Here is a 144,179-nt window from a genome sequence, read left to right on the forward strand (position 1 = left end):
GTGATCATATTTTAGATCTGATTTTTGCAGAAGAGGGCCTTGTCAGTATGGGGGCAATTCTGCCTTTGGGGTGGACAGATCACCACCTCATTCTGTTTAGTATCCAAAGTCGGGATGGAATAAGACATGGGGATAGGAAAGTAAGAACGCTCCTTGGACATGACTGGACGTGACTGGAAGGGTCTTCTTAAAAGGAAAGCAGAGGTGGATTGGCCCGTTTTCCTCATGGAGGCTCTGTTTAACCCTGGAAAGCAGATAACAGAGATTTATACAGCATTCTATGATCATTTGGTTAAGGAACTGGATCAGGTTGCTCCACTTAAAATCATCAAGAAAAAAGGAAATCCATCTGCCCCCTGGTACACAGAGAGACTGAGGAATCTCAAGCTCTCGTGTAAAAAGGCAGAGAAACAGTGGAGGAAGGGATACTCATAGGAAGACCGATCTAGTTGGAGGTGCACAATTATAAAATACAAACAAGAAATAGCACTGCCAAGGCAGAGTTTTTTGCATCCATTATATTGAAGAGTTCCACCAAATCTAAGGATATTTTTAAGATAGTGAAAGATCTGACCAACCCAGATTGTACTATGAGTAAAATTAAACTGTCCCAGGAATTGTGTGATAGACTGGCGTGTTTCTTCCCGGATAAAATAAATAAAATTGTGGAAAGCATGAAGGAACAACCCCAACCTACCGCAATGGCCCAGACAGGGGGCCCAGAAGATTAAATGAGGAGGGCGCTACTGAGATAGTTGCTCCCGGGGTCTCCCTGGATAAGTTCCCAACTCCATCAGAGGAGGAGTTCGTTAGGGTGGCCTTAGGGGTCTCCTCTGGCTCCCCTTCAGATCCACTACCCCACAGGCTGATGAAGGAGTTTGGGACAGAGATCTTTCCTATCCTACAACAGCTCTGCTGCCAGTCTATTGACACAGGAATTGTGCCCATGGAATGGAAGCGAGCTATCATTACTCCGCTCCTGAAGAAATCTACCCTTGACCCATGCAGCAATAAGAACTCCCTCCTGCCTTACCCGGTTAAGATCTTGGAACATTGGGTTAGCAGGACTTTGTCCCAATACCTGGAGACAAATAACATCTTGGAAGGGGAACAGTTCGGTTTTCGCCCGGGCAATGGAACAGAATAAGCCTTAGTGGTGGTACTGGAGGACCTGCGGATGCGGATGGACAGGGGCCAGTCGGCAATTTTAATCCTGCTGGACCTGTCCGCCGCATTTGATACGGTGGACCATGACACTCTGCTCTCAAGGCTGGAGACCTTTGGAGTTAAGGGAGTAGCACTTAGGTGGCTGCAATCCTATCTATCGGACAGAAGACAGGCGGTGGCACTTCCCCCGTACCAGTCAGAAATGGTGGGCTCTGAACCTGGTGTTGACTCAGATGCGGATAAAGAGATAGAAGGGGATAGTGCTTCATCCCCTATGGACAAGGATATGGATTCTATCGATTTGGAGTACGAGACAGTACAAAAGGGCCCTAAGGCGACTCAAAATCCCGCTCTTAGGGAGACGACCAAACTGGCATTTAAGAGCAAAACTAAGCGCAGGAGTAAGACTAAAAGAAATATCTCTAGGCAAAAACACCCGGTCAGTGCAATTCACGGGGCTCCGGAGAAATCAGTTGCGAAGAAGCTTGAGTATAATACATTAGAAAGTCGCACACCATCTACGGCGGAGACTGTTAATATAACTATGGGCACGATAGAAGTAAATCCTCAGGGCTCTGAGGGAAATCCTTCTAACTTTGAAGTTCTATTATCTACCCTAAAACAAATACAGGATGAGGCTCGAGCTGAGAGCCAAAGGGCTAGTAGAAGAGCCAGACACGCCAGACACGCCAATAAAAAAATCCAATCCTCACTCCATAAGATAAATAAAATGTATGAGGAAGTGGTTGGGAGGGTATCCGAGGTGGAGTTAGAAAGGGCAAACTGGAGGACGATGTGGTGAAACTACAGGATGTTAAGAGAGACCAGGACAAGACCACAACCGATATACTTTGGAAACTGGAGGAATCCGAAAATAGACAGAGACGCAATAATGTCAGGTTACTTGGTGTACAGGAAGGAAAGGAGGGGGGGATGTACGAGGATTTGTGACTGAGTTACTAAAGGGCGCCTTCCCGGAGATGGCCTCATGGGACTGGGAACATGAGGTACAGCGGGCACACCGGTTCCCGATGACACGGAAAGAGTCACAGGGCAAGCCACGCGCAATATTGATCTATGTAGGGAATTTCTTACTTCGTGAAGAGATCATCGCTAAGGCAAAACCACAGGCTAGACGTACTTATAAAGATGTTTTTTTTTTTGGCCCGCCCTGACTTTTGTCATACCACAGTGGAAAGGCGATGGCGGATGAGGCAAATGATTACTCCCTTTCAGAACATTGGTTGTGAGGCCTACCTTCTATTCCCAGCACGACTGAAGGTTGGGTTAAATGGAAATTTCAGGGTCTTTCACTCTGAAATTATGGCGCATGAGTACCTAAGCTTCTTGCGTGAGACCAGGAGCAAACATAAGGCACAAGATAAAGACAAAGAGCTTGTAGAGCATGACCCCCAAGTGGTGGCTATCCGAGACATTCCTCGGAAGAAGTAGAAAGGGAAGAGACAATATTATACTAGGCAACAGTAGTGTTCACTGTTTCCTTATTTTTTTTCCCTGAAACATTATTTCCTTTTTGTTTACCTTGCAAGTAAAAATGTTGATGTATTTCCCTTTTTTTTTTTTTTTAACTGATGGACTAAGGATAGGGGTCGGCATATATTAGAGCCATGGTGTATATCGAAGTGTATTGGTATTGGTAGTAAGCAGTGTGTATTGGGGACCGTTGATTGGTCTAGGGGACATTGGGGGGAGACGTGATGAGGTCCATCAGCATCACAGGGGGAGCACCATGCGAGAAACTTATGGTATGTGATTATCAGGGGGAGGGAGGGTGAGACATCCTGTCGGCATCGTCGGTCAGACATAGGTCCTTTTGACCTAATTGCCCGTAGGGGGGGTGGGTATCTGTGGGAGGGTAGTCAGGGGTGGGGGAGGGGGGGGAAAGGGGCAAGGCACATGAGCACTGGAGAAGAAAAATTTGATATAGGCTGGAATTATGAGTATATGTTTTGGATTGAAAGGCAAAAGAGTCCCAAGACAGTTCCTGAAAGTAAAGTAGGAAAGAATACATTTGTTAAGTTAGTTATTAGTAGCTGGTACCCGGTTGATAGTTTCATTAAATTCAGCTATGACACTTAGATTTGTAACATGGAATGTTTGTGGGTTAAATGATGTCCAAAAAAGACAGAAGATAGCTATCCGATTGCGTCAGATGAATGTAGAATACATATTCTTACAGGAAACCCACGTAATGAGCACCCAGGAGTTCTGTCTCAACCAGCTAGGGTTTCATTTAATAGCAAGATCTAAGCTGGGGGCGAAAAATAGAGGGGTAGCTATTCTCTCAAGAAGTAAAAATGTGGTAATTGGAAAAAAATTAGAAGATCAATGGGGCAGATGGGAAATCGTCGAGGTCTTAATAGATGGAGTATGGACAACCTTTGTGGCAGTATATGGCTCGACCCAGGATGACCCAGAAATTTTGCAGTTTTTAGATGCAGAGTTAGCAGGATGGCCACCTCAGGTTGTTATAGGAGGCGACTTAAACATCAATGGGGCAGATGGGTTGGGGATAGGGTCCTATAAAGGTAGAAAGAAAAGAGTGCATAGGGCATTGATTAAACTTTTAGAGAACAATATCTTGCAAGATGTCTGGGGCAGTATTAGATCGGACCAAACAGGCTTTACATATTATTCTGCACCGCATTGTATCTGTGTTCGATTAGATTATTTTTTGATATCTAATGATCTATTGACTAGAGTAGAAATTGAAAGGCTCCCACGAATTTTTAGCGATCATAATCCTTTACTTTTAACGATGAAGGTAGAAGGGAGAACTAGATTAAGTAGGACCTGGACTTTTGAAAGAGCACTCCTTTTGGACGATAATTATATACAACATATGTCCAAATGGATTAGCGAGTTCTTTGAGAATAATAGAGGGAGTGCCCCAGTAGGAGTTGTATGGGACGCATTTAAGGCTGGCGCCCGCGGAGAGACATGTAGTTTTAGCGCATACAAACGGAAAGTAGCGCAATTTAGAGTTAGTAATCTAGAGAGGGCCGTATTTGAGGCGGAGGAACAGCTTCATAAATGTGTAATAAGGGGCGAATCGACTGAACAATCAATCATAGAATTGATGAAGGTAAAAAGCGAAGCTGAGGAGCAATTGGCTAATAAGGCAGCACAGTATTACACTATAAAAAGGGAGAGATGCTACGAGTATAATGAAAAAGTTGGACACGTTCTAGCCATGCGGACTAGACAGATAGCAGCATCTGGGACCGTTAGGGAGATTAGGGATGAATATGGAAGGTTACATTCAGATTCGGAGGAAATAAGGGAAGTCTTTAGGAAATTCTATCAGAAATTATATGATCAACAATATTTTTGCAATGCGGAAGAGATAAGTGAATATCTCCAGAATATCCCGGTTGAAAGGGTCTCTATTGAAGACGCAGAAGGGCTGGAGAAGCAGTTGGATCAAATTGAAGTTCAAGAAGCTATGGGCAACCTCCCCTCTGGAAAGGCTGCCGGCCCGGATCAACTCCCTCTAGAATTTTACAAAACTTTTTGGGGGAGCTTAGGTCAGGATCTAATTATAACGATCCAAACTGCACAAACTGGGGAGTCTATCCCCAAATCTTGGGGCGCTGCAGATATTGTTTTAATTTAAAAAAAGGGGAAAATGGTGACTGAGCCAGGGTCTTATAGACCAATTACATTGATAAACAATGACACTAAAATATACTCGAAAGCACTAGCAACGAGATTTGCAGGAGTAATCGGTGTCTTAGTTAGTAGTAATCAACATGGTTTTATCCCCGGTAGAGGGACGACACAACACACCCGGAAAGTTATAACCCTGTTTGATGCCGCCGAGGTCACAGGAGACCCGATGGCTGTAATGTTGTTAGACGCAGAGAAGGCGTTCGATCGGGTCTCCTGGGACTATCTGTGGCACATTTTAATAAGAGCTGGCATAAAGGGGGGTTTTGTGAAAGCCTTACAGACTTTGTATAGGGAACCGGTTGCAGCTTTAAGAGTCAACGGGGGGATTACGGGTCAATTTCATATTAAGAGAGGCACACGGCAGGGGTGTCCTTGCTCGCCGCTCTTATTTGCTATGTATATGGACCCACTAATCCGCAGGATAGAGCTATGCCCAGATATCTCCCCACTTAATACACTACTGGGTCCCTGTAAGATACTCGCTTACGCTGATGACGTGGCGGTGATAACACCAAACCCCACAGAGGTGATAGGGCTGTTAGAGGCGGAGGCTCTAAAAATGGGGAAAGTTTCGGGCTATGCCCTGAACACCACAAAGACACAGATTATCACAAACTCCATGACAATCTGCGGTGACAACCGAGTGGTCCAGGAAGGGCCTTATTTAGGTATCAATATTTCAGCTGACCTCGAAAACCTGGTGGAAAAAAACATAGCCCGAATAATAGATAAAGTAAAGAAAGATCTTGACCGATATGAGAACCTCCATTTATCGCTAGTAGGACGAGTCAATATAATTAAAATGCTGGTTTTGCCGAAATTTTTGTACATCTTTAGAGCAATTCCATTATCAGTTGACAATAAGTGGTTTAAAATTTGCGAACAAATGATCAATCGTTTTGTTTGGGCAAAAGGCAAGACGCGGAGGGCATTGAGATTTATGTCGCTCCCACGGGAAAGAGGAGGTTGGTCATTACCAGATTTAAAGCTTTCTTATTGGGCAGCAGCACTGCAATATATGGTAGGTCTGAATGGAGGGACCGAAATGGAGGGTTGGGATAAGCTTGGGTCGCTTGCAATCTACGGCTTGGTTCTTGGCATGAATGCTGAAAATGTATTTTTAAGATTTACGGAGGGTAGCTACTTCAAAAGAACACGTTTTAAGACAGTAATGGCTGCATATAATATATGGAAAGGGATCTCAAAGAAGGTGGGAATCGGGAAGTTTAATTTATACACCAGATTAAAGGATAACCCTTCCTTACCTAGTGAGGTTTTCTCGGGAGCTGTTTTTAAAGAGTGGGATAGTCGGGGGATAAGAAAAGTTGGAGATATGATGGGTTCTCAAGGTATGCTACAATTTGTGGATTTGCAAAATAGCTTTATTTTGGACACAAAACACTTTTTTAAATATCTCCAAATAAGAAGTTGTCTCTCGAAAAAACAAGGGGGTGCATTGGGCTTTGAAAGAAGTATATTGTTGGACCTTAACGAAAGTGGTTTCGATTGCACTATTAAAAGGTTCTATTTAGAAATGACAAATCTAAAGAAAGATGACTTAGAGAAATGGGTAGATAGATGGTCCTTAGATTTAGAAACGGGTGGGGACATTTTTATCGAGTCATTGGAAATGGGGAGGAAAATGTTATGTTCGTCGTCCCTTCAGGCCCAACACTATAAGATATTATATCATCTATATTATACGCCTGCGAAGATTGCTCAGTGGGGCGGTACATCAGGCACTACCTGTTTTAGATGCGGAAGTACAGACCCTGGTCTGATACATATCTTCGCAATCTGTCCCCACCTAGATAAACTGAAACAGGATATTGTGAACTTCTTTCAAGTTGCAATGTCAACAACAATAGAGTTAACACCAACCACTATGTTATTGGGGATAAGTGTTGTTGAACAGCCGATTGTAAAAAATTTATATTCGTGGCAATGGCGATTTTGAGACTGTTAGTGGCTTCTGCTTGGTTAGACCCTAACCCACCATCATATCACCAATGGTTAGGTACAGTAATGTCAATACAAAAATTGGAAACAGCCATATATGCTAGAAAGGGAAAAAAGGGTAAGAAGTTGGGTATGCAAATCTGGGAACCCTTCATCCGATGGAAGTCTGGAGCAGATCCTTAAAAGATCAAGAAATTGTTTAGATTTTGTTTGATTGTTTGAATTTGTATGTATAATCCTATGTTTCAATGTATTGTATCCAACGTGCCCTGCTCATGTTATAAAGAAAATGGGGGGAAAATTTTCAATAAAAAAAAAAAAAAAAGAAATGGTGGAACTTCCTCATGGGGTACCACAGGTGTCGGCAATTAGTCCTATTTTATTTAATGCGTATATGCAACTCCTGTTGAGTATCATCAAGGCATACAATATCAGTGTGATTAATTATGTGGATGATACGCAGCTGCTGATATCCCTGGAGGGGGACCAGGCGGAATCATTGGACTGCTTTCATGACTGTATGCATGAAATGACAAAGTGGCTGTAGGCTAACCCTCTCCAATTTAACAGCGGGAAAACGGAGATCCTACAATGTAGGATGGGGGGAATGCCCGTAGCCTGCCAATAGATGTTTGGCCCCTGACTTAAGATGGCACAATGACCCCAGTGAATACGGTACGCAACTTGGGGATCAGTTTCAATGATCATCTCAATCTGGAGACCCATGTTAATAAACTAGTGGGACCCTACTTCTCCATAATTCGTGGTCTCCGCATGGTGCTGCCGCTGCTGCCTATCCTGGTTAGAGCAACAGTGGTCAGGAGTACCATCCTTAGCCGCCTGGATTATTGCAATGCCTTGCTTGTGGAATCCCCGGGGTATCTGATTGCCAGATTGCAAAGTATCCAGGCGGCAGCAGCGAAGCTAGCACTCTCCCGACCGCGTGGCTCCTCAACAACACAAGCACTGGCGGATCTACACTGGCTCCCAGTAGCTCAGCGGATACGTTTTAAATCTTTGTGCATTGTGTATAAAGCTGTCTATGAGCAAGGCCCTAAGCCACTTCAGGCTAGATTTCAGTGGTACAAACCTACCCGAAATCTCCGTTCTGCTACTGCAAACTGCGTAAGAGTACCTAAAGTAAGGAGGGTGACCCTGGGAGGAAGAGCCTTTAGCGTGGTAGCAGCTCGCCTTTGGAACAGCCTCCCCTTAAAAATAAGGAGAACGCAAGGCTTGCTGCTGTTCCGCAAGAAAATCAAGACCTGGTTATTCCCCAGGATATAATGAGGGGCGGAAGTAGATCCTCTGGATAGCATGTCGATCCTTTATTATGTAGCTGACTAGCGCCAGGATGCCCGTAGGGTTGCAGTGCGCTCTATAAGTGTTTATAATAATAATAATAATAATAATAATGTTTATATTGTTGTGTTATACATTACCTTGACCATTGCAATATTTTTTTTTACTGCCTTAAATTACATGGGCCAGTTTCATTATATATGTATACTTGTGGTTACTGACTTTGAATGCACTAAAAGATGGCCACCGTGGTTTGTGAGTTGTCACCTGACTTCATCCAGCTAGTATATATATATATCAATCAATCAAGGCACTTGTAAAGCGCACTACATACCGGTGAGGGTCTCAAGGCGCTGGTGGAGGGGGGTGCTGCTACTGATCGAACAGCCATGTCTTGAGGAGTCTTTTGAAGGCCAGTAGGTCTCGGGTCTGCCGTAGGTTGGTGGGGAGGGTGTTCCAGGTCTTGGCGGTGAGGTGGGTGGAAGATCTGCTGCCAGCGGTTATTCTTCAGCTGCAGGGGACTGTGGCGAGGGCGAGGCCGGTGGAGCGGAGCTGGCGGGTAGGGGTGTAGAAGCTGAGTCGTTTGTTGAGGTATGCTGGGCCGGTGTTGTGGAGAGCTTTGTGTGTGTGGATGAGGAGCTTGAAGGTTACCCTCTTGTTGATGGTGAGCCAGTGCAGGTCTCTCAGGTGGGGTTTGATGTGGCAGTGGTGGGGGTTGTCGAGGTCAGACGTGCCGAGGCGTTCTGGATGCATTGCAGTCGTCTCAGGAGTTTGGCCGATGTTCCTGCGTAGAGGGCGTTTCCGTAGACCAACCTGCTTGTGACGAGGGCCTGGGTGACTGTTTTTCTCATTTTGGTGGGGATCTACTTGAAGATCCTGCGTAGCATTCGGATGGTGTTGAAGCAGGATGAGGAAACGGCGTAGACCTGCTTGGTCATGTAGAGGGTGGAGTAGAGGACGACCCCTAGGTTGCGTACATGGTCCGTGAGTGTTGGGGTTGTTCCTAGCATTGTTGGCCGCCAGGAGTTATCCGAGGCTGAGGGGGTGGAGCCGAGGATGAGGACTTCCGTCTTGTCCAAGTTCAGCTTCAGTCAGCTGTTCTTCATCCATTCGGCAACGGCCTTCATTCCGTCGTGGAAGTTGGTTATGGCGGTGTCAGGGTCTTTGGTGAGGGAGAGGATCAGCTGGGTGTCGTCGGCGTAGGAGATGATGTTGAGGTTGTGCTGTTGGGGGACGCGGGCGAGGTGTGCCATGTAAATGTTAAACAGTGTCGGGCTGAGGGAAGAGCCCTGGGGTACGCCTCAGATGATCTCTGTGGTGTTGGAGCAGAAGGGGGGGAGGCGGACGCTCTGTGTTCTGCCGGAGAGGAAAGATGTGGTCCAGTCTAGTGCCTTCCCTTGGTTTCCGGCGTTGTGTAGACGTGTTCGCAGTGTGTGGTGGCAGACAGTGGCGAAGACGGCTGATAGGTCTAGGATCGAAGGGCAGATGTTTCTCCGTTGTCAAGCAGGGTTCTGATGTCATCACTGGCAGCAATGAGGGTGGTTTCGGTGCTGTAGTTGCTGCGGAACCCGACTGGGACGGGTCCAGGATGCTGTTCTCCTTGAGGTAACGGGTCAGTTGTTTGTTGATGATTTTCTCAGTGACCTCCGCCGGGAATGGGAGCAGGGATAAGGGTCGGAAGTTCTTGAGGTCCTTGGGGTCCGCCTTGGGTTTCTTGAGTAAGGCGTTGATCTCGGCGTGCTTCCAGCTTTCCTGGAAGGTTACTGTCTTGAAGGAGATGTTGATTACTTTCGGGAGATGGGGTGCGATGTCTGTGCAGGCCTTGTTGAAGATGTTGTGAGGGCATGGGTCTAGCGGTGATCTGGAGTGGATGTTGTTTATGATCTCGCTGGTGTCCTCGTTGTTGGTTCTGGTCCAGGATAGCAGGCGGTTGGTGCAGGTGGTGTTCGTTGGGGAAGTGGCCGTCAGGGTGGTCGAGGTGTTGAAGCTGTCATGGATGTCGGCAATCTTACGGTGGAAGAAGGTGGCCAGCGAGTCGCACAGGTCTTGTGAGGGCGGGATGTCGTTTGTGTTGGAGCTGGGGTTGGAGAGTTCCTTCACGATGTTGAAGAGCTCTTTGCTGTTGTGTGCATTGATATCTAGGCGGTCTTTGAATGAGGCCCTCTTGGTGGCTCTGATGAGTTGATGGTTTCTGCGGGTGGCGTTCTTGTGGGCTGAGTGGCTGTCCGATGTTCGTTCGTGGAGCCAGTTTTTCTCCAGTTTTTGGCATGTTCACTTGGAGGCCTGGAAGTCATCAGTAAACCAGATGGCTTTCTTGCTGGTGTGGCTGTTGGAGGGTGTCTTGAGTGGAGCGAGGGTGTTGGTGAAGTAGTCAATCCATTTTCTGAGATTGTGGGGGGCGGTGTCCGTGTCGGTGGGGTCGGCAGGTGGGATCTGGGCGAGGGTAGTAGATAGTTGGTCTGCGGTGACTTTGCTCCAGCAGCGTCGAGGCATTGGTTGGGTGCGGTGGTGCGTGGTGGATGAAGTGGTGGTCGGTCCAGTGGGGTTTTGTGGTGTGGTTGAAGGTGATGTGGGGGCTTGAGGTGAAGATGAGGTCGAGTGCGTGGCCGGCGGCGTGAGTGGGTGTTGTCAGGAGCTGTCCGACTGCGTGTTTGCGGCCGGAACGGGAGTTGAGGAGGATGCATCTGAGGTAGTTGGGTTTGTTGGTTGGTGGTTTGGCGGGCCGGGTGCTGGTGCTGGTGAAGCTGCCGTTCCAGCAGGAAAAGGGTCCATGGGTGCGCTTCGGGTGGCCAGGCAGCAGGTGCGTGATTGTCTAGTGTTGAGTGTGTTGAGGGTGATGGAGTCATAGCGGAGGCGGTCGTCGTTTTCGTGGCATTTACGGGGCCCAGGGGTCCTGGCGCTGGGCACAGTCTATGCGTGTACGGGCGCAGACAGGCTTGCTGGGCGCGTCCGCTGCGTGTTCGCTCAGCGGTCTGCATATGATGGGGAGGGGAGGGACGCTCAGCTGAGATGGAGGAAAACGGGCTTGAGAACGGGTGCGAGGAGAGGGGAGGGGCCGGGAGAACAAAGGTGGGAAGCGAGGGGTGTGGACGGCGAGGGGGCTAGAGACCAGAGGGAAAAAATGGGGTCAATCAAAAAATGGCAGTAATAAGCAAGAACAGCAAAGAAGGGCACTTACTGCTCATGCTTATAGCACTCTGTGGCTCATGAGTACTCTGTGGCTCATGATGATTGATGAATTGTAAGTAGATTGGGAATCTCTCTGTTTTGAAGTTAATCTTTACTATGCTGAAATGTGACATATGTCTTGTACATATGCATTATAAATACTGTATTAGGTATGGCGTCCCCGGGTTCAGCCAGTAAATATATTTTAATAGACATGGGCGATAGCAATCGACATTGCTGTGGTGCACAACTAATGGTTTACTTTATTTATTGTCTATACTGCACATGGCACCAACATGTTAAAAATGACTCATGCCATTTGTCTTGTACATATGTGCTATATATTTTGTATGGGGTATGGCCTACCTGGGACCTGCTCGAAAATATACTTAAATAGATGTGGGTTGATAGTGGGCGGCATTGATGTGGTGCACCACTTACGGGTTATGTTATCTATGGCACTACTGTGTAAAAATTGTTTTTTTTTTTAGTTGAGTGACACGAACATTATATTCTGCTTGCCAAAAGTGCTATTTTCGTCTTGCCAGTTTATGATGGGACATGGGTTCTGAAAGGAGGCTGAATACATTTGGAATGCATCAGGCTTTAGATGGATTGGTCATGTTTTTTCATCGTTGTGTCTTTTATGATTAATTGTACTATACTTTTTTGGGGGGAGGGGCAGTCCCTACGCTTTATGCATTGTTTAAGTATCTGAATGATTTGGATGAGTTCCTTATTGCAGACTTGTTTCGATTTGTGTTTATTTTATATTTTATTCTTAACAGGACACTGTTTGGATACTGGAACTGACATAGGCTTCGGTTCCCAGTGTTTGCAGTCTATGAAGGCCGTACTGGCAATGTTCACACTCCTCACACGGTCACCAGTATCTCTGCTTTGCCTTGGGCTCCCAGCATTTTCAGCCTTTTATAGGAGCCAAGGGTGTGTCTGTTGCCCAGTACCACTTTCTATTTGCTCGATTGCTGTTCAGGCTACAACTCTATGCATCTCTCCTCCCCTTGTGTGTTGACAGCAGTGCAGCGCATGTGTGGTGCCAACACATTACAGTCTTAGGTAGTTTATTCCTGTCAACAATATGTTTTTCTAAGCTCTGGGCAGTGGTGCAATCCAATATTGCCCTCTCTGCAGGCTTCATGCCTCGTGGCCGTTCTGCCACGGCCTATGTATTTCTACTTGTTAAGCGCAGCTGCCACCCCAAGGGTATCCTGGCGCTGAGACCACATCATTCCTACGGGTAAAACACATTACATTGCTCTAGGAAACAAGAAGGTCTTGAGATCCCTTTTAAAAGAGGTGAGATCTTGTCTACTCCTCAGCGCCAGAGGAAGGGTGTTCCAAAGCGTGGTGGCTGTGAAACTAAAGGCACGGCCGCCCATCCTCACTCTATTGATCCTAGGGACCGTCACTAGAACCGCTGAGGAGGATCTCAAAAGTCTGGCAGCTTGATACCAGGAAAAAGGTTTTGAAGCGGTATCGGTCCCAGTCCGTGCAGAGCCCTGAAAACAAGTCATAAGGCCTTAAAGGTAATTCTCTGTGGGACAGGTAGCCAATGAAGATCAGCCAATGCTGCAGATGAAGAAGCAGAGCGTGGACGGGATAGAGCCAATTTGGCAGCCATGTTTTGAATCCTCTGCAGCTTTAAGATAAAAGTTTTAGGGGCTCCCAGAAGTAGTGCGTTGCAGTAGTCTAATCTACTGAGAATAGAACTACGCACTACCTCTGATCTAGCTTCCAAGGGGGGAAGCGGTAAGATCTTGCGAAGGGCACGAAGCAAACCCATACAGGTCGCCGTGGTCCTGTTCACAGAAGCGTCAAGCTGCAGATTAGGTTCGAACAGAACTCCCAAATTACGGGCCGATTCAGCAGCCTCTACCGTGCCTAGGATAGAAGTGGCCAAAAGTCGTCCGGGAGCGGACGAAGGATACGATCTATGGAGCAGTGAAGGACCTCAGTTTTAGACCCATTAAATTGAAGCGAGTTAACTCGCAGCCACTGTGCTATTGCCGACATACAACAGTGCAAGGAGTCCCTCGACACTGTCTCTGTGCCCTCAAAAGAAAAAATCAGTTGAGTGTCATCTGCATAATTGATGACAGATATGCCGAATGACTTTATCAGGTCTACCAGGGGTCGAAGATAAAGATTGAAAAGGATCGGACTGATCACTGACCCCTGGGGGACACCCTGATTCACTTGTCGTGTGGCTGATCGAAAAGGTGGTAACGCCACCGCTTGCTGTCTGTTACTGACATAAGATGTTAACCATCTCAAAGCCAAGCCAGTTACTCCTATGCTCTGAAGGCGGCTCAGTAGTACTGCATGGTCCACCGTGTCGAACGCGGCCGACATGTCAAGCAGCAATAAAAATGCTGACTTGCCCCTGTCGACACGCGTTCCGTAGATCGTCCAACACGGTGACCAGTGCAGTCTCGGTGCCATGAGCCCGCCTAAAGCCGAATTGTGATGCATCCAGGCAGGAGTTACTTTCCAGAAAGTTGGATAATGCTCTCGTGACCCATTTCTCGATAATTTTTATCGCAAAAGGTAAAAGCGAAATGGGCCTATAGTTGGCCGGACTTGAAGGATCTAGGGAAGCCTTCTTTAGCAATGGTGTGACTATCGCCAACTTCCAACTGTCTGGAACTAATGCTGTACTCAATGACTGGCAGCAGATGGAGTGAAGCCACATTATGCTAGAATACGGTGCTCTTGAGTCGTGCTAGATGGCATGTTGGTGCTCAAGTCGCTGCGCAACTTAGGTCTACGCTATCAGATTGGAGAGCGGCTTCCTCAGCGTCCAGTTGATGGGCGGGGTGTCTGAGGTGCGATTTGCTTCACAGGAGCGATACGGCCAGCCTGCCAGGAGCGCAGCTCCTTTCCACAAGCTGGACACTGCATGCCCAGCGGTGCAGTCATGCACTCTCCGGCCTCACCCTCTGTCAGGAGAATAGCCACGGCATCACAGGGCTGCACTGTGCGGCGGTAGGAGGTGTGTCTACCACACATGGACTGCTACCATCTTCATCGCCAGTATGGCGCAGTCAGGGCCGTCTGCTGCTTAGGCCCCAGGGACGCCCATGCAAATAAATGGGAGACTCATAGACACAGGTACACTGGCAATTCTCACGGAGTGACCTAGAGCAACCACTCCACCTTTTATTTTTACTCTTGTTGTGTGGAAACTATACAATGTAGAGTAGAGGCTGGGTGGCACTCTTCAACTTGCATGTCTCTAACATTGCATTCAGAGCTGTTCACAAAGTATCTCAAAAGGAGCTCTACGTCATTACCTCCTCGAAATGTCTTCCCATCCCATTCCAGAACACTGAGCAGCTAGTCTTCTCCTCAGAAACCTAATACCTAGCAGAGCTTTCATCACTTTCTCGAACATGGCGCTACCAATCAAGTGAGGATATAGGGGGAAGTGCATCACACCACATCCTGTTCAATTTTTCCTGACTTTATCATTTGCCTTTTGCCTAGCGGAGCTGCTGGTCGGGTGAGTGTCCTTCTGTTTTTTAATGTGTATTTTGCGTCCACCCCGTTGCCTGATAGCGCGAGATGTCGGGGTCTGAGGATTTCGCTTCTTTGAAAAACAGGTCCATTTTCTGTTGGTTACCGCCTTTTCTGGTTGTGTCTGGTGACCCTTTCACTTTGTTTGTGCTGCCATGGACCAGGGTGCTTCTGGTGCTGCCGCTCCTACTTTGGATGCCCTGTGCCTCCTTATTAATGAGGCGGTTGCTAACGCTTGCCGGTCTCAGGAAGTGGCCAGCCCTCCGGCCAAGCTGCCTTATGGGTCTCTTGTTCAGTCTGACCCTTCAGCTGATGGTGTGGGGCCTGAGGAGGATGATTGTGTGCATGGTCACTTTGTTAAGGTTACGGAGCTCTCTGACTTGTTTTAGCATTTGCGTGGCAATTTGGGTTTCGCTCCCCCTGTGCCGGATGTCCTGGAGGATGACTTTTTTACTCAATATCGCCAGCTGAATCCTGTGTCCTTACCCTTGAATGGCGCTGTGCACTAGTTACTTTCACATCAGTGGAAGAATGTGGATAAGTCTGTCTTCCCTACCTTTTTGGGTAAACGATGTCCATTGGAGGGTTTGCTACTGAGTTCCCTCAGTCTGTCAAGTTGGATAATTTGATGGCTGGTCATTCCACACAGGGTTTGGTTCTGCTTGATGATGCCCTTCCTTCTGATGCTGTGGATAAGCGGGTGGAGGGAGCGGTGAATCGTTCCCAGGATGCTTCAAACTTTGGGGTCAGAGCAACGACCTACTCCAACTACTTGGTCCAGTCCCTGCTGAAAGATTTCCAGGCCCTGGCTCTTCTTTGCAGGACAGGGAGGATGCCTCCTCTCTCTTGGCCCTAATGGAACTTCAAGTGTGCTATTTGTCGGACATTTCTGTTGACAATTTTGGGTGCCGCAGCAGCTGCTTCTGGGGCTTCGATTGCTGCTAGGTGTCATGAATGCGTTCTTGGAAGCCTGAGTCCTCTCAGAAGTTGGTCCTACTTACGTTGCCCTTTGTGGGGTCCAGGGTGTTCGCGTCACAGCTGGAGGATTTGGTCAAGCAGTCGACGGAGAATTGCAAGCTTGTGGCTCCTGTTCGCCCTCCTTCTCGGAGCGGTGGTTTGGCTACCGCCGTGCCTTTGGTTTTTCTTCTACTCAGGGTGCTCCTCAGCCCTTTCGTGGAAGGGGTCACGGACGGTGGGTCCCTGGTGGTGCCAAGTCTTGGGCCCCAGCTGGTGGTGCTGTTCCCACTCTTTCTCCTGCACAATGACTATCTGCCTTTTCCGGTTGGGGGTGCCTTCGCTTTTTTCTGCCTCAGTGGTTGACTCTTCCGGATGCCTGGGCGGTGCAGACTGTGTCGGCTGGTTATCGGATTGAATTCTCCTCTATTCCCCCACCGGTGTTCCAGGAGACTGCCCTGCCCCATCACCCTGTGAGGCAGGCAGCCTTGCTGGAGGGTGTGCACCTTCTGTTGGAAAAGGCGGCTATCCTGGAGGTTCCTCCTCTGGAGCAGGGCAGGGTTTGTTATTCAATCCTCTTCCCAGTCTCCAAAAATGATACAACGGATCTGCGCCCTGTCTTGGAACTGAAGAGGGTCCGTCTCTACATTGCCAAGCTTACTTTCAAGATCGTGACTGTGCTGTCTGTCCTGCATCTGCTGCTACCAGGGTTTTCCTTGCTTCACTGGATCTTATGGACGCTTATCTGCATGTCCCTACCCATCCTGCGGATCAACATTATCTCCGTTTTGCCTTGGGCTCCCAGCATTTTCAGTCCTGGGTGCTTCCTTTCAGCCTTTCATAGGAGCCAAGGGTTTTCATGAAGAGCTTGGCCCCTCTGGTGTGTATTTTCAATTCCATGGGTCTTCAGGTTTTTCCCTATATCGATGATTGGCTGATTGTCTCTCCATCTTTCTCTCAGGCCCAGTCATATGTGGACCAGATGTTTCATCTTCTGCAGTCCTTTGGGTTCCTCATCAATCATCGTAAGTCCTCTCTGTTGTCCTCCCATACTCTGAACTTCCTGGGGGCTCTCTTCTGCTTGGATCTGGGGATGGTGTTCCTCTCCCAGGAGAGGCAGTTGAATTTGTTCTGTCACCTTTCGTGGGTTCTGTCGCAGTCCCATATGTCTGCCCGGCTCTGGTTGCAGAGTCAAGGGGAGATGGCTTCCGCTCTGGATCTCCTCCCTTGGGCCTGTCTGCATTTGTATCCCGTCCTGCATCACGTCCTGGTCCACTGTGATCCTGCCTCTCAGAACTACGACGCTCTTATTCCTGTCCCACAGGGGATTCAGGCTGCTCTCTAATGGTGGTTGTCACTCTTTCCCGGGGGTTAGACCTTCCTTCTCCGGCTGTGATAGTGTTGTCCACCGATGCCAGTGCCGTGGGTTAGGGTGCTGTCTTGTGTGCTTCCAAGGCTCAGGGTCGGTGGTTCCAATTTGAGTCTCTCCAGTCCTTGAACTGGAAGGAGCAGCGAGTGGTTTGGTTGGCTCTGCTGTGGTTTGCTCCTTTCCTTCGGGGCTGTGCTGTCTCTGTTCAGACTGACAACCGGGTTGTTTGGGTGTATGTGAATCATCAAGGGGGCATGTGCCGGTCTCTGTTTCTCCTTCCCAGGATGATCGGTCTTTGGGCCGAGCGGAGTCTCTTGTCTCTGATGACTGTCTGTCTTCCGGGGAGGGAGAATGGGCCTGCGGAATCTCTGAGCAGGATGTTCCCTTTTTCTGTGACCATGTGTCTGTCCCCGGGTCTCTTCAATCAGATTGTCCTCTGGTTCCGCCTTCCCTGGCTGGATCTGTTTGCTTCGGGGGAGTCGGCCCTTCTTTCTCATTTTTGCAGCCTCGTTCCATCTCAGCTGGCCTGGGCAATCAATGCTTTTTCCGTTCCCTGGTCATGGTCTCCTGTTTGCCTTCCCGCCATTTTTTTTTATCCCCCGGGTCCTCAGGAAGGTTCGGTTGGACCGGGCGGAGATTCTTCTGGTGGTGCCGGAGATGTCCAGTCGGCCTTGGTTTCCCCTTCCTCTGACTTTGTCTGTGTGGCAACAAAGGCAGTTTAACCATGTCTCTCTCTTTTGAGGGCTCCTCTTCTCCGCATATCCTCCCTGCGCTGCCTCCGGCTGGGGGTTTTACACTTGAAAGTTATGTTTGTTGGATCAGGGTTGTTCTATTGAGGTTGCCCAGTGCATCCAGTTGTCTAGGCGCCCTTCCACCTTGAAGTCCTACGACCGTCATTGGAAGAACTTCTCCTCCTGGTGCTTTGGGAAGGGCCTGTCTTCCTCCTCTTGTGCGGCTGTAAGGGTGCGGGATTGGTTTGTCCTGGGGCTTGCTGTCTCCACGCTCCGGGCGCACTGGGCTGCCATTCCGGCTTTTAGGGGTTCTTCTGTGTCACTTTGGTGACTCGCCTCTTGCAGGTTATTTTGATTCAGCGACCTGTCTCTCACTCTTCTGTGCTGGCCTGAGATCTTCCCCTGGTTCTCCAGGCCTTCATGGGGCCCCCTTTTGAGCCTCTGCTCTCGGTGGACCTTAGGTTCCTTTCTGCTAAGATTCTCTTTCTGGTGGCCATTACTTCTGGGCGGCGGGTTGGTGAGCTTGGTGCTTTGATGACTCCTCCCCTTTTTGCCTTTCTACTCTGACAAGGTCATTCTTCGTCCTAATCAGGTGCTGTTGTTTCGGCTTACGAGTCTGCTCACTTTCCTCTCCCTTCTTCGATCCAGGGTAGGTCCACCCGGGGTGTCTCCTCCTCCTGGACCTTGTTCAGAGGTGCCTCCTTGCATGACATTTGTAATGCTGCCACGTGGGCTTCTCCCAATACTTTTGTTTCTCATGGTCGTCATCAGTTGGGGTTGGCAGCCTCGGCTGCTTTTGGTGCTCATATTTTGACTGCTGCACATGGTTTATGATATGTACTGCTCTCTTTTGATTAACATGACCTTTTTGCTGAATTCTCTGGTCTTTTTTCTTGCAATCACTGTGTGCTTGGGTATTGGCTCACGGTTCAGGAATGGGACGGAAAGACAGGATGAGGAGGTAATGCCCAGTTACTCACTGGTAATATGCAATATTCCGAGTCCTGGTCTTCCCGTCTCATTCCCGAACAGTGAGCAGCTAGCCTGCTCCCCAGAAACCTAATACTTAGCAGAGCTTTTCAGCACTTCCCCCAACATGGCGCCACCAATCAGGTGAGAATATAGGTGGACGTGTGTCACACCACAGTAACCAGACATTAATATCGATGAGGGAGGATTTCTGCAAATCTTTATGACCAACTTGTTTCCGCAGTGCCAGGTTATTATATAACACACACATTTGAACATGTTTTATCGAAACAATGTAAAAACATAATATTGCAATGAAATCTTGCAAATTATACATTTCTGTCATACATGAAGAAATTAATTTCCTCTTCTATCTAAACATTAAGTGGGGCTTTGGTGCAATTTCGGTACTGCACACATGTTGTCCAACATGGGTGTAACTTTTTCTTTGCTCCGGAAATTGACAAGGAAAGCCAAATGCAAATGAGGAGGCCTTCTATATGCCCTGGCACTGACAGAAGTACGTGTACGTGCTTAATAGCACGATCAATAGTTATTTTCAAGCCGCAATCCTTCCAATAAATATTCAATTTTTGTTTTCTCACATATATTACGGACCATGTAATGGCTGATTTCACCTTACAAGCCACCTTGAACTAGGTTAAAGTTATTGGCCGCTATTTGCCTCAGTTAAAGCTAACAATTATGTTTTCTGCGTTTTACCAAGTAATTAAGAATTGTGTTGCTTTGTTTATCTAGATATGACATCATTCTGGGATTACACTCTCTTGCTCACTTTTCCCAAGGCAATAATATCGCTCAATTCTGAGTTCCAGAAGTCGTCTCAATGAAATATAACAGGCTGTAGTTAAGCATGCTCACTTGATCACTGCACACATAACCTCCTTACCATGGTCGCATTTGGCCAGGTAGTGAAATGATGGGCCATCTTGAAAGAAGAGGATAAGGTGGTCTGAACTTGAAATAAGGGCCATAGTTTTGAACAAACCTTCAGCCAGGAGACTGTATAATGCTCGAAACCCCATTCCTTTGAGCAGGCTACTCACTAACATGACAATAGGATGCCTTAAAACTCTGCAACCTAAATTTGAGACCATTCACCCCACTCCAACAGCTGCCTCACCATTATTCAGAAAGGTGACAGGATATTCTTCAGGAATTATTCTTTTTTGCATGTGAGGCTTTTTTCTATCTGACGTAAGTACAGTGCCATACTCCTCATTCAGCTGCTTTAGGACCTGCAATGCATTCCATCTTGACCCATACATCAAAATCTGCCATATTACTGGTCTCAGCAACTGTTTGTGAGGTCTACACCTTAAAACAAATAGCAAGTGCACCACTACGTCTCAAACACTATACTGTTTTTTAAATGACTGTGTAGGAAAGCCTACATATATTTCCATAAACTTGGAACATTGTAAAATACTATTTTCTGTGTACCACGTAAATTCTTGCTTTGCATATGCTGATCTAGCCTAAATTCTTCGTGTGGGCAAGCTGTAAGGAGTTGCTATTTACATCTTATTAGACTACATGTTTCACTTCAGGAACTGTATTTATTATACTATTCAATACATCAACTATAAGTGCTAGGCATTGCATACATATATATATACATATATATATATTCACTGAAAAAACCATAGGTTTCACACACGTTATAGTTAGGAATTAGCATTTAAAACACCTTGCAAATTCACTGAAAAAAACATAGGTTTCACAAATGTTATAGTTAGCTGGACATTTCACTCATACAAAACCTTTGAAATTCCCCCGTTATAGTTAGTTCAGCTAACTATAACTCGCGCGACCGCAATGCACTGCTGATGATGTCACATATTACATCACTCATGACATGGTCAGTGACATCACTCATGACATTACTGATGACATGTCAAATGACATCACTGATGACATCACTGATGACATCATCCTGTGAATGTGTGTCTTTCTGAAAAATAAATATTTTTTATATGTGTATATCTAAAGGTCGATGGAAGAATAAATGGGTGAATAAGTGTCTAAATGGATTTTTTTTGTAAAAGTGATTGGTTAACTGACTTATTAAGTGTATCTTAGTGAATACATGTATAAGCCAGTAATGTTAAAATATTTAAATATATGTATCAGTGTCTCACTTTGTGTATAAGTGGCTGCATGGGTTGGTGAGTAACTACATGAGTGTGTATATGGGTTATTAGTTGTTTTTTTGAGTATCAGTATGAGTGTCTGTATGGTTCGGTGGGGGATATTACTTAGCACACCGATGCATGAATGATTGACTCACTATTTGTATGTATTTTGAAGACAGCATGTGTGCAAGACTGTATGGGTGGATGATTGTGTGTATGGGTGGGTTAGTGAGTGAATTACTGTCTCAATAGTGTATTCATGAGTAACTACATATGTTTTAAACTAGTATATGTGAGTATTGATGTATAAAATTGAGTATATGTGAGAGTGAGAGTTTGGAAGAGTACCTATATAAATAAGTATGTGTTTTTCTAATTGATTGTTTAAGAGAGTAAATATGTGTACGTTTCTGTAGAAGTACGTGTTGTGGTGTGTATATAGCAGTATAATCAAGTAAATGTTTTTTTTTGCATGTGTGAATATGTGTGTGAGTAACTATATGGATGAGTATTAGTGTGTAACAGGATGTATAGGTGTTTGAGTACATATGATGAGTAAGTACATGTATGAGTGAGTATATAGAACTGTTGGTGAATGAGTGGATATGTATGTAGGAATTGGAATTACCTCTCCTAAAATGTTAGTTTCTATTTTTGAATGTGTGTGTCAAAGGTTATTTTACGCTTAGAGGAGGTCTGCCACTTTGTCACAAGGATGACGTTATCAGTGATGTCATCAGTGATGTCATTTGACATGTCATCAGTGATGTCATGAGTGATATCACTGACCATGTCATGAGTGATGTAATATGTGACATCATCATCAATGCATTGCGGTCGCGCGAGTTATAGTTCGCTGAACTAACTATAACGGGGGAATTTCAAAGGTTTTGTATGAGTGAAATGTCCGGCTAACTCTAAAATGTGTGAAACCTATGGTTTTTTCAGTGAATTTGCAAGGTTTTTTAAATGCTAATTCCTAACTATATCGTGTGTGAAACCTATGGTTTTTTCAGTGAATTTGCAAGGTTTTTTAAATGCTAATTCCTAACTATGAGGTGTGTGAAACCTATGGTTTTTTCAGTGAATTTCTAAGGTTTTTTCAATGCTAATTCCTAACTATAACGTGTGTGAAATGTTTGTTTTTTTCAGTGATTTTACAACTTTTTTTAAAATGCTAATTCCTAACTATAACGAGTGTGAAACCTATGTTTTTTTAAGTGAATTTCAATGGTTTTTAAAATGCTACTTTCTGTATCAAATATTATATTTGTTATATATTTATTTTTCCACAAACTGCCTTTGTATATTGTAATACATTGCCTGTATCCTGTAATATGCAACGGCACAGCTAGTTTTTATGATTTGGATAAAGTTGAACAGTATAGTCTACATCTTCAATCAACATATAAACACTCAAATTTGTTATTTAACCTTTTTTTTGTTTTTTTTTCTAATGTACGCGCAACGTGCGCCCACCTCGCTATATTTAAAAAAAAATAATGTTTTTTTGCCCTTCGGGGTCATTCAGGGACCCCCTGAGAAGGCCTAGAGGGTCAGGGAGTCTCTACCCTGTCCTCTTTTCACTTTCTCCACTATTGTTTTTGACTCACTTCTGCCTCGGGGGTGCGAGCAATGTGCGCGCACCTCACGTTTAAAAAAAAAAAATGTTTTGCCCTTGAGGACCCTTCAGGGACCCCCTGAGAAGGCCTAGAGAGTCAGAGAGTCTCCCCCTGAGAAGGCCTAGAGGGTCAGAGAGTCTCTACCCTGCCCCCTTTTCACGTTCTATACTTTTGTTTTTGAGTCACTTCTGCCACGGGGGTGCGTGCAACATGCGTGCACCTTCAGCATACATACGATGATTAGACACGTGAAGAATGTACACCCGAATAAATTTACTAAGGCTTCAACTACAGCCCTTGCAGTGAGTGCTCCAGCTGCTGTCCCCAGCACCTCTACAGCAGGACTATCTCCTTCCTTTTCTAGTTTGGATATCCGGCCACTTTTGGCTAACGTTCATTTGCGTTGCAACTTTTGCAATGAAATTCTGTATTATGTTGAGCAGAGTGTCAACCTGATTGAGTTGAAGATTAGGCAGCACACATGCTCCCGCAGTTAATATATATTTTTTTTGTTTGTTCTTGTTGAGCAGTTTTTCATTACCTGTTTTTTATTTTTGTTCTAAAAAATCCCCCCAAAATATAAAATTGTTCGAAAACCCCAAAAAATGTTTAAAAAAAGTTCTTGTTAGAACTAACTTCACTTCTCAAAGAAGAGCTATATCTCTTATATACTGTGTCATACTTTTTTTGAATGAATGTGTAGTGTATAAATGAATGACTGAAATGACTGAGTGAAAGGGAGGAAGGGATTGATGGAATGAGTGAGGAAAGGGTAGTATGGTGAGTGAGGAAAGGGGAGTCAAAGAGTGACTGAAACAAGGGGACTAAGGGTAGGGGAGTGAGGTAAGGGGAGAGAAAGAGTAAGGGAAGGGCAGTAAGGAAAGGAAAGTGAGGGAGGAGGACTGAGAAAAGGGGAGCATGGAACGGAGACAGGGAAGGGGAGTAAGAGATGGAGACGGAGAAGTAGAGCAGGGTAAAGGGAGTGAAGGTAAGAGAAGTGGGGTGATGGTGAGGGAAGGGGTATGAGAATGAGAAAAGGGGGTAAGGGAAAGTGAGAGATGGGGAGTGAGGGAGAGGGAAGTGGAGTGAGGGGATGGAGGGAGTTAGAAAAGGGGAGAGAGAGAAGAGGAGTAAGGAATGGAGTGAGAGAAGGAGAGCGAGGGGGAGTGAGGAAAAGGGAACGGGAAAGTGAAAGGGTGAGAAATACAGACAGGAGGAAGTGGAGTGGGGAAGGGGAGTGACAGTGAGTGAAGTGCAGTGACAATTAGGGAAGGGGTATGAGGGTGAGGGAAGGGGAATGAGGAAAAAAATTTAAGAGAGAGGGAAAGTGAGTGAGAGAGAGAGAGGAGGAGTGATAGAAAGACAGAGGAAAGAAGATTAAGGGTAAAGGGGAGAGAGTGAGAGTGAGGGAGAGCAAGGAACTGAGAAGGAGTGAGGCAATTAGAGTGAGTGAGACAGAGGGAGACAGGGAGAGAAACATGGATGAAAAAAGTGAGTGAGGGAGTGAACGAAGGGGAGCAAGTGAGATGGAGTGAGAGAGTGACAAAAGAGGAGTAAAGGAAGGAGAGTGAGGGAAGGGGAGTGAGAGAAGAGAAGCAGAGCGAGGGGGAGTGAGGAAAAGAGAGCAGGAAAGTGAAGGGGTAACAAATGCAGATAGGATGAAGTGTAGAGGGGGGAAAGGGAGTGACGGTGAGTGAAGGGCAGTGACAGTTAGGGAAGGAGTATGAGGGTGAGGGAAGATGAATGAGGAAGAAGAAAGAAAATTAAGAGAGAGGGAAAATGAGTGAGGAAGAGAGGAGGAGTGATATAAAGAGAGAGGAAAGGAGTTTAAGGGTAAGGGAGAGATAGGGACAGAATGAGAGAGAGGGAGAGCAAGGAACTGAGAAGGAGTGATGCAGTTAGAGTGAGTGAGACAGAGGGAGACAGGGAGAGAAAAATGAATGAAAAAAAAGTAAGGGAAGGAATAAACAAACGGGAGTAAGTGAGATGAAGTGAGGGAGTGAACAAAGAGGAGTGAAGGACTGGTAGTAAGGAAAGGTGAGTGAAGGAAAAGTACTGTGGGTGAGTCAAAGGCAGTAACAGTGAGAGAAGGGGTATGAGGGTTACGAAAGGGGAATGAGAGAGAAGGAAGGATATTTAGAGAGAGGAAAGGGGACTGAGGGATAAAGTAGGAGTGAAGGAAACAGAAAGAGAAAGACAGTAAGGGTGACAGTAAGGGTGAGGGAGAGAGAGAGAGAGAGAGAGAAAGAGAGAGAAAGAGAGGGAGAGCAAGTGACTGAGAGGGAGTGAGGCGGTTAGACTGAGTGAGACAGAGGAAGAGAGGGAGAGAGAAATGGAGTAAAGGGGCGTGGGGGACTAAACGAATGGGAGTTAGCAAAAGTGAATGAGGAAAGGGAAGTAAGGGAAGAGGATTGACGGATGGAGTGAGGGAAAGAGAGTAAGGGGGAGTGAGGGAATGGGAGCAGGTGAAAGAGAATGGGAATGATGCACAGAGAGGAGAATATGAAGTAGGAGAAGAGGAGTGAGATTGAGTGAAGGGCAGTGACAGTGAGGGAAAAAGAAGCATATTAAGATAGAGCAAAAAGTAGTGAGTGAGAGAGAAGAATTTATGGAAAGAGAGAGGTAAGAAAAGGAAGATTGGTGGAGAGAGAGGGAGACAGTGAAAGAGAGAGGGACTGTGAGAGAGTGAGGCAGTTATAGTGATTGAGACAGAGGAAGAGACATAGAGACGTATGGAGGAATGGGGAGTGAGGGAGGGAATAAAGAAAGGGGAGTGAGCAAAAGGAAGTCAGGGAATAAGAGAAGGAGAGTGACTGAAAGTGAGTGAGGGATGGTGTGAAGGAAAGAGAGTAAGGGGGGAAAGAGAGAAAAGAGTGCGGGATAGAGCAAAAGAAGGGTAGTGATGGAGGAGGAAAGAAAAGAGAAGTGAGGGGCACAAGGAGGAAAGAGGGAGCAGGAGAAGGTAAGTGAGGGTAATGGAAAGGGTACTGATGGTAAGAGACGAAGTGTAAAGGTGAATTAAGGGGAGTAAAGAGAGTGAGAGAAGAAGAGTAACATGAGCAAAGGAAGTGGAGTAGGAGACAAAGTGAAGAAAGGGAAAAGGGAAAGAGAAGTAAGAGAGTGATGAAAAAGTATTTTTTGTTTGTCATACTCACTGTATAAGTAATGAAAAGTTAATAATCTATTTTTAATAAATATAATATCTGTGGAAGAGAAGAAAAAATTGAGTTATAATATATATTTGACAATACAATACAAAATAATTTGTACAATATGTTATGTATTTTTTTTTGCTGTTCTCAGAATATATTGAATTTCACTGTAAACAGTGAGTTCAATAGTACTCATCATATAACAGCAGGCAAAAAGAAAGACAATCAATAAGATTGTCTTTAAAAAACCCATTCAATATTTTCATTAAGAATGTAACAATGAGAAACAAAAACATATCTTAAATGTCTTTTTCGAACAGCAACTTTTTACGTAAGGGATATCACCAACAATCACAAAGTAACAACACATTATTACTTCTTTTTTATACACTCTAAATAAAGTAATGTACAACATTTACCCGAAATAGTATTTTTTTGTTTGAAATACCATTCCTCATTGCCAAATAGTATGTGTGAAATCCTTAATTTGGAAGACACTTAATAGTACTCTTAAGCGTCCGTTTCCCAACCTTCTGAATCAAAAGCACCAACATCTTTTGTACCATCTAACAATGGTTATACCTCCACCCGATGCTATTTATCATGTACATAGAACCTTAACCAACTAGCATGCTATCAGAACCTCAACATCATCTGGTATGCTGATCACTCTCTGCTCATCCTTTATCTTACCAAATAGCTATATACCATTAAAGGAAACCTCTACAAGGGAATAAAAAATGTCAACAACATTTCCAACAACTACAACAAATCTAAAACACCTCTGCCTCACTGATGATCAACATCTCCTGTGATAGCCACATCACCCACTATCTGATACACTAACACTACCTCTACGTCAACTACAAGAATTTTTTGAACCTCATCACCCCCACTCACAAAGGACTTTTCAACACCAGACTACCCTTTCTTAACAGCAGTAATTTTCCCAGGCCAATTATTTCCCCTAAAATTTGGGTTGTAAAAACACTAGGTAAGAATTTGGTAAGTCATAGGCAATAATTGCTACGGTTACAAAAGTTCATCCTGATATTGATAGTTGAGAAGCCACAACATTTTTTTATTAAAGTTGTCAATTTTCTTCCATCAGGTCTGCATCGTTGTAGCATTAAAATTACATACTGTCCATATCTTTGTATAAATAATGTTGATAACATTTGTGAGCTACATTGGGTACAGACCATGTTTTGATTTGCTTCTCTAACTAGATTATTTAAAGACACTGATTTGAATGAAAGAAATGAATGAAATGAAAGAAAGAAGGTACTTATATAGCGCAAGACTGTCACCCTACGGGTATCCTGGCGCTTAGATTGCAGAAGCCGTTGTAGCAGTGGAAGCTGTCAAAGAAACAATCTAGTTTTCGCTCCTAGGGAATAGCCATGATTTCAAATTCTTCCTAAAGCAGGTCAGTGAATCACTTTGTCTGAGAGTCTGCGGCAGCTCATTCCATAGTCGTGTAGCTACCACGCTAAAAGCTCTGCCCCCATCCTAGATTTCTTGAATCTAGTAGCCGTGATCAAATTAGCACTAGAGGATCGGAGTTTCCTCCTGGGATTGTACCAGGTGAACCTCTCTTGTAGAGGGGCGGGTCCCAGACGGTGAACCGCTTTGTAGACAATACAGAGAGACTTAAAGCGGATTCTCTCCTTAATGGGCAGCCAATGAAGCTCGCTCAAAGCCATGGCTGTAGAGGACCTGCGCTGTCTATAAAGCACCAACTTTGCTGCCATGGACTGGACTCTTTGCAGCCTGTGGCATCCTGGTTCTCTGTGTCTGTGCTGCATGACATAGCTGCGCTGATGTCATGGAGCACTAGAATCACCAACACATCTCATAGAATGTTATGCTTTGTTCAGCAGGCAGTTACAACCAGACTTGGATACTAAATGGATGTTCACCTGTGGATGGGATCTTTATTCTTAATAAACCACTACTTATAATCATCATCTTGTGGATGTCTATTTTACATTTGGCGACGAGGATGGGATTTACAAGAAGAAGAAAAGATCTCAACACCTATCTCCAAAATAAAGAAGATATGTTTCCACCTCTACTTGGATAATATCCTTGACTCTATTTGGAAAAACTTCTTTGAGATACCGGTGACAACATCCAACCTAACTGGATTACAGATTATTCACTGACTTTTACTTCAAAAGGTCCGTTTCATTCGACTTCAGAGAGACTTCAGCTTCTCCGTTTGTGGTAAGAACGAACAAACTTAATTAAGTGAAAAACGAACTCTTTGTTTTCACTTTCTTCTATGCGCTGCGTTTTCACGATCGCTAAATCTGACACTTTTGCGTTACTCAACGAAACGCACTCAGCGATCTGCATCCTTCAAAAGACGCCTACCTGCCCAACGTCTTCACGAGCTGGCTCCTCAGGAACGCCATTGCCTAGCAGCGTCTTCACAACATCGGAACCCCGGGAAGATAATCAACGAGATTCTTTCCTCTTCACGTCCACTCGCAAAGCTTCCTGGGTAAGACGCAAACGTCCCGCAAGGTACTCTGGGTATCACGTTAACGTGGCCGCCATTTTGAATTGGTCACTTTCCCTTCGCAACACACTTTGCGTTTTAGCGCGGTTCGTGACTCAGACCACCGCTAATCTCCACCAATAAATTACACTGAAGTTATTTATGGATTGAATTACACTGAAGTTATTTATGGATTGAACAATTTAAAGGTACTGTTCGCTTTTAACCGTTATTCACCTTCTGTGACACACTCACTTCAAGCTACTTTTGTGTGCACTTCTCCTGTGACACACACACGTTATACTTTTTCTTGCACTGTTACTTAAGACTGTTCTTTTGTGTGCACTTACTGTGACACACACACATATTGGATATTGGACTTTCAATTTTAATTTTTTGTTGTTATTACCATTATTTGTTTCTTTTATTTCCTTGGTTCTTCTATTTTAGTTATAATATGCAAAATGTGACTGCTCCCCCCTTCTTCTTGTCCTCACCTGGAGATCCACCTATCAGATGGAAAAAATGGCGTAAGGTATTTGAAAGGTATGCTAGGGTATGTGGATCTAGTTTAAGCGCTGAAAGGAAAACAGCTTTGCTTTTACACTGTTTGGGGGCAGAAGGGCAAGAGGTATTCGATCATTTGCCTGACCTTGATGATAGTAGTTTAAATGAATATGAAATATGTATTGCAAAACTGGATGAACATTATCTTCCTAGAGTCAGTACTATTCTAGAGAGATATCATTTTGGTCGAAGAACACAAATGGAAGAAGAGACAATTGAAAATTATATTACAGCTTTAAGGAAGCTTGCTTCCTCGTGTAAGTTTGGTGCAAGTCTTGATGAACATATAAGAGATCAGTTCATGCTTGGATGTTATATCGAAAAGGTGAGAAAAGAATTATGGCAAAAGGACGAACCTTCTTTAGAAGAAGTTCTTACTATTGCAAAGAGGATAGAGCATTCTATCAAATGCGTGGAAGTCATAAAGAAAAATGGTGAGAACAAAACTTCTAAAGAAACAGTGAATATTGTAAAATCTACTCCTAGAGTAGGTGAGAATCACCAGAAAGAGTCTAGAAATGAAAATGTTTTAAGCAAAATTCCCTATAAGAAAAAGGAGAACGGTTTGGACTTCTCCCAAGTAAGATGTTACAGATGTAGTAAAATGGGGCATTTTGCTACAGATAGACAATGTCCAGGCTGGAAAGCTTATTGTGGTAAGTGCAAAAGGAAAGGACACTTTACCTCGTGTTGTAGAGGGGGAAACTACAAAGGTAAAGTGAATGAAATATTTTATGATTTTGAAAGTGAGAGTACTTTTGATGAACACCTAGATTGTGGACAAATCTGTATACAGACAGTGAGTGCTGAAGAAGCAAAGAACTCTCCTTGCGATGAGATTATGGTAGAAGGTTTTCCCACTAAAGTTTTGTTTGATTCTGGAGCTAAAATCACTATTATAGCAAAAGATTTTTTTTTGAGTAAGTTAGGACAAAAACTTGAGCTATCCCGCCCGGATATAAGACCATTTGGCTATGCTGGACAACCCATTAAACTACTTGGGGTTTTTGAAGGAGTGATTAATTATAAGAATAGGTTGACCAAAGCAAAGATTTATGTTTCTCAAAAAGGAGATAGCATAATAAGCTGGTTCGCTCTCAAGGATTTAGGCGTAATGCTTGATCCAAACTCGACACCTCCTATTGTTCTAAAAGAACCTTTTCCCTGCACCTCTCAAAGTGTTTCACTAGTTTCTCATGATTTCACTAGTGAACTCAAAATGAAATTTCCTAAAGTTTTTTCAGAAAACTTGGGGTGCCTTAATAATTATTGTCATCGTATCATTTTGAAAAAGGATGCTGTACCTGTTTGCTGCAAGGTACGAAATGTACCTGTAGCAGTCAGAGAACAAGTTAAAGATGAACTTGAAAAGCTTGTTAAGGGAGGCATTATAGAAACAGTAGAGGGAACGGAGTGGGTTGCCCCGATTGTCGCAGCCAAGAAATCGGACAACTCTCTCCGTCTCTGTGTTGATCTAAGAGAACTTAACAAGTGTATTGTTACAGATCATTATCCTCTACCCAAAATTGCAGACATGCTTATGCTACTTAAAGATGCTAAAATTTTCAGCACCATTGATCTAAGGTCCGCCTACCATCAGATTAGGTTAGAAGAAGATTCAAAAGATTTGACCTCTTTTGTGACTCCTTATGGCACTTTTAGATTCGTCAGACTACCATTTGGTTTAGTGTCAGCCGCATCAGTTTTTCAGAGGGCATTAGAAAAAGTCTTAAAAGGTTTACAAGGTGTCAGGATCTATCAGGATGATATTCTTGTATTTGGCATAAATAATTCGCAACATGATTCTAGGCTTTTTGCTGTTTTAGAAAGACTATGTGATGCAGGTTTAACTGTCAAGATTGAGAAATGCAAGTTCAGAAAAACTTCCATTGACTATCTAGGTCACACAATCACTGAAGGAGGAATTTTACCCAAAGAGAATTTGATCTCCACCATCTCTAAGTTGTCTACCCCACAGAATAAAGAAGAATTGATGAGTTTTTTAGGGCTTGCCGAATATTATAGTAAATTTGTGAAGGATTTTGCCTCTTTGTGTGTCAACATGAGGTATTTATTAAAGAAAGGAGTGGAGTTTATTTGGGAAGAAAAATGTCAGCAAGAATTTGAGGTCATCAAGGAGAGACTAGCCTCCGCACCTAAATTAAGCAGTTTTGATCCTTCTGAAAAATCCATTTTGATTACTGATGCAAGCTTGAAAGGTTTAGGAGCGGTACTTGTACAGAAGTTTGAGGGCACTGAGAGGGTCATTCTTTTCTTGTCAAGGAGTTTGAAGGGAGCTGAAACTCGATACTCCGTGATTGAGCGTGAAGCCCTCGCTGTTTATTGGTCGGTCAAGAAGCTCAAAAACTTATTATGGGGAACCACCTTTGAGGTTAGGACAGATCACAAGCCGCTTTGTGAAATTTTAAAGAAAAAGGGAATTGATGCAGTGTCAGGTAGGATCACAAAATGGGTTGTTAGTTTACAAGATTATGATTTTGATGTAAAATACCTACCTGGAGTGGAAAATAAAGTGGCAGATGCTTTGTCTCGCCTTGTTCCTGTTTGTGAGGCTGATGGTAAGGATGATTTGGAAGATGAAGATGATGAAATGGTTTGTGTTGTTGAGGAAACTATTATTGATAAAGAAAGGTGGTTGAAGATGGTTCAAGAAGATTTAATTCTTGTGGAAGTACTTAATCTATTAATGACTGGATGGAAAGTTAAACCGAAGCCTAATGAAGGGATTGAGAAGTTTTGGCATGTCAAAGATCAGCTCTCAGAACAAGATGGCTTACTCTTTAGGGGCACTAGGTTAGTTCCACCTGTAGCTCTTCGGAATGAGCTTATGTCTTTAGCACACATAGGACATCTAGGAGTTTCAAAAACCAAGGAGATTTTGAGGAGATCTTATTGGTGGCCAAATATGGATTTGGAAGTGGAACGTAAGGTTAGAGATTGCATTGACTGTGCTCTTAGTGAAAGAGTAGCGAAACCCAAAGTTCAGCCCATGGTAATTAGAGACAGACCGAATGCACCATGGAAAGAGGTTGGTTTGGATATTTTGGGGCCCATAGTTTCAGGAGGTTGTGAGTGGTATGTTCTTGTCCTTGTTGATTTCTTTTCCAGGTGGCCAGAAATTGCCATTACTCGAGGGATTGAAACTAAAAATGTGGTGGCATTTTTAACCAAACTGTTCGCAAGAGAAGGCATTCCTAACACCATTCTCACTGATAATGGTCCTCAGTTAGTATCTAAGGACATGGAACAATTCCTCTTAGAACATGGTATCAAACACAAAAAATCATCCCTATACCACCCAGAAACCAACGGTACCGTTGAGAGATTCAACCGAGTTCTTAAAGAAACCATTAGGATGGCTAAATCTGCTGGCACGGATTGGAGGGAAGATATCTTTAAGAAAGTTAAGGTTTATAGGGTATCTCCCCATGCTGTTACTGGGAAGACCCCCTTTGAACTTTTTAGGGGACGCACTCCTAATACACTTGTGGTACCCGCATGGGTCAATGACTTACAGCCATGTCCTCATAATGTCAGGGATGATTGGAGGGAGCGTGAATCTTCTAGGATTGAAAATAGAAAAAGAATTTTTGATACAAGGAATTCTGTAAAACTCACTCCTGTCAAGGTGGGCGATTGGGTACTTATAAAAAATTCCTGCAAAAACAATAAGGCCCTTTCTGCTACTTTTAAAAAACCAATCCGTGTCATCAAGGTTTTTAAGAACGCCATCAAAACTGCAGACCATCGAGTTTGGAATTTGAACAGGGTGGTGGTGGTTAGTAATGATATTGTGGAAGCTTCTTGTAATCGTTATTCACAAACTAGTGATCAATCTTCCTCACTTCCTCGGAAATCTACAAGGATTTGTCATTCTCCTGAGTATTTAAAGGACTACATAACTGTATAATATATGTTTTCATTTTAACTTATTACTCTTTGTAATTTTGTTCCTCTTGTTAGAAGGGAGATGTGTGGCATCCTGGTTCTCTGTGTCTGTGCTGCATGACATAGCTGCGCTGATGTCATGGAGCACTAGAATCACCAACACATCTCATAGAATGTTATGCTTTGTTCAGCAGGCAGTTACAACCAGACTTGGATACTAAATGGATGTTCACCTGTGGATGGGATCTTTATTCTTAATAAACCACTACTTATAATCATCATCTTGTGGATGTCTATTTTACACAGCCCCTGCATAATATATTGCTGTGCACCTAGATATAGAGAGTTACAATAGTCCAGTCTGCTTAGAATTATACTCCTAACTACCAAGGAGCGACTTTCATTTGGGAGAAGCGGGAGGATCTTCCTTAGCATACGTAGCAGAGAAAGGCAGACTCTGATCGTTTTGTTGGCCTGTGATTCCATTTGGAGATTTCCATCCACCCAAACATCCAGGTTGCGCACCGTTTTTGCAGGAAGCAGTGGTTCCTCCTCAGGGGTAAGCCTGAATTCTGTTGGTAACGGACGTGACACTTTTGTGGCCGGGCAGAACACCACCTCTGTTTTACCCCCATTGAATTGAAGAGTGTTTTTCCTAAGCCAACCAGCTGTCTGGTGCATGCACTCCTGAAAGTTGTCCATGGACACTGCTTGGTTCCCTTCCAGGGAGAACACCAGTTGAGTGTCATCTGCATAGTTGACTAGGTCAATTCCATAGGATTTAATAATGGGGAACAGGGGGCGCAGGTAAATATTGAAGAGGATGGGGCTGATCGCCGAGCCCTGTGGTACTCCGTGATGTACTATGGTTTTATCAGAGGAAAAGGGCCTCATAGACACCGCCTGTTGTCGTCCTGACAAGTAGGATTGAAGCCACTGTAGCACCCTATCTTTAACCCCAATACTCTTTAATCTTTCCACTAGCACTGTGTGACTCACCGTATCAAATGCGGCTGACATGTCTAGTAATATAGTACTGAGGAGTTCCCATTGTCAGCTCGCATTCGAAGATTGTCAATCACTGATGTCAAGGCGGTCTCAGTGCCGTGTCCTGGGCGGAAGCCAAATTGGTCCTTGTCCAATAGCAGATTGTCCTCCAGATAGCGTGATAGGATCTTACTGACTGACTTTTCCAGTATTTTGATAGGATAAGGCAAGAGGGATATGGGTCTAAAATTCGATGGAGTTGTAGGGTCCAGAGAGGGTTTTTTTAGCAGAGGGGTCACCACTGCCTGCTTCCATACATCTGGCACCTCTCCTTCCTCCAGAGACTGACAACAAATCTGTCGCAGCCAGTGAAAGGTTTCCTGACCAAATGACTTCCAGATTTTATGTGGAAGGGGGTCTAGGGGAGATCCCGAAGACACGCTTTGGGCAAGGTGGTTAAAAGAGTCCTCCGTAGGAATGTCAAAGCATTCCAAGGAAGTGTCGACATGGACCTCTTCATACATCCTCCTAGCCGACTCATCCTGACTGCTATGATCTGTGGGCCGAAGTTCCCCCACAATTTTTAAGATTTTCTCTTCAAAGTGGGAGGCAATCTCATCACAGAGTAGCTGCGATGCAACCACCTTGTTACTCATGCAGGCTGGGCTAGAGAGATCCCTGAAGATATTAAAGAGTGCCTCTGTGCTGTTGGGTGCCAGCAAGATGGATTCGGCATACAAATTTGCTTTGGCTCTGGCGATAGACTCTTTGTATCGAGACTGTAAGAGTCTCAGGTCTATTTTGTCTGTCTCAGAGTAGGCCCTCCTCCATTTCCTCTCTGCCTTTCTGCACGTTATGTGTAGTAGTTTCAGCTCCTCATTGTACCAGGGGGCCGACTTCCTTTTCCTATTTTTGAGCCTTTTTATAGGGGCTAGCAGATCCAGAGTGTCTGTCACATAGGTGCAGAGGGTCTGATAGTTTTCTCCTACGGAGATGGAGGGGTCGAAAAGGCTCTGTTTCGGAAGCGGCATAGATGTGCCGCTTTTCACCAGTTTAGACCATTCTCTCCCCCTAAGAATAGTTCCCTATGGTTCTTACCATCTTCTGTTCCAGGGAGCATATTACCAAAATGGATAAGGGAGTGGTCCGTCCAGTTTTGAGACAGTACCTCCACCACCCTCGTCTCATTTGGATTTGCAAACAGAAGATCTAGAGCATGCCCTCTCAAATGGGTTGGCTGATGGACCAATTGATGTAGGTTAGAGTTCTCGCACGTGTGCTTTAAGTCCCGCAGATGGCTGTCAGGCTTATCACTATCCCACAGGTTAAAGTCCCCTAATACAACCATTCTAGAGTGGGTTAGACTCAAGTTGGTAATGGTGTCAAATAAGGCCTGATAGTGGGTGTCTGAGCCTGGGGGTCTATAGCAGACCACTCCTGTGAGTAATCTACCTTTCACCTCTTGAAGTGAAAAGCCCAGCATTTCCACTCCTATAGCCGCATCTACGTGTAGGGGTGCATAATTCCACTTTTCCTTAAAGATTAGCCCGACCCCTCCTCCTCTACCAACAGCCCTTAGTTTGTGGAGTATTTTATATCCCTCAGGGCAGGCAAAGCCCATTTCGACCGAGGATTCTAAACTAGTCCAAGTTTTTGTTAGAAAGAGGACGTCTAACTCCTTAAACTCTAGCAGATTGAACACCTCCTGATGATGCTTTATCAGGGATCTACTATTGATCAACCCGCAATTCAGAGTCTCTCTGTCTATCCCTTTGGCATTAGAGGATATGCGATTGCCCCTCTCATCCCTCTCACCGATAATGAGTAGCTCTTTCCTGGAGTATAATATCCGGTTCTGGTGTGGATGACCTCGGGCAGCGTAACTGGCGCTAGGCGCGGCAGGAGCGCGGACGGGCGCAGACGTGCTTGCCTCTGGCGCGAAATCGGCGTGCCCGCTGCGCTCGTCCGCTGCACGCTAGCATTCCCTGACTTAAATAGTCAAGCTGGTAATAGAGCCCAACCACTAGAGCGCAGCCCTAAAGGTACCGTGGCCCTACACCCAAAATGGCGCTTCTGAGAACCGTGATACCCCGATTCCCGCTAAAGTAGCGAGATGTAAATGAGTACATTTTTATGTGCAGGTAAGCGAGTTCCACAGTGTTTTTAAAAGTCAAGCAAAAATCACAACATTTCAAAAGGCCGATATTTTTAAAATTGTGTAACTAGTAAAATAGTGGCAGGTGTTTTCAGCAGCTACTGTCAGTATATCCCAACAGCATTCCACGCCGTTAGGTTAGCTCCAATCTCCAATTTGCAGTCTGGTACAGTCAAATATATAAATCTTTCAGTGTCTATTTCAGTACTACTTGAAAATGAACAATTGTCACAGTCATGTTGCCATTTATAAGAAAGGCCAAAAAGATTTTCAATTTCTATACCTTCATCTTGCAATACAACAAGCATATAAATTAGAAATTCCTGACAATCTTGCTGAATATTCTGTGAAAATTGATTTAAACCAGAACATATGTCTAAAACATTTCGAATATCAGAAACACTTTCTATTTTAGTTTTATCACTACTACATTTCTCAAACACAGAATTCAACAAACAGCAAAATCTTTTGTCCCGATTTTCAACAATTTGTTGTAGTAAAGTTTCAAGAAAAAAAACAGCATTAACCACTACATTAGCATAGCAGTTGACACCAGAACTGTTTTCAAACTGAAAACCAACAACCTCTTCAATAGAATCCTTTTTCTTTTTGCTTATTATCACTGGTTCATCTAGTTTTTTCTTTTCTCTGCAACATCGCTACAATTATTCTCATATCTTCTTTTTTGACTTACCACACGCTTTTCAAGTACTGGATATTGAGGTAAATTAGGAGCATGTTCTCTTCTTAACCTATTATACTCTTTTACACAATTTACATCTGGACTAATCTTTGTGTCATCAAAATCAATCAGGTATAATCCAGATAAAGTTCTGACTCGAGATAAAGCAACATATGCCAAACCCTCTTTAAACACAGTACTTCCAATATTCACCACAGCACAATCTACACTTAAACCTTGAGATTTATGAATAGTCACTGCATATGCCAAACAATCAGGAAACTGTTTTCGGCGGACATATAAATCTTTTACAAGCAAAAATCGAGCTGACTCAATTGTTGTACTTCTTCAATTTCATCAAATTTGATTTTCAAAAATTCAATTTCATCTCTATTTGGATAATTCACAAAATCAACAACATTACCCATTGCTCCATTTACTAAACCTCTTTCCACATGTAAATTTTGTCGTAAAATTATCCGACAATTTATAGATGCATATAGATTCTTTTCTAAACCAGCAGTTTTAGATATTGATTTTTCTAAAGAATCCAATTTTGACTTCAACTTTTCTGACAAAATAATAGTAGCTCCTTCATGCTCTATTCTATCAATAGCTTCCAGTTTTATAATTACTTGATTTTCTAACTTTAGCATTTTTTCATTGAATATTGAACATTCTTGCAGAATTGGCATCAAGCATATCACTGATTTCTTTTCTGCAATATTTCTATATATATTCTCTGGGAGAATATTTTCGTTTGGAAACAAATTTGTAAGTAAACGTGCCTGTAAAGCTTCTTTGCCGTGATGACTCACTTTTCCAATTCTTATATCTTCAAGAATACTTTTATAATCAGCGTCCTCTGCCTGTCAAATATTTGTAATGAGTTCTGAATATTCGAAATATGACCAAATATTAACATTTCCAATGCTTCCCAGGCACTTTCTGGTATCTTCATGTGTAACTGTTTTAAATACTGGCTGTCCTTTCACAGGAGTTAGTTGTAGTAGATCTCCAAAAACTATGACGTGTTTGCCTCCAAATAACACATCATACTCTGTTTTAAGGATTTGTTGCATTCTTAAATGCACAAAGGCAAACATTACATTTGATACCATGCTTACCTCATCAATAATGAGAAGTTTCATTTTTTTCAAGACTCTAGAAACTTCACAACAAGCTTCTCCAGATAGCTTGTGGTATTCTAATTTATTTTCATGCTCTACTGGCAGCATCAATAAACGATGTAAAGTAATCCCTTTAATGTTATGTGCTGCCAACTCAGTTGGAGCAGTAACAACACAAGAGAGTGACGACTCAGTTCTTTTCTGTAGATAAGTTGCAATTCCTTTAATTAGAAAACTTTTTCCAGTTCCTGCTTCTCCACTTACGTACAGTCGGACAGGTTTAAATGACGTACATGAGCACTCTTTTTTCTCGTGATATAAACCATGCTCAATCTGTTCTATCACTTGATCGTATATTTGTTTTTGATCAACATTTAGTTGTTTTTTCAAATCTTCTAAGTTTATTACATCCTCTTGAGCTTGTTGCATTGCTGTTTCCACCTCATCCATGGCAGTTGCTGCTTCATTTTGAATAATTGGTTCTCTTAGCGGATCCTGACTCAACGAAGGAGAACTTTGACTGTCTTGAGAACAGTCTCTAGCAATCTCTGCTGCAATTGTAGCTTCTTGCTGTATTTCGTCGTTCAACATTTTCAGATAATTAGTAAAAGCAGGACATTCTATAGTATTTTTAGTTGCGTTGAAGGAATCTTCATAACTGTCCAAATCTCCAAATAGTTCCAGTTCTGTTCGCCATGGCATAAAGAGTTGCAAAAAAGCTAAGTAGTAAAATTCCCTTTTGTCAGGAGTTTCGCAACTCAGTTTTCGGTGATTCATCAAATGTCCTTTTCTTTCTTTTACTAAACATCCTTCAGATCCAATCACAGCATATATTTCTTTATTGATATCTTCTGTAATATTCCTCTTAAAACTATAGCTTTATAGTACTTCATAAAGACAAACGTTCTCAAGATGATTACTTCTCTCTCTACTAAATACTCAATTTCTTGTACAGATTTCAAAACTCGGTTTCGTGTTCTTGAAAGACCTAAACTCACCCAAATGATTGTTCTAGATTTGGAGTATAGACTTGCAGATGATAAATGATCCGAACATTCATATGCTCTGATTTCTCGCTGAGACAACATCTTCAAACTGTAGCTGTACAATTTCTCACTTAAGCTCTTTTCATGAGAAATGTCTTCCCAAAGTTCCTTTAGTTCCGTCTTTTCAGATTTAGTAATGTAAGACGTTACATATAGAGCCACGAAAAAACCACCACTGGATCTGGGCTCCCAACAGCACAGCTTGCCACAAGCTAGTAATAAACAAAAAGAAGTGCACGTGACGCTATCAAATTATCTAACATATTTTTCACAAAACATCTGAAATGAAACACTATATTTTTGTAATCTGAATTACGATTATTTATTTACTTTTGACATTGATTCAAAGCTCATCAATTTGGTATTTAAATTTTTCCAAATTTGCATTTTTTAAGACCTTATGTACATGAAAGAAAAACAAACACAATCACATTACTATTTACAAAATCAATACTACATTCCAAATTTCCTCATTCAAACCATCAACCATCACTCTTTCATACCATTGCAAATGAAACAGACAATACACAAAAATATGAATTTAAGTGAATGTCGGAATAGAAATATTCACAACAAAGCCATAGCATCTTTGATCCATAGCAGCATATGTATGTGAGGAGCACCTCTTGCTTGATACTCCTTTCTCCAAAAGAAACCCAGAACCTCTCCAAGAGGAGGTTTTTTTTTATTTGTGATAAAAGACATCATAGCTTCAAATCAAATCTATGATTGAAATACCTGCATACATTAACTGGATCCAAAGAGTACAGTTCTCCAGGTGTCTTGTATTCTATATTTTCTATGTTAGCATTTGCCTCTCGAAGACATTGAAGTAAATCTTCCCAAGCATACTCTGCACAGCTTAGAGTAAGGAACCATGTAGGAGTTCCTAAGATTCTTAGCATACATTTCAATTCCCCATGATGATGGTACCAATACTCTTTAGTACCACGCTGACATGCCATGAGATTTATTAGCTGAGATTCCAAAATAGTATCTTTCTGTTGAACTTGATCCATAAAGTCCTTTGCCGAAACATTTTGCAAATGTACTCCACTTTTTAGTATATGGTTCACTGCATAAGAAAGTCCAGACAAGTCACTCTCAAACAGAAGATGAAACAAATATGGAATACATTGGCGAAACCTTGGATCTTCTGCATATAATCTTGAAGTCCGGTATTCAGATGTAGGAATCTGCACAGGTCGTTCATCATATCGTCCACCTTTGCCTGTTGGAAATAACTGAGGGAAGCTTCCACACTTTCTTCCCATACACTAATGGGACTTCCTTTTTCTTCTTTCATTTGAAATAACTCAATAGTATTGCCCATCACTTCTTTAGAGTGAAGTGGATGCACACTATAATGTTCATAAATTTCTTCAGTTCTGGACACATCCACTTACTTTTGACCTTCATAACATTGATTGGCTTATCTAGTGTTCGAATCCTACTGATTACTAAAAGAAACAATTATTTTTTTTAATTCAAAAGCTTTCTCAACAATTGTCTGTATATGTTTCTTTCTTATAAAAAGCTGTTTTTCTTTTACAATTCTTTATAATTTTTAATAAATTTACAACAACTGTGTTATGAAACATTCGCTTCCGAATCTCAACAAACTGATTTTTTCATTTATCACTATAAACACTATGTTTCCCACATAGTTTCCCATCATTTTTCTTTTTTGTCTGGTTTTTCTTTGTAGTTACAGATATACATTTTTTTCCTGATTGTCTACAGTTTTTTTAAATTGTGTTATTTTCCTTATAAAATCCTTTGTTGACTTACCAGGAGCTTTCTATGTTTTTCCCACACATTGCTGTTTAGATAAATCTTGTACTTCTTTTTTCTTGGAAATGTAAGCCTGTTTATATATTTTTCTTCTCTCACTCTTTAACGGCATATTGTTTTTTTCTTTCAGTAGATAATTAAAATCTGTTGTGAAGAAAAAAAGAACATATTTAATTATTTTTTTTACAATTTTAGACCCCTACTAACATACTACATAGCAATTAGAAGCACTATATATTGTTAAGTCTGGTTTACTTCATATATAATTTTAAGGCACAGCAGCAGTGTTTGGGCAGTGTAGGAGATCATGCAGGGAGTGCTGTTTCAGGGTTTAGGACAGTGCACTGGATTCAAGCAAGCCGGGCTGAAGAAGGCTGTAATGCCAGAAACCAGTCCTCGGAAGCTTGTTTCCGGTCCAGGGAAGGCATGGCTTGGCAGTTCGGGCTGGACTATTCCCATGAAGCACAGAGTCAGACTGATTTGCATATAGCCATGTTGGAACTGGGGTGGCAGAGTGGGCTAAAGAACGGTGATGGATTAAACACAGATCTTTTGACTGGGTGTGAGTGTTTGATTGGTTCAGATGCTCCGTCCATCACCACCCCCTTTTGTACCGCTTTGGCTGCCATAAGTGTGGCAGGGTATGCTCAGACGTGAGTCCCTTGCTCACTTTGCCACTGGATTCCAGCAAGCCGGGCTGAAGAAGGCTGTAATGCCAGAAACCGGTCCTCGGAAGCTTGTTTCCAGTCCGGGGAAGACATGGCTTGGCAGTTTGGGCTGGACTGTTCCCATGAGGCACAGGGTCAGACTGATTTGCATATAGCCATGTCTGAACTGGGGTGGCAGAGTGGGCTGAAGAACGGTGATGGATTAAACCCAGATCTTTTGACTGGGTGTGAGTGTTTGATTGGTTCAGATGCTCCGTCCATCACCACCCCCTTTTGTACCGCTTTGGCCCCATAAGTGTGGCAGGGTATGCTCAGACGTGAGTCCCTTGCTCACTTTGCCACTGGATTCAAGCAAGCCGGGCTGAAGAAGGCTGTAATGCCAGAAACCGGTCCTTGGAAGCTTGTTTCCGGTCAAGGGAAAACATCGCTTGGCAGTTCGGGCTGGACTGTTCCCATGAGGCACAGGGTCAGACTGATTTGCATATAGCCATGTCTGCACTGAGGTGGCAGCGTGGGCTAAAGAACGGTGATGGATTAAACCCAGATCTTTTGACTGGGTGTGAGTTTTTGATTGGTTCAGATGCTCCGTCCATCACCACCCCCTTTTGTACCGCTTTGGCCGCCATAAGTGTGGCAGGGTATGCTCAGACGTGAGTCCCTTGCTCACTTTGCCACTGGATTAAAGCAAGCAGGGCTGAAGAAGGCTGTAATGCCAGAAACCGGTTCTCGGAAGCTTGTTTCCGGTCCAGGGAAGACATGGCTTGGCAGTTCGGGCTGGACTGTTCCCATGAGGCACAGGGTCAGACTGATTTGCATATAGCCATGTCTGAACTGGGGTGGCAGAGTGGGCTGAAGAACGGTGATGGATTAAACCCAGATCTTTTGACTGGGTGTGAGTGTTTGATTGGTTCAGATGCTCCGTCCATCACCACCCCCTTTTGAACCGCTTTGGCCCCATAAGTGTGGCAGGGTATGCTCAGACGTGAGTCCCTTGCTCACTTTGCCACTGGATTCAAGCAAGCCAGGCTAAAGAAGGCTGTAATGCCAGAAACCGGTCCTCGGAAGCTTGTTTCCGGTCCAGGGAAGACATGGCTTGGCAGTTCGGGCTGGACTGTTCCAATGAGGCACAGGGTCAGACTGATTTGCATATAGCCATGTCTGAACTGGGGTGGTAGAGTGGGCTAAAGAACGGTGATGGATTAAACCCAGATCTTTTGACTGGATGTGAGTGTTTGATTGGTTCAGAAGCTCCATCCATCACCACCCCCTTTTGTACCGCTTTGGCCGCCATAAGTGTGGCAGGGTATGCTCAGACGTGAGTCCCTTGCTCACTTTGCCACTGGATTCAAGCAAGCCGGGCTGAAGAAGGCTGTAATGCCAGAAACCGGTCCTCGGAAGCTTGTTTCCGGTCCAGGGAAGGCATGGCTTGGCAGTTCGGGCTGGACTATTCCCATGAAGCACAGAGTCAGACTGATTTGCATATAGCCATGTTGGAACTGGGGTGGCAGAGTGGGCTAAAGAACGGTGATGGATTAAACACAGATCTTTTGACTGGGTGTGAGTGTTTGATTGGTTCAGATGCTCCGTCCATCACCACCCCCTTTTGTACCGCTTTGGCTGCCATAAGTGTGGCAGGGTATGCTCAGACGTGAGTCCCTTGCTCACTTTGCCACTGGATTCCAGCAAGCCGGGCTGAAGAAGGCTGTAATGCCAGAAACCGGTCCTCGGAAGCTTGTTTCCAGTCCGGGGAAGACATGGCTTGGCAGTTTGGGCTGGACTGTTCCCATGAGGCACAGGGTCAGACTGATTTGCATATAGCCATGTCTGAACTGGGGTGGCAGAGTGGGCTGAAGAACGGTGATGGATTAAACCCAGATCTTTTGACTGGGTGTGAGTGTTTGATTGGTTCAGATGCTCCGTCCATCACCACCCCCTTTTGTACCGCTTTGGCCCCATAAGTGTGGCAGGGTATGCTCAGACGTGAGTCCCTTGCTCACTTTGCCACTGGATTCAAGCAAGCCGGGCTGAAGAAGGCTGTAATGCCAGAAACCGGTCCTTGGAAGCTTGTTTCCGGTCAAGGGAAAACATCGCTTGGCAGTTCGGGCTGGACTGTTCCCATGAGGCACAGGGTCAGACTGATTTGCATATAGCCATGTCTGCACTGAGGTGGCAGCGTGGGCTAAAGAACGGTGATGGATTAAACCCAGATCTTTTGACTGGGTGTGAGTTTTTGATTGGTTCAGATGCTCCGTCCATCACCACCCCCTTTTGTACCGCTTTGGCCGCCATAAGTGTGGCAGGGTATGCTCAGACGTGAGTCCCTTGCTCACTTTGCCACTGGATTAAAGCAAGCAGGGCTGAAGAAGGCTGTAATGCCAGAAACCGGTTCTCGGAAGCTTGTTTCCGGTCCAGGGAAGACATGGCTTGGCAGTTCGGGCTGGACTGTTCCCATGAGGCACAGGGTCAGACTGATTTGCATATAGCCATGTCTGAACTGGGGTGGCAGAGTGGGCTGAAGAACGGTGATGGATTAAACCCAGATCTTTTGACTGGGTGTGAGTGTTTGATTGGTTCAGATGCTCCGTCCATCACCACCCCCTTTTGAACCGCTTTGGCCCCATAAGTGTGGCAGGGTATGCTCAGACGTGAGTCCCTTGCTCACTTTGCCACTGGATTCAAGCAAGCCAGGCTAAAGAAGGCTGTAATGCCAGAAACCGGTCCTCGGAAGCTTGTTTCCGGTCCAGGGAAGACATGGCTTGGCAGTTCGGGCTGGACTGTTCCAATGAGGCACAGGGTCAGACTGATTTGCATATAGCCATGTCTGAACTGGGGTGGTAGAGTGGGCTAAAGAACGGTGATGGATTAAACCCAGATCTTTTGACTGGATGTGAGTGTTTGATTGGTTCAGAAGCTCCATCCATCACCACCCCCTTTTGTACCGCTTTGGCCGCCATAAGTGTGGCAGGGTATGCTCAGACGTGAGTCCCTTGCTCACTTTGCCACTGGATTCAAGCAAGCCGGGCTGAAGAAGGCTGTAATGCCAGAAACTGGTCCTCGGAAGCTTGTTTCCGGTCCAGGGAAGACATGGCTTGGCAGTTCGGGCTGGACTGTTCCCATGAGGCACAGGGTCAGACTGATTTGCATATAGCCATGTCTGAACTGGGGTGGCAGAGTGGGCTAAAGAACGGTGATGGATTAAACACAGATCTTTTGACTGGGTGTGAGTGTTTGTTTGGTTCAGATGCTCCGTCCATCACCACCCCCTTTTGTACCTATTTGGCCACCATAAGTGTGGCAGGGTATGCTCAGACGTGAGTACCTTGCTCACTTTGCCACTGGATTCAAGCAAGCCGGGCTGAAGAAGGCTGTAATGCCAGAAACCGGTCATCGGAAACTTATTTCCAGTCCAGGGAAGACATGGCTTGGCAGTTCGGGCTGGACTGTTCCCATGAGGCACAGGGTCAGACTGATTTGCATATAGCCATGTCTGTACTGGGGTGGCAGAGTGGCTAAAGAATGGTGATGGATTAAACCCAGATCTTTTGACTGGGTGTGAGTGTTTGATTGGCTCAGATGCTCCGTCCATCACCTCCCCCTTTTGTACCGCTTTGGCCGCCATAAGTGTGGCAGGGTATGCTCAGACGTGAGTCCCTTGCTCATTTTGCCACTGGATTCAAGCAAGCCGGGCTGAAGAAGGCTGTAATGCCAGACACCGGTCCTCGGAAGCTTGTTTCCGGTCAAGGGAAGACATGGCTTGGCAGTTCGGGCTGGACTGTTCCCATGAGGCACAGGGTCAGACTGATTTGCATATAGCCATGTCTGAACTGGGGTGGCAGAGTGGGCTAAAGAACGGTGATGGATTAAACCCAGGTCTTTTGACTGGGTGTGAGTGTTTGATTGGTTCAGATGCTCCGTCCATCACCCCCCCTTTTGTACCGCTTTGGCCGCCATAAGTGTGGCAGGGTATGCTCAGACGTGAGTACCTTGCTCACTTTGCCACTGGATTCCAGCAAGCCGGGCTGAAGACGGCTGTAATGCCAGAAACCGGTCCTCGGAAGCTTGTTTCCAGTCCGGGGAAGACATGGCTTGGCAGTTCGGGCTGGACTGTTGCCATTAGGCACAGGGTCAGACTGATTTGCATATAGCCATGTCTGAACTGGGGTGGCAGAGTGGGCTAAAGAACGGTGATGGATTAAACCCAGATCTTTTGACTGGGTGTGAGTGTTTGATTGGCTCAGATGCTCCGTCCATCACCACCCCCTTTTGTACCGCTTTGGTCGCCATAAGTGTGGCAGGGTATGCTCAGATGTGAGTCCCTTGCTCACTTTGCCACTGGATTCAAGCAAGCCGGGCTGAAGAAGGCTGTAATGCCAGAAACCGGTCCTCAGAAGCTTGTTTCCGGTCCAGGGAAGACATGGCTTGGCAGTTAGGGCTGGACTGTTCCCATGAGGCACAGGGTCAGACTGATTTGCATATAGCCATGTCTGAACTGGGGTGGCAGCGTGGGCTAAAGAACGGTGATGGATTAAACCCAGATCTTTTGACTGGGTGTGAGTTTTTGATTAGTTCAGATGCTCCGTCCATCACCACCCCCTTTTGTACCGCTTTGGCCGCGATAAGTGTGGCAGGGTATGCTCAGACGTGAGTCCCTTGCTCACTTTGCCACTGGATTCAAGCAAGCAGGGCTGAAGAAGGCTGTAATGCCAGAAACCGGGTCTCGGAAGCTTGTTTCCGGTCCAGGGAAGACATGGCTTGGCAGTTCGGGCTGGACTGTTCCCATGAGGCACAGGGTCAGACTGATTTGCATATAGCCATGTCTGAACTGGGGTGGCAGAGTGGGCTGAAGAACGGTGATGGATTAAACCCAGATCTTTTGACAGGGTGTGAGTGTTTGATTGGTTCAGATGCTCCGTCCATCACCACCCCCTTTTGTACCTATTTGGCCACCATAAGTGTGGCAGGGTATGCTCAGACGTGAGTACCTTGCTCACTTTGCCACTGGATTCAAGCAAGCCGGGCTGAAGAAGGCTGTAATGCCAGAAACCGGTCATCGGAAACTTGTTTCCAGTCCAGGGAAGACATGGCTTGGCAGTTCGGGCTGGACTGTTCCCATGAGGCACAGGGTCAGACTGATTTGCATATAGCCATGTCTGAACTGGGGTGGCAGAGTGGCTAAAGAATGGTGATGGATTAAACCCAGATCTTTTGACTGGGTGTGAGTTTTTGATTAGTTCAGATGCTCCGTCCATCACCACCCCCTTTTGTACCGCTTTGGCCGCGATAAGTGTGGCAGGGTATGCTCAGACGTGAGTCCCTTGCTCACTTTGCCACTGGATTCAAGCAAGCAGGGCTGAAGAAGGCTGTAATGCCAGAAACCGGTTCTCGGAAGCTTGTTTCCGGTCCAGGGAAGACATGGCTTGGCAGTTCGGGCTGGACTGTTCCCATGAGGCACAGGGTCAGACTGATTTGCATATAGCCATGTCTGAACTGGGGTGGCAGAGTGGGCTGAAGAACGGTGATGGATTAAACCCAGATCTTTTGACAGGGTGTGAGTGTTTGATTGGTTCAGATGCTCCGTCCATCACCACCCCCTTTTGTACCTATTTGGCCACCATAAGTGTGGCAGGGTATGCTCAGACGTGAGTACCTTGCTCACTTTGCCACTGGATTCAAGCAAGCCGGGCTGAAGAAGGCTGTAATGCCAGAAACCGGTCATCGGAAACTTGTTTCCAGTCCAGGGAAGACATGGCTTGGCAGTTCGGGCTGGACTGTTCCCATGAGGCACAGGGTCAGACTGATTTGCATATAGCCATGTCTGAACTGGGGTGGCAGAGTGGCTAAAGAATGGTGATGTATTAAACCCAGATCTTTTGACTGGGTGTGAGTGTTTGATTGGCTCAGATGCTCCGTCCATCACCACCCCCTTATGTACCGCTTTGGCCGCCATAAGTGTGGCAGGGTATGCTCAGACGTGAGTCCCTTGCTCACTTTGCCACTGGATTCAAGCAAGCCGGGCTGAAGAAGGCTGTAATGCCAGACACCGGTCCTCGGAAGCTTGTTTCCGGTCAAGGGAAGACATGGCTTGGCAGTTCGGGCTGGACTGTTCCCATGAGGCACAGGGTCAGACTGATTTGCATATAGCCATGTCTGAACTGGGGTGGCAGAGTGGGCTAAAGAACGGTGATGGATTAAACCCAGGTCTTTTGACTGGGTGTGAGTGTTTGATTGGTTCAGATGCTCCGTCCATCACCCCCCCTTTTGTACCGCTTTGGCCGCCATAAGTGTGGCAGGGTATGCTCAGACGTGAGTACCTTGCTCACTTTGCCACTGGATTCCAGCAAGCCGGGCTGAAGACGGCTGTAATGCCAGAAACCGGTCCTCGGAAGCTTGTTTCCAGTCCGGGGAAGACATGGCTTGGCAGTTCGGGCTGGACTGTTCCCATGAGGCACAGGGTCAGACTGATTTGCATATAGCCATGTCTGAACTGGGGTGGCAGAGTGGGCTAAAGAACGGTGATGGATTAAACCCAGATCTTTTGACTGGGTGTGAGTGTTTGATTGGCTCAGATGCTCCGTCCATCACCACCCCCTTTTGTACCGCTTTGGTCGCCATAAGTGTGGCAGGGTATGCTCAGATGTGAGTCCCTTGCTCACTTTGCCACTGGATTCAAGCAAGCCGGGCTGAAGAAGGCTGTAATGCCAGAAACCGGTCCTCAGAAGCTTGTTTCCGGTCCAGGGAAGACATGGCTTGGCAGTTAGGGCTGGACTGTTCCCATGAGGCACAGGGTCAGACTGATTTGCATATAGCCATGTCTGAACTGGGGTGGCAGAGTGGGCTAAAGAACGGTGATGGATGAAACCCAGATCTTTTGACTGGGTGTGAGTGTTTGATTGGCTCAGATGCTCCGTCCATCACCACCCCCTTTTGTACCGCTTTGGTCGCCATAAGTGTGGCAGGGTATGCTCAGATGTGAGTCCCTTGCTCACTTTGCCACTGGATTCAAGCAAGCCGGGCTGAAGAAGGCTGTAATGCCAGAAACCGGTCATCGGAAGCTTGTTTCCAGTCCAGGGAAGAAATGGCTAGGCAGTTCGGGCTGGACTGTTCCCATGAGGCACAGGGTCAGACTGATTTGCATATAGCCATGTCTGAACTGGGGTGGCAGAGTGGGCTGAAGAACGGTGATGGATTAAACCCAGATCTTTTGACTGGGTGTGAGTGTTTGATTGGTTCAGATGCTCCATCCATCACCACCCCCTTTTGTACCGCTTTGGCCACCATAAGTGTGGGTGGGTATGCTCAGACGTGAGTCCCTTGCTCACTTTGCCACTGGATTCAAGCAAGCTGGGCTGAAGAAGGCTGTAATGCCAGAAACCGGTCCTCAGAAGCTTGTTTCCGGTCCAGGGAAGACATGGCTTGGCAGTTAGGGCTGGACTGTTCCCATGAGGCACAGGGTCAGACTGATTTGCATATAGCCATGTCTGAACTGGGGTGGCAGAGTGGGCTAAAGAACGGTGATGGATTAAACCCAGATCTTTTGACTGGGTGTGAGTGTTCGATTGGCTCAGATGCTCCGTCCATCACCACGCCCTTTTGTACCGCTTTGGTCGCCATAAGTGTGGCAGGGTATGCTCAGATGTGACTCCCTTGCTCACTTTGCCACTGGATTCAAGCAAGCCGGGCTGAAGAAGGCTGTAATGCCAGAAACCGGTCATCGGAAGCTTGTTTCCAGTCCAGGGAAGAAATGGCTAGGCAGTTCGGGCTGGACTGTTCCCATGAGGCACAGGGTCAGACTGATTTGCATATAGCCATGTCTGAACTGGGGTGGCAGAGTGGGCTAAAGAACGGTGATGGATTAAACCCAGATCTTTTGACTGGGTGTGAGTGTTTGATTGGCTCCGATGCTCCGTCCATTACCACCCCCTTTTGTACCACTTTGGCCGACATAAGTGTGGCAGGGTATGCTCTGACGTGAGTCCCTTGCTCACTTTGCCACTGGATTCAAGCAAGCCGGGCTGAAGAAGGCTGTAATGCCAGAAACCGGTCCTCGGAAGCTCGTTTCCGGTCCAGGGAAGACATCGCTTGGCAGTTCGGGCTGGACTGTTCCCGTGAGGCACAGGGTCAGACTGATTTGCATATAGCCATGTCTGAACTGGGGTGGCAGAGTGGGCTAAAGAACGGTGATGGATTAAACACAGACCATTTGACTGGGTGTGAGTGTTTGATTGGTTCAGATGCTCCGTCCATCACCACCCCCTTTTGTACCGCTTTGGCCGCCATAAGTGTGGCAGGGTATGCTCAGACTTGAGTCCCTTGCTCACTTTGCCACTGGATTCAAGCAAGCCGGGCTGAAGAAGGCTGTAATGCCAGAAACCGGTCCTCGGCAGCTTGTTTCCGGTCCAGGGAAGACATAGCTTGGCAGTTCGGGCTGGACTGTTCCCATGAAGCACAGGGTCAGACTGATTTGCATATAGCCATGTCTGAACTGGGGTGGCAGAGTGGGCTAAAGAACGGTGATGGATTAAACCCAGATCTTTTGACTGGGTGTGAGTGTTTGATTGGCTCAGATGCTCCGTCCATCACCACCCCCTTTTGTTCAGCTTTGGCCGCCATAAGTGTGGCAGGGTATGCTCAGACGTGAGTCCCTTGCTCACTTTGCCACTGGATACAAGCAAGCCGGGCTGAAGAAGGCTGTAATGCCAGAAACCAGTCCTCGGAAGCTTGTTTCCGGTCCAGGGAAGACATGGCTTGGCAGTTCGGGCTGGACTGTTCCCATGAGGCACAGGGTCAGACTGATTTGCATATAGCCATATCTGAACTGGGGTGGCAGAGTGGGCTAAAGAACGGTGATGGATTAAACCCAGATCTTTTGACTGGGTGTGAGTGTTTGATTGATTCAGAAGCTCCATCCATCACCACCCCCTTTTGTACCGCTTTGGCCGCCATAAGTGTGGCAGGGTATGCTCAGATGTGAGTCCCTTGCTCACTTTGCCACTGGATTCAAGCAAGCCGGGCTGAAGAAGGCTGTAATGCCAGAAACCGGTCCTCGGAAGCTTGTTTCCGGTCCAGGGAAGACATGGCTTGGCAGTTCGGGCTGGACTGTTCCCATGATGCACAGGGTCAGACTGATTTGCATATAGCCATGTCTGAACTGGGGTGGCAGAGTGGGCTAAAGAACGGTGATGGATTAAACCCAGATCTTTTGACTGGGTGTGAGTGTTTGATTGGTTCAGAAGCTCCATCCATCACCACCCCCTTTTGTACCGCTTTGGCCGCCATAAGTGTGGCAGGGTATGCTCAGACGTGAGTCCCTTGCTCACTTTGCCACTGGATTCAAGCAAGCCGGGCTGAAGAAGGCTGTAATGCCAGAAACCGGTCCTCGGAAGCTTGTTTCCGGTCCAGGGAAGACATGGCTTGGCAGTTCGGGCTGGACTGTTCCCATGAAGCTCAGGGTCAGACTGATTTGCATATAGCCATGTCTAAACTGGGGTGGCAGAGTGGGCTAAAGAACGGTGATGGATTAAACCCAGATCTTTTGACTGGGTGTGAGTGTTTGATTGGCTCAGATGCTCCGTCTGTCACCACCCCCTTTTGTACCGCTTTGGCCGCCATAAGTGTGGGAGGGTATGCTCAGACGTGAGTCCCTTGCTCACTTTGCCACTGGATTCAAGCAAGCCGGGCTGAAGAAGGCTGCAATGCCAGAAACCGGTCCTCGGAAGCTTGTTTCCGGTCCAGGGAAGACATGGCTTGGCAGTTCGGGCTTGACTGTTCCCATGAGGCACAGGGTCAGACTGATTTGCATATAGCCATGTCTGAACTGGGGTGGCAGAGTGGGCTAAAGAACGGTGATGGATTAAACCCAGATCTTTTGACTGGGTGTGAGTGTTATGATTGGCTCAGATGCTCCGTCCATCACCACCCCCTTTTGTACCGCTTTGGCCGCCATAAGTTTGGCAGGGTATGCTCAGACGTGAGTCCCTTGCTCACTTTGCCACTGGATTCAAGCAAGCCGGGCTGAAGAAGGCTGTAATGCCAGAAACCGGTCCTCGGAAGCTTGTTTCCGGTCCAGGGAAGACATGGCTTGGCAGTTCGGGCTGGACTGTTTCCATGAGGCACAGGGTTAGACTGATTTGCATATAGCCATGTCTGAACTGGGGTGGCAGAGTGGGCTAAAGAACGGTAATGGATTAAACCCAGATCTTTTGACTGGGTGTGAGTGTTTGATTGGCTCAGATGCTCCGTCCATCACCACCCCCTTTTGTACCGCTTTGGCCGCCATAAGTGTGGCAGGGTATGCTCAGACGTGAGTCCCTTGCTCACTTTGCCACTGGATTCAAGCAAGCCGGGCTGAAGAAGGCTGTAATGCCAGACACCGGTCCTCGGAAGCTTGTTTCCGGTCAAGGGAAGACATGGCTTGGCAGTTCGGGCTGGACTGTTCCCATGAGGCACAGGGTCAGACTGATTTGCATATAGCCATGTCTGAACTGGGGTGGCAGAGTGGCTAAAGAATGGTGATGTATTAAACCCAGATCTTTTGACTGGGTGTGAGTGTTTGATTGGCTCAGATGCTCCGTCCATCACCACCCCCTTATGTACCGCTTTGGCCGCCATAAGTGTGGCAGGGTATGCTCAGACGTGAGTCCCTTGCTCACTTTGCCACTGGATTCAAGCAAGCCGGGCTGAAGAAGGCTGTAATGCCAGACACCGGTCCTCGGAAGCTTGTTTCCGGTCAAGGGAAGACATGGCTTGGCAGTTCGGGCTGGACTGTTCCCATGAGGCACAGGGTCAGACTGATTTGCATATAGCCATGTCTGAACTGGGGTGGCAGAGTGGGCTAAAGAACGGTGATGGATTAAACCCAGGTCTTTTGACTGGGTGTGAGTGTTTGATTGGTTCAGATGCTCCGTCCATCACCCCCCCTTTTGTACCGCTTTGGCCGCCATAAGTGTGGCAGGGTATGCTCAGACGTGAGTACCTTGCTCACTTTGCCACTGGATTCCAGCAAGCCGGGCTGAAGACGGCTGTAATGCCAGAAACCGGTCCTCGGAAGCTTGTTTCCAGTCCGGGGAAGACATGGCTTGGCAGTTCGGGCTGGACTGTTCCCATGAGGCACAGGGTCAGACTGATTTGCATATAGCCATGTCTGAACTGGGGTGGCAGAGTGGGCTAAAGAACGGTGATGGATTAAACCCAGATCTTTTGACTGGGTGTGAGTGTTTGATTGGCTCAGATGCTCCGTCCATCACCACCCCCTTTTGTACCGCTTTGGTCGCCATAAGTGTGGCAGGGTATGCTCAGATGTGAGTCCCTTGCTCACTTTGCCACTGGATTCAAGCAAGCCGGGCTGAAGAAGGCTGTAATGCCAGAAACCGGTCCTCAGAAGCTTGTTTCCGGTCCAGGGAAGACATGGCTTGGCAGTTAGGGCTGGACTGTTCCCATGAGGCACAGGGTCAGACTGATTTGCATATAGCCATGTCTGAACTGGGGTGGCAGAGTGGGCTAAAGAACGGTGATGGATGAAACCCAGATCTTTTGACTGGGTGTGAGTGTTTGATTGGCTCAGATGCTCCGTCCATCACCACCCCCTTTTGTACCGCTTTGGTCGCCATAAGTGTGGCAGGGTATGCTCAGATGTGAGTCCCTTGCTCACTTTGCCACTGGATTCAAGCAAGCCGGGCTGAAGAAGGCTGTAATGCCAGAAACCGGTCATCGGAAGCTTGTTTCCAGTCCAGGGAAGAAATGGCTAGGCAGTTCGGGCTGGACTGTTCCCATGAGGCACAGGGTCAGACTGATTTGCATATAGCCATGTCTGAACTGGGGTGGCAGAGTGGGCTGAAGAACGGTGATGGATTAAACCCAGATCTTTTGACTGGGTGTGAGTGTTTGATTGGTTCAGATGCTCCATCCATCACCACCCCCTTTTGTACCGCTTTGGCCACCATAAGTGTGGGTGGGTATGCTCAGACGTGAGTCCCTTGCTCACTTTGCCACTGGATTCAAGCAAGCTGGGCTGAAGAAGGCTGTAATGCCAGAAACCGGTCCTCAGAAGCTTGTTTCCGGTCCAGGGAAGACATGGCTTGGCAGTTAGGGCTGGACTGTTCCCATGAGGCACAGGGTCAGACTGATTTGCATATAGCCATGTCTGAACTGGGGTGGCAGAGTGGGCTAAAGAACGGTGATGGATTAAACCCAGATCTTTTGACTGGGTGTGAGTGTTCGATTGGCTCAGATGCTCCGTCCATCACCACGCCCTTTTGTACCGCTTTGGTCGCCATAAGTGTGGCAGAGTATGCTCAGATGTGACTCCCTTGCTCACTTTGCCACTGGATTCAAGCAAGCCGGGCTGAAGAAGGCTGTAATGCCAGAAACCGGTCATCGGAAGCTTGTTTCCAGTCCAGGGAAGAAATGGCTAGGCAGTTCGGGCTGGACTGTTCCCATGAGGCACAGGGTCAGACTGATTTGCATATAGCCATGTCTGAACTGGGGTGGCAGAGTGGGCTAAAGAACGGTGATGGATTAAACCCAGATCTTTTGACTGGGTGTGAGTGTTTGATTGGCTCCGATGCTCCGTCCATTACCACCCCCTTTTGTACCACTTTGGCCGACATAAGTGTGGCAGGGTATGCTCTGACGTGAGTCCCTTGCTCACTTTGCCACTGGATTCAAGCAAGCCGGGCTGAAGAAGGCTGTAATGCCAGAAACCGGTCCTCGGAAGCTCGTTTCCGGTCCAGGGAAGACATCGCTTGGCAGTTCGGGCTGGACTGTTCCCGTGAGGCACAGGGTCAGACTGATTTGCATATAGCCATGTCTGAACTGGGGTGGCAGAGTGGGCTAAAGAACGGTGATGGATTAAACACAGACCATTTGACTGGGTGTGAGTGTTTGATTGGTTCAGATGCTCCGTCCATCACCACCCCCTTTTGTACCGCTTTGGCCGCCATAAGTGTGGCAGGGTATGCTCAGACTTGAGTCCCTTGCTCACTTTGCCACTGGATTCAAGCAAGCCGGGCTGAAGAAGGCTGTAATGCCAGAAACCGGTCCTCGGCAGCTTGTTTCCGGTCCAGGGAAGACATAGCTTGGCAGTTCGGGCTGGACTGTTCCCATGAAGCACAGGGTCAGACTGATTTGCATATAGCCATGTCTGAACTGGGGTGGCAGAGTGGGCTAAAGAACGGTGATGGATTAAACCCAGATCTTTTGACTGGGTGTGAGTGTTTGATTGGCTCAGATGCTCCGTCCATCACCACCCCCTTTTGTTCAGCTTTGGCCGCCATAAGTGTGGCAGGGTATGCTCAGACGTGAGTCCCTTGCTCACTTTGCCACTGGATACAAGCAAGCCGGGCTGAAGAAGGCTGTAATGCCAGAAACCAGTCCTCGGAAGCTTGTTTCCGGTCCAGGGAAGACATGGCTTGGCAGTTCGGGCTGGACTGTTCCCATGAGGCACAGGGTCAGACTGATTTGCATATAGCCATATCTGAACTGGGGTGGCAGAGTGGGCTAAAGAACGGTGATGGATTAAACCCAGATCTTTTGACTGGGTGTGAGTGTTTGATTGATTCAGAAGCTCCATCCATCACCACCCCCTTTTGTACCGCTTTGGCCGCCATAAGTGTGGCAGGGTATGCTCAGATGTGAGTCCCTTGCTCACTTTGCCACTGGATTCAAGCAAGCCGGGCTGAAGAAGGCTGTAATGCCAGAAACCGGTCCTCGGAAGCTTGTTTCCGGTCCAGGGAAGACATGGCTTGGCAGTTCGGGCTGGACTGTTCCCATGATGCACAGGGTCAGACTGATTTGCATATAGCCATGTCTGAACTGGGGTGGCAGAGTGGGCTAAAGAACGGTGATGGATTAAACCCAGATCTTTTGACTGGGTGTGAGTGTTTGATTGGTTCAGAAGCTCCATCCATCACCACCCCCTTTTGTACCGCTTTGGCCGCCATAAGTGTGGCAGGGTATGCTCAGACGTGAGTCCCTTGCTCACTTTGCCACTGGATTCAAGCAAGCCGGGCTGAAGAAGGCTGTAATGCCAGAAACCGGTCCTCGGAAGCTTGTTTCCGGTCCAGGGAAGACATGGCTTGGCAGTTCGGGCTGGACTGTTCCCATGAAGCTCAGGGTCAGACTGATTTGCATATAGCCATGTCTAAACTGGGGTGGCAGAGTGGGCTAAAGAACGGTGATGGATTAAACCCAGATCTTTTGACTGGGTGTGAGTGTTTGATTGGCTCAGATGCTCCGTCTGTCACCACCCCCTTTTGTACCGCTTTGGCCGCCATAAGTGTGGGAGGGTATGCTCAGACGTGAGTCCCTTGCTCACTTTGCCACTGGATTCAAGCAAGCCGGGCTGAAGAAGGCTGCAATGCCAGAAACCGGTCCTCGGAAGCTTGTTTCCGGTCCAGGGAAGACATGGCTTGGCAGTTCGGGCTTGACTGTTCCCATGAGGCACAGGGTCAGACTGATTTGCATATAGCCATGTCTGAACTGGGGTGGCAGAGTGGGCTAAAGAACGGTGATGGATTAAACCCAGATCTTTTGACTGGGTGTGAGTGTTATGATTGGCTCAGATGCTCCGTCCATCACCACCCCCTTTTGTACCGCTTTGGCCGCCATAAGTTTGGCAGGGTATGCTCAGACGTGAGTCCCTTGCTCACTTTGCCACTGGATTCAAGCAAGCCGGGCTGAAGAAGGCTGTAATGCCAGAAACCGGTCCTCGGAAGCTTGTTTCCGGTCCAGGGAAGACATGGCTTGGCAGTTCGGGCTGGACTGTTTCCATGAGGCACAGGGTTAGACTGATTTGCATATAGCCATGTCTGAACTGGGGTGGCAGAGTGGGCTAAAGAACGGTAATGGATTAAACCCAGATCTTTTGACTGGGTGTGAGTGTTTGATTGGCTCAGATGCTCCGTCCATCACCACCCCCTTTTGTACCGCTTTGGCCGCCATAAGTGTGGCAGGGTATGCTCAGACGTGAGTCCCTTGCTCACTTTGCCACTGGATTCAAGCAAGCCGGGCTGAAGAAGGCTGTAATGCCAGAAACCGGTCCTCGGAAGCTTGTGAAAGAGAGTCTTGCTAGGAGTGCTGTTTCATATTCAGTGCAGTGGTGTTCAGGCAGTGCAGAGGCTCAAGGTGGGACTGAGAATGTAGAAATGAGAATTCACTGAAATGCTTTCTACATGCTACAAAGAGAGTTGCTATGCAATTTTTACAGCACACCCATGATCTTTATTACACAGCATGGAGACTATTTGGGAATTCAGAGACCTGACACACATACTGTTGTGGACTTTATAGCACTAACTGTCCTAAAGACTGACTTACTCCATGACTACATCTTTTGCCATAGTTTAAATTGCATCATCTAAGCAAATTATTCTGCCACATTTTTCTGAAATGAATTCTCACTCACACTGTGATCTTAGACACATGACAGTATGCCTTGCAATTCAGTAAAATGATTACTACAGTGAAAGAGAGTCTCGCTAGGAGTGCTGTTTCACATTTTAGGACAGTGCAGTGGTGTACAGGCAGTGCAGGGGCTCAGGGTGGGACTGAGAATGTAGAAATGAGAATTCACTGAAATGATTTCTACATGCTACAGAGAGAGTTGGTATGCAATTTCTACAGCACACCCAGGATCTTTATTACACAGCATGGAGACTATTGGGGAATTCAGAGGCCTGACACACATGCTGCTTTGGACTTTATAGCACTAACTGTCCTAAGGACTGACTCACTCCATGACTACATCTTTTGCCATATTTTAAAATTCATCAACTAAGCAAATTATTCTGCCACATTTTTCTGAAATGAATTCTGACTCACACTTTGATCTTAGACACATGACAGTATCCCTTGCAATTCAGTAAAATGATTACTATCTGCTACTGAAAGATTTTCTATGGCATTTGTGCAGGACACCCAGAATGTTTACAAGACTGCAAAGAGACTATCTGACAATTCTAACCCTGATATACAAGTGTATATGAGTGGTTAGACCACTTCATGTACAAACTCTACATTTTTCATAACAGCACTGTACTGCAAAAAATATCTCCTCAAACACATCAACAAACCAAATGCTCCTTTCACAATGTTTTTACCAAAGCAGACACATTCAAAATCAAACTCTATACAAATAAACTCCTGCTTCCACATTAGAATACATTTTTCAATTTAATTTAAACTGAACAACATAAATCCCCTTACAAATTAACAACTCACCTTTAAAAATACTTTTGTAGTTTGAGAACAGTGTCAATCACACACCAGATTTTCTTAAGCAGAATCTCTGAATTGTGCACCAGTCACTGGAATCATAGAATGACATCGCTTCCCTCTCATTTTACACTCATATTCTTGTAGATAACCAATCACATATCTTCCCACACAAATTCAAAACCAAACTAACATTTTAATTGGTTGTACATTGATTGAAACACTTTCAATCTCACATAATATTCAACCTTCCCCCACTGCTCTCTCTGCCTGTTACCATGCTAACACTCCATAGAACACCTAACTGAACACACAGGTGAAAAGTTCATCTGCAAAGCAAACCAGCAAGGTTCTTTGACTTTTCAATTCAGCACCGTATCCTGTGCAATGTTCCTTTCAATCACTTTCTCTCAACCATTAGCATTTCTCCTTAAAAAAAAACAATAGCATGCACCCTAGTTTTCAGAAACCTCCAATCATTTATTCTTTTTCAAGTGCAGTGAATCTCATCCACATTTATTTCTAAACTCCTACTTTTCAAACTGCCATTTCATTTCCAGAACCCATCTGAGTACAACCAGATCTCCCTTCAAGATGCTTAGAGTGTGGATTGTAGGACACAGCTATATTTTCTGGAGTGAAAGGTATGCAGCAAATAGATGCTTTCTCAACCTTGACTAACCAAATGTGGATATTATGTGGATTGGCCAGAGAGGATTGAGATGTCACCAATTGATGCCATTGGTAAAATCCTTTTTGCATCTCCCACACCCTGACCTCATAATGTTGCACTGTGGTGGCAATGACCTAGGCACTTTGACTGGGGTAGGTCTGGAAATGCTTTTAAAGGACACCTTTGGGCAATTGATGTCACTTTTTCCCTAAACTGCCTTTGTCTATTCTAATATATGCCAAAGGCAAAAATTGAACTAGTCCAACCAATATTGTCCACAGATTGAGAAAGCAAGGAAACATGTGAATAAGTCTGTTTCTGCTTTCCTCAGAGACTATGGTATGGGTTCTATATACCACAACAACTTGCGTTACAACATGCAAGGCGTTTATAGAGGAGACGGTGTACATTTCACAGATGAGGGAAACAGAGTCTTCCTCTTGAATTTTAGACTCTGCATCGGTACTTACTTGTTGGTACAAAAACACTTAATGAACACAACGGCTCTTTTTAGAGCCAACCAACATCTAAACACTCAAACTTGTTATTTAACTGTATTTTTTTTTCGTTTTTTTTCTGACGTGCGCGCAACGTGCGCGCACCTCGCAATTTTAACCTCGAGGGTGCGTGCAACGTCGCGCACCTCGCGATTGCGCACCTCGCGATTTAAAAAAAAATAAAAATAAATAAAATGTTTGACCTTCAGGGTCCTTCAGGGACCCCCTTTAGAAGGCCTAGGGGGTCAGGAAGTCTCTACCCTGCCCCCTTTTCATGTTCTCCACATTTCTTTTTGACTCACTTCTGCCTCGAGGGTGCGTGCAACGTGCGCGCACATTGCAATTTTAAAAAAAATAACGTTTGTTTCACCCTTCGGGGTCCTTTAGGGACCCCCTGAGAAGTCCTAGGGGGTCAGGGAGTCTCAACCCTACACCCTTTTCCCGTTCTCCACTTTTGTTTTGAGCTCTCTTCTGCCTCCGGGGGTGCGTGCAACGTGCGCGCACCCCGCGATTAAAAAAAATTTTTTTTTTGGGGTCTTTCAGGGAAGGAGCGGAGCGGAGCGGGCCATCCTCTTTAAGAAATTCGCGAAGATTCATCAACCGACGCCAAAGTTATTCCCAATAGAATGTTGCGGATTTCCTATGGAAACTAGGTCCTAACTATAACTACCTACTGGCGACCGCCAGTAGGTAATATATATATATATATATATATATATATATATATATACATATATATATATATATATATATATATATATATATATTCACTGAAAAAACCATAGGTTATAGACCATATATAGTTAGGAATTAGCATTTACAAAACCTTATTTTACTCACACAAAACCATTGAAATTCCATATATAGTTAGTTGCACTAACTATATATCGCGCACCCGCAATCCACTGCTGATGATGTCACATATTACATCATTCATGACATGGTCAGTGACATCACTGATGACATCACTGATGACATCTCAAATGACATCACTGATGACATCACTGACGACATCTCAAATGACATCACTGATAACATCTCAAATGACATCACTGATGACATCACTGATGACATCTCAAATGACATCACTGATGACATCACTGATGACATCATCCAGTGACTGTGTGTTTCTGTAAAGTTAAAATGTGTCTTACATATTGAAGTATGAGTGGAAGTATAAGTGTCTGGAGAAAGGATTTAGTAGGTGCATGACTGAATGTATGAGTGAGTGATTAAATGTGTCTCACTGAGTGCATGGGTTAGTGACTAAACTATCTTAATTTGAGCATCATTATGTCTGTTGTTCTGTAAACTGCTGCATGTGTTGATCAGTAGCTATATGATTAACTATATGGGTTACTGATTGATTGTCCAAGTATTTGTATGGGAGACTGAGTGTGTGTGTGGCTGGCTGGCTGGCAGGTGTGTGACTCTGTGCAGATCAATGTGTACTTGTATCAATGATTCTATAAGAAGGTAAGTATGTGTTAGTATATGTTTGAAAATGTAAGGTGCTCTATGTTTAACTGTATAGACAAGAAAATGGAAGTGTCATTGATTCTTTAACAGGACTGACTACGTGTGTGAGTAACTCCATGGATGAGTGGCAGACTGTGAGTGTCTGTATAGGTGTATGAGTGCATATGATAGTGTTGTAAAGATGAGTGATTGTATGTATGAATGATTGTATGGGTGAATGAGTGAATGTGTGTGTAGACATAGGAATCAGTGAGTGCGTATGTAGTAACTAGTATTGGTGTGTCAATGGTTTCAAAAATTATACTCTGTATTTAACACTGGGTGAAACAGAGGTTATATTAAAATGTGAGGAGATGCATTGTATTGTCACATGAATGATATCATCAGTGATGTGGTCATTGATGTCAAATCAGATGTCATCAGTGATGTCATCAGTGATGTCATTTGAGATGTCATCAGTGATGTCATCAGTGATGTCACTGACCATGTCATGAATGATGTAATATGTGACATCATCAGCAGTGGATTGCGGGTGCGCGATATATAGTTAGTGCAACTAACAATATATGGAATTTCAATGGTTTTGTGTGAGTAAAATAAGGTTTTGTAAATGCTAATTCCTAACTATAAATGATCTATAACCTATGGTTTTTTCAGTGAATTTTCAAGGTTTTGTAAATGCTAATTCCTAACTATATATGGTCTATAACCTATGGTTTTTTCAGTGAATTTCATTGTTTTTTTAACAGCTAATATCTGTAGCTGTAAAATGTATTCTTCTTTAAATCCAAAAATATATTTTATATGTTTATGAATAATTTTTTTTTTAAATATTTTTTTTTCTTCGTTCCCGCTTCGCGAATCGGGAAGCTTCCCGTTAGCTGACCTTGATGCCGCGAAATAGACCGCGAGCCGGTAAACGTTTCTTTACCGCAACTGCCGCGTTAGAAAACAACATCGTGACGCCTCCCGTCCGCATGACGTTTCACGTTGTCGCGTGATACGTCATATGACGTGCTACGTTAGCGAACTGGTACGCGAAGCGAGTCGCAAAGCGCAGGTTTCTGGAAGCAAACCGGGAGGCCCTGCAAAGCGCTTAACGTAAACACAGCAGGTCATGTGACTTGGTAATAACACTTTTCATTGGTTCATTTCACTTTTGGTTTCCTAATGATGTAAGACTAGGTCATATAATCTAAAATGAACACTTTTCATTGGTTGAGAACTCTTGTTTTTCCCAAATGATGAAAATCCCTCCTTCTTTCCTCACTCTGACTTTCATCATTGTGAGAGAAAGACCCTTTGTGATCACTGAGCAATGGCTTCTTTAGTAGCTTCAGCTGGTGCTTCCCCACCACCTCCACCACATCCAAGGAAGAGTGGACCACCTGCTCAAGTTATAATTCAACAAGAAGAGGAAGAAGAGGAACAGAACGACGAGCACGAAGAGAGGCAGTTTTTGCCTGAGGAGCCCAGGACGTCTCACCGGAAAGAAAACTTCATTTGGCAATTTTTTTAAATTCCCAAAGGTCAGAAAAAAGTAAATGCAAGATACGTAACTTGCCTTATATGTCAAGATAGACTGTCCAGAGGAACCGAGAAAAAATACAGTTTCGGAAACTACACAATGCATCGCCATATGACTAGGTGGCATCCTAACAACTACAGTGCTGCACAGTTCCGGAACGACCTAGATAATCTCCCTATTATGGCCAGAAGATCTGTTGTACCGGAAGTAACGGGACCAGAGGGCAGGGAGATGGTGCCAAATATACAAATGAGATTTGGTGAAGTAAAACACATCTGCGTATATTGCGATGGATTCATTTGCTACGGAGAAAGAAGCATCACTCTGATCAACAGAGCTATTGACTATCATATGCAAGTTTGTACGAAACGCCCAAAATAATAAATACTTTTTTTTTGTTTTGTTGCTCCTGTTGAGCCCTTTACAATGAATCATTTTCATTGCCCCCTCCAAGAAAACCCCAAAAAAATATAAAACTGTTCAGAAAAATTCAAAAAAAGTAAAAAAAAATTCCGAAAAATAATAAAAAAAATATAAAACAACAAAAACAATAAAAAAAAAGTTCTTTTCAGAACTACCTCCCCGTTATTAAAAAATTGGTACAATATTTGGAACTGTGCCAACCTCTATTTCTCTTAGTTCGCTTCCCAGTTCGCTCGCCGGTACGCGAACCGGAAGCGAACCAAAAACAGTAAGTATAAGGGAAGGAAACAGACACTTATGTTAAAAGAAAGACAGCTATAGGGGAGTAAACTAGAGATACTATTACCCGTAATCCACTGCTGATGATGTCACATATTACATCATTCATGACATGCTCAGTGACGTCATCAGCAGAGGATTGCGGGTTTTTTGGCAACGTGCCTTATCCACGGTTTAATAACGCTGCCTTTTGCTTTATATACGTTTTCAAATTGTATGAAATATATACCAATAGGTCGTTATGAACCTTTAGGTAGTGCTTTTCTTCATGAGGTCTGGTCGCTTCCATACACATACAGATGTTTCAAAGATGATCAAGAAGTTTATCTGAATGGAGAGGAATGCACTGAGACGCCAGATCATTCACTAATGTGTAGGCACATACAGTTACACGGTTCATGCAACAAACACCGACCAAATATGGCTTGCGTGTTGCAAGGCACGCCAGTTCCTGCTATCATCCCCACGTTCAAGTTCTTGGAAAATGGTAGTTATTTGATGCTCAATAATGAAGATTGTTCTGGGTTAATTAAAAGTATTCCTTTTATCGTAACAGTAAGTGAACGGGTTATTTGCTGCAGAAATGTTCTATTTCCTCCCACACATGAACATAGGGAGTTTTCAATCTCGCCACAAATACCAACCTTGGGAGCAGATTTCAACGGCATGGCAAGAATAAGAGCTCTTTTGTCTCAGAGAGAGGTGGCCTTGAGTTCGGCCCGTGAAACTTTCGTGCTTCACATAGCGAACACCCGTACAGAGGTGCAGACCCTTTTCAATTCAGATTTGCCTTTCCATTTCAGCAAGATGGTTCGGACTATCTTTAACGCATCCTCCACAAAGGCCCTGGCGCACTTTTTTAAAGTTGTTACCAGTGGTCTCGTGACTTCATTTGAGAAAATCTTTGGAGTCATCCCTGCTTTCTTTCATTCTATTTTTTCCACTCTGCTTCGTGGATTGCCATTTTTACTTGCATTACCAGCGGACGCTCTTGTGCTTTTTTACATTTTTAAATATGGATGTCCCTCCTATGCAACCTCCCGCCCTGCAGCTGCTGACACTGTTCCGCAATCGCATGCTAGAATATTATGGCACAATGCCGTTGGCGATATTAAGCACGGCATATGGATTATCTTTTCGATTCTCCTACTTCACCTGTGTCCAGCCTGTATTTCACTGCCTGACCTGTGATTTCGATTGGGCCATTGATTTGTGTCTCTGCGGACCGGTTTCTCCTGACGTCGACTTTAATCAGCTGATGACTCCTATCATTACTCACGAGTTGGTTTGTCCTGGCGAAAGGATTATGGCTGTGGCATTGATGCATGGACTAATTGGTCCCTGGAATTTACTGGCGGCAACACAGTCTTTCTTGGAACAGAGCTTTCTTGAAAACCCACCGAGCTGTCCTCTGATGGTGATAGAGGATCCGGGGCTGGGAGAGCACGTATGTTCTTTTCCGCTTTTAAATTGGATGGCTGAACTCTTTTCGGATGAAGACGGTGACTTCCTATTGGAGGCTGTTGCAGCTTATTTTGCATACACAGTTATGTCATAGACCTTTTTCATTTTTGATATGCTGAGTACTAGCATTTCATTGACAATTCATTGACTTATTTGTCAAGTTTTTATTATTTAGCTTGCCTATTGGCTTAAGACTCGATAAAGTACTTGGCTGTTTTATTTTTCTTTAGCATTAAATTTTCCTAGTTTTTAATATTTTACCTTGCAGACCGTCCACATATAAAGTTGCAATCTGCTCTCATGAGATGGCACTTCTATTATCTTATTCAGTTCGTTTCCGGATCATGGGGAGGTGTCATCTAGGTCCTGGATATCTTTACACCGTGTTAAGTTAGCATGGGCTCATTACCGGTTTAAACGCCATTTTTCCTTTTTTGCAACTTCTGCACACGACACTTAGTTGTTGCTTTAGCTTTCAACCTAATAGTTCATCGTGATTTACATGAGAATAATATGTTATTGCTCTACTATCTGCTTTACTTGTTAAACTATATCTGTACAGCGAGTGCTGAAGTTTCAAGAACAACACGATACAGAATTGTTATGAGGTCTGATCTCCACGACTTCATACTCATAACATAAGTGCAGCTTCTGCCAATTCTGGGCATGAGGCGGGTTTTATATTGCTTTGCCGAACACACATACACAACACTTGATGCGGTTCACATGAAGAGAGAGCTGGTGTATGCTGATGTGATTCCTTCAAATCTAAGACACTAAAGTATGGGCACGCCCTAAACCAACACAAAGAGACCTTCTTAGCAAATAATATAATATGTGTATTAGGGAGGGTGAGATATAAGCAGCCGCGGGCCGTGGAGGGAGTTACGATGGGGCAGGGAGGCGGGGAGGGGGAGGGGCAGGGTGGAGCCCTCTCCACCCTGCCCCTCCCCCTCCCCGCCTCCCTGCCCCACCGTAACTCCCTCCACGGCCCGTGGCTGCTTATAAGTGTTGATAACTCTTATTCATTTACAGCATGTTAACATACTGTCACCATTCGCTTTTTATGTACTAGTAACTATGCTGGTAATTTTGCTACTGATAATATGTGTACTTGTATTATCTAAGATACTACGCCTGAGAAGACGGCATTAGTAAATAAACATTTCAAATACACATGTGTTCTTCTTAACTCCATGTTCTGGTTTCTAAGAAATATATAACGACCGACTGTTCATGAGTTCCACGTATCCTGAGGTACTATAAGTTCATATTCTGGATTGTCTAAACATTGAGAGTTTGTTATATCCAATGTGACACTGTACCTAGCTTGCTAAGGGGTTTTTGAGTACTAAGGTGAGTTTTGGGGCACCCTATTATTATTATTATTATTATTTATTTTTGTAAAGCGCGATAGTCACCTGGAGGTATCCCAGCGCTGAAGAACCCTGAATTCACCAGGTCAACGGAGCAAAAGACTGAGAAGGACAAGGGAAGAAGGGGGGAACTGAAGCAGAAAAAGAGGGGAGGGGGTGTACAGGATTAGGGAAAAAGATGAGTTTTTAACAGTTTCCTGAAGCGCAGGTATTGAGGTTCAAGACGTAGGTTACGGGGAAGTGCGTTCCAAAGGCGGGAGGCTTGAACCGAAAAACGTCTTCCTCCTGCTCGGGTTTTTCTGAATCTAGGGATATTAGTAAAGTTTTCTGCATTGGAGCGGAGAGACCTAGAGTTCCTATAGGGAGTGACCAATTTACTGAGAACAGGAGGGCCTTGGTTCTGCAGCGTTTTGTGAACGAGACATAGGGCTTTAAATTTGACTCTCTCCCTTATGGGGAGCCAATGGAGAAGTTTAAGAGCGGGCTTGGCAGATGATCTGGCCGGGGTGTTAGTGATGATCCGGGCGGCCGTGTTCTGAATTGTCTGTAGTTTAGTAAGGGTCGCTTCGGGGGCACCCAGATAAATCACATTACTATAGTCCAGTCTCGATATTATGAGACCTTGGACTAAAAGTTTTTGGGATTTAGGGGGGAGAAGGGGCAGGACTTTCCTCAGAGATTTTAAGAAACCGAAGCAGGTCCCTGCCACCTTCTTGGCTTGTGAGGTGAAGGAGAGATCGGAATCGATCCACATCCCCAGACTTTTCACCTCTTTTTTAGGGTCAGGGGGCGGGCCCAGACAGGCTGGCCAGCTGTCCAGGGGAAGTGAGGCTCCTTTCGGGCCTAGTATAAGGACCTCGGTTTTTGTCCCGTTGAGTTTTAAGGCTGATCTGTTCATCCAGTGATGGACCTGCGTAAGGCAGTTGAACAGATCAGCTTTCTGTTGCTTGGGATGGGACAGAGACACCACTAGTTGAGTGTCGTCGGCGTAGCTGACGACGCTCACTCCGAAAGGGATGATAACCTCCTCCAATGTGGACATATAGATATTAAATAAAGTGGGGCTCAGGGAGGAGCCCTGAGGAACACCACATTGGAGGGGCATTTCGGAGGAGCGGGCGTTCTTTTCCCAGATCTGGTAGGAGCGTTGGGCCAGGAAAGATGAAAGCCAGGATAAGGCTGTACCTTTCACTCCCACCCTAGCCAGTCTTTCGATAAGTAGCTGGTGGTCAACTGTATCGAACGCTGCACTAAGGTCGAGGAGGATCACTGCCACTGATCCTCCCCCATCCAATAGTGCTCTTGCCTCCTCTACAGCAGCCAGAAGGGCGATATCCGTGCCCTGTCCAGGTCGAAAACCTGTCTGGGAGCTTTTTAATTTATTATTGGCCTCTAGGAACTGAGAAAGTCTCCTATTGACCAATTTTTCTGCGACCTTGCTTACTCCAGGCAGTAGGGAGATGGGTCGGTAGTTAGCCAAATTCTCGGGGTCCAGCGTAGGTTTCTTCAGCAAGGCTTTTACCACCGCCTTCTTCCAGCTTGAGGGTACAGCTCCTTGTTGGAGAGAGGTATTAATCAAGTGGGTAAGGGAAGGGATGATAGTGGGGGCTACCTCTTTAAGGATACGGAGAGGAGCAGGGTCACTAGGGGAGCCGCTCTTCATAGAGTTGAACACATTTCTCACCTCGTCCACCGTGACCTGGCCCCACGTGGACAGGCAGGTGGTGGTGTGTGGGCAAGCGATATTTTCCTCAGGACTGGAGGGGGGGATAGATTCCAGAATAAGTCTGATTTTATCGTGGAAGAAATTGGCCAGTTTCTGGCATTTCTCCAGATCGGCTTCAGGATCGGCAATGGGTCTTGTTCCTTGTCCTTGGGGTTTAGACAGCTCTTTAAGGATGGCATATGCTTCCTTACTGGAGCAACCTGCGTTCTCTATTCTCTCCTGAAAAAACATGCTTTTGGTTTTATGAATAGCAGTTTTATAAGTCAGGAGAGAGATAGAGTAGAGGTTCTTGTTAGTTGCTGTTTTGTCGCGCCTCCATGAGCGTTCGGTTTTTTTACACTCTTGCCGCAGAGTTTTAAGCTCAGGAGTGTACCATAAAGCAGGTGGTATTCTTTTAGGTTGTTTCAAGGTGGTAGTTATCGGGAGCAACGTATCAAGTGAGGAAGTGATCCAGTCGCTGAATTGTTTGTCAGCTATATTGGGATCAGATGAGAGCGCAGGAGTGGACTCTGCAAGAGAGGCGGCCCAGATCTCCGGTGATAGTTTGCGCCATTGTCGGTCGGTGACTTGGATTTTTGGAATTAAATAAGTGGGAGTGGGGATTTCCCAAGAAAAGGGTACCAAAAAGTGGTCCGTCCATGGTAAGGTCACCGGTGGGTCAGTGGTCATTGTTGCTATGTTGGTGAGGATCGGGTCCAGTAGATGGCCTTTATCATGGGTAGGCTCATTATTCACTAGACGAATGTCTAGAGACGTTAGATCGTTCCTAATGTCCGATGCTGCTCGATCCGTAGGGTCCAGGAAATGGACGTTCAGGTCACCTAGTATGAGGAAATTGGGAACAGAAGAAGCTAGTTGTGAACTAAATTCGACAACAGCGTTGGTGAAATTACCCGGGGCCCCTGGTGGGCGGTAGATTAGAAGTCCTGCCAGGGTAAGAGCTGGGGCGACTTGGATGGAGAATTGGCCGCTCTCACAGTCCTCAATACCAGCGTTGGTCATACGGCAGGTAAATTGTTCCTTGTGGATTATAGCTATCCCGCCTCCTCTCCCTCTTGGTCTATTAAGTGCTTGACAGATGTACCCGGTGGGAAGGGCCGTGACAACATCTGAGTCGGTATTGTCAGAGAGCCATGTTTCCGTTATGAACAGAAGGTCAAGCTCCTGGTTCTGAATCAGGAGGTTCATTTCGGTGGCATGTTTGGGGAGGGAGCGGCAGTTAAGAAGTCCTAGTTTCAGAGCAGAGATGGGTGGTTTCGAGGTGGGAGTCAGATTGCATTGTGAACAGGTCGAGAATGCCTTACCTGCAATAAGCGAGTGGTGGCTAATTCGCCGAGGTTCCAATCCTCTGTCCACAGTTCTGTGTGAGAACAGAAACCCTGCGACAGGGGCACCCCCGACCCTTCCTGGAGCTTCATCACACTTGCGATACAACTCCAGCAATGCGCCACCTTTACGGCACAGTTACATCACGCATCTGTGCTGTTTTTGCCCCATGATGCGCCGCATTGTAAATGCAGCACACCATAGGTGACGGAACAGCGGCACAGAATGACTAACACATCCCTGGTGATGCGCCAGTCATCATAAATCTATCCCTATGCTTCTTATCTTGTTCGAGATGAACCGCCATATGTATCATCAAAGTTTTTTGCATTTCCTAAATAGCGAACTTTAAGGAATAAATAGCGATTCTTTACCATTCCTAGTTTGCGATTAGCTATTTGCTAATTACAAATTACCCATTCATTTCCTTCATTTCCATAGGGCGGTTGGACTCACTTTTAGCTCGAACGGCTGAATGGATTTCCACGAAACTTGGCAAAATTGTAGGGACTGGTAGCCCGATGTGCCTTTGCTATGTCTCAAGATATATGCTCCAGTGGTTTTTACGAAAATTAACTTTGAAAAATATATATTGGGCTACATTGGCCTATATATATGTTGGAGCCCAAATGTAGCCCAATGTAGCCCAATGAAGCCCAATGAAGCCCAATGTAGCCCAATGTAGCCCAAAGATGGCCGCCAGAGACAAAAAAAACAAATGTAGCCCAAATATCAGCCAGATGTAGCCCAACTATAGCCCAGTGACAGAATGACCAATCAGCTTCGCAAACCTCCGTTACGCGAAGCGGAGCGCTGTTACAGATATATATCTTTTTTTGAACGTTAATTTCTCAAAATCCACTAGAGCACATATATTGAGACCTAGCAAAGGCACATCGGGCTACCAGTCCCTAATATTTTACCAAGTTTCGTGCAAATCCATTCAGCCGGTTCGATTATTATTATTATTTTTTTTTTTTGCCCCGCGGGGCCCTTTTAAAACCTCCACATCAAACCTAGGGGGTCAGCGAGGATCTACTATTCCCCCTTATGGTCCTTTGCCCCTTCGCTTTGGCCTCCTCTTGTCTCTCGATCCTACCGAGAGACAAGATGGCGGCCGCTACGGACTGTTTGGAATGTTGACAGACGCCGGAGAACCAATCAGCTTCGCTTCACAAAGCTCCGTTGCGCGAAAAGTACGCGTCCTGGAGCGCTGCCCGGTCCGCTGTTACAGATATATATCTTTTTTTAAACGTTAATTTCTCAAAATCCACTGTAGCACATATATTGAGACCTACAAAAGGCACATCGGGCTACCAGTCCCTACAATTTTGCCAAGTTTCGTGCAAATCCATTCAGCCGTTCGGGCTAAAAGTGAGGCCAACCATGGAAAACTCAATGTTAAAAACATGTTTTGGGACCCCCCTTTTTTCTCGGCCCCCCCTTGACGAACCCCCCCCAAATTTTCAAGGGCTGCTCAGAAACAAAATGTGCCATTTTCCTGAAAATTTCAGCCAATTCCGTCCACAATCTCCAAAGTTATTAGACATAGAATTTTCAAAAATCCCATAGAGAAAAAATCCTAACTATATATACCTACTGGCGACCGCCAGTAGGTAATATATATATATATATATATATTCACTGAAAAAACCATAGGTTATAGACCATATATAGTTAGGAATTAGCATTTACAAAACCTTGAAAATTCACTGAAAAAACCATGGGTTATAGACCATATATAGTTAGGAATTAGCATTTACAAAACCTTATTTTACTCACACAAAACCATTGAAATTCCATATATAGTCAGTTGCACTAACTATATATCGCGCACCCGCAATCCACTGCTGATGATGTCACATATTACATCATTCATGACATGGTCAGTGACATCACTGATGACATCACTGATGACATCTCAAATGACATCACTGATGACATCACTGATGACAACATTCAGTGACTGTATGTTTCTGTAAAGTTAAAATATGTCTTACATATTGAAGAATGAGTGGATGTATAAGTGTCTGGATGAAGGATTTAGTAGGTGCATGACTGACTGTATGAGTGAGTGATTAAATGTGTCTCACTGAGTGCATGGGTTAGTGACTAAACTGTTTTAATTTGTGCATCATTGTGTCTGTTGTTCTGTAATCATGCTGCATGTGTTGATCATTAGCTATATGACTAACTATATGGGTTATTGATTGGTTGCCCAAGTATTTGTATGGGAGACTGAGTGTGTGTGTGGGTGGCTGGGAGGTGTATGACTCTGTGCATAGATGTGTGAGCAGTTGATTCACTAGATGTATGGGTTCAAAAGTGCACGTGGAAACAGCTGTATGGGCGCTTGACTGTGTGCATGAGTGTATTGGTGAGTGAATGGATATCTCAGTGCTACATGTCAAAGTAAGTACATATGTAAAACACAGCACATGTGAGAGTTGACATATATACATTTGAGATGTCATCAGTGATGTCATCAGTGATGTCACTGACCATGTCATGAATGATGTAATATGTGACATCATCAGCAGTGGATTGCGGGTGCGCGATATAACGTTAGTGCAACTAACTATATATGGAATTTCAATGGTTTTGTGTGAGTAAAATAAGGTTTTGTAAATGCTAATTCCTAACTATATATGGTCTATAACCCATGGTTTTTTCAGTGAATTTTCAAGGTTTTGTAAATGCTAATTCCTAACTATATATGGTCTATAACCTATTGTTTTTTCAGTGAATTTCAATGGTTTTTTATTAGCAAATATCAAAAGCTTTAAAATGTCAAGTATGTGGTAGGTAAAAACATTTTCGTGTTTATGCACGCTGATGTGCTTTGAACGCTGCCCCCCCCCCTCTTTTCTTTTAGGATTATTCTCTCTTTGCAGATAGTGAAGGGTAGGTAACGCAGGCCTTTGCCCCCGTTGTAATCCGTCGTGCCTGCTTCCCTCTCCATTTGATTGATTGTTATCCAAGCATTTACTGTTTTGGAATTGCTTCTCTTTGGTTCATTCTCTATTTACAAACAAGCACATAGTCGCAATACTCTGTTTAGTCTTTGCAGATAGTGAAAAATCATTAGAAAAAACAAAAGGAATCAAGCAAAATCAGTAGGCCACTAATAGGATCTCTTTTTGACCTCGCTAAAATAGAAACATTAGGAACAACCCCTCATGAGAAATATGAAACTAGTGAGAGGAACCCAGCTCGACGCCATGATGGCTGCAAGACAGCTCGGCTCCGCCGCCCACCCCACCCAAAATAACGACAAACCCTATGCAAATATTATAAATATATACAACACACCGGCAAAGTAACAGGGTAAAACGTTTTATTAAATAACTATTTACATGGCAGCCTGCTGCAACATCGATCCAAATACATGCTGCCGTTCTCGGGATTTCTCCCCGACTACTCTGCGGCCTACGAGATGGAGAGGCCGGGGCGTTGACTATGCGGGGCCTCCGGCCGCAACCATCTGAAGAACCACTGCCTGCGGTACCTCCCTGAGCCGCTTGACGGAGGCCCCCGAGGGGCGGTGTGGTGGCGCGGACTCGGAAGGGGCGCTTGGCTCCTGCCCCCTCCCCAAGTCTTGTTGCCCTGCTGTGGCTTGAGATCGCCCCCGACATAGGCGGCCGGCTCCCGGGGTCCGGCGGAACTTTTTGTCTTTTGGTGACTCTTCCATTCTGGACCTTGTCCCACAATCCGTTTGACCTGAAGACACGTCCTGCGGTGCCCTGGTCCGACCATCACATATACCTGCACCAGGAGACGGCGTGGGGTGCACTGGAAGGAAGAGGCGGCGCGAACAAGCCTCCCCCACGTCCCCAGATGGAGATTTCTCAGCTGCACCCCAGCGCTTAACTCGGCATCTGAGTTACGCCCACTCTTCCGGCACAGTGCCTACTTGCGCCACGAGACGGCGTGGGGTGCACCGGAAGGGAGAGGCGGCGCGAACGAGCCTCCCCCACCTCCCCAGGTGGAGGTTTCTCAGCTGCACCCCAGCGCTTCACTCGGCAGCTGAGTTACGCCCACTCTTGCGGCACAGTGCCTCGCTCGGCCAGCTGAGTTGCGCCTGCTCTTGCTATTACAGGGTCTCACCCGCCATCCGGCTGAATTGCACCCACTCTTGCGGTACAGCGACAGGCGGCTGCAACGGAGCTCACAAAATGGCGGTCGGCTCCACAGACTTGGGCCTGGCCTGCAAGGATGGCTCTGGGCAACCCTGGAACTCGGACGCTTGACTGCTAGTGCATGGGCCCCATTCCCAAAAGCGTCCCCTCAGCCTTGAAGATTCTACAAGAGTCACCGGGGCCCCCGACTCCCGCAGACTTCCGGTGGGGAGCGACTGCCATGATTGCTCGCGGAACGGTCACGACGTAGCCACGGGGTGCTCTCATGCTGACGCCAGCTTCAGTCTGAAACATCCAGAAACACTGTAGTATCGCGTTGTCGCGTAATGCGTCATATGACGCGCCGCGTTAGTGCACCCAATGCGCGAAGCGAGGCGCGAAGCACAGCTTCCCGGAAGCGATCCGGGGCGTGGCGCGGAGCGCGTAACGTAAGCATAACAGGTCATGTGACTTGTTAATAAAAATTTTCATTGGTTCATTTCACTTTTGGTTTCCTAATGATGTAAGGCTAGGTCATGTGACGTAAAAATTACACTTTTCATTGGTTTAGAACTATTTTTTTGTCCCAAATGATGAAAACCCCTCCTTGTTTCCTCACTCTGACTTTCATCTTTGTGAGAGGAAGACCTACAGTGTCTCGCTCGGCCACCTGAGTTACGCCCGCTCTTGCGGCACAGTGCCTCGCTCGGCCAGCTGAGTTCCGCCCACTGTTGCGGCACAGTGCCTCGCTCGGCCAGCTGAGTTACGCCCACTCTTGCGGTACAGTGCCTCGCTCGGCCAGCTGAGTTCCGCCCGCTCTTGCGGCACAGTGCCTCACTCGGCCAGCTGAGTTCCGCCCACTCTTGCGGCACAGTGCCTCGCTCGGCCAGCTGAGTTCCGCCCGCTCTTGCGGCACAGTGCCTCACTCGGCCTGTTGAGTTTCGCCTACTCTTGCGGCTACAGCGTCTCACCCGCCATCCAGCTGAGTTGCGCCCACTCTTGCGGCCTACCACATGGAGAGGCCGGAGCGTTGACTAGGCGGGGCCTCCGGCCGCAACCACAGCGCCAACGATCGCTGCTGACGGAGGGGAGCCTTGCCGGTGAGAGCCACTGATCTGAAGAACCGCTGCCTGCGGTGCCTCCCTGAACCGCTTGAAGGAGGCCCCCGAGGGGCGGTGTGGTGGTGCGGACTGGGAGGGGGTGCTTGGCTCCTGCCCCCTCCCCAAGTCTTGTTGCCCTGGTGTGGCCTGAGATCGGCCCCGACATAGGCGGCCGCCTCCCGGGGTCCAGCGGAACTTTTTGCCTTTTGGTGACTCTTCATTCTGGACCTTGTCCCACAATCCGTTTGACCTGAAGACACGTCTTGCGGTGCCCTCGCAATGCGGCCTGGTCCCTGAATGTGTGCAGGTGGACAGTATTGATTGGATCAAGATGGCGGCTTCACACAAAGCTGACTCAAGTGTTGCTGCTGATGCTATGCAGACAAAAACTGGTTTTCAGTTTGTACATTCTTCAGGATTTTTCCATCCAAGGCTGGTTGAGAGTTTGTAGAACGATGGCTTCAGATTTTCAACATACTACTCTTCAACATTCTTCATAAATGTAACAATGTGAGACTCACTAGGAGAACGGCCGTTTATCTTTCCTTTCAAAATGCTGCCAACAATATTTTCTGAATGGAAGACACCATCTTGTAGCATAAAGGGCTGCGTCAAGGGTGGTATTGCCCAGAATGTCTTGTTTTCTAGTGCTCGTAATGACAAAGCCAGAACTGCCGAAAGGGATTCTGCTCCTGCCGCTACTTATTGGAGACATTGAACTATACTCTGGACCTGCCTGGCCTCGACCAAAATGGCGCCAGTATGGGAGCGACTTGCAACTCCTTATGACGTTCTAGTTACTTAGCCCTGAAGTTATGGGGGATGTATGCGGTCTTTCTGCACATGGCGGGTGGGGAAGGGTACTGACTGGGAATACAGACAACCCTATTGATGTCGATTTTTCATTATTGTTTATTGTATTAATAAAGCTAGAGATAAGTCAAGTACGTGGTAGATCAAAACATTTTCGTGTTTATGCACGCTGATGTGCTTTGAACGCTGCCCCCCCCCCCCATATCATTTAGATTACCACCGCCCATTCCACAAAAGCGTACCGGGCGCTCCCCACGCAAAAAAAACAATTTTTTATTTTTTTTTGCCCCGCTGGGCCCTTTTAAAGCCTCCACATCAAACCTAGAGGGTGAGGGAGGATCTACTATGCCCCCTTATGGTCATTTCCCCCTTTGTTTTGGCCTCCTCTTGTCTCTCGATCCTACCGAGAGACAAGATGGCGGCCGCTCCGGACTGTTTAGAATGTTGACAAACACCGGAGAGCCAATCAGCTTCGCTTCGCGAAGTTCCGTTACGCGTCAAGTACGCGAACCGGAGCGCTACCCGGAGCGCTGTTACAGATATATATTTTTTTTCTCGGCCCCCCCTTGACGAACCCCCCCCAAATTTTCAGGGGCTGCTCAGTAACAAAATGTTCCATTTTCCTGAAAATTTCAGCCAATTCCGTCCACAAACGCCAAAGTTATTAGACATAGAATTTTCAAAAATCCCATAGAGAAAACATCCTAACTATATATACCTACTGGCGACCGCCAGTAGGTAATATACATATATATATATATATATATATCTATATAAATATATATTACCTACTGGCGGTCGCCAGTAGGTATATATAGTTAGGATTTTTTCTCTATGGGATTTTTGAAAATTCTATGTCTAATAACTTTGGCGTTTGTGGACGGAATTGGCTGAAATTTTCTGGAAAATGGAACATTTTGTTTCTGAGCAGCCCCCGGAAATTTGGGGGGGGTTCGTCAAGGGGGGGCCGAGAAAAAAAGGGGGGTCCCAAAACATGTTTTTAACATTGAGTTTTCCATAGGGCGGTTGGCCTCACTTTTAGCCCGAACGGCTGAATGGATTTCCACGAAACTTGGCAAAATTGTAGGGACTGGTAGCCCGATGTGCCTTTGCTAGGTCTCAATATATGTGCTTCAGTGGATTTTGAGAAATTAACGTTTAAAAAAAGATATATATCTGTAAGCGCGCTCTGGGCAGTGCTCCGGTTCGCGGACTTTACGCGTAACGGAACTTCGCGAAGCGAAGCTGATTGGCTCTCCGGTGTCTGTCAACATTCTAAACAGTCCGGAGCGGCCGCCATCTTGTCTCTCGGTAGGATCCAGAGACAAGAGGAGGCCAAAACAAAGGGGGAAATGACCATAAGGGGGCATAGTAGATCCTCCCTGACCCCCTAGGTTTAATGTGGAGGCTTTAAAAGGGCCCGGCGGGGCAAAAAATAAATAAATGTTTTTTTGTTTTTTTTGCGTGGGTAGCGCCCGGTTCGCGAACCGGGAAGCGTTCTGGGCAGCGTACTATAAGGAAAAAAGAATGATAGACTTTTCAAATACTGTATGTTAATTGATTGTTGGTTTTGTTGATTATTTTTTAATGTTTTTTATTTTTTAAGCAATTATTTATTATTGTGATTGTGTTTGAAAATTTAATAACATTTCTAACATTTAACTAGTTTATGAATTACATATAAAAATGATTAAAGACTCAAACAATTTTTTAATATTACATACAATTTTATTTTTCGGATTGTTTTTCAAAATTTAATAGAACGTCTAGCATTTGACTGTCCGATATGTCCTCTTGTTGAGTGAACATAAGTTCCCACATTTGACCGTCATCATAATGAAGTAAATGATCCACAGATTCTACACATTGAACTAATTCATGGTCCCGTGATTCATCCATGAAATCTGAGTCATCATTGTCCTCAATATCTTTTTCTGTGTTGTTCTCCAGAACAATTTCGAAGGAAACATTCTGCTCACCTTCCATTTTATTGCTGTAATTTGCATAAAAAATAAATATATCAGTAGAGATAGGGCACTGTTGGGTTTAAGTTCAGACAGGTACTTGTGAGTTTATAACAGAGAAGTAATCTATGGGCACTGTATGGTTTCAGGCGTGAAGTAGTACTATTAAAAAGTGCCTGTGAAGAAGCCTAAGTAAATTCATAATTATACCACAGAAACCTAAATCAATCCATAATTATAATAAAGAAGCCTTTCTCAATGTCTAACTCTTACAGAGGGATAGTATATAACTATCTGAAAATGTTTTCAAATTTATAAAATAATATTTCACCTTCTAAAAAGAAGTTTAAGTTGTGAGTGAAAATGATCTTGCAATGTAGTTCAGGAAGTAGTAGTCAAAATGGCTGTGTTTCTCTCTCTTCCTTTATATATATTCAGGTACATAGCCAATCAAATGTCAGGTAAAAAAAGTAGAAAATGAAAGTAACATTTTAATTGGTTGTCAATTCCAACACTTCAGATGTGTTTTGTGAAGTAATTTACCTCAGGGTATTTAGAGAGGTCTACAGGCTAAATGGTTAAATGGAATTTCAATCAAATTTGTGAAAATGGTAGGCATTGGTATGTAGTATGAGCTAATCTATATTTGGTGAAATTGTCTCCAGTCGCTTTTCTGTAAACTACTTTCCCACCTTTTTTGATGGTGCGCTTCCCAGGGAGCGACCCGGTACGCGAACTGGTGAGCGCCCCGGTTCGCGAACCTTAAGCGTTACGGGAGTCCACCATTTTGTGTTTCAGTCGAATTAAGATACAAGATGGAGGGCAAATAATGTTCAGAATGGGTAGAAGGGGGCACGGTAGACTTATCTTGACCCCCTAGGTTTTCTGAGGGTGGCTGAGGAGGCCCATATGTGCGAAAAAAAACCCATTTTTTAAAAAATTTAGCGAGGTTAGCTCCCGGTTCGCGTACCGGGTAGCGCCCCAGGGAGCGTACTTTGTTGAAAATTAGTGAAAAATGTTAGAGTAAAATAATAATTGTCAGTGATCAGATGTAGGGTAGCTCTGAGAAGAGCTTTTGGGTTTATGGTACATTTAGGTACTTATAAGTAGGTCTTAAATTCAGAATGAAAATTCTGTTGCCCTCATCTGAGAAGTGAACTCCATCTCCTCTGTAGATATCTTGCATGTAGTAACGCAAGTTATTGTTGTACAGGGAGCCCATTCCATGGTCTCTCATGTAAGCTGAAACAGATTTGTTTACATGCTTCCTCGACTTCTCAATTTGTGGACAAAATTGGTTTGACCACCTCCATTTCTGTCTTTGGCATATATTTGAATATACCAAGGCAGTCTGAGGAAAAAGTGCCATCAATTGCTCAAAGGTGTCCTTTAAAAGCATTTCCAGACCTACCCCAGTCAAAGTGCCCAAATCATTACCTCCACAGTGCACAATTAACAGGTCAGGTTTTGGCAAATGCATAAAGGTTTTCACCAATGGTATCAATTGGTGACATTTTAATCCTCTGTGGCCAAACCACTTAATTTCCACATCTTGTAGATTGAGGTTAGGTAAATTCCTGTTCTCAGCATACCTCTGAGCCCAATAGATGTAACTATGTCCAACAATCCAGACAGAAAACATGGTGAGAGAAGCTTCTCCTGCAGTCAGATGAAGTGTGGCAATGAAATGGCAGTTGAAAAAAGAAAGAGTTTAAAATGAAAAAAACCATGGAGTTTCTGTGTTAATGAAGCAGTAACAGTGATTGGTGGATTTTGATTGCTGAAAACAGAAAGTTAGGGTGCATGGATGAGTTGTTTGAAAGATGTATTTTGAGTGGTCAAGAAAAAATCATTAAATGAAAGAATGCACTGGATATGAGGTGCACTGAGAGTTCAGAGTTCAATTGCAACATTGTTGTGTGAACTTGCAAACACCAGAGGTCTTCCAAGAGGTGGTTGCCATGCAGAAAAGGCATGAAATGGCAGAGGGGGGAATGGTTTTGATTTGAAAAAAGTGAGGGAAGAGTTTTGATTGGGTGACATGAGAGATATGTGTGAAGAATTACAGCATTTCTGTGCTTTTGATAGCTGCAGACTCTGGAGTGCATACCTTTTGCTCTGCTGAAGACAAATTGGTGTGTTTCTGAGACTGTTTTGAAACTCAAAGTATTTGCTAAGGTGAGAAAAGATTTCTTTAATTTAGATAGAGAATAGTGTGCTTTAAGGAGAAAATTATGAAGAAAGTTGTGTTCTTCAAATGTTGCTTTGTCTCAAGTGTTTTACAAATAGATTTTGTTTCTTTGAGAAAATGTAATTGGAGAAAAGGTGAAGTATTAGTACTGACAGGGTGTTATTGTGCATAGGAGCTGTGGAGTCTTTTCAAATTATGATTTGAAAACCGTTTTTGAGGAAAATGAATGGTTATAATATTTATGACAAGGACATAATGGTGTATGCTTCATTATAAGGCAATTGAGTGTCTCTGATGTTATTTTTCCCATTTTAATGTAAGACCTTTCTCTGTGGAGCATATTGCTTGTAAATATGCTCCCACCTGTGCATGGCAAATTTAGATTTTGAATGATTGTGTTACATAGCTATGTTAAAAGTGACCCAACCATGCTGCAAAGGCAATCAAAAAACGCTTTTATGTGTTTAAAGGACATTTTAAGTCATTTCCCTATGTGCAGTGTTTTCAAATTATGATTTGAAAATCGTTTTTGGGGAAAAGGAATGGTTTGTAAATTTATGACAAGGATATAATGGTGTATGCTTCTTTATAAGGCATTTCAGTGTCTCTGATGTCATTTTTCCCATATTACATTAAAAGACCTTTCCCCGTGGGGCACATTCCTTGTAAATATGCTCCCACCTGTGCATGGCAAATTTAGATTTTGAATGTTTGTGTTACATAGCTATGTTAAAAGTGACCCAACCATGCTGGAAAGGCAATCAAAAAACGCTTTCATGTGTCTTAAGGACATTTTAAGTCATTTCCCTATGTGCAGTGTTTTCAAATTATGATTTGAAAATCGTTTTTGGGGAAAAGGAATGGTTTGTAAATTTATGACAAGGATATAATGGTGTATGCTTCTTTATAAGGCATTTCAGTGTCTCTGATGTCATTTTTCCCATATTACATTAAAAGACTTTTCCCCGTGGGGCACATTCCTTGTAAATATGGTCCCACCTGTGCATGGTAAAATTAGATTTTGACTGTTTGAGTTACATAGCCATGTTAAAAGTGACCCAAAAACTTGCAAAGGCTTTAAAAAAACACTTTCATGTGTCTTAAGGACATTTTAAGTCATTTCCCCCCGGGTGCAGTGTTTTCAAATTATGACTTGAAAATCGTTTTTGACGTAAAGGAATGTTGTTAAAATTTATGTGCGCCATATGCCCCCAAATTTCTTTTTCAGGGGTGCAGCAGGGTGTTCTTGAGACACCCCTGCACCTTTGGAAAAATTCCTAATTTGCGATGAGCTAATTGCTAATCGCAAATTGCACCTTCATTCCTATGGGCCTCCTGGCCCATGGAAATGAATGGGTAATTTGCAATTAGCAATTTGCTCATTGCAAATTAGGAATGGTAAAGAATCGCTATTTATTCCTTAAAATTCGCTATTTTGGAAATGCAAAATAGTTTGATGATACATATGGCGGTTCATCTCTAACAAGATAAGAAGCTTAGGGATACATTTATGATGACTGGCGCAATGAAGTGGACATCACTTACTTCATTGGTAGAGCTTTACATGTATTATCTCCTCTGTATTCTTCGTCAAGCGTAACTTTCATCTGCAATCCTGAGTAGGCCTCACCTTAAACAAACCTCTGGATAGGGCACACCTTATCGTCATCCTGAATTAATCATTTAAAATGCTAGGGACAGATTTATGATAGGTGTATGCCTCTTTTGCGCCACTGTGCGTCACTTTTGTGATGCAGCGGCGGTGCAAAAGATTTGCTATGAGGCGACAAAATTACAAATTGATGCATTTAGGCAGATGTGTCATGGTGTAAAAAACACCGTGCCACATGAAACTGATGCAGCAGTGATGCAAAAGATGCACCATGTTGCAAGACAGGCCTCACTTGGGGCCATATGTATGAAGCTAATTAGCATTTGCAAAGGTCGAAGTTCTGTGAATTTTGGCCTTTGCGAATGCTAATTAGACAAATGGTATGTATCAAACAAGTTTGATGCAAAATAAGGAATAGCAAAATTTGCTATTCTTTATTTTGCGATTGCACTGAAGGATTTGCAAATTTTGTGATTTCTTAAATGCAATGTATCAAACAAAAAATATGCAAAAAATGCCATTAAGGATTTGCAAATTACCACCAACTTCTAGTTGGTGGTATTTTGCGAATTCTTTTCAAAAAGCTTTTTTTCCAAAAAACAAAAGGTGCCATATGATGCCCATACATGCCCTTAGGGCATGTATGTGCGCCATATGCCCCCAAATTTCTTTTCAGGGGGTGCAGCAGGGTGTTCTTGAGACACCCATGCACCCTTGGAAAAATTCCTAATTTGCGATGAGCTAATTGCTAATCGCAAATTGCACCTTCATTCCTATGGGCCTCCTGGCCCATGGAAATGAATGAGTAATTTGCAATTAGCAATTTGCTCATTGCAAATTAGGAATGGTAAAGAATCGCTATTTATTCCTTAAAATTCGCTATTTAGGAAATGCAAAATAGTTTGATGATACATATGGCAGTTCATCTCTAACAAGATAAGAAGCATAGGGATAGATTTATGATGACTGGCACAATGAAGTGGACATTACTTACTTCATTGGTAGGCCTTTACATGTATTATCTCCTCTGTATTGTTCATCAAGTGTAACTTTGATCTGAAATCCTGAGTAGGCCTCACCTTAAACAAACCTCTGGATAGGCCACACCTTATCGTCATCCTGAATTAATCATTTAAAATGCTAGGGACAGATTTATGATAGGTGTATGCCTCTTTTGCGACACTGTGCGTCACTTTTCTGATGCAGCGGCGGTGCAAAAGATTTCCTATGAGGCGACAAAATTACAAATTGATGCATTTAGGCAGATGTGTCATGGTGTAAAAAAACCGTGCCACATGAAACCGATGCAGCAGTGATGCAAAAGATGCACCATGTTGCAAGACAGGCCTCACTTGGGGCTATATGTATCAAGCTAATTAGCATTCGCAAAGGCCTAAATTCTGCGAATTTCAGCCTTTGCGAATGCTAATTAGACAAATGGGATGTATCAAACAAGTTTGATGCAAAATAAGGAATAGCAAAATTTGCTATTCCTTATTTTGCGATTGCACTGAAGGATTTGCAAATTTTGCGATTCTTTAAATGCAATGTATCAAACAAAAAATATGCAAAAAATGCCATTAAGGATTTGCAAATTACCACCAACTTCTAGTTGGTGTTAATTTGCGAATTCTTTTCAAAAAGCTTTTTTTCCAAAAAACAAAAGGTGCCATATGACGCCCATACATGCCCTTAGGGCATGTATGTGCGCCATATGCCCCCAAATTTCTTTTTGAGGGGTGCAGCAGGGTGTTCTTGAGACACCCCTGCACCCTTGGAAAAATTCCTAATTTGCGATGAGCTAATTGCTAATCGCAAATTGCACCTTCATTCCTATGGGCCTCCTGGCCCATGGAAATGAATGGGTAATTTGCAATTAGCAATTTGCTCATTGCAAATTAGGAATGGTAAAGAATCGCTATTTATTCCTTAAAATTCGCTATTTAGGAAATGCAAAATAGTTTGATGATACATATGGCGGTTCATCTGTAACAAGATAAGAAGCTTAGGGATACATTTATGATGACTGGCGCAATGAAGTGGACATTACTTACTTCATTGGTAGGCCTTTACATGTATTATCTCCTCTGTATTCTTCATCAAGCGTAACTTTAATCTGCAATCCTGAGTAGGCCTCACCTTAAACAAACCTCTGGATATGCCACACCTTATCGTCATCCTGAATTAATCATTTAAAATGCTAGGGACAGATTTATGATAGGTGTATGCCTCTTTTGCGCCACTTACAAAACACTGCCCACGGGGAAATGACTTAAAATGTCCTTAAGACACATGAAAGTGTTTTTTTTAAGCCTTTGCAACTTTTTTGGGTCACTTTTAACATGGCTATGTAACTCAAACAGTCAAAATCTAAATTTACCATGCACAGGTGGGAGCATATTTACAAGGAATGTGCTCCACGGGGAAAGGCCTTTAAATGTAATATGGGAAAAATGACATCAGAGACACTGAAATGCCTTATAAAGAAGCATACACCATTATGTCCTTGTCATAAATTTACAAACCATTCCTTTTCCCTAAAAACGATTTTCAAATCATAATTTGAAAACACTGTACATGGGGAAATGACTTAAAATGTCCTTAATTCAAAATTTGCTATTCCTTATTTTGCGATTGCATTGAAGGATTTGCAAATTTTGCGATTCCTTAAATGCAATGTATCAAACAAAAAATATGCAAAAAATGCCATTAAGGATTTGCAAATTACCACCAACTTCTAGTTGGTGGTAATTTGCGAATTCTTTTCAAAAAGCTTTTTTTCCAAAAAACAAAAGGTGACATATGACGCCCATACATGCCCTTAGGGCATGTATGTGCGCCATATGCCCCCAAATTTCTTTTTCAGGGGTGCAGCAGGGTGTTCTTGAGACACCCCTGCACCCTTGGAAAAATTCCTAATTTGCGATGAGCTAATTGCTAATCGCAAATTGCACCTTCATTCCTATGGGCCTCCTGGCCCATGCAAATGAATGGGTAATTTGCAATTAGCAATTTGCTCATTGCAAATTAGGAATGGTAAAGAATCGCTATTTATTCCTTAAAATTCGCTATTTAGGAAATGCAAAATAGTTTGATGATACATATGGCGGTTCATCTGTAACAAGATAAGAAGCTTAGGGATACATTTATGATGACTGGCGCAATAAAGTGGACATTACTTACTTCATTGGTAGGCCTTTACATGTATTATCTCCTCTGTATTCTTCATCAAGCGTAACTTTAATCTGCAATCCTGAGTAGGCCTCACCTTAAACAAACCTCTGGATAGGCCACACCTTATCGTCATCCTGAATTAATCATTTAAAATGCTAGGGACAGATTTATGATAGGTGTATGCCTCTTTTGCGCCACTGTGCGTCACTTTTGTGATGCAGCGGTGGTGCAAAAGATTTGCTATGAGGCGACAAAATTACAAATTGATGCATTTAGGCAGATGTGTCATGGTGTAAAAAAAACGTGCCACATGAAACCGATGCAGCAGTGATGCAAAAGATGCACCATGTTGCAAGACAGGCCTCACTTGGGGCCATATGTATCAAGCTAATTACCATTCGGAAAGGTCAAAATTCTGCGAATTTCGGCCTTTGCGAATGCTAATTAGACAAATGGTATGTATCAAACAAGTTTGATGCAAAATAAGGAATAGCAAAATTTGCTATTACTTATTTTGCCAATGCACTGAAGGATTTGCAAATTTTGCGATTCCTTAAATGCAATGTATCAAACAAAAAATATGCAAAAAATGCCATTAAGGATTTGCAAACTACCACCAACTTCTAGTTGGTGGTAATTTGCGAATTCTTTTCAAAAAGCTTTTTTTCCAAAAAACAAAAGGTGCCATATGACGCCCATACATGCCCTTAGGGCATGTATGTGCGCCATATGCCCCCAAATTTCTTTTTCAGGGGTGCAGCAGGGTGTTCTTGAGACACCCCTGCACCTTTGGAAAAATTCCTAATTTGTGATGAGCTAATTGCTAATCGCAAATTGCACCTTCATTCCTATGGGCCTCCTGGCCCATGGAAATGAATGGGTAATTTGCAATTAGCAATTTGCTCATCGCAAATTAGGAATGGTAAAGAATCGCTATTTATCCCTTAAAATTCGCTATTTAGGAAATGCAAAATAGTTTGATGATACATATGGCGGTTCATCTGTAACAAGATAAGAAGCTTAGGGATAGATTTATGATGACTGGCGCATCACCAGGGATGTGCCAGTCATCCTGCGCCACTGTTCCGCCACCCATAGTGTGCTGCATTTACAATGCGGCGCAGCATGGGGCAAAAATGGCACAGATGCGTGACGCATCTGTGCCGTAAAGGTGGCGCATTGCTGGAGTTGTATCGCAAGTGCGATGCAGCTCCAGCAAGGCTCAGGGGTGCCCCATCTCCACAATGTTGCGTCAAGACCTATGCCTGCTTAAAGCAGGCGCAGGGTTTTGACGCAGCTTTTTCCTATCTGATTGTAAATGCGGCACACCATGGGTGGCAGAGCAGTGGTGCACGTTAACTGGTGCATGCCTGGGGATGTGCCATTTAACATAAATCTGCCCCTTTACATTTAAGTATGTGCAGGGGTCACAGAGTCGGTGAGGCTTATCCAAGGTTAAGAAGAGATGAGTCCTGTTCACTGAAAAATTAGACATAGGCTTCACCTGCTCAGCATCGCTGGACATGGCTAAATAATAGCTGCAAAATGTTACTCTTGTTAAACAATTTTACTATTATAATCTCTGAGATTTGTCTCTTACTCTGCAACATCTCATTGTTGTTATCTTTCTTTAAAGATAAAGACAACATCAACATGAGCGACAATCAGCAATCAGTTGATTTCGACCTCATCATTGAACTCGTAATTGAAACATCAGTGGATGTTGATCCCTTGGATGATTTAAATCCTGAGGATGAAGAAGAACGTGATGAGGATGCAGATTTGTCCGAATTATATGACATAGGGTGGGAAGCTGACCTGCTTGAGCCTATGGAACTATAAACATTTATTTTTAAAATTTACAATAAATGAAAAGTAAAAATGTAAACTGTTTAATTTTAAATTAAACACACCTTCACAAACAGGTTATGTGTAGTGTCTTCAATAAAATATTAAAATATGCTCATAAAATTAGATCAGATTCACATATAAAACAGGACAGGTAAATGAAGAAGAATTCCATTTCTTTTCTGCTATTTCTGTATTCTAAATTTGCCAAAGCACTAAAAAATATTATATGTAAAAATATTAAGTAGTGTGTTAAGTTTTTGTTGACTGTTATTGATTTACTGTTTGGTAATAGTGGTTAATAACATTTTTTATTATATTTTACCACAGATTCAACTGCAGATAATTTCAAATTTTGAGAATGCCAACTAAGGAGAGAATGAGAAAGGCTACAAAACGTCAAAGACAGCAGGTCCATCATTTACAGCAGCAGTCCTCTACAAAAAAAAATTGTCAAGTCACCAAGAAAGCACCGGGTAAGAGTACAAAAACATTCATAAGAAATATTTGTAGTAAAAAAAATATTACTACAGAAAATGTTTCAGTCCAGAAAAAGAGAAGCAATTCAAACGGAAAGGAAAGGCCAATCAAAAATGTTACTGCTAGAGCAAGAGATAACTCTGTGCATGATAGTAGAAGGAAACAACAGTTTAGGGACATTCGTAAACGAATGTTCCGCAACAGGATAATTGGCAATTTGTTAAAAAATATTAAGAAAGGTCAACAGAAAGTGCTTTTTTCTAAGAGAAAAAAAAAAGTTGAGAAAGTTATTGATCAGGCATTTGAAATTAAACGTAAGTTATTTATTTTGATAATCAATAGAATTAGGAAGCTAAACAAGGCAATTTATGATTTCAAAAGAAATAGTAGATGGAAGAGAATAGTTAATCGTAGTAATTTTTGTGAAGTTTTTTCTGGAGAATGGATGCATAGTTCAAGCTGTGAGGCATTTTTTAATGAGGAGAGTTATTTCCAGGATAATGATTTGGTGCATGCAGTTGACACCAGTGGTCGTGCTTATGAAGTGAAAGATGGTTGTCCAGTTGAAAAAGAAAAACTTGTGACAACAGAGGCAGAAGAGGTGTTAGGTAATGAGGTTTTAGGAAGACGTGCTAAGGGTCCTGTGTACACCTGGAAGTGTAGTAGTATTTGCAATGTGCGACAGGATTCCATCAATTTGCTTTGTGATTTTGTACGGTCATTTAATAAGAAAAGTTTGAAGCAGAAAATGAGGTTGTTGCAAGAATTAGATCCTTGCAGAGTGAGAGAAGTGACAGGTTTGCATGGTCATTCACTGGCTTGTCTTTCCAGGAGAGTATGCCAGAGTGTTTTTCATCATTTCAGGATGCTAGCAGTGCATCATAATAAAGTGAGGAAATTAGTTAGAATGTTGTATTATGCTAAGAGTCCAGCAATTATGCTTAAACAATTATGCGCTGCTCTTTTGCATGGTTCTGAAATAGATGTGAAGAATATATGTGAAGAAATTGAGTTTTGTTACTTTGGAAGTAAAGAGGAGAATGTTGAAATTGACCAAGAAGAAGCGGGTAATGTGGAAGATAGTGTACAGGTTTCCAGTACAGATAATTTCCAGAGGGAAATTGCGACGTTTCAGGTCAAATCAAGTGAGAGGCCAAATTTCACTTGTGTGTGTTGTCGACGCACTTATTATAAGAATCAGACTAAGTTAGTGGATTTATATGCAAAAAGTGAAAGGGAAAATAATAGTGAATGGAAGGATTTCACAACATACTTGATGGTAGAAAATTGTTTTGATTTGGGATTGGATCAACGTGTGTGTACTTATTGTTGTTGCAAATTAAATCAAAACCAGATGCCTGCTAGAGCAGTTCATAATAATCTGGAATTGGTTGAGATTCCTTCTGAATTGAAGGATTTAAATACTTATGAATCTATTTTGATTCAAAGTATCCATCCCTTTCAGGCTATTGTAAGAATGGAGCCAAAGACAGGGAAATTGCCTCCATCAGATTTACAGAGAGGATTAAAGGGAAGAGTTGTTTATTTGCCTCTAGATTTGAAGAAAAACATTAACACAATTGGAGTAGAAAAAGTGGAAGAGGAACCTCTGGTTATCTTAGTTAATGGGGTTCCGACAAAGAATAAGAAAATATGGCAAGATTTAGTGAATGTTAGGAAAGTTAAAAAGGCAACATTGTATTTGAAAAAAAATAATAAATACTATAAGAATGTATATGTTGCAGAAGAGGAAGTAAGTGAGGAAGAGGATAGCGATTTGTGTGCTGGTCAAATTGAGAAAGTAGAACCCTCTACTAGTGAAGAAATATATGAACATTATAGTGTTCATCCTTTGCATTCCAAGGAAGTCATGGGGAATGCTATTGAGTTGTTTCAAATGAAACAAGCCAAAGGGAGTCCCATTAGTGTTTGGGAGGAAAGTTTGGAAGCTCGGTGTTTCCCACAGCTTTTTCCAACAGGTCAGGGAGGAAGATATGATGAGCGACCTCATCAAATTCCTGCTTCTGAATACCGGACTTTGCGATTGTATGCAGGAGATGCTAGGTTTCGACAATGCATTCCCTATTTGTTTCATCTCCTGTTTGAAAGCGATCTGTCTGGACTGTCATATGCAGTGAACCACATCTTGAAAAGTGGTATACACATGCAAAACATCTCGGCAAGTGACTTTATGGATAAAGTCAATGTCCAAGACAGTATTTTGGATTCTCACCTGATTAATCTCATGGCGTGTCAGCGTGGTACTAATGAGTACTGGTACCGTCGTCATGGTGATTTAAAATGTATGCTGAGGAACTTAGGAACTCCCACATGGTTCCTCACTCTGAGCTGTGCCAAGTATGGCTGGGAAGACTTACTTGAATTTCTACGAGAGGCAAATGCTAACGTAGAAAACATCGAATTCAAGACACCCGGAGAACTGTGCTCTTTGGATCCAGTCAATGTATGTAGGTACTTCATTCATAGATTTGAAGCTATGATGTCTTTCATCATGAATAAGAAGAATCCACCTCTTGGAGAGGTGTTGGATTTCTTCTGGAGAAAGGAGTACCAAGCAAGAGGTGCTCCTCATATACATATGTTGCTGTGGATCAAGGATGCACCTAAATTTGGAACGGATCCAGAAGACTCAGTGATGAGTTTTATACAAGAGTATTCTACGTATGCTGTTCCAAACGCAAAGGAGAAGAAAAGCCTAAGAGAAAAAGTTCTGCGTTTCCAAAGCCATCGATGTGGAAAGTACTGTTGTCGTAAATTCCGAAACAAGGACAAGTTCTACACCAAATGTCGTTTCGGCTTTCCACGACCGGTGATTTCTAAAGGAAGAGTAAACAGTTTGATGTCTTCGCTGCGACATAATGTGATGAAGAAATCACCTAAAAACACATACAATTTGAAGAGGAACGAAGAGTCCAAGTACATCAACGACTACAACCCGGTGATTTTGTCCATGTGGAATGCTAACATGGATATACAGTTTGTGGCTGATAACTGTATGGCTGTGGCTCGGTATGTGACGTCTTACATCACCAAAAAAGAGAAGACAGAATTGAAGGATATGTGGGAGGACATTTCCCATGAAAAGAGCCTCAGCAAGAAGTTGTACAGTTTCAGTCTGAAGATGTTGTCGCATCGAGAAATTGGAGCGTACGAATGTTCTGACCGGTTGTCTTCAGCAAGTCTCTATGCCAAGTCCAGGAGTATCATTTGGGCGAGTCTTGGTCTTGCTGCAACGCGTAATCGAGTTCTCAAACCTGTGCGGGAAATTGAGTATTTGGCGGAAAAGGAGCCAAACAGTACCGACATTTTGAAGACCAACATGTTGGATACATATTATCCAAATCGAAGCATTCACCTCGAGAATGTTTGTTTATATGAGGTTCTTCAAAATTACATATTCAAGAGGAACATCAAAGAAGATACTGAGAAAGGAGTGTATGCTGTAATAGGAAGTGAGGGATGTCTGGTCAAGCAAAGAAAATGCCACTTGGTAAACCATCGAAAATTGAGTGGCGAATCTCCTGAAAAAAAGGAGTTTTTCTATTTAGCACTTTTGCAACTTTTCAAGCCTTGGCGTGCAGAAGAGGAACTGCTTGGAGATTTTCTCTGTTACGAAGACTCTTTCAATGCCGCCAAGGAGACCATAGAATGTCCTGCTTTTCCCAAATATGTAGAAATGTTGAATGCGGAAATTGAGCAGGAAGCAATGATTGCAGCCGAGATTGCCAGAGACAGTTCTCAGGACAGTCAGAGTTCTGCTTCATTGAGTCAGGATCCACTAGGAGGACCTGTTATCGAAAATGAAGCTGCCACTGCTATGAATGAAGTGGAAAGAGCCATGGCACATGCTCAGGAGGATGCGGTTAACTTAGAAGAGTTGGAAAGACAACTCAACGTTGAGCAGAGGAAAATATATGACGAAGTTACCATGCAAATTGATCATGGATTAAGTCATGACAAGAAAGAGTGCTCATGTACGTCGTTGAAGCCTGTCCGACTGTACGTGAGTGGAGAAGCGGGAACTGGAAAAAGTTTCCTTATTAAAGTAATTTCATGTTATTTGCAGGAAAGGACAGAGTCATCGCTGTCTTGTGTTGTCACCGCTCCAACTGGACTGGCAGCACATAACATTAAAGGGATTACTTTACATCGTTTACTGATGCTGCCAGTGGAGCATGACAACAAATTACAATATCACAAGCTATCTGGAGATGCTTGTTTTGAAGTTTCAAGAATCTTGAGGAAAATGAAACTTCTTATCATTGACGAAGTAAGCATGGTTTCCAATGTCATGCTTGCCTTTGTGCATTTGAGAATGCAAGAAGTTCTCAAAACAGAGTATGATGTGTTATTTGGTGGCAAACACATCATTGTTTTCGGAGATCTTCTGCAGCTGACACCAGTGAAAGGGCAACCTGTGTTCAAAATGCTCACGCATGAAGATACCAGGAAGTGCCTAGGCAGCATTGGCAACGTCAATATATGGTTAAACTTCAATTATGCTGAACTGCATGAAAATATGCGTCAGGCGAAGGATGAAGTTTACAAGACTATTCTACAAGATGTTAGAATTGGAAAAGTGACCGAGCATGGGAAAGAAGCTTTACATGCACGATTACTGTCAAATTTATATCCAGAACAAGATGTTGTGCCTGAGAATATTTTTCAGAAAATTACTGAGAAGAAATCTGGAATATGTTTGATGCCAACTCTTGCAGAATGTGCCAAATTCAACAACAAAATGTTGCATTTAGAAAAGCAAGAGATTGTGAAACTGGAAGCTATTGACAGAGTAGAGCATAAGGGATCAACAATTATTTTGTCTGAGAATCTGAAAACAAAATTGGATTCATTAGAGAAGAGTATATCTAAAACTGCAGGTTTTGAAAAGACTCTGAATGTGTGCTTGAACTGCCGTATAATTTTAAGAAGGAATTTACATGTTGAAAGAGGTCTGGTAAATGGATCAATGGGTAATGTTGTTGATTTTGTGAAATACAGAAATAGAGATGGAATTGAATTTTTAAAAATTAAATTTGATGGCATTGAGGAAGTACAGCTAATTGGTCGTTGTTCTGCTAGATTTTTGCTTGTAAAAGACTTATATGTTCGCCGTAAGCAGTTTCCTGTTTGCTTGGCATATGCGGTGACAATCCATAAATCGCAAGGTTTAAGTGTAGACAGTGCATTGGTGAATATTGGTAGTTCTGTGTTCAAGAGGGTATGGCATATGTGGCATTGTCACGAGTTAGAACTTTATCGGGATTGTACTTGATTGAGTGTGATGTCACAAACATTTGTGCGGCTCTAGATTGTGTTAAGGAATACATTAGGTTAAGAAGAGAGTATGCGCCACATTTGCCTCAATATCCTTTGTTTGAGAAACGTGTGGTAGGCCAGAAACGAAGAAATGTGACCAATACTAGGGAGGTTGTAGCAAAAAGACGAAAAGTCGATGAACCTGAAATTATAAGCAGAAACAAAAAGGATTCTGTTGAAGATGTTGTTGGTTTTCAATTTGAAAAGAGTTCTGGTGTCAACTGCTATGCTAATGTAGTGGTTAATGTTTTGTTTTCTCTAGAAAATGTAAAAGAAGAGATTGTGGTCAATTCTGATCAAAGATTTTGCAGTTTGTTAAATTCTGTCTTAGAAAAATGTAGCACAGATAGAACAAACATAGAAAGTGTGTCTGAAATTCGAAATCTGTTAGACAGATGTTCAGGCCAAACACAGTTCTCTCAAAATATTCAGCAAGATTGTCAGGAGCTTTTAATGTATATGCTTGATGTATTGCATGCTGAAGGTGTAGATGTAGATCAGCTGTTTGGGCTTTCTTATCAATGGCAGCATGACTGCGAGAACTGTATGGTATCAAGTACTACTAGTGTAGACTCAGAAAGATTTATATATTTAACTTTGCCAGACAGTAAATCAGTCTCCTTTAATAAGCTAGTAAAAGCAGCTGATCACAACATGGAGTGTAGCCAATGTAAATCTGAAATGATGTCCACATTATTTATACAAACATATGGCCAGTATGTCATTTTAATGTTCCAACGATGTAGGCCTGATGGAACAAAATTGACAACTTTAATTAAAAATGTTGTGGCTTTGCAGTTGTCAATATCAGGAAGGACTTTTGTAACTGCAGCAATTATATATCATGACGGTCCTTCAATAACATCAGGACATTACACAGCTTATTTAAAGTCTAGAAATGGCTGGTCATTCTGCAATGATTCTGTTTTAATTTTCAAAAAAAAATTGCCGTATGACCTTAAAAACTCTTACCTGGTGTTTTTAAAACCAAAATTTTAGGGAAAGAATCTCGGGATGTGCTCTGAGGAATTTCAAGAAGTTCTAATGGCTCCTACACGATTTGGCCTTGAGGATAAGTGTAGTTCAGAGACATAACTTCTAACCATAAGACTGGACGTCATGGAGAAATAAGTGCACTTTGAATGAGTTCAGAAAAACTATTTCTTTTTATAAGCTAATTGAAGCAGCCAATCAAAACATAGAGTAGAGGGAATGTAAGTCTGCAATGCTGTCTACTGTTTTACATTGCTTTGTGATTAAAAGTGATGTAGAGAATTAAATAATTGTAGTAGTCATAGAGGTAGTGTAAGTCTGCTTCATAGTAAGCAGTATCAGTGTCATAGGAAATGTAGAACATGACTGAGGAAGAAGGGGAAGATATTACTAGTCCAGGATTGTGAAAATGATCTTCAACATTTTAATTCTGAAAGTTGCGGAAATGCCAAATGACGGGATTGGCTTACAAGAAATCCAAGAGTTATAAATGGCTCTGACAAGATTTGGCCTTGTGGAAACTTGTGGTAGAGAGCAAGAAGTCATTTATTGTATGTAACATGTTTTTCAAAACGATGGAGGTTTTCTTTCAGAAAGTGGCGGGCTGAAAGTAATAACAGCACAACAGAGTGTAAGCTGTTCATAGGACATCCTTTGACGTCATGGAAAGTAAGTTAACTTTAAGGAGTTCTGAATTCTGATTTGTTATGTTGTATGGGTTTTTTAAACACAATCATTTTGATTGTGTTTTTTTTTCCCCGCTGTTATATGATGAATACCTTCAAGTCACTGTTTTTAGTGAAATTTGATACATTCTGAGAACAGCAAAAATAAACCATTTAACATGTATAATTAATTCTGTACTGTTTCCATTTATGATGTACATTTAGAACTGTGTAGGAGGGATGGAGAAGGAGAGGCTTCTGTAAGTGTCAAAGTTCTTGCATACAGTGCTCATATTCTACGTAGTCTTTCATATGATAGACTACATTTCCACAATGAGATACCTAAGCAAAGGAAACACAGGTCATATGATTGTGGAATGAGCAAAAAAATTTGCATGTTTTTCAATTATATTACCTGTGTTTCCTAACATTACACACCACATTGTGTAGATGAGGTTTAGGCCTGTTCCTGGAGACAGAGGAGGTCTGACATTTGTTCAAGAGTGCAGTGGACATTAATCACTTCGTTGGTAGGCCTCCACATGTATTATGTCCTCTGTTCTCTTCAAACAACTCGAAATGTCATTTGGAACCCTGAGTAGGTCTCACCTCAAACAAACCTCTGGATAGGACACATCTTATTGGCATCCTGAAGCAATCATTTAAAATGTTAGTGTCTTGCGACACTTTTCTGAGACAACAGCAGTGCAAAAGATGCACCATGTTTTAAGATAGGCCTCACTTCATCTGCATCAAGAATCAACTGTTAGTTTAAAATGTATATCTTTAGGACTGTGTAGGGGGCCTGGAGAAGCAGAAGCTTCTGTCAGTGTCAAAGTTGTTGAAAAACTGTTTGTCCTTCAATCTTTCCCCTTGTCTTTTGTAATTTTTAAATACATGTTTTAATATTTTTCAAATGTCTGTTCTCTCTTTCACAGATTGAAAGTATAAAAACAAAAAGTGAGTAATTTAACGACAATTATAAGGTAAATGTTTTGTATTCTTTTCGTTACATTTCTATCACATTCACCTACTATTAGTTCCACAGCTTTATTTCTTTAACCCTCAGTTTCCTGCCTTTGCTACTTTCCCCATTCCTTTCTCTTTTACCTACTTACTCAACTCCTTCCACTCCTTTTCTCAGTCCCTCTCTTCTCATAGTTCCTCACTCTTGTTCACTCACTCCGTCTCTATTACTCTTAGTGTCTTTGACTGATCACTTTTTCACTACTTGTTCATAATGCTTTCTCTGTGTAGTTGAAGCACACTAAGGGGCATATTATGAACACAGCCAATAAAAGTATTGCTGTTTTTATTGGCAGAAAACTGGTGCAAAAGTGGTTTTAGCGGCAGTTTTCTGCCGCAAAAGCAGCTTTGGTGACATATTTCTGCCGATAAAAGCTGCAAAACTTTTATTGCCTATGTTGATGATATGGCTCTATGTTATTTACATTTCTTTGCTGTTTCAATTAATCTTTTTCTGTTATTTTTTGTTTTCTGTTTTCTATTTTTTCTCTCTGTTATTCCCCATGTTTTAATCTTATTTTGAACATTCACTCACATTCTCCAAGAAACTCTTCTTTGTTATTGTTCTACTCTCTTTTTTTTCTTTCACTTCCTTATCTATTTTGTTTTCCACAATTATACCCTCTTCCGTCTTTTCTTCGGTAAATATATCTATTAAACAGTATCTCTGGTTTACTCCCTATAGCTGTCTTTCTTTTAACATCACTCTCTGTTTACTTTCCTTATACTTACTCTTCTTTTTTTTTTTAAAAAAATGTTTTTGGTTCGCTCCCGATTCGCGAACCGGGAAGCGAACTGGGAGCGAACTAAAAGAAATAGAGCTTGCTAGAGTGCTAAACATTCTAGCAATTTTTTTTGAAAGGGCAGGTAGTTCTGAAAAGAACTTTTTTTTAATGTTTTTGTTGTTTTATATTTTTTTTTATTTTTTGTTTTTTTTGTATTTTTTGAACAATTTTATATTTTTTGGGTTTTTTTGGGGGGAGGGAAACAACAAAAAACAGGCATTGAAAAGGGCTCAACAGGAGCAAAAAAAAAATTACTGTGTGGGGCGGTTAGGGCAATTATGATTGTTGTAAGCTAGGTTTATTGAATTGATACTCATGTTGCCACATGATATCAATGCACCGCAGTGCAGACAAGTAAACTTCATATGCCCAAAATTATCCTGGATGTTTGGCACGGTTTCCCGTGCCTCTGCTGCTGTCAAAGAAATCAACGAAGTTGACCTGGCCACAGGAGTTGCTGTTGGGTTCTGTTCCATGTCTCGTATTTCCGCCCGGCTGTAATTGAGTGGATGCCACCTGCTCATGTGCCTATGCATGGTATAGTTCCCATAGCTATACTTTTTATCAGTCCCTCTTGATAATTTTTATTTGCAAATGAGGCAGGTGACATACCTCGCATTCACTTTCTTCTGGCCTGAAGGGATTGAAAAAAACTGCCAAATGAAACTGGCTTTCCTATGGGAAACCCGGGGCACCTCTTCCAAGAACTGTGGTCCTTCTCTCTCCTCTTCCTCTATTTCTTCCTCTTCCTCCTCTGTGTTGGTGATGACCTGGGGAGGTGGTCCTCTCTTCCCATGAGGAGGTGGTGGTGGTGGTGGGGGTCCACCAGCTGAAGCTACCATTGAAGCCATTGCTCTAGTATGAAATAAGGTCTTCCTCTCACAAAGATGAAAGTCAGAGTGAGGAAAGAAGGAGGGGTTTTCATCATTTGGGAAAAACAATAGTTCTAAACCAATGAAAAGTGTTATTTTTAGGTCACCTGACCTAGCCTTACATGATTATGAAACCAAAAGTTAAATGAACCAATGAAAAGTTTTATTAACAAGTCACATGACCTCTCACGCTTATGTTACGCGCTGCGGAACGCGCCCCGGATCGCTTCCGGGTCGCTGCGCTTCGCGCCTCGGTTCGCGTACCGGAGCACTTCCGGGTGCGCTAACGCAGCGCGTCATAAGACGCATTACGCGAGAACGTGATACGTCGCGCTTCCGCGACGCGTCACGATGTTGATTTCTAACGCGGCAGTTGCGCTAACGGAACGTTTACCGGTTCGCGGACCGGGTCGCGGCATCAAATTGAGCTAACGGAAAGCTTCCCGGTTCGCGAACCGGGAGCGAAACAAAAAAAATATTTAAAAAAAAATTATTAATAAACATATAAAATATATTTTTGGATTTAAAGAAGAATACATTTTACAGCTATAGATATTAGCTTTTAAAAAACCAATGAAATTCACTGAAAAAACCATAGGTTATAGACCATATATAGTTAGGAATTAGCATTTACAAAACCTTGAAAATTCACTGAAAAAAACATAGGTTATAGACCATATATAGTTAGGAATTAGCATTTACAAAACCTTGAAAATTCTCTGAAAAAACCATAGGTTATAGACCATATATAGTTAGGAATTAGCATTTAAAAAACCTTATTTTACTCACACAAAACCATTGAAATTCCATATATAGTTAGTTGTACTAACTATATATCGCGCACCCGCAATCCACTGCTGATCATGTCACATATTACATCATTCATGACATGGTCAGTGACATCACTGATGACATCACTGATGACATCTCAAATGACATCACTGATGACATCACTGATGACAACATCCAGTGACTGTATGTTTCTGTAAAGTTAAAATATATCTTACATATTGAAGAATGAGTGGATGTATAAGTGTCTGGATGAAGGATTTAGTAGGTGCGTGACTGACTGTATGAGTGACTGATTAAATGTGTCTCACTGAGTGCATGGGTTAGTGACTAAACTGTCTTAATTTGTGCATCATTATGTCTGTTGTTCTGTAAACTGCTGCATGTGTTGATCAGTAGCTATATGATTAACTATATGGGTTATTGATTGGTTGCCCAAGCATTTGTATGGGAGACTGAGTGTGTGTGTGGGTGGCTGGGAGGTGTATGACTCTCTGCATAGATGTGTGAGCAGTTGATTGACTAGATGTATGGGTTCAAAAGTGCATGTGGAAACAGCTGTATGGGCAGTTGACTGTGTGCATGAGTGTATTGGTGAGTGAATGGATATCTCAGTGCTACATGTTAAAGTAAGTACATATGTAAAATACAGTACATGTAAGAGTTGACATATATAAATAACTGTGCATAAGAGCCAGTGAATGTGTGAGTGGCTGTATGGATCATTGTGAACTTGTATCCAGGATTGTATAAGTGAGTAAATATGTTTTAGTATATGTTTGAATAAGTAAGGTGTGTATAACTGTATAGTTGAGGAAATGGAGGTGTGATTGATTCTTTGTATGACTGACTAAGTGTCTGAGTAACTCCATGGATGAGTGACAGTCTATGAGTGTCTGTTTACACTGATTGTATCTAAGGTTATATTAGAGTCTGAAGAGGTTCATCGTATTATCACATGAATGATGTCATCAGTGATGTGATCAGTAATGTCAAATGAGATGTCATCAGTGATGTCATCAGTGATGTCATTTGAGATGTCATCAGTGATGTCATTTGAGATGTCATCAGTGATGTCATCAGTGATGTCATTTGAGATGTCATCAGTGATGTCATTTGAGATGTCATCAGTGATGTCATCAGTGATGTCACTGACCATGTCATGAATGATGTAATATGTGACATGATCAGCAGTGTATTGCGGGTGCGCGATATATAGTTAGTACAACTAACTATATATGGAATTTCAATGGTTTTGTGTGAGTAAAATAAGGTTTTTTAAATGCTAATTCCTAACTATATATGGTCTATAACCTATGGTTTTTTCAGTGAATTTTCAAGGTTTTGTAAATGCTAATTCCTAACTATATATGGTCTATAACCTCTGGTTTTTTTCAGTGAATATATATATATATATATATATATATATATATATATATATATATATATATATATATATATATATATATATATATATATATATATATATATATATGTGTATATATATATATATATATATATATATATATATATATATATATATATATATATATATATATATATATATATATATATATATGTGTATATATATATTACCTACTGGCGGTCGCCAGTAGGTATATATAGTTAGGATTTTTTCTCTATGGGTTTTTTGAAAATTCTATGTCTAATAACTTTGGCGTTTGTGGACGGAATTGGCTGAAATTTTCAGGAAAATGGCACATTTTGTTTCTGAGCAGCCCTTGAAAATTTGGGGGGGGGTTCGTCCAGTGGGGGCCGAGAAAAAAGGGGGGTCCCAAAACGTGTTTTTAACATTGAGTTTTCCATAGGGCGGTTGGCCTCACTTTTAGCCCGAACGGCTGAATGGATTTGCACGAAACTTGGCAAAATTGTAGGGACTGGTAGCCCGATGTGCCTTTTGTAGGTCTCAATATATGTGCTCCAGTGGATTTTGAGAAATTAACGTTTAAAAAAAGATATATATCTGTAAGCGCGGACCAGGCAGCGCTCTGGTTCGCGGACTTTTCGCGCAACGGAGCTTTGTGAAGCGAAGCTGATTGGTTCTCCGGCGTCTGTCAACATTCCAAACAGTCCGTAGCGGCCGCCATCTTGTCTCTCGGTAGGATCGAGAGACAAGAGGAGGTCAAAACAAAGGGGGAAATAACTATAAGGGGGCATAGTAGATCCTCGCTGACCCCCTAGGTTTGATGTGGAGGTTTTAAAAGGGCCCCGCGGGGCAAAAAAAAAAATAAAAAATAATAATTGAACGGCTGAATGGATTTGCACGAAACTTGGCAAAATATTAGGGACTGGTAGCCCGATGTGCCTTTGCTAGGTCTCAATATATGTGCTCCAGTGGATTTTGAGAAATTAACGTTCAAAAAAAGATATATATCTGTAACAGCGCTCCGCTTCGCGTAACGGAGGTTTGCGAAGCTGATTGGTCATTCTGTCACTGGGCTATAGTTGGGCTACATCTGGCTGATATTTGGGCTACATTTGTTTTTTTGTGTGTCTGGCGGCCATCTTTGGGCTACATTGGGCTACATTGGGCTTCATTGGGCTACATTCGGCTAATTAGCAAATAGCTCATCGCAAACTAGGAATGGTAAAGAATCGCTATTTATTCCTTAAAGTTCGCTATTTAGGAAATGCAAATAACTTTGATGATACATATGGCGGTTCATCTCTAACAAGATAAGAAGCATAGGGATACATTTATGATGACTGGCGCATCACCAGGGATGTGTTAGTCATTCTGTGCCGCTGTTCCGTCACCTATGGTGTGCTGCATTTACAATGCGGCGCATCATGGGGCAAAAACAGCACAGATGCGTGATGTATCTGTGCCGTAAAGGTGGCGCATTGCTGGAGTTGTATCGCAAGTGTGATGAAGCTCCAGCAAGGGTCGGGGGTGCCCCTGTCGCAGGGTTTCTGTTCTCACACAGAACTGTGGACAGAGGATTGGAACCTCGGCGAATTAGGGTGTCCCAAAACTCACGTTAGTAATCAAAAACTCCTTAGCAAGCTAGGTACAGTGTCACATTGGATATAACAAACTCTCAATGTTTAGACAATCCAGAATATGAACTTATAGTACCTCAGGATACGTGGAACTCATGAACAGTCGGTCGTTATAGATTTCTTAGAAACCAGAACATGGAGTTAAGAAGAACAGATGTGTATTTGAAATGTTTATTTACTAATGCCGTCTTCTCAGGCGTAGTACCTTAGATAATAAAAGTACACATATTATCAGTAGCAAAATTACCAGCATAGTTACTAGTACATAAAAAGTGAATGGTGATAGTATGTTAACATGCTGTAAATGAATAAGAGTTAGCAACACTTATAAGCAGCCGCGGGCCGTGGAGGGAGTTACGGTGAGGCAGGGAGGCGGGGAGGGGGAGAAGCAGGGTGGAGAATACAAGTACACATATTATCAGTAGCAAAATTACCAGCATAGTTACTAGTACATAAAAAGCGAATGGTGACAGTATGTTAACATGCTGTAAATGAATAAGAGTTAGCAACACTTATAAGCAGCCGCGGGCCGTGGAGGGAGTTACGGTGGGGCAGGGAGGCGGGGAGGGGGAGGGGCAAGGTAGAGAGGGCTCCACCCTGCTTCTCCCCCTCCCCGCCTCCCTGCCCCATCGTAACTCCCTCCACGGCCCGCGGCTGCTTATATCTCACCCTCCCTAATACACATATTATATTATTTGCTAAGAAGGTCTCTTTGTGTTGGTTTAGGGCGTGCCCATACTTTAGTGTCTTAGATTTGAAGGAATCACATCAGCATACACCAGCTCTCTCTTCATGTGAACCGCATCAACTGTTGTGTATGTGTGTTCGGCAAAGCAATATAAAACCCGCCTCATGCCCAGAATTGGCAGAAGTTGCACTTATGTTATGAGTATGAAGTCGTGGAGATCAGACCTCATAACAATTCTGTATCGTGTTGTTCTTGAAACTTTAGCACTCGCTGTACAGATATAGTTTAACAAGTAAAGCAGATAGTAGACCAATAACATATTATTCTCATGTAAACCACGATGAACTACTAGGTGGAAAGCTAAAGCAACAACTAAGTGTCGTGTGCAGAAGTTGCAAAAAAGGAAAATTGGCGTTTAAACCGGTAATGAGCCCATGCTAACTTAACACGGTGTAAAGATATCCAGGACCTAGATGACACCTCCTCATGATCCGGAAACGAACTGAATAAGATAATAGAAGTGCCATCTCATGAGAGCAGATTGCAAGTTTATATGTGGACGGTCCGCAAGGTAAAGCATTAAAAACTAGGAAAATTCAATGCTAAAGAAAAATAAAACAGCCAAGTACTTTATCGAGTCTTAAGCCAATAGGCAAGGTAAATAATAAAAACTTGACAAATAAGTCAATGAATTGTCAATGAAATGCTAGTACTCAGCATATCAAACATGAAAAAGGTCTATGACATAACTGTGTATGCAAAATAAGCTGCAACAGCCTCCAATAGGAAGTCACCGTCTTCATCCGAAAACAGTTCAGCCATCCAATTTAAAAGCGGAAAAGAACATACGTGCTCTCCCAGCACCGGATCCTCTATCACCATCAGAGGACAGCTCGGTGGGTTTTCAAGAAAGCTCTGTTCCAAGAAAGACTGTGCTGCCGCCAGTAAATTCCAGGGACCAAGTAGTCCATGCATCAATGCCACAGCCATAATCCTTTCGCCAGGACAAACCAACTCGTGAGTAATGATAGGAGTCATCAGCTGATTAAAGTCGACGTCAGGAGAAACCGGTCCGCAGAGACACAAATCAATGGCCCAATCGAAATCACAGGTCAGGCAGTGAAATACAGGCTGGACACAGGTGAAGTAGGAGAACCGAAAAGATAATCCATATGCCGTGCTTAATATCGCCAACGGCATTGTGCCATAATATTCTAGCATGCGATTGCGGAACAGTGTCAGCAGCTGCAGGGTCGGAGGTTGCATAGGAGGGACATCCATATTTAAAAATGTAAAAAAGCACAAGAGCGTCCGCTGGTAATGCAAGTAAAAATGCCAATCCACGAACCAGAGTGCAGAAAATACAATGAAAGGGAGCAGGGATGACTCCAAAGATTTTCTCAAATGAAGTCACGAGACCACTGGTAACAACTTTAAAAAAGTGTGCCAGGGATTTTGTGGAGGATGCGTTAAAGATAGTCGGAAACATGTTGCTGAAATTGAAAGGCAAACCTGTGTACGGGTGTTCGCTATGTGAAGTACGAAAGTTTCACGGGCCGAACTCAAGGCCACCTCTCTCTGAGACAAAAGAGCTCTTATTCTTGCCATGCCGTTGAAACGTGTCCCAAGGTTGGTATTTGTGGCCAGATTGAAAACTCCCTATGTTCATGTGTGGGAGGAAATAGAACATTTCTGCAGCAAATAACCCGTTCACTTACTGTTACGATAAAAGGAATACTTTTAATTAACTCAGAACAATCTTCATTATTGAGCATCAAATAACTACCATTTTCCAACAACTTGAACGTGGGGATGATAGCAGGAACTGGCGTGCCTTGCAACACGCAAGCCATATTTGGTCGGTGTTTGTTGCATGAATCGTGTAACTGTATGTGCCTACACATTAGTGAATGATCTGGCGTCTCAGTGCATTCCTCTCCATTCAGATAAACTTCTTGATCATCTTTGAAACATCTGTATGTGTATGGAAGCGACCAGACCTCATGAACAAAAGCACTACCTAAAGGTTCATAACGACCTATTGGTATATATTTCATACAATTTGAAAACTTATATAAAGCAAAAGGCAGCGTTATTAAACCGTGGATAAGGCATGTTGCCAAAAAACCCGCAATCCTCTGCTGATGATGTCACTGAGCATGTCATGAATGATGTAATATGTGACATCATCAGCAGTGGATTATGGGTAATGGTATCTCTAGTTTACTCCCCTATAGCTGTCTTTCTTTTAACATAAGTGTGTGTTTCCTTCCCTTATACTTACTGTTTTTGGTTCGCTTCCAGTTCGCGTACCAGCGAGCGAACTAGGAAGCGAACTAAGAGAAATAGAGGTTGGCACAGTTCCAAATATTGTACCAATTTTTTAATAACGGGGAGGTAGTTCTGAAAAGAACTTTTTTTTTTATTTTTCTGAACATTTTTTTACTGTTTTTGAATTTTTCGGAACAGTTTTATATTTTTTTGGGTTTTTCTTGGAGGGGGCAATGAAAACGATTCATTGTAAAGGGCTCAACAGGAGCAACAAAACAAAAAAAAGAAGTATTTATTATTTTGGGCGTTTCGGACAAACTTGCATATGATAGTCAATAGCTCTGTTGATCAGAGTGATGCTTTTTTCTCCGTAGGAAATGAATCCATCGCAAAATGCGCAGGTGTGTTTTACATCACCAAATCTCATTTGTATATTTGGCACCATCTCCCTGCCCTCTGGTCCCGTTACTTCCGGTACAACAGATCTTCTGGCCATAATAGGGAGATTATCTAGGTCGTTCCGAAACTGTACAGCACTGTAGTTGTTAGGATGCCACCTAGTCATATGGCGATGCATTGTGTAGTTTCCGAAACTGTATTTTTTGTCGGTCCCTCTGGACAGTCTATCTTGACATATAAGGCAAGTTACGTATCTTGCATTTACTTTTTTCTGACCTTTGGGAATTTTAAAAAATTGCCAAATGAAGTTTTCTTTCCGGTGAGACGTCTTGGGCTGCTCAGGCAAAAACTGCCTCTCTTCGTGCTCGTCCTCCTGTTCCTCTTCTTCTTCTTCTTGTTGAATTACAACTTGAGCAGGTGGTCCACTCTTCCTTGGATGTGGTGGAGGTGGTGGGGAAGCACCAGCTGAAGCTACTAAAGAAGCCATTGCTCAGTGATCACAAAGGGTCTTTCTCTCACAATGATGAAAGTCAGAGTGAGGAAAGAAGGAGGGATTTTCATCATTTGGGAAAAACAAGAGTTCTCAACCAATCAAAAGTGTTCATTTTAGATTATATGACCTAGTCTTACATCATTAGGAAACCAAAAGTGAAATGAACCAATGAAAAGTGTTATTACCAAGTCACATGACTTGCTGTGTTTACGTTAAGCGCTTTGCAGGGCCTCCCGGTTTGCTTCCAGAAACCTGCGCTTTGCGACTCGCTTCGCGTACCAGTTCGCTAACGTAGCACGTCATATGACGTATCACGCGACAACGTGAAACGTCATGCGGACGGGAGGCGTCACGATGTTGTTTTCTAACGCGGCACTTGCGGTAAAGAAACGTTTACCGGCTCGCGGTCTATTTCGCGGCATCAAGGTCAGCTAACGGGAAGCTTCCCGATTCGCGAAGCGGGAACGAAGAAAAAAAAATATTTTAAAAAAAAATTATTCATAAACATATAAAATATATTTTTGGATTTAAAGAAGAATACATTTTACAGCTACAGATATTAGCTGTTAAAAAACCAATGAAATTCACAGAAAAAACCATAGGTTATAGACCATATATAGTTAGGAATTAGCATTTACAAAACCTTGAAAATTCACTGAAAAAACCATAGGTTATAGACCATATATAGTTAGGAATTAGCATTTAGAAAACCTTATTTTACTCACACAAAACCATTGAAATTCCATATATAGTTAGTTGCACTAACTATATATCGCGCACCCGCAATCCACTGCTGATGATGTCACATATTACATCATTCATGACATGGTCAGTGACATCACTGATGACATCACTGATGACATCTCAAATGACATCACTGATGACATCACTGATGACATCTCATTTGACATCAATGACCACATCACTGATGATATCATTCATGTGACAATACAATGCATCTCCTCACATTTTAATATAACCTCTGTTTCACCCAGTGTTAAAAACAGAGTATAATTTTTGAAACCATTGACACACCAATACTAGTTACTACATACGTACTCACTGATTCCTACGTCTACACACACATTCACTCATTCACCCATACAATCATTCATACATACAATCACTCATCTTTACAACACTATCATATGCACTCATACACCTATACAGACACTCACACTCTGCCACTCATCCATGGAGTTACTCACACACCTAGTCAGTCCTGTAAAGAATCAATCACACTTCCATTTTCTACTCTATACAGTTAAACATAGAGCACCTTACGTTTTCAACCATATACTAACACATACTTACTCTCTTATACAATCATTAATACAAGTACACATTGATCTGTACAGAGTCAAACACCTCCCAGCCAGCCACACACACACTCAGTCTCCCATACAAATACTTGGGCAATCAATCAATAACCCATATAGTTACTCATATAGCTACTGATCAACACATGCAGCAGTTTACAGAACAACAGACATAATGATGCACACATTAAGACAGTTTAGTCACTAACCCATGCACTCAGTGAGACACATTTAATCACTCACTCATACATTCAGTCATGCACCTACTAAATCCTTCGTCCAGACACTTATACATCCACTCATTCTTCAATATGTAAGACATATTTTAACTTTACAGAAACATACAGTCACTGGATGTTGTCATCAGTGATGTCATCAGTGATGTCATTTGAGATGTCATCAGTGATGTCATCAGTGATGTCACTGACCATGTCATGAATGATGTAATATGTGACATCATCAGCAGTGGATTGCGGGTGCGCGATATATAGTTAGTGCAACTAACTATATATGGAATTTCAATGGTTTTGTGTGAGTAAAATAAGGTTTTCTAAATGCTAATTCCTAACTATATATGGTCTATAACCTATGGTTTTTTCTGTGAATATATATATAGATAGATAGATAGATAGATATATATATATATATGTATATTACCTACTGGCGGTCGCCAGTAGGTAGATATAGTTAGGACCTACTTTCCATAGGAAATCCACAACATTCTATTTGGAATACCTTTGCCGCTGGTGGACGAATCTTCATGAAATTCTCCAAGAAAATGGCCTGCTTGGCTCCGCTCCTTCCCTGAAAGTTTGGGGTGATTCGTCAAGTGGGGGACGAGAAAAAAGGGGGTCCCAAAACGTGTATTCCCCATGCAATTTTCCATAGGGACTTTTAGCCAGGGCTACAGCCCGAACGGCTGAACGGAATTACACCAAATTTGGCAGAGAGGTAGAGTTGGGTTCGCAGAGTGTGTTTTTAGTTAAATGGTGTAAATCCGTTCAGTACTTCCTGAGAAAATGAAAAGTAAAATCATAGTAATATCTATAGGCGAAGTACTGTACGCGTACGGAAATTCGTACAATTACGAGCACGAGCTACATGTTGATTGGATGTCAACTGTCTGTCAACACTCCAAACCAGGAAGTGTTGGCAGCCATCTTGTGCCTCGGTAGAACCGAGTCACAGGAAAACAGTAAAACAAAGTTGAACAATAAGGAAAGGGGGCAGAGTAAAAAATTGCGGGTTAAGCGTATCGTACGCGTACGTGGTGGAAAAGGAAAAAAAAGTAGAAGTCCGTTTTATTCTTAATTAGCCCCCGGGGGGCCAAATCACGGGGGCATTTTTTTCCATAATGAGGGGCTTGTAAGGCCCTCCGAGACTCGGAGAAAGCCACCCCCTGGGGTTTTATTTTGAAGTATGCGAGGGGGCTCACGGCCCCCCTCTCACCGTAGTCCCAAGGATCGCCACCCCCTCTGGGCTTTTTTTAAAATAGTTTTTTTAAAAATTTATGTTTTCAGCTCCCCCTCCCTCTCCCCCTGTACACGTCCCGGGACCGCCACCTTGCTGGGGCAGTAATATGCAAAATGACCTTCCACCCCCGCGACCTGCACTCCCCGGGGCTTTTAAATGTTGGGAGGGGGTCACACGGCCCCCTTCCTGGAACCCTTGATGGCCCTGGGGACCACCACCTCCCAGGGCCGGCTCTTGCAGTGTCTCGGGGTGCCTACCCTAAGCATGGGCGCAAAATCCGTTCCGCTTGCTTGTGTTCGCACTGCTCGCGGGCCGTGGCGCGGGCAGCAACAATCTCGCACTCGTGAAATTACAAAAATTACAATTGGGGAGGGGTGAAGGAAGTGACCCAGTCTCCAACTTCCTCTTCCTGTCCAGCAAGCTCCTCCCATTGCTTAGTCCATTTCCTGGCCACTTTGAATTCGATCTTGACTGGGAAGGATTACTTTTTGTGGATGCTGCTGGAGATTTGGCTTTGAGGCGTTTTGGATTACTTTTTGATTAGAAATTTGATTTACAAGTAAGTTGATAAGTTGATGTTGTTTGTTTGTGGTGATTTTTGTGTGTGTTTTTCGACTTTTTGGGGTGGGTTTGGGGGCTGGCTATGTGTGGGAGGCCATTTTGAGGCATGGTCCTGCAGGTCCTGGCCATGTGGATGGGGTCAAGCGGCCATTTTGAAGTCAGGCAGTGTGCTTTGTGCCCTATGCCCACCCAGTCTGCTCTGATTGCTTTCATTATGCCCAGGGGGCCTCGAACTCCCGCATATTACCCGAAAATCGGATTTTATAAAAAAAAATTGCCTGTGTTCGCACTGCTCGCGTCCCGCGCAGCAACAATCTCGCACTCGCGAAATTGTAAAAAAATTACAATTCTGCACATGAATTGAAAACTACCAGGCTTAGTTATGGGTGCATGCATGATACAACTGTTTTTTTTAATTTTAACATTATTCTGGCCAGGGCATGGATGGCATTGGATTGTTGTGATTTTTGTGTGTTTTACGACTTTTTGGGGTGGTGTTGGGGGCTTGCTATGTGGGTGGGAGCCATTTTATTAACTGGTCCCGTGTGGGTGGGGGTCTAGGGGCCATTTTTAAGCCAGTTTGTGTGCTTTGTGCCATAGGCCTGCACCCAGTGTGCTGTGATTTTATCATGCCCAGGGGGCCCAGGCCAGAATACGTCTGTTCACGGATTTTGCTGGTTTTTCGCCACGTTCGCGTCGTGAAGCAACAATCTCGCACTCGCGAAATTGCAAACATTACAATTCAATACCAGAAAACCACCAGCAGGCAGCCTAAACCTTCTGAAACTTGATGGATGGCATTGGATTGTGGTGATTTGATTGGTGTTGTGTTTTTTGACTTTTTGGAGTAGGGGTTGGGGGCTGGCTATGTTGGTGGGGGCCATTTTGAGGCATGGTCCTGGCCATGTGGATGGGGGTCAAGTGGCCATTTTGAAGGCAGGCAGTGAGCTTTGTGCCATAGGCCTGCACCCATTTTGCCTTGTTTTCACCCATTTAGCCCAGGGGGAGTCAGTGGTACATGAAACTATAACCCTCTCTGTGTGTGCTCTCTAGGATCAATGTTAAATTCCTGTTTCCCAAAAATTTAGCAAATCCTAATTTTGAAATTTCAATATTGTGTGGTGTGCATGTGTGTATTCATAAATGCCTACTTGCAAACTATTTATTGAATCGCTACATATGCAACATATATTTACTGATGTTCCTCTGTCTTCGTTTGCTTTTAGGTGCACAAAGTCAATAACTCCGCATCATCGTTGAGCATCAGTGCCAGGAAGAAGTCCTGCTGCGGCCTGTTGTTCCGACATCTGAAGAAGATGGCTCCAAAAAGAGGTGCCCGTAGCTCCTTTTGCAAGAAAAATGTCTCTAATAAGGAGAAGAAGAAGCAAGTGGCACCACTTACCAAGGAGACTGGTGGCTCGACCACTACATTTTGGGGGAAAAAACAAAGGCCCACCATGAGTGCTGCACAGGTAGCCTGTTTAGTAGTTCAATCACCAACGACCAGTGATGTTGGCTCATCGCAAGAAAGTAGCAGCACACCATCAACACAGGTTGTAACTCATCTCACAAGTACTATTCAACAACCAAAGCCGCAACAACAACTGCATGGGCTACTAGTACAAGCACAAGTACATGCGCAAGGAGCTGTCCGAGAAGGAGCTGTCCGAGAAGGAGCTGTCTGAGAAGGAGAAGGCCGAGAAGGAGAAGGCCGAGAAGGAGAAGGCCGAGAAGGAGAAGGCCGAGAAGGAGAGGTCCATGGAGAGTTGCAAGTAGAGGTCAGTGAAGAGGCCCATGTAGCGGCGCATGGAGCGGTGCAAGTGCCCACAATGGTTGTTCTTCCAGAAGTAGGGGCACAGGAGGAAATTGACTTTGGAGTCGGGGTATCATGTCAGGAAGACAAAGGCATTCCTCCTGATGATTCATTTTCTCCCAGCTCCCCACCAAGGAAAAGATCAAGGAGTGTGTGTAGAAGTTCCTCTTCAAGCCCCGCTCCATCAGATGATGATCTGGATCTAGATTGGCAACCATCTCCGACGTCTGAGAGGGAGGCACACCATGAGCTGCGAAAGGTATCAAATGTTAAAAGGAAGGGCCCCGGAAAGCTCATACTTATGGATCAGAACGTCGGACTTGATGAAGTGGTGCATTCTGATGTTGTTGAACAGGATGACAGCAATGACCTAGTCATCACACACGTCATTCCAGCCACACCGGCCATGCAGCAGACAGACATTTATACCCTATCCCGACGTCATGCTGAGCGTGACCCTGGCGACGTGGCACTGGTAGCACCACCAACGCAGTCAAGTAGTACAACAAGTTCAACAAAACCTACAGCTCCCATATTTTCTCCGCAGAGGGGGACTCCATCCAGCTCGACTCCCTCAAGTAGGGTTGCTGCAATAATTGCACAACCCAGTAGATGTCTGCAAGGCTCATCCACCACTGCTTCATCTGGCATTGGCAGTATCATCTCGTGCGGCAAAACCAGAAGTTTCCAGTTCCCAGTTTGGAATTTTTTTAGTGTCCATGCAAAGTATGATAACATAGCCGTTTGTTGCATTTGTAAGACTAGAGTTAGCCGTGGTAAGACTGGTACCAACTATGGAACCGGAGGCCAGATAGGTCATCTTCAAAGAAGGCACGCTATCGAATGGTTTGCGCACCTAGCAAACATCAAGGGAAAGCAATCCCAAAGGGCAAGTGGCCAAAATATACCCATACTAGGTGTTTCATCTGAAGATGACGGGGAGGTAGAAGAAGCGTCAGACATTTGTCCGGTTGCACCCAGTACCCCTGGCAGCACCACACCCTCCGGAACACATAGGAGGCACACTGAGAGTCTGGGAGACACACCAATGCGGAAAATGTCAACACTGAGCAGAAGTGGGTCGAAGAAGGCATCAGCATCATCCAGTAAATTTGTCCAGCGCACCATTTCAGCCATGTTCTCCTCAGATGCGCAATTTCAACGCAACCACCCAACTGTACGCCTGTATAACACTAAGCTGGCTAAAATGCTAGCGGTGGACCTTCTCCCTTTTTCGTTTGTCAAAAATGTGGGTTTTCTTGAACTCGTGGCAACACTGGCCCCTAAATGGAAGGTTCCTAGCCGGTTCTATTTTGCCAGGGTTGCTGTTCCAGCACTACATAAAGAGGTGCTTGAGTTGGTTGGGGCAGCTTTGCAGAAGAATGCAGTTCACACTATACACCTGACAACAGACATGTGGACCAGTTGCCAAGCCCTTGATTACATGTGCATCAGTGCACACTGGGTCTCCTTTTCAGGGGTTGCACAACAGATAAATGCAGGTGGTGACTTGGTCAAGATTTTTAAGGGTGCTCGTAAACATGCAACATTAGCCATGTTTGGCATGGAGAAAAGTCATACTGCAGTCAACATTTTGGATGACTTTAACAAAAAGGTCTCACAATGGCTGCCCCCAAGAAATTGCAAGGTTGGTTATGCTTCTACTGATAATGGCAGCAATGTAGTTAAGGCCATGGAGAACGGTTACTATTTCAGAGTGCCGTGTTTGGCGCACTGTATGAACCTTGTCGTGCACAAGTTCTTGAAAAAAGAACTTGCAGTCGACCAAATACTGACCATCTGCAGAAGAATATGCACACACTTCAACCATTCTTTTAAGGCCCGGAAGGAGCTGAGGCGCCAGCAAAATGTACGTAGAATGCCAGTGAAAGCACTTATCCAGGAGGTGGCAACACGTTGGAACTCAACCTTCTACATGCTTGAGCGTCTGCATGAGCTGTTTCCAGTAGTCAATGAGTATTTCTACAACCTGGGTGGTGATACGACAGAAATGATGCTAGCGGTGGAGCAATGGCAGCTAGTTAAAAGCCTGACAGACATGCTTCGTCCTTTTGAGGTCTTCACGCGTGACGTCAGCAGGGAGGACTGTTCTTTGAGCAAAGCTATCCCATTGTTGCTGAAGCTCGAACACCAAGTCAAGGTGGTGTCTTCAGAATTAAAAGATGCTGGAAAGAATGAAGCATATGAGTTGGCGCAGAGATTATTACATCGCCTAGTTAGCAATAAACGGCTTGTAAATATCAAGAAACAACAGCACTACATTTGTGCTACTATTCTGGATCCTCGTTACAAAAAGCCATTGTTTGGCAAAGTAATAATTCCTTTTGAAACATCAAATGTTACAGAGTACAAAGGTTGGCTAGCTCAGTCAGCCATTCGTTTTGAAAGAGAGCGGAAGGAAACTGTAGGAGAACTTGAAGACAGTACTACTAGTGATTCAGCAGGCCATCAGGCGTCCCAAAAAAACACTTCTGCATCTGTGCCTGTGGCAGAAGTGAGTGACTTTTCCTCTGAGCTGTTAACCATACCAGCAACCGTATCATCTGCACCAGGCCCAGACGATATGTCTGAAGCGGATTGGCTAAGTGAGCTAGGGTTTCCTTGTCCCAGAAAGGACACAGAAGTGCAAAGTACAGGAATCCGGGAGAACATTGTTTCTATGGTGCAGGCCTATCTGGATGACTCAACAGCGGTCAATATTACTGAGGACCCATTGGCGTATTGGCATGGGACAAGAAACATATGGCGAGAGCTCACCAACCTGGCTATCAATTACTTGTCTTGCCCACTCGCAAGCGTGTCTTCAGAACGTGTTTTTAGTTCTGCTGGTGGCATTGTGACTTGCAAAAGGTCCCGCCTCTTGCCCGCAAATGTGGACCGGCTCACCATGATAAAGATGAACCAGCACTTCATACCACCAGATTACAAAGTACGAGAATGCACGCAGGAAGAAGACGAGGACACCGACCTACCTGAGGAAAGTTCTCCTCAGTTACCAGAAGTACTACCGACTCAATTTGCAGAGTTTGAGGACGAGCTCTGCTTCCCTGACAGCGAGTTTTGAAAATGAGTCAATAATTAATTAACTTTAACATTAGTCCTTATTCATTTTTATTCCTGTGTGTCTGTCTTTCTTTTTTTAGCAAGTGCTTGATCACATTCACAACAAAACTGTAATCACCCCATCACAAGCAACAACAAGCCCATCAGCAGAACTGTCTTGAATTTGATGCCGCAGCATTCCTCAGGTTCACAACAGTTAGTTGACAAGAACTCAGTCCTGGTCGTCTATCCTCCTCCTCCAGACTCACCCTATCCATTTCCCGTAATGCTGATGCCTGGAATCTGCACAATGAAGAAACTTACGTTTACGAGTCCCCTAAAGAGGGACTGTCTGGAAGTAGTGAGTCCTCATTTAAATACATTTTGCTAAGTGTGACTTTTTTGCGTTTGGGTTTACGGGTCTTGGCTGGGCCATTGCTGGCAAGGTCTATTAAGGGATGAAATTGGTTAGGCATTTACTTTGGAAAACATTTGGCCTATTACACGTGAACGTTTAGGCGTTATTATTGCTCGCTTGCCTGTCTTAGGGGTGCTGTCTGTGGGGCTTATAAGATTTTGGGGTCTGTGAGCACCGCTGCCATATTTCTAATGTTGATTGCTTTTGTTTTGCAGAAAATCCACGCCGGGAAACTCCAGTTGGGGCCCTGCTGCAGAACGCTTTAGGACACTGTGAATTCCAGGTGGAGCCAGCCCTCAAACACAAATTACAGGTAAGATAAGCGTTTGGATGGGAGGTAGTATAATGGAGTATTCGGAGAGGCGAGAGAGTGACAGTGGTACTAGTAGTAAAGTCCTAGGGCTCTTGAATTAACAAACTCTGTGACAGGCATTTACTTTGGAAAACATTTGGCCTATTACACGTGAACGTTTAGGCGTTATTATTGCTCGCTTGCCTGTCTTAGGGGTGCTGTCTGTGGGGCTTCTAGGATTTTGGGGTCTGTGAGCACCGCTGTCATATTTCTAATGTTGATTGCTTTTGTTTTGCAGAAAATCCACGCCGGGAAACTCCAGTTGGGGCCCTGCTGCAGAACGCTTTAGGACACTGTGAATTCCAGGTGGAGCCAGCCCTCAAACACAAATTACAGGTAAGATAAGCGTTTGGATGGGAGGTAGTATAATTGAGTATTCGGAGAGGCGAGAGAGTGACAGTGGTACTAGTAGTAAAGTCCTAGGGCTCTTGAATTAACAAACTCTGTGACAGGCATTTACTTTGGAAAACATTTGGCCTATTACACGTGAACGTTTAGGCGTTATTATTGCTCGCTTGCCTGTCTTAGGGGTGCTGTCTGTGGGGCTTCTAGGATTTTGGGGTCTGTGAGCACCGCTGCCATATTTCTAATGTTGATTGCTTTTGTTTTGCAGAAAATCCACGCCGGGAAATTCCAGTTGGGGCCCTGCTGCAGAACGCTTTAGGACACTGTGAATTCCAGGTGGAGCCAGAACTCAAACACAAATAACAGGTAAGATAAGCGTTTGGATGGGAGGTAGTATAATGGAGTATTCGGAGAGGCGAGAGAATGACAGTGGTACTAGTAGTAAAGTCCTAGGGCTCTTGAATTAACAAACTCTGTGACAGGCATTTACTTTGGAAAACATTTGGCCTATTACATGTCAACCAACACGATGACAGTGTTCAGTTAAATGAACTTACTGCAAAACCACCACCCACCAAGCTCAAAAGTAGTAAAAAAACAGGTATGCTCAGATAAAGTTTGAAAAAGTATATTTTTATATCCCTAACAAAATAATCTCCCGCAAGACCCTCCCTAACCCCAACAAATAAATAGTCATTCAAAATTCCCCAAAAAACCCAACTCCCAATTCCCACCCCCCAAAAGTCTCTAAAAAAGGGGCAAGGGACACTCTAGGGATGCACAGTGTTGAGTTTGGCCTCCAGGGCATCATGCCTTAGGGCCAGGGCATCGTACTTCTCCTGGAGGGTGGCGTGATCTAAGCGGAGGCCCTCCACCACATTCTGATAGTCTTTCCATTTCTGGACCTCCGCCTCTAGGTCGGACACTCTGCGGAGTGCTCAGGTGCAAGCAAGCCTTTACACTGCTGTGAGGTGCAGCCTTTGCTGCTTGGCGGTGGCGTCTGCCAGCACGGCTCCGTTTGGCTGGAGCACTGCGCTTACCGGCAGAACGTGGGGTCACGGAGGAGGATGCAGATGTTAAATTTGATGCACTGGACTGCGTGTCGTCCCCCTCCAGTTCCACCAGCCGCCGACATTCGGCAACAGTTGCTTCCAGCTTCCGTTGCCGGGCCAGTACAGCCAGCATACTCCTCGTCGGTTTTGAGGTTTTAGTATTACCAACTATATGAAGAAAGAAAGACATAATATGTAACCAATGCTCTTTAAGAATATGATTAACACAAAATAATTCAGCAGGAAGTTGTGTCACAGTACAACTAGCAACTAGCCAGCGCAGTACAAAACTATTCAGGCCAGTATCATGGGCGTCCGCAGGGAGGGGCAAGGGTGGGCGCTTAAATCACCATTTCCCTTCCCACAACTCACTTGTATCCTTGGTTTGATGCTCTTTCATATGAAAGAGATCTGGCAGAAGCCCAGGCGATATGTCTGTTTCCCTCTCTCTCTCTCTCTCTGTCCCCCTCTTTATGTCTCCCTGTGTCTCCCTCTACCTCGCTGACTCTCTCTCTCTGTCTCCCTCCCTCACCCTCCCTCTGGCTCCCTCCCTCTCTCTCTCTCCTTCTGTCTTCCTCTCTCTCTGTCTCTGCCTCTATCTGTCTGTCGGTCCCAGCCTGCTGTAATTACCATATTGTAATTTGTCACTGGGCCAGCACTGGATACACATCATATCCTATCTAAGAGTCAGATAGTACCATGATCCAGCTTACCTGTACTCGCCACCGCCACTGTCTGCTTCCTCACAGTCTGTTCATTGGCCACTTGCGCCTCATTCTCCCCAGAGCTGTCCTCGGACTCAGAGTCAATGATCACCACCACATCCGAGCTGGCCCCGCCACCAGATGTTCCACCTACAAAGTAGATTTAAGAATGTTAGATTACACCACTCACTAGTATTTGGTCTATGAATGAAGAAATGTGAAAACAACAGAAAAATTAATTGACTGTCTACTCTAGTCTAAAGTAAAAATGTCCCTCCTTCCAGGGAAGGTTGTTGTCTTGCTGCATTTGTTTGTCATAATTGATGAATGCTTGATTAATTTTAACACACATCATTTTTCTCTGAACAGACAGAAACTGGACTTCTAAGGACAAGAGCAACATCAACTTCAAACCAGGTGAAAGCTCGGCTCGACCACAAGAAATGTGTTCCATTACTCATCAACTCAGCACCAAGCACTTTTCCATTTCCAACTAACTTTATTTTAATATATGTGTTTACTTAAACTTTTAATAAAGCTTTTAAACTTGAATAGACTCTGTGGTTTTTGGTCCTCCAGACTAGAGTGACTGAGCGAAAGGTTTTGCAATTTTTGCAAGGAGGAGTCCGTGCCGCTGACACTACCAGGTTTATACAGTGTGCCAAACACGCCACTCTGAAATATTATTACTCTGGTCTTTGGTGTCCATAGTTCGGTTTGTGGAGAATTGTCCCTGCAACAGTAGTATTATTGATTTTGCTCCTATCTAAACACTATTTTGAAAAAATTAAATTAGGAACGCTTGGACAACAATAGGTCCTCTATATTTAAATGAAAACTTACTGGGGCCAGCAAAGGAGCACTCGCCGCCCTGGCCTGCATCCTCCTCCTTTGGAGCCACTGCATCCGTTTTTTCTGTCCGCTTGCCCCTGGGCGGACCTGACGTACAACATGAAAGAATGAACAGAAAACATTGATGATTGCTGCTTGCCGATGTCCTTGTCAACCAAATCAAACATTTAGAAAGAACAAGAACCAACTATTTCAGCCAAAATGAGGGCTACAAAGGAAGGACTGCACCTGAGCCTCTACTCTAGGGGCAGATTTACAAGCCCCTTGCAGCTCTTTTGCTCCGTTCTTGCGTCACTTTTGTGATGCAGCGCCACAACAAGAGGGGCGCCATGATGTGGCGTATATTAACAACGTGACGCATATGGGAGATGCATCCCATTCTAAAGCCTTGCGCCATAAGGGAGCGTTCCAGCGCAAGGGAGGGCGTTCCTGCACAGGAACGCATGCTAAAAGTGGCTATGGGGAATATATAAAATTTCAATCAGTCATTTAGGACAATGATGCGTCACTGAAACCCTGCGCCTGCATGAAGCAGACTTACGGCTTGACGCAGCATTGCTGGAGCTGCGCCATCGTTGCAACGCAACTCCATCAATGAGCTGCCTTTACGGCACCGATGCGTAACGCTTCGGTGATGTTTTGGGACCATGGTGTGCCGCATTGTAAATACGGCGCACCATGGGTGGTGCTGGCGTGCCGCACACTTTGCAGGGATGCGCAGGTAATTGTTGCTAATCTGACACTTAGGGGCATACTTACGAGTTCTGAGCTGGACACCTCCAGATGTGCACCAGAACAAATGCGTAACGCAAAGCTAACCTTGCGTCACGGCAGATGCGCCGCAATTACAATGCGGCAAACCCTGGCGCAAGGTTAGGCAGATGCGTGACGCATCTCGTGACGAAAGAGAGGCGCATCTCTAGAGTCGCGTCGCAGGCGCGATGCAACTATAGTAATGCTCAGGGCTGCCCAATACTCAACATACCGCATCAGTCCTTACGCCTGCTTCAAGCAAGCAGGCATAAAGAATTAACGTAGCAGCGTCGCGGAAGTGCCTGCGTTAAATCTTGTAGATTTCACGCAGGCACTTTTGCGAGGCGCACAACTGCCTGACCGCCACCCCCCACCCCCCACCTGCATGGGAACGCACCCATTGTGGCGCAGGCCCAGGCCTTAACGTGGCGCATCTCCTTAGATGCATCACGTTGTACATGACTCCAGGGATGCGCCACGTTTACATCGCTGTGCGTCAGGTAAGGCAGCGTAAACGTGGCACAAGGGGCTTGTAAATCTGCCCCTTTGTGTCTAGCATTACGCAGTTCTGTAAAATACACTCATACATTACTCAGCCCAATTAAATGAACACAAAATAGAAAACAAATAAGCAGTGGCACCGCCACAGAGAAGGAGGACAGTGCACCTGAAATGCACAGAAGATTTTGAAATATTAATTTACCTCTCTTATCAATGTAATCAGCAGCATTATTGCTCTTTGTAAAAAAGTTAAAGCAAACATTTGCAATATAACACAGTCACACAGAGCAGGAGAAAAAACAGAGTAGTGAGTGATGAAAAAATTGCTACTACTACTCACCAAGCCCGGGGACCTCCACTCCTAGCACGTCTAGCAGGTCGCGCTCTTGGTCCAGGATATCGGTCCAGCGGTGGGTCACTTGATTGTAGGTGCACTGGACCCCCGTGATGTTAAAAAGGGCCCGGCACACCTGCCCCCACCGCTTCCGTCGCTCCTGGCTGTTGGTATAACCAGCAGCGATCCTGCCGCCTGCCGCGATGGTCCTGGGGAGACGGCGCTGCACATAAAAAACGAGTGCGCCCACCTCCTCAGGGCTGAAGATCTCCCGGGGCACCACCATTTCCGCCCTCAAGCGGCCACACGGGAGCCGGGCACGGGCTGCGGTGCCCGTCTTGGGCAGCTTGACAGCTGTCTTCACCATGTTCTGGGCAGGTGTTAGCAGTAAGGAGACAAAATGAAAAAGAATAAGAGTAGGGAAGAAGGAAATAAAAGTTTAAAAAAGTAGTTGAAAAGTAACCAAAAGTAGCCTAAAACACAAAAATATAGACCTAGAAAAATAGAGGGATAGAAAAAAAGTTAAATAGATCAAAAAAATATTAAAACAAGCAAAGGATGGCAGAGATATACAGAGGATAGAAACACCATGCCCAGACACATAGGAATGAATGAAAAACAAGATGGCGGCCCGAACACGTGCGTGTAAGTAAGTTCGCACGCGATTTCTCTCGCGAACTCGTGCGAACTTGCATTCGCAAGGCGCTCATTGCGCGAGATTACACATAGCGGGCGGAAACGGAAATACGTCACCCAAACAAAATGTCGGCGCCCATACTCAACCTTGGGGTAACTCGCACGAGTTCGCGGCTTCCACGGTCGATTTCGCACGACGCCGCGCCTCGCGAATAGGGCGAAATTACCGAAAAACGAGTTTTGCAAAAGCAAAACCAACGAGCAGGTGCAAAAGTTCGAGCTCATCATTTGTAACCATTTACCTGTAGTGCTTCCTGAAGGGGCCCTCCAGAATCCGGTTGCCTACTTGCAACTATTGTGTGACCCTGCTCTGACAGTCACAGAATAGTTACAAGTATGCCATTGCATCCTGTTATTGCAACAAAAAGGAAAGGGAGCAGACAAGCAGGTGCCAACCTTCATTAATGTCAGTTGGGGCAGGGCAGGTGTTGTTGTTTGCAAAACTTAGTGCAGGTGTGCTTGGCTTTGCCACAATAATGTACACTCACTAGTCAATTAGAGGGTGCTGTGATGACACCGAGGGTGGCATGGGTGTGCCAGCCAGAGGGTGGCATGGGTGAACCAGAGTGCCAGTGTTGACAGAGGATGGCAGTGCTTTGCTTTGCCCCAATAATGTACACTGGTGAACCAGAGGGTGCTGTGATGACACAGAGGGTGACATGGGTGAGCCAGAGGGTGGCATGGGTGACCAAAGAGAGTGCTAGTGGTGACAGAGGGTGGCAGTGATGAAGAAAGCCTTGCAAACAGGCTGGGCACGTAGAAACAACAAGTTCGCAAAACTGGCGACCCGACAAGTACGTTCGCAATTTGCGAAATTGTACAAAACCCTCGCGAACTTGCAGAAACCCGTGCGAACACACACACCCCCAAAAAATCCGCAAATCCGCGAGAATTCGCGGATTTTGCGGATTTTCGCAATCCGCAAATCCGCAAATTCGCGGATTGCGAATCCGCAAAATCCGCCCATGCTTAGCCTACCCCCGGGACACGGCTGTTTGCTATTGTAGGGCAGGATTGTCGCGGCTCCTACTTTACCACAGCAAACCGCTTTCCTATTTGAAAGAAAGAGCAAGTTAATCTGCTCTCTCTTTTAAGTAGGAAAGCAGATTGTTTTTCGTCAGAGAGAGCAGCATGTAAGCTGCTCTCTCTGACAAAGCAATGCCGGCTCCCGAAGGATGCGGGGCGCCATCTGGGATCGTGGGGGCATTGGGGCTAAAAAAAAAGTTATTTTTGAGAGAACTAACTTTACTAGTGAAAAAAAGAGCTATATTTCTATGATAGTATGTAAAACTTTCAGTTTTTTTGTGTGCACCAGTTGTACTCTCTATGCATGCGCAGCTCTGTTTCCAATCCCATGTTTCTTTCTTTTTCTTCAAGTTCGCCAAGCAAAGCTGTCCTCATTTCAGGTATTAAACTTGCCGCTTTTTTTTCCCGGGCCAACTGTGTCATCCGCAGCTATACTTTTGTAATATATTAATAATCATATTCTATCTATATTTATTTGAAAAGTATTGCTGAGGCGCCAAACGTTGATTACATACTCCGTCCACCGCCATTTTTGTAGTTTTCCTACGTTATTTTTACTATACCTGTTTCTTTAATTTTACCCTCCGCCTATCTTCTCTGTGATCGATGAGATTTCCTGCCACAGACATCACAGTGTTTGACCTTGGCCTCTGATGTTATCAGACTTGGTCGCACGCATACCTAAAAACTAATTTGAAGCATGTAAGCCACAGCCATTAGAACGCATGTCCGTCACCACAAAGCCATTATCATGCTTATGCCTTTATCATGCGTGGTAAATGTATACTAGTTGTAAAAGCATGCATGGTAAAGGCATGCATGGTAAAGCCATATGCGTGCTAATGAATTCGCGTTGTAATGGCTGTTTTCCCCCAGGACACTGCAGGAACCGGGTCTGGGTGTGGCGGACTCCAGGGCATCAGGCGGTGAGCCACGCAGCCTCCCTCACACTATATAGAAATCTCCGGGGGTGGTTATTTTCATGGTTTGAGGGGCGTCATTGAGGCCCACACAGTTAATTTTGTAGGGGGGTTGGTTTGCACGCGAAAATGTCGCAAGAGATTTGTAAATGTGGTACACATTATTTTACTTTGATTTCCTTTCTATGTTGTAGTCCATCCATAGAAAATATAACTTATTGTACAGCCAGTACTTTTCAACCCTACTGTCAAACATCTTACTATAGTATTTCAAATAATCAATATTATTTTTGTTGTTGTGGACCATCCCCCCCCCAAAAAAAACAGGTATATAGTTTTGTTTATTAACTTTTATTAAAACAACAAAAACTGTAAACGTAACTTAAGGATAATGTAATAAACGACTAGAAAAATAACTTTAATAAAACAGTATTATAAATAAATTGTGATGTGGACTCCAAAAGATGTTGGGTAGGTAATCTGCAAAACAAAAAAGAAAAAAGAGTTTAAAGTTATGTAGATGTGACTAAATAAGGTGAAGCATTACAAGTGAAGGTAACACTGTTATGTTATGGTATGTTATGTTATGTTACGAGGGGTTTTATAAAGCGCTCAGCTACTCGGGCAGAGTGTCCCGGCGCTTTCAGACCTAGCTGACAAAAGAACAGGAGAACCAGATGAAAGTATTGACCAAACAGCCAAGTTTTAAGTTCCTTCCTAAAGGCAAGGAGGCTGTCAGTCTTCCGCAAAAACAAAGGCAGTTAATTCCATAGTTGGGGTGCCAAACGTTTGAAAGAGCGACCCCCAGTTACGGGCTCTCCTAATTGCAGGAACCGAGGCCAAAGCTAACGATGCAGAACGTAGCGATCTAGAGGGGAGGTAAAAGCCTATTCTTTTCCAAAGATAGCGTGCGCCTGTACCATGTAAGGCCTTGAATGCCATGGTTAGGGTCTTAAAGGAAATACGTTTGCGTACAGGCAGCCAATGAAGAGATTTAAGAAAAACTGCAGTGTTAGACCTCCGGCGGAATTTTGGACCATTTGAAGGCGAGAAAGAAGATATTCTGGAAGCCCCAAATAAAGCACATTGGCATAGTCCAACCGTGAACCTATCAGCGCCTGGACCGTGGTCCTCCTGTGGGCAAGGGACAGAAGTGGGAGAAATTTCCTCAGCATTTTTAGAAGACTAAAACACTGCCCAACTAAACCGAGAATCTGGGATTTAAAAGTAAGTCCGTTGTCCACTTTTATTCCCAGATTCTTAGCCACAGAGGTGGCGGTGGAGGGAGGAAAAATAGCGACAGGCCACCAGGACTTCCAACAAGGGTCCGGGGGCATCCAAAAAAAAGAACCTCAGATTTATCCGAGTTACATTTAAGATGATTTTGTTGAAACCAAGAAAAGACGGCCCCTAAACAGCTCTTAATACTCTCTCCATTAAAATCAGCCTTCTCTTCACATGTGAAAAAGAACTGTGTGTCGTCGGCGTATGATACAATCTGGGCACCATAGGATTCCGCCAGTGCCGCCAGAGGGGACATATAGATATTAAAAAGATTGGTGCTCAGGACCGATCCCTGAGGAACTCCCACCTCCAGTGGTGGCACTGAAGCTGAAAATGGAGGGGCCCAGATTGTTTGTTGGCGGTCAGATAGAAATGACTCGAACCAAGTAAAAGCCGTCCCCCTCAAACCAATCTCATAGAGTCTTGAAAGGAGACGGTTGTGGGAGAAGGTATCAAAAGCCGCCGAAAAATCCAGCATCACCAGCATCGCCTTTCCTCCGGCATCCAAGACCTCCTTAATCGATTCCGAGACCTCAAGCAGCGCTGTTTCCGTGCTCATATTTGCACGGAACCCGGACTGGGTGGGATGGAGGACATCATGCGTCTCTAAAAAATTTGAGAGGGAGGAGTGGGCATGTTTTTCCACAACCTTAGCAAATGCCGGGAGAAGAGAAATAGGTCTATAATTAGCATGAATGCTGGGGTCAAGGTTAGGTTTTTTCAGGAGAGGAAGAATAAGAGCCTGCTTCCAGGCATGAGGGACAACTCCAGTATTAAGAGATTGATTTAGAACCGGGTTAATTATGGGTTTAATAACATGTGCTATTTTAGCAAGAAGTTTGGCAGGACAGGGATCCATCGGTGACCCCGATTTTAATTTGGATAGAAGATCCAACGAGTCCAGTGGGGCAAGAGGCGGAAAATTCGAGAGCAAGGGCCGCTCAGGGACGGAAGAAGGTGAAAAAACAATGGAATTAGGAACCACAACTGAATCTGACTGCAGGAAGGACGCCTGGATGTTTTTGATTTTACTGACAAAAAATCTGCCAGTTGAATAACCCAAGGTTCAGAATGAGAACACTTGGATGTTATGGATGAGGGCGATGTAAATTCCTTCACTATCGCAAACATTTCCTTTGCTAGTATTGGCAGCAGCTTCGATTCTCCTGGCAAAGTAAGATTTTTTCTCCAAAATGATATCTTTGTGATATAACTTAGTACGCTCCCTATAAGTTTCCTTTAATAAACCATCGTAGTTTCGGCGCCATGCCCTCTCGGTCTTCTTACAGAGCCTTCAACTTTCATTGAGTGCAGGCGTAAACCAAGGTGCCGATGCCCGTGCAGTGTTTTTACGGGCAGACGAGAAAGGTGCCAGCTCGTCAAGATGCTGCACGAGCCAAGTCTGGAAAATAACTAAATCGGCTTCTAAATCGCCTGTAGGTAGGCAAGGATGTGATGTCAAAGACTGTGCTAGCATGTCGGATGATACGTGGTGAAAAGCGCGCGAGGCCAGGGACAGACGACTGGAGCCACTATTTATCACGATTTTACGTGTGCAGTGTGGCTAGTACATTTCACTTCTGTTATAGTCCCGCATTCAAGTGGTGTCTATATGGAAGTGCCTACTGCGTTAGTGACACAAAAGTGGCACAACGGGATTGTAAATACACAGACTTATTTCTAATGCATTGCAATGGAGGCATTGTATATCTAGGCTGCTGTGCTTACCTTGTATAAACACTGCGGCCGAACACTTTCGGCCACCGGAGTTCATAACTTCAATTCAACTCTGCTTCTACACGTCAAAGTAGACAGCAGTGTCTATAACTTTAAAAGAGAAAGAGAAATGATGTCACAGAGAGTGAGCGAGAGAAATAGAGAGAAAACAACATTAAAACTGTCTCGCAGAGTCTGGCGTTGAGAATTTTTCTTGAAAAGTCAGACGCAGATTTACAAGCTCCTTGCGCCACTTTTCCCATGTTAAAAGTGACACAAAAGTGGTGCAATAAGCTTGTAGATCTGTTTCTCAGACTGTTGTAACCTATCTGTTGTCACTGTTCTGAGGTAATTACACATTACCCACTCTCTCCTTTCACAAATAATTTTTGTTGTTTCGGAAACAAAATTCTTTGCTCATCTAGTGCCATTAGCGTGATTGACAGAGGGTGCTCTAAGTGTTGAAGAAGCCTTCACAGTAATCAAGAGAGTTCACCACTTCAACTCAGATAAGGTTAACATGCAAAATGTCTTTGAAAGACCTTTAAAGTACTCGGGTGCGACTGTGTGTGAGCCCAGGAAGCTTTCGGATCCTAGCTGAAGCCCCGTTAGCCTAATGTGTGTTTTGCGCGCCTGCTGCATACTACACATTCTCTCGTTTCACAGATAACTTGTCGTTCTTTCGGAAACAAGCTTCTTTGCTCACCTTGTGCCATTGCCGTCGTCCTTGTTACATAATGCATCATGAAGCTCTACATCTAAAAGATAAAGATATTAAAAGAAAGATGTTATGATTGGTAATTGTTACTATATTAATTTGGAGTTAGATAACATCGCACTTTTATACACGTTCCTTCTCACATTTCTACAAACTGTTTGTATTGGTTATATTCCAGACATTTCAGTGATTATAAAAACGTTCCTGCTATTGGGAAAAAAATGGATACATTTAAATTAATACACTATATAGGAGTGTGTTTGTCTAAAATGGTAAGTCGCGTTTTTGTATGTAGTCTGCTTCAACCGTGACTCCTTCCGATGCGTACTCAAGCCTCACTGCTCACATTTACGTGGAAAAGACACCTTCTGCATGATGTAGTCTCGATCTCCAACAAAGAAGTCTCATATATGGTGTCGAGTCTTGATATCTCTATGGCTAACGACATACTCCTGCTCCCATCATCATCATCGCAGGTTCTTCACCCGCTCAGTGCTTCGTGTACCTCCAACTCAGTGACCAAAGAGGCCACGCATGTAGTAGTGGCCCCTATGTCCGGTACTTTGAGCGTACAACACGTGTGTTTTATACATAGGGTCACATGTGTAGTGACAAATGTGCTGGATGGGTGTGGTGTGGGTGTAAACCAGCCGTGAGAGACTGTGTGTAGATCTGACAACTAGATCTGCAACTAAGAAATCACTACAATGGAAATCTGGGCCTTGTACTGTTGTTGTGTTTTCCTGGTAGCCTAAGCACAGTAAGGGTGTACTAACGTATTCAGTCTCAATTCATTTACCACCTCCCCCTGGGGCTTTTAAATGTTGGGAGAGGGGTCAATAAGTGTGCTGGCTTTCCTCCTTTAGCGTGCAGTACTATATTGTTTTATAAAATGTATAACTTTTCAAACAATCTTTGCTCTTACGACGTAAGCCCGCAATGTCCGTAATTGCTTTTAAAAGTAATATACCTCCGGGGGCCAAATCCCGAAGGCAATTGTTTTTTTTCAGAAAGGGGGCCCAGAAGGTACACCCTCCGTGGGCATCGCTACCCCTCGGGTCTTTAACTATATGTATGCGGGGGGCTCATGGCCCCCCGGAGTTCCGGGGACCACCTCCCCCCCCGGGCCTCTTTTTATAAAAAAAACTGTGCAAGGGGGTAGTAAATGTGGTATTTGGCTTTCCTTTCTGTCTTGTAGAGGATCCAGTGTAAATATAATGTTTTTTGTACAGCCAGTACTTTTCTGCCTGTTACCATAGTAACAGTTCATGGATCACTTGCGTGAGTACAGAGGTATTGTATTGTATTGTATAGCATGCTTATATAGCGCGTACTGTCACCCAAAGGGTATCCTGGCACTTTGACTCCAAAAATCTCCGCACAAGCAGAGGAGAATCAAACAGCCCTAGGAAAGAGGTGAGACTTCAGACCCTTTTTGAAATGAGTCAACTCATTCAGCTTCCTTAAAGAGAGTGGGAGAGCATTCAACAATTTAGCGGCAGTGAAGCTGAAGGAACGACCACCCATTTGCATCCTCTGAAGGGACCGAGGTTAGAGGTTAGAAGTTCACCACAATATGTTGCTAATTGAAATAGTTACTGTGCTGGAGATTTATATTTATTCTTTTCATAGGAACTGTCAGTCATAGAAGAAGTCAGTGGAAAAGTTTTGTAAGCGATTCCTTCCTGTTCGGGGAGTATTAGGGTAATGTGCTCCAAGCTGGACTTTACGAAGCCTAATGTTCATTGGCTGTGAAGTATTAAAAATAGAAGGTTTGACAGTCATTTCTTGCTTGTCTGTGGAACAACATGGACATTTTATTGGCTAAAGTGTTTTCCGAGCACAAGATTGCTCTTTATTGGGTAGAAACTGTTCACTGTTGTCAGTGATATTGTGATGCATTTTCCAAGGGAGTATGGGGAAAGAAAGTAGTAGAGGGCAGTTTAGGAACACTATTAACTCTGTACAGTGCCCATAAGGTGGTGGAGAGGAATTATGAGGGAAACAATGTTTTTTATATGTTTCAAGGGCCATTTATATAATTGCCGTGTGGTGTATGAATCACGGTGGAAAATGATAGTGTCTTGCGCTGTTTTTTTTTTATTAAGTTTGTAGGTGACATACTTCTTAGGAGTACTTATAATGTGGTGTTAACTTTCCTGATGGGGAGGTGTGGTTGCGCAGCAAAAAAATCAGTCTAGGTTTGAAACAGTTTTTATTAAGCAAATACAAATAAACTTTCTTCAGAAACTGTCGCTGTATATATGAAAGGGGTGACAATTAAAAATGGAATTTCATAAAATATCAGCTAAGCGTGGCTATATACTTCTTTTTTGTGCTACAGTTTGTAAAAATGTTGCCCCACATTCTTGATGATGTAAGAGGGCATCAGTTACTTTTAGATAAAGTAGAATAGAAGTGCTACAACAAAGAGTCCCCCACTACATTATCCCAGAACAACAGAACAAGTAAAACACAGTTAAATACAAATGATTTCATAATACATAGAAATGCATGCATTATTATTTTTCAAATTTGTATTCTGTACAATTCAGGAACGTGCTGTCATAGTGTTTAGAGGTTGCAGACTGTTCCGCTGATAAATCACATACTTACTAAAGAATATATAGGATGGTACTCTTATAATATAAAGCACAGATCCTATATATTCTTTAGGGAGAAGGTGAATAGGAGCCACAAATAAGAATAGAAATAAGAAAGTTACATTCAGTAATGTAGGGTTTATTAAATATTTAAAGTAACAACGTATGCATGATAGCTATTTTTTTTGTTCTGCTGTTTTGTAAAATATGGTTCTTGAAAAAAATATCTGAACAAGTATTTTTTAATATTTTAAAGTTATATTACAGATGGCGCTGAAAAATCTCCCATTCCTCTTCTGTAGAAATAGGACAATCTATTATAATATAACGATTGATACCATTGTTACAGTAAAAAGAAAAGGAAAATAAAGGTATGTATTTAACAGAACATCCATGATGAAATACTTTCGAGCAGTAATTATTACTGAACTTCTTTTCTCCGGGAGGTGAGAAAGTTTGATCTTCGTGGTGACAGGTCATAAACTCCTCTGAGATCATGGCGGTGAGAATAATAATATGTATATATTCTCACAGCACATGATCACAAGGGGAAAATAGACTGAAAACCGCAAGCGGGTATCGTTGCTTAGTAATCATTACTCTTTGTGACGACGGATCATGAAGTCCACTAAGATCACCAAGAGTGTTAATGTTATAATATACATATTAACAGTATGTGATCTTCAGGTGAAAGCACAATAATAAGTGGAAGATGGTGATGTTGATTGTAAATGGTTAGGGTGTGCGTCGACGGGTCACTAACATCTCTCAAGCTAAGTACAGTGTCAATATTATAATATAAAACTCACTATATATAAGGTGAAAGGAGCCAGAAAAGGAGCAATGTTTGTTATAATCTATCTGTTTCTAAAAACAAGCTGCTGAAGTTACAGAGAAAAAGTGAAAAACATGCAATACATTTTTTTTCTTCATATAAATGTTTAAATATTGATAAATAGCCACAAATTATAACTAAGTACTATGCCTATGCCATAGTGAAACAACTTACAACTCTGGAATATGTTTGTTGACGGAAAGAGAGAATCCGATGTTAGAAAACGGAACCTGCAACATAGATTGGCGACTCAGTAATAACTCGCAAAAACAAAACTAATTGCACAGCAGGTGTGGTTTATATAGTTTTTTGTTGTTGAGTAGTCTACGGAAGGAAGCTGTGGGTCCGCCTATTTAGATGGCACGTTTTGCAGTTTACACATGCTCACGTTTTAACTGTTTTTGTTCCGCACGTGTTCGGAAAATTTACAAACTGTGAAGCTGTAAAGGTTTCAATTTCGATCGTAACACGTATAAGGTATTATTATCTACATACCTTGGAGAGTTTAAAAAGTGTTTGATATTTGCTATTATTATGCTTTTTAATTTAAAAACTGTTAGCATTTGTAAATCGTAAACCCGCTATCGGAAAGGTGTGCTGGCGCTTCGGGCATTGGGAAGATTAATAAATAATGACTGACTTTTTGTATGCACCTGCAAACTTGGTTTTTAAACTTTCAATTGCCCACTATGTATCTTTACACTTCCTCCAAACATTCTGCTACTGCTATTTTAGTATTGTAGTGAGCCATACAGCAGTATGTGTTTATCTATACACTGTTTTAAAAGTGAAGCAGTTATACATTCAGCTCGACACTCTCCTTGGACAACTGTAATCATCCAGTCAGTATCTAAGTAGTCATGGAGCAAAGTAGGCCTTAGGCCATGGACTGTTTTAAACTCTTATAGACTATGCTTGCAGTCTTCTATGCACCGGCAAACTTGCCTTTTATATGTTCAATTCCCCAGTCTCTATACTTACACTTCCAGCAAACACTCTGTCACTCCTGGTATAGTTTTGTAGTGACTCATTGATCAATGTGTACAAATCCATTCACTATATTAAAACACTAATGGGTAGATGTACAATAACTGCCATATCCCCAGGGATATGCCAGTTATTGTGAACTGTGACATCATCACTATGGATGTGCTGTATTTAGAATGTGGTGCACTATGGGGAACAAATGGTACAGATATGTGATGTATCTGTGCCGTGAAGGCAGTGCATTGCTTAAGTTGCGTTGCAAGTGCAACGCATTTCTCGGAATGCTCGGGGGCTCGGGGGCTCTATGCTCACAATGCTGAGTCAATCCTTTCACCTGGTTCGAGCAAGTGCAGGGTTTTGAGGCAGCATGAGATCAAAAGTGACAACGTGAAATCTTGTATATTTCACTCAGCCACTTTTAGGAGGTTTTCCTGCACCGGATCGCCCCCCCCCCATGTAGGAATGTCTCCTTTTGGTACAGGGATTTACAATGTGACGCACCTCCCAGATACGTCACATTCTAAATACCACACACCATGGTGCATCTTTTGCACCACCGCTGCATCAGAAAAGTGATGCATCGGTGGTGTAAAAGAGGCACAAGCGGAATTGTAAATCTGCCCCTAACAAACACTTACAAATTCACCCAGGAAGACTCCCTAGCAGTGCATTCTTTTTGAATTTACTTTTGTTATTATTTTACATTAAAAATATGAAATGTAACTTTAAAAATAAAATAAATATAAGTATTTATAATAAAAATTTAGGAAATTAATATAAAAAGAAAGAAATATAATAAATAATACATTTTAAAATTATTATTTACAAAACCTTTCAAATTCACTCAAAAAAACATAGGTTTCAGGCACGTTATAGTTAGGAATTAGCATTTAAAAAACCTTAGAAATTCACTGAAAAAACCATAGGTTTCACGCATGTTATAGTTAGCTGGACATTTCACTCATATAAAACCTTTGAAATTCCCCCGTTATAGTTAGTTCAGCTAACTACAACTCGCGCACCCGCAATGCACTGCTGATGACGTCACATATTACATCACTCTTGACATGGTCAGTGACATCACTTATGACATCACTGATGACATACATGTACATGTGTAGGCATAGCAAGGATTACTTTGTCTCATTAAGTTCAACATCTGTGCAAAGGTAGACCTGTTGCCAGATGAGACTGAATAAAAAATTAAGGCCCTGAATTAGAGTCTGGCAAATAGGTTCTCTGTCACAAATGCTAGGTTTTACCCTGTCCATCAAATTCTTGGTCAACCCTCCTTCTGTAAAGATAGGTTGATTTTGATGGAGCCCCCTGGCTCTGTCAAAAGAGCTCTTGCTCCTACAACTTGACAGATTTGGAGCTGTTGAACAAAGGGCATTGCACTGTCCACCCTAGGTTGGATGGCACGATGTCGTGAGAGTCAGAAAAAAATAATGACCCCCACAACCTGGGACAAACTCGGGGTTTTCACTAATAAACTAACATTTTGTTAAGTTTGTTTTAGAAATAGAAAAAATTCTAAAAGTTTGTTTTCAGCTGAATCGCCCTTCTTGGTTCGCCCCCAGGCACCAATTTGGAACTTCTTGTGCTTGCCAAGAGGTCCACATCCTTTGCAAGCTCTCGGGGGCTGGTTAGCTTGCTGTCAATCAGGTGTTGCTGCAACTCTATAAAGCAAGTAAGGAGCATGCACTCTCTCAAAACTAGAATGCACAGTCCCTAAAAATCACAACTTTATTGCCCTCACCCAAACATTCAGTGCCTTAATGGAGTAGTCCAGGGAATCCACCCAAAACTGGTTAGACAGTTTGTGGCTACCCTTAAACCTGATGCACTATTTCTCAGAGGTCAGGCCAAACTTTGTGACTAAAATGGATTTCTTGGAGGTGTACCTCATCTGGTTCCCCCACCTCTAATGTAAGAAGGGTACACGCTCCCACTGGGGCATGTGCTTCTACAGTCTGGATTCCCCAATACTCTTCTGGGATCATATGCATCCTCAGAACTATTTCGTATGCAGAAAACCTTTTATCTATTTCAACCTCCACCACATAGCTGGGTGCCAGGTTTTGGGGCATCTAGACACTCACCATACCATAGGGCACTTGATTGCTGTTGCCATTGTTGCTAGACCCTGCTTCATGCTTGGCTCTCAGGTCCACCTCTTTCAAACTCCTCTCATGAGCCATCCTCTTTACGTCCAGAGCCGGCTTCTCCTCCATTTTAAGTTTGCCCATCTGCAGCCCGAACTCTTTCTCAGCATTCCTGTCCGCCAACTCTCCAGGGGACAGACTGTGGGAGGACACACCGCTCCCTACTTTGCCAGGGGATCTACTTCTGACACCAAGTTTTCCTCCTCCTCAGGCTGCTCTAGCTCAGGGTCTGCAGACAAGCCCTCCTCCTCCCCCTACTCAAAGCCAACTTCCTCCTCCTCAAGGTTGTCATCCTCTGGCACCTCTGGGACGGACTGCATTCTTCTGACTTTCTCATAAACATAGAGGGCTAGGTGGAGTTCCACCTTTGTGGCCTTCCTTTTCACTTTCAGCCACCTCTGCAGCTCAGCTTTGCTGAGGCCATCAGTCTTGATTTGCTTCATACCCATTGTAGCAAAAATTAGGAGAGGAAACTTGAATTTGGAAAAAGAGAACAATAGCCTCACCAAAAACTAAGGAGAATCAAAAAAGATGTCAGATTTGGTATCAAATTATTTTGGGGATTTGTAGAGTTATACAAATCACTATATGGTACTGCACAAACACAAGTATTGGCTCCCACAACTGAGCACAAATGTAGGAAGTTGGGTTTTTGGTTAAGGAAGATGAATACCCTTCTCAAGCAACAATCACAATCCCTGTCATGGTGAACCACAAAAGTCACTAAAGTAACCTGTGCCTAACCCTCTGGTAAGCTTGGCACACATGCTGGCAGGGTTAACTTAGAGGCAAACATTTATGCAGCACACAATTGGTAATAAAGTGAAAACACAGCACAGAAATATTCCACATCAATTTACAAAATGAGAGGAAAAATTAATAAATAAAATGAGACCAAAAAGACAAACATGCAATCAGTAGAACCAGAGATAACCTTTTAAAAGTTTTTAGACAAGTACGGCAACTAAAAGCACAAAGTGTCACTCGCGTTCATCTGGTCGTGCTAGTCTGGGAGACATTCACAATATCTGTCAGACCTCAAGATGGAGCAGGAGAGAGGTTTAGGAACCAGGCAAGTCCTCCTGAATAAGCTACCTTCTCGAAGTTCATCTAAAAGAGTTAAGTTCAAGGTGGAGGAGGCTGAAACAAGCAGGGAGAGAGACTCAGATGATTGCTGCTATAGTGTAAATAGCAGGCCTTGTGTTGCAGCTCATTGTCACTTTAGTGCAAAAAACCTGTTGAGCATCGTGGGTGTTAATTGCTGGGAATTCATGTTGGCGGTGACTGTGGGCTGTTGTGGATGAAGCACAAATTTCAGATCTCACATAGCCGGTCATAGCTGATGGGCCTTGTAGTACTTAGAGTCAGGTTCAGAGAGAAGAGCATAATGTATGATTGCTGCTGTAGCACATTAAGCAGGCCTGGCATTGTGGCCAGTTGTTGCTGTAGTGAAAAGATCTTGTTGAGCATCGTGGACGGTCATTGCTGGAGCTTCGTGTTGCCGGTCACTGTGGGCTGTAAATGGTGTAACGAAACATACAGATCTTGCATTGCCTGTCATCGCTGATTCACTAGAGGTTTACATTTCAGGTCGTCGCAGGTGGCAAAATCTTGATGCAAACAGGTCCGTTCATGAGTGCAAAGAGTCCTAAACTTCAGGATATCTCCCTTTTCAGAAGAGTGTACTCTGATGCAAGCTAATGGTCAAGGACCTGGGCAGGCACCTCTTGGCGATCAGAGACTCACTCTAGCAGAGGCCACCAGGGCTCAAGCAGATATAGTTGCAGGTTTAGGCACTTCCAGTTGCAGCAGGTCAACCAGGGTGTTGTTGGTAGGCCTTTGAAATGTGTTGCTACCTTGCTACCCTGTAGCTCAATACAGGGGCCCAGCCAACTGACCCTTGGTGACGCTGCAGTTATCCTGGGATACAGAGAGCAAGTAGTCCTTCTTCTCAGAGAGCAGGGCAGACCTCAAGGAGTGGCGCAGACGTTTGACCTCAGGGCAGTCCTTCTTCTTTAATGCCCACAGATCCAATAGTGTATTGAAGACTTGGTCTGAGGGTTCAATAGTTATACTTGGTGCCAGCTTCGAAACGGGAGAAACTTATAGACTTCCCCCCCATCTGTTTCTGGAATTTCCTTCCCTCCCCTGTGCAGGCACCAAGAATCAGGATGGCCCATGCTGCCAACCACTAGTCCCCATTTGACAAACTGTCTGGGAGCAATACACAAATGCCAACTTCTATGGTAATCACAGTATTTGACCCAGGAGACAGGTTGCAGGCAACAAATCATTAAGACAAGAAAATGCCAACCTTCTAAAAGTGCAATTTTCAGAATTGTGACTTAATATCCAACGCAACTAATAAAGAGGATTTAAAATTACAAATTACGCATTAAAAAGGAATGTCAAGCCTTAGCAAAATGTGTTTGCCAAGTCGAATTGGGTGTCACAACAAGTGCTGCAGATTTCACTAGTAGCATTTAGTTTACAGGCCCAAGGTGCATATTGGACCACTTTCCTGGAGACTTATAACTAAATTAAATGTGACAATAAAGTGTAGGCCAAATTTATCATTTCTAAGGAGTGGAGCACAAACACTTTAGCACTGGTTGGCAGTGGTAAAGTCCACAGAATCCTAAAGGCAAAGATACTGGTTAGGAAATCAGGTGCGGTTAAGGCAAAAGGTTTGGTGGTAAACCTGCAGAGAGGTCCAAGTCCAACAATTAGAATTAAATAAACCCACATGCTGTTGCAGAGTTCAGCTATCTGAGTGTGTTCCATGTCTACCCAGTCTGTCAGCAGTTGGAATTCCTTATTATTTGATATATCTAGGGAGCATGTCCAAGTTACAGGAGAAAACGGCCACCAAATTTGGAAGTTCCATTCCAGCAGATGGAGTGCGATCCCGAAGAGTGGTCTGACATCATTCCAAAACAACCTAAAGGAAGACTGCAGGAGCTGAGAATAAAAAGTACACATTGCCTTGTCCGATAAAGCCATGGAACATTACTAAGTGCTGATATTGGGCATGCTTAGCCCAGCCGCATGCTCCGATGCTGGCGATCGGGAGAAGGAATACCAACCCAAGGACCCAAATCGGATGACCGATCAGCTAAGTATTTTGTTCTCCTAAAGCACTGGACACTTGAACATTTAAGGAGGCTTGATAATATGTTTTTGACCATATATTATGCAAAGGAGGTGCTTAGAATGGGCCTGATTATAAGTCTGGTGGTACGAGAAACACCAGATTTGTGGTGGCGCAGCGGTGGTGATCCAGCCACTGCAGCACTTAAACACTGACCATCCTATTACACCTGGAGCTGTCAGATGGCCATGGGGCCACCGCAGCCGCCAGGGAACCTCTATTCTCTGTCTGTGGCATGGCAGTCTTGAGGAAGTAATATGAAACACATTACGAGTTTCCTCCTGCCCACGGTTTTCATGGTGGTTTCTCCTCCATGAAAACCGTGTTGGAGAGGAAACAATTGGGGCCCTACAAACCCCCCTATTGCCTCAGGCCATGGGGTCATGCAAGGGGGCCCAACATGTGCCGCCCCTGTGTGCATGCACACCAGTTGCTGGATGCCATGGACTTTACAGTCCATGCTGTGCAGGAACTTTTTTTAGCGATCCCATTGCAATGCCCATTTTCAGAGGCACTGCCAAAAAAACTGCCAGACAAGAGAAACAAGTGGCCCGAACACGGGTCTGGCGGTGCGGGAGCAGGCCGCCAGAATGGCAATCCACTCCCGCACCACCAAACTCATGTTCTAAGTGGTGAAATCTTCATAGGTTTCGGTCTTTTTTTAATCTTTTTTGGGCTATGCTATCCTGACCAAAAATGGAAATTGAGATCATGGTCTGTGAAATGTGCTTTATACACACTAAACATACAAACCTTCATTGCAATTTGACTTATTAAGTGTTCTTTTGGCAAAAGAAATTGCAAAAGGATATTTTAATAATCGTTTGATATATTGCTTCCCTACTTTGTCCCTACTTTGTCGACTCTGACATTGTCAAATATCTAAGCCAAATTCTGAGAGAAATCACACACTGAACATATTTAGTCCAGGACCTAGCAGTTCTGTTATTGTGTGTTATGTACCAAGTTACACCCTCCACCACTCACAGCGGCAACAGAAAGTTCAAACCAATGGAACTATGAGTTTCTTTTGGTCACTAACTAACACTGAAATTTGGAAAAAACAACCTCAGTACTAAATATTTTTGGCTTTCTGTAATCTGTACCTCAATTTGTCGTGCTCCCAATTAGATATGTCATGTTGGTACTGCAATGCAAATGGGATAAAATAATCCTTTCACTACTAGCTGAGGAATTGCGTTGAATCATATGTAACAGAGAACCATAGTAACGCTGCATTTATTTATTTATTTATTTTTATTTATTTGCATGTTTGTAAAGCGCTGTGAATAAACTCCCGTAGGTGTATCTCCGCGCTGATAACGACCAGTAGAAACTGACAATAGAAACAATGAAATTAAATATAGTATAGGCTCCAATGATCCAACAGATGCTATTTAGGATAAGTTAAAGAGAAAGGTTTTTAAATATTTCCTAAATTGAAGATGATTATGGCATTGTCGCAATGAGAGCGGGAGTGAGTTCCAAAGACTGGGGCCAACTACGGACAAAGCCCTGCCACCTAGCCTTGATTTGGTTATCTTTGGGACACTTAGTAGTAATTGGTCACTGGATCTAAGAGCACGGGTAGGGACATAAGGGACAAATTTCCTGGCCAGATATTCTGGTCCCAATTGATTTAGGCCCTTGTGTATAATACAGCAGGTCTTAAACTTCACTCGCGAGCGTATTGGTAGCCAGTGAAGTTTATGAAGTAATGGTTTTGATGGGGATCTAGGGGGTGCATTTAGCACCAACCTAGCTGCTGTATTTTGCACCACCTGTAGGCGGTCCAAAACCTCCTCATTTGCATAAAAGGGTAACAAAGTGCGTATGCAAGATCTTTCTGCCACATTTTGTTCCTAATCTAACTCAAATCCTAAAGAAACAGAAGAAAGGTTTCTGAAATCTGATCTTCCTAGAGTAACACATTTGCATTGATCCCTGGCCTAAAGAAAATACCTAAAATAATCCATCTTAACCCTCAGTTTGTCAGATAAAGAGCAAACAGAACAGAAACCAGGTATGAATAGATTGAAATCAGAGCACTGAATCCAGATTCTCTTAACAATACTAAATCTGACGCGACAAGCAACATGGAAACAATACTTAAACAATGGAGGAAGCATACGACCTTGCCAAATCTTCCAAGACAAATATGATCGTTTTCTCTATCAAAAGAGGATTCTGACTTCTTGGGATCAGTATAGAAGAGGCAAACTGCATATGTTTGATTTACCAGAGGACACAGAAGAACAGGAATTTAATGTCTGCATTACAATGGATCCCTCTACTGATTGGTCTACCCTTCAAAAACGTTTTTGAATTGGAAAGGGCCCATAGAGTTTCAGAAAGAACAATTCCACATCAAAAACTCTCCAAGGCCAACAGTCTGGAAGCCTCTCAAATTTCAATATACATAACATACACGATGCTCCATCCATCTGTGTATTTTCCCACTTTCGAAGGGAATACTTATGCTCATTGTATCCTTACAAGAAATGACAAGGACGTTAATGAGGATTTTGGATTTTATCTGAAACTGGTTCTCTATATAATGCTTATCTGTGACATTTCAATTGTATTATCTGTGCCCAGTTCAATAGCTAAGATTTTAATTTACAGGATACATAATAGAACAATGTAATTTGTTATGAATGCTTATCCATTTTCCTTCCACTGGGGGAGTATCTTATACTTTATGCCAATTTTTTATTTGATATTGTTGGGGTGGGGAGGGATGGTAGAGTGGGGGTCTGAGTGTGGGGATTTGAAATATTGGTTACATTTTCTTATCAACGTTTTTGCTTACTCACAAGTTTTGATCCTGGCAAAACCTCTTTGTAGAGAGCAGATAGCTCCCATTCACTCGACATAAAATCTTTCTCTTATTATTTTCAACAATGCCAGTTCATCTAGCGTGATTTACTGAAAATGACATGCAAGGGAGGTGCTTCCGAGGTAAAACACCTGCTAAACCCACTCTGCCATATGTACAAGGAATTTCAGCTGCACCGCTAAATATCAAACCCTGCTGCTAAGTCCCATTTGCAGCAGTTTTGTAACGCTAGGAATTACCTGGTCTTAAGTATGATGCTAACAAACTTGTATAAACATTGAACAGACCCAAATCACATTGGCAAGCTCAACTACACCATGGATCTTCTGCTACTCAGCAAGGAGCACCAAGGAGACCACTACCACCACTAGCACAGAGACAACACTGGAGAAGGGAGCGGATATACCATCAGAGGATTATCCTCATTGACCTCAGGCAAGAGAAGGTCATTGCCTATAACAGACTAAAGACGGGGTCCATTGTCCGCCTCCTTAACCAGTGCTGGCATTAGAGTGCATTGCTGTAGTTAAGTCTGCTGCTGACCAGCGCTTGGGTGAAAGTTTTCAAGGACCAGGTGGGGATGCACTTGAAGGTATTGTGAAGCAGGCTGGGTGTGTGGAAGCAGGAGGACAAAACACCATTGATGTGGCAGTTCATTGAGAGCAAGGAGTCCAGGAGGATGCTGAGGTTCCATGCATGGTCCGGGGGAAGATTTATTTGCACTTGAGACTACCAGGAGTCGTCCCAGGAGGAGTGGGTGGAGGACAGGATGAAGACTTTGATCTGGTCTGCCTCCATCCCATTGTGGAAGTTGCTATTAGCGGGTCTGTGCTCATCGTAGAGGGAGAGAATCAGCAGTGTTTCATTGGTGTAGGAGACGAAATTGGGTCACTGGTTTCTGAAGATGGCTTGAAGCGGGGCCATGGTCATGTTGAAGAGGGCATGGCACAGGGAGGCTCACTGAGGAACTCCGCAGCTGATCTCTGTGGGCTCTGAGTTTAAAGGGGTAAGCCTGACTCTCTGAGTTCAGCTAGTGAGGAAGAAGAAGAACCATTCTAGGGCGTCATGCGGATGCTGGCATTGTGCTGTCTTGTGCCGAGGGTGTGGTGGGAGATGGTGTTGAAGATGGCTGAGAGGTCCAGGAGGATGAGGGCAGCATTTTTGCTTCGGTCAAGGAGGGTGTGGATGACTTCTGGAGTGGCAAGGAGAGTGATCATGGTGCTGTGGTTGCTTCTGTAATCTGATTGAGAGAGGTTCAAGATGTTTTTTGTCTTAATGTACACAGAGAGTTGGGCATTGATGGCTTTCTCAATGACGTTGACTGGAAGGAGAGAAGGGAGATGGGTGAGTAGTTCTTGAGGACGGTTGGGTAGGGAGAGGGTTTCTTAAGCAGGTTGTTGATCCCTGCGTGCTCCCAGTTTTCCGGGAAGATGGGTGACTTGATAGAGCAGCTGATGGTGTGGCATAGGTCATGTGTTGTGGAGGTGGTAGCTCTGTTGAAGATGTGGTCAGGGCAGGGATCAGGTGGGGCTCCACAGTGGATGCTCTTCAAGATCCTTAGGGTGTTGTCAGGGGTGAGGGTGGTCCGATTGGCCTTGGTCTGCTGGGCTCTGGACCAATTGGGTGCAGTGGTTGCAGGAGGTGGTGGGTTTTGTATAAATAACTGTTATTTAGATACCATTGTTCTTGCATTGCCCCTTAATGCACAAACTAGATCCCTTATGACAGCCAACAACTATGTTTCCAGGTACATATTGTGCATGTTATTGGGAAAAGCTGCGCTGCATCTGCCAGTGAAAACACATATAGAAAGGATAATGATTAACGAGTAAGCTACAGCCTACACTTTACCCTTGGATTATTTGCATAGTAGTGTACTTAGTACACTGGTTAAAATGTTCTTATCAACTTCACAACAAATCTGGTACATTATGTATACTGATCCCTCAGTGGGCTCTGTGTACTACCATGTGTGGCTAAAAAAGTAACATGTACACATAAATCCACTTACATTTCCATGCCTGACACATAGAAAAAGGTAGATGCAAAGAAAAATATACAATTACTGTGTGGCAGAAGGAAGATACTCCAACAGCTACTGTAAATTGTAATGTATTACAAAATATAAAGAACAAATTAAGGGACAATACACATATGTATACACAATCAAAGTTTGTCAGACAATACCCTGATCAATGGGATCCAGTTCCTCCTGGGTTGCTGGACTCTCACCTCAGGTCTGCAATGCAATGCTGCTGGTCAATTTCTTGCCAAGGTCTGCTTAGTTTTGCTCTTGGCATCATGCCAGCACTTCTTGCAGTCTGTCACTGTCATGTTGACTTCTTCAATGCAGTTAACCTTGTTCACTATGGACTGCTACGTAGTGTTTTTTGTCCCCAATGACACCTTGGAGCTGCCAAAGAGCTGGTGTTAATGCACCGTCACCTCTGCAATCAGGATCTCATTCTCCTCCTTACTGAATCTGCATTTCCTCTTCCCCTTGGACTCTGGCTGGTCATCCTGACTGTTGGGGTTTGGGGGGTTGTTGTTGTGCTGAGCTTGGTCTTGGTTACTCCATTCTGCATTCAGGTTTCTTTTTTTCTTTTTTTCCCCTTAGCAGCGTATTTGTAAGTTTATATTTCCCGTTACACACTGAAATGTGACGTTCCGTCGGCTACCTTGATTTTTCTTGCCGTTAATTGTCCGGCCGTCACTTTTTCCACACTAACGTGTATTTTTCTCGCCGCTAGCTGTTCTTAATGCCACGTAGCGCCGCATGGTGTTATGAATTGGCATACAGCAGCGTAAAAAAATTACTCTAAGCAGCATCAAAACAGCATAGCGACATTCCTTGTAAATGTGCCCCACCATTCTCTCTTCATAAGAGTTTTGTTATGTTGCAGAATGTTAAAACTGTGTGTTCTATGTATATGTTTATTTATTAAAGAGATTCAAAAAGGTATCATTTAGTCCAGCGTAATTTAGGGTACTGTTTGTCAGCCTAAATTGACTTGAATAGATGATTTAGAGCCAAAGATTGAAGCTTCTGCAAAACTTTCATTTATATTCCATATGTTTATCTGTCTACAAATATCTACCTGAAAACTACAGAAGTCACACTATCAAAGAAAATCCTATTACACTGCACTCTGTCGAAAACTGGTACGGTTGATCCGGAGTCAAACTCCGAGCATGATAACAAATTAAAAAGGTCCAGCAGCATGGATTTTTGAGATATTAAAGTGAGGTTTTCCAATAACCTGTATTCTTGCCTACCTTGTGAATTCCCTCAGCGGTCGTCCCTCAAGGTGTTCTAAATCTTTGATATTGTTTTTGTTTGTATGAGTTTGATAGACTTTATTATGAAGCATCCCTCCTAGAATTGGCTTGGATATTGCCACACGCTCATGGGTGACAGGCAGGATTCGGCAGGCAGATGAGCCAATATCAATCAATTTGAATATCCACTGTGCCTGTTTAGTCACAGTCAGGCTTGCTTTGTTTTTGCCCATATGCTCGTTACCCATTCATTCGGAATGATTTTCATTATCAGCATTAAAGCATAGTTTCTTTTTATTGTTACAGCCTCTCCTTGCACATGTTTCCAAGAATCATGACAATTTAATTAAACCTTTGCGTTAATGGGTTTTGAAGCAGCTCGCCCCTCAATAAATCAAGGCCGTCCAAAACTGTTCAGCATATTCAACCCGCAATCAATGTTAATTTCCCCTTGGTTCAGCAGCTCCATTTAGCCCTATATTTGCAATCCAATTATTTCTGATTAAATTTTTAATGTATAAAATAAAAATTTGTTACAGCGCTTCTTCCGTATTTCAATGAATTACTATTTGATTCTGATGGTGCTGCATATTGGAACATATCTGAGAAACAAAACAGAATGTTTTTTTTGCATTTTCAGCTCTCTTCTCACGAGCCATGGCGAATAAATATTCAGTGATATATATATATATATATATATATATATATATATATATATATATATATATATATATATATATATATATATATATATATATATATATATATATATATATATATATATATATAATTCATGTATATAGAAGGAGTATATTGTGTGTTACAGGAGTATATTGTGTATTACATTGTGCTACAAAGGGTATATTACACGCGAAGGGTGAAAATACTCCACATTTACGAAAGTTAACTGCAAAAGCTGTGGGGCATGTTTTATATTCACCTTGCCTCCTGAGCTGCACATTTAATTTGTTAAGTCTCTAATGTTAGACAGATAGGAGAGAATTCATCCTGTGCAGCTTTCAAGCATGTGGATTCCAGCCCAGCTTCCTTGTCCCTGCAATATCACCATGCCTTTGTGCTTGCCTCTTTCATGCTGCCCTGGCCTTCAGTGTTCTTGACTACCTTTCCAAAGTAATGAAGAAGAAATAAGTAGTATTTCCCTGCAAGGCACAGCGCGGAATAAAAATCCATATTTTCCCTTGATTGATTCTTCCAATTTGCAAACCCATACAGACCAGAGATGGCTGAGTTTGTGAGGACCCCTATTCTAATTCTGCCTGAGTCACCTCATCACGTACCTGCTCAGCAGACGCCTGCATCGGAATAGGATTGCTTGTCCCATATGAAGGTGAACATTCTCTCAGACAAGATTCATGAACTTCTCTTAATGATAGCTTATAAACAAGTCAAGGAAAAGCTTTGGAAGGCATTCAAATGTGCGCCTCTTGATTCAGAATATTTCCTTATATGGGATGTGACAGGCATCGAACAGGTGAAAGATTGCCATTGATCCATCTCTGGGAACAATTGTGCTGATATATATTCCATTTGAGCCTAATGGATTCCAGAACAATGAAGGAGGACGTAATCAGCTTTCTCTTAGCATAGCCTATGTAATCCTTCAGTCTGCAGATTCGGGAGCCGCAATAGATTTTTTATTTGAAGTGTGCAATTAAATGCTATTGAGATTTTTCGCAAGTAAAACGCACAGACTGGTCCTAATATATGCACCAATAGTTATTAGAAAAACAGGCAGTTCTCATTGATGGTGCATTGGGAAAATAACTGAACAAGACATTGAATATGTGCAGGGGAATGAAGGCAATCAGTGCATACAAATCTGCTAGGAGGGTATGGCAGGGAGGATGTTATGAATGTTTAATCTGAAATATGAAATTAGAGGCTAGTGGTCACCTGTCAGACAGGTTAAAGAACTAGTTAATTGAGATGAAATTAAAGATTTTTATCACCACATTTGAAGTTACATTTTACAGTCCCAATTTACCTTCAGGCAACAATGGGACCATTTTCTGACTTGTGGAAGAAATTTTGGCGCTCTTATGCTAGTGGTGTCTTAAGTGACTGCCTAGTATAGTCTTACCGCAGAAGAGACCCTGAACTTATTTGTATAATAGAAATATGATTAACACCCAGATCATTGCAGGGTACTCTAGGATGAAGTAAACAATCAAGCCAAAAACTGTGTTGGATTTCTGCCTTTTCTTTGTGCCAGAGTTCAACAGTACACAAAAGGTGCATGTGCTTAGAAGGATGTGCATATTTTTTGTACCACAACTCAAACTTCCTTAAAGTATTATTTTTGTTTAAGTGGGACAGTTTTATCCTGAAATTTGCAATTCAACTGAGCCTGCACTATTTGAAAGCTATTTTTACTGAAGTGTGACAGTGTTATCCTGGAAACCTCAACAGGAGACATCTACTACTGATCAGTCAAAGCCTTCACAAACATTGACCTACTCTTCTTCACTCAGGACACTTCAATTTGGGTCAGGCCCTTCTACCAGTCTTTGTGTATCTATATATATGTATATCACTGATAGATGGAGGTTACAGGTTTCTTGCCATAATTAAAGTAAAATTGTATCCCATATTCTTCACACACATATATACAAATTCAAATAGCCAAGTCAATGACAGTCTACTGAAGTCCTTCCATCACCTACTTTAATCACTAAAACAATCATACTACTAGCTAACTATGATCAATGATCCACTATAGTTAAAGGCATGGCCTGTAAAAACTATTGAGCTCAAAACGTGTTCAACAATTGCTTGTCCTTACGCTATTTCCACATTGTCACCATACAACACAAACCTGAACATGCACTATCCAGCTCTAGAATCGAAACATAATACTTATTGTGATTTTTCATCTGTGACCTTAAGCCTCTTAACACTGTTAGATAGGCTATCACTTCCTCTCATCATCACAGACCTACTTCCAGTCAATTGCTGCTCCTTTAATAAAAATAGGGACGTGGGCAGATGGAGATGGACTTTTCTAATTACTCTTTCCAATACCTACTAGTCGTACGTTTTCTAACAGTATTTCACTCTTTCATTCTGAGTAACCTCAACATCATCTAGAAGACAGGTCTATCACTAAAGCCCAAGGGATGAACAACTTAGATTGTCTATGCATATCTCATACCATTACCATTAAGAATCAACTTGCTTCAAAAGGGTACATCCCTGACATCCTAATGTGACTGATCAAGAACTTCAAATCACTAACAAGTTGTCAATTTCTGGATCCCTTCATGTTTTGGTAAATTTGTCCAATACAGATAAGCTCTGCTTCAAGTCAAGTGGACACCTACCAGGTCTCCCACCTTGACGTATTTGTACAAATACCTAGAACCATAAATGACCCGCTTATGGCAACCCTTAAGAGAGTTTACTTAATCTGCAGCAAATATTACCATGACTGTGCCTGATTGTTGTACTTGAAGCTTCACAAAGCTACCTGTGGAAGGAGGAAAGGAGGAAAGAGAACCACTTCTAGTCATTTGACCGGCCCTTACTGAAATGTAAAGATAGTGCTGTATGGAGATATTAGATCAAACCCCCCCACACTAACATGTTATCTGCCTGATGCACTTCAGACGATGTACGGTATTTGTAACAGAAGATAATAAAATCATGTGTTTGACTTCCCATCAATGTCATTGTCAAACTGTCTACATTGATATCACTTATAGAATCTACAACAATTTAATCTTAGTCTAACCCAGATCCCATACTCCAGCCCTTCTCCAGAGTTTCTCAACAGCTTAATGTTCTTCTTTTGTAACCCATATCTTCCTTTTGTGAAAAAGTTGAGCTGCCTCATACACTTCTCAGGATGCTAGGTTCTGCAGGGGAATTCTGCCAGTCTCCCTTCTGTAACTTCATACTTGCACAAGAACGAGATGTCACCAAGACTCTGTTATCATTCTAAAACACCTTACCAAAAATTGATGTCTGCAATGTTTCATTTATGCATTGAGCCTTCCTGCTTATAATTATTGCCTTGTTGTTTGCAGGAAAAATTCTCCAGCAATGGAAACTTGTAATTATGACATCATAACTAAAAAAAGCAATCTACCTATGACTTAGATGTTTTATTTATATATCCACTATCATATCATGGGACTTAAATTCATTGCAAAAGCACGGATATCGGGGATGATAAATCAGCTTTTCCAGTATCTGGGGAGCAACAATCTGTAATCAGTCTACAATCAGTGTTCCACTTCATCAAGGGAATGGTGAACAACTCTCATAAACATTACAGTTGAGTGAATTCTGGAACATGCCAGCATAGTTTGGGGTATTTTGCAAACTCTTCACTTCTCATAATGCAAAGGATCTCTTGAGTGCTTAAAAATGGCCAAACTTGGGATCCCCACAAGCTTGCGAACTAAGGTGGCCGCCCCCCGGTTATTTGATGTGGCGTCTGCCCTTCATTGATAAATTTATGGGACTTTAGGCGTACTTTACCTTGGTTTTTGTCATGGAGTGTGCACTTTGGAAGGTGTTTTTTGGGACTTCTGGATGCAGTTGGAGAGACTTTTCCCTTCCTGTCCTTCCTTGATGTTTCCAGTCAGGTACTGCTGAGTTTTCCTGTCAGGGGAGCTGTGCTGCATTGTGGAAAGGGTGAGGCTTTGTCTGCACACTTCCACAGCTAGTTTTAGCTGCTGCACTGCCTTATACTGAGAAGTCTTCACCTTAATTGCATTATTCTGTGATTATTGTTCAATATAGTTTTTTTTAAACATATGTATTATTATGGAAGGGCAAAATACACATGTGATGCATAGTACACGGAAACAAAAAACTTCTCCTCCAGTTAAGTCCAAAATGGTAGAATCTAATGACCCTTCTTTAGCTATATTACTTGATGAGATTCAAGCTATTAATTCTAACACAGATTCTATTGTGTGAGAGATTAAAGATATTTGAAAATACATGGCTAGTTTTTCAATTAAAGTATTTGATAATACAATCAAAAATAAGGATAATAAAGTCAAAAGTGACAGTTTCTCACCACTTGCAGCAAAAATAATACCAATGACCAACTTGACTTGGAAAATCGTAATAGTCAGTACAACTTGCGTATATTTAACTTAACGGAAGATGTGGAAGGTAATGATTGTAGGTTATATTTGGAGTATTTATCACCTGGTCTCTTACGTCTAAAATTTCCCTAAAATATTGAGATTGAAAAGGCACATAGAAATCCTTCCCATTGAAATCCACACCAGAATAATCCGCGGCAAATGATCTTTAAAGTTCTACGTCATCATTGCTTAGTGTTGATATGGAATGGAGGACAAGAAATCCTGTCATTAATGGTTAATGGCAATAAAATGTTAATACATCAAGAATTTGCAAAAGAAACGGTTAAAATCCGCTAAGAGTTCAATGATCTTCGGCCAAGATTGAGAAGTTATGATTTCAAATATGGCCTGTTTGATCCCTCGACTATGCAGATTTAGAAAGATGGTTTTTCAAGTCCTTTCAGTGTCCTGAAGACCATTGTCTATTCTCAGATCAACATTCGCAACTCTCC

This window comes from Lissotriton helveticus, chromosome 8 (assembly GCF_964261635.1).
Source record: "Lissotriton helveticus chromosome 8, aLisHel1.1, whole genome shotgun sequence".
In the NCBI taxonomy this organism is placed as follows: domain Eukaryota; kingdom Metazoa; phylum Chordata; class Amphibia; order Caudata; family Salamandridae; genus Lissotriton; species Lissotriton helveticus.